At 40.1% G+C, this 102,430-nt stretch overlaps 7 protein-coding genes across 12 annotated transcripts; 5 read left to right on the top strand and 2 right to left on the bottom strand.

The window, feature by feature from the left end:
* Window positions 1–6,514: 6,514 nt before the first annotated feature.
* On the bottom strand, window positions 6,515–43,005 carry wtip (WT1 interacting protein). Its single transcript, XM_026174046.2, has 8 exons — window positions 40,980–43,005; window positions 32,163–32,264; window positions 13,626–13,693; window positions 11,763–11,825; window positions 11,117–11,247; window positions 10,435–10,486; window positions 9,506–9,574; window positions 6,515–6,990 (listed from the first exon to the last, which is right to left on the bottom strand). Exons 1-8 carry the CDS (start codon window positions 42,475–42,477, stop codon window positions 6,838–6,840), a joined length of 2,136 nt encoding a protein of 711 aa, XP_026029831.1. The 5' UTR covers window positions 42,478–43,005; the 3' UTR covers window positions 6,515–6,837.
* Window positions 43,006–43,559: 554 nt separating this feature from the next.
* sdr42e1 (short chain dehydrogenase/reductase family 42E, member 1) lies at window positions 43,560–45,846 on the bottom strand. Of its 2 annotated transcripts, none has more exons than XM_026173985.2 (3): window positions 45,695–45,846; window positions 45,230–45,306; window positions 43,560–44,977 (listed from the first exon to the last, which is right to left on the bottom strand). In XM_026173985.2, the coding sequence occupies exons 2-3, from the start codon at window positions 45,289–45,291 to the stop codon at window positions 43,879–43,881; spliced, it is 1,161 nt and encodes a 386-aa protein (XP_026029770.1). In that variant the 5' UTR covers window positions 45,292–45,306; window positions 45,695–45,846; the 3' UTR covers window positions 43,560–43,878. The 2 variants fall into 2 exon arrangements, with proteins under 2 accessions (XP_026029770.1, XP_026029778.1); XM_026173993.2 differs by lacking the exon at window positions 45,695–45,846 and adding an exon at window positions 45,439–45,578.
* Window positions 45,847–46,564: 718 nt separating this feature from the next.
* On the top strand, window positions 46,565–52,957 carry LOC113025834 (arylamine N-acetyltransferase, pineal gland isozyme NAT-10-like). Of its 5 annotated transcripts, none has more exons than XM_080299974.1 (4): window positions 46,638–46,701; window positions 50,686–50,726; window positions 51,135–51,173; window positions 51,717–52,957. In XM_080299974.1, exon 4 carries the CDS (start codon window positions 51,722–51,724, stop codon window positions 52,592–52,594), a length of 873 nt encoding a protein of 290 aa, XP_080156100.1. In that variant the 5' UTR covers window positions 46,638–46,701; window positions 50,686–50,726; window positions 51,135–51,173; window positions 51,717–51,721; the 3' UTR covers window positions 52,595–52,957. The 5 variants fall into 5 exon arrangements, with proteins under 5 accessions (XP_080156101.1, XP_026029814.2, XP_080156100.1 ...); XM_080299973.1 differs by lacking the exon at window positions 46,638–46,701 and adding an exon at window positions 50,341–50,447; XM_026174029.2 differs by lacking the exon at window positions 51,135–51,173 and having other exon boundaries at window positions 46,592–46,701.
* Window positions 52,958–54,139: 1,182 nt separating this feature from the next.
* Window positions 54,140–57,405, top strand: LOC113025827 (arylamine N-acetyltransferase, pineal gland isozyme NAT-10-like). Its single transcript, XM_026174007.2, has 3 exons — window positions 54,140–54,257; window positions 55,757–55,798; window positions 56,353–57,405. The coding sequence occupies exon 3, from the start codon at window positions 56,358–56,360 to the stop codon at window positions 57,228–57,230; it is 873 nt and encodes a 290-aa protein (XP_026029792.2). The 5' UTR covers window positions 54,140–54,257; window positions 55,757–55,798; window positions 56,353–56,357; the 3' UTR covers window positions 57,231–57,405.
* A 607-nt stretch (window positions 57,406–58,012) lies between these two features.
* cnep1r1 (CTD nuclear envelope phosphatase 1 regulatory subunit 1) lies at window positions 58,013–61,717 on the top strand. Its single transcript, XM_026173975.2, has 6 exons — window positions 58,013–58,161; window positions 58,738–58,809; window positions 58,963–59,036; window positions 59,913–60,022; window positions 61,193–61,247; window positions 61,338–61,717. The coding sequence occupies exons 1-6, from the start codon at window positions 58,137–58,139 to the stop codon at window positions 61,377–61,379; spliced, it is 378 nt and encodes a 125-aa protein (XP_026029760.1). The 5' UTR covers window positions 58,013–58,136; the 3' UTR covers window positions 61,380–61,717.
* Window positions 61,718–61,829: 112 nt separating this feature from the next.
* Window positions 61,830–71,587, top strand: heatr3 (HEAT repeat containing 3). Its single transcript, XM_026173955.2, has 15 exons — window positions 61,830–62,114; window positions 62,237–62,409; window positions 65,217–65,304; window positions 65,632–65,732; window positions 66,077–66,186; window positions 66,445–66,585; window positions 66,730–67,022; window positions 68,385–68,475; window positions 68,686–68,840; window positions 69,135–69,217; window positions 69,351–69,487; window positions 69,618–69,706; window positions 70,097–70,240; window positions 70,308–70,484; window positions 70,667–71,587. Exons 1-15 carry the CDS (start codon window positions 61,974–61,976, stop codon window positions 70,778–70,780), a joined length of 2,037 nt encoding a protein of 678 aa, XP_026029740.1. The 5' UTR covers window positions 61,830–61,973; the 3' UTR covers window positions 70,781–71,587.
* A 2,356-nt stretch (window positions 71,588–73,943) lies between these two features.
* On the top strand, window positions 73,944–101,193 carry tent4b (terminal nucleotidyltransferase 4B). The gene is made up of 12 exons (XM_026173944.2): window positions 73,944–74,857; window positions 90,760–90,883; window positions 93,872–93,918; window positions 95,160–95,280; window positions 96,033–96,140; window positions 96,405–96,533; window positions 96,718–96,931; window positions 97,395–97,521; window positions 97,856–97,941; window positions 98,123–98,331; window positions 98,473–98,619; window positions 100,367–101,193. The coding sequence occupies exons 1-12, from the start codon at window positions 74,322–74,324 to the stop codon at window positions 100,526–100,528; spliced, it is 2,010 nt and encodes a 669-aa protein (XP_026029729.2). The 5' UTR covers window positions 73,944–74,321; the 3' UTR covers window positions 100,529–101,193.
* Window positions 101,194–102,430: the final 1,237 nt, after the last annotated feature.

Here is a 102,430-nt window from a genome sequence, read left to right as displayed (position 1 = left end):
GTCAACTCCAAACAATTTTTCACTTAACAACATGCTGGTCCACCAAATTTTTTTACGTTTGCTTCTGTGTACAAAACCATCATATATCTGTATTTTCACACATTTTATTACTTTAACTACAATTCCTCCCTCTTTGTCGATATTGAAGGAGAGATCTGAGACTACAGAGTATCTAGGTGAACATAAAGAAAACAAACAAACAAACAAAAAACTAATCAAGAATAACAGAAATCATAATAGTGGTTATCAGCTTTAGTCAGGCCTTCTGCTTCAGGTCCTGTTCTCATTTGACACTTCTTTCTTTCACAGTGTAGCCTATGTGATAAGAGGGCAGTCCATACAACATGTTCACTTAAATGAAGATGAATTAATAAAACAGAAATACCAATGAGGCTTGATGAGATATGGATAGAAGCATCAGTTGGTGGGCAGTAAATTGCCATAAAATGGATCCAAAAATTGCCAATTAGGAGGACGAGGTCATCGAGAGATATGAATGACACAAAAGCAAAACACAATGCATGCGGCAAGTCAGGAAAGTATAAAATACCGCAGTTTTTTAATTTTATTTTGTTCAAATAGTGGCAAGTCATTGTTTCAGTAATTACTTGGCTCATAGTGAATGTTACAGAAAATAAATAGTGTCAGTGTGGGACTCAGTGAAGCTGATTTTAAACTGATTTTAACCACACCCTTGTTCCTTTAACGTGGTAAAAAGAGAACCATCCAAAACTGAGGATACAATTCGGAAAGACTCATCAAAATCAGATAATTGAATGTTGGAAAAATTCTGCCTGGTCTTAATTTGGATAGTACAAATCTAACCTTTGTATAGTAGAGACAGAGTTTGACACACACTGGGCGCTGCACTACCAGCTGACCACAGTCAACCGGAGTATTGTTGCTGAGCCTGTCCACAACTTTATGACTACAGTATACCCATCTTCTCATACTCCCACCAGAATATGGTGCTGTCTCACAAAGCTCAAATCATGTCCTTTGAGCACCTTTGGAGCTTGGTGGAACGGGAGATTTGAATCCTGGATGTGCAGCCAACAATTCTGCAGGAACTGTGTGATGCTATCGTGTCGTTATGGAGCAAAATCTCTGAGGAATGCTTCCAGCACCTTGCTTAATCTGAATCATTAAGAAGTAATTATGTCCCCCTTCAGGGGCAAGGGTACCTAGACCCGGTTTGTAGAGTACGCTTGGGGAGTGTGATCGTGTGTACAGCGTCTCTTTATGTCTGTCTCCACGTTGGTTGAGTGTGGAGTAAGTGCATATGAGAGCATGAGGGTGGGAATGGATGTTTGTATCTGTGTGTGCCTGTATGTCTGTGTCTATATGTCAGGTTGGGTGTCAGGCGCCACCTCTCTGGGGACATCTCAGGCCCTCCAAGGTTTGGAGGCCTATCTCCCCCTACCACCACTTCCCCTGCCAGTGGCGGACTCCCTCAGACATCGGTGCGTTGGTGGTTCTTTGTGTCCGGGGGTGGGCGTCCAGGTACACACCGGCTCACTCCTTGGCGGCCGCTTATCGGGGCCTGGAGCCTGGGGCTCGCTCGGGCCACTTCGGAGGTGGGGTGCCCCCGGCCTCTCGGCCTGGGGCTCGGTCACTCAGGCACGGCTGGCTGCCGGCGGAGCTCACGGGTGCGTCACTGCAACTCCCCCTGGCTTCTGCTCCGCGGCTGCTGAGTGAGCCCTCATCTGGGACTCTCCTCAGCTCTTTCTGGGACAGTGGCGCGGCTGCCCCTCTGTTGGTCTTCCTTGGTCTCTTGTGTTCTGGGGGCCTCTGGATGTCTGGAGTTTTGATCTCCTCCATACCTGCTTCATGCCCTGGAGGACGGGGCTGTGGCCCCCCCACACCCTCTAGCAGATCATTACATGAAGGAACCTTTTAAAAAAACAAGCGCGTCCATGCTCACAGGTGTACACACGGGTGATCACACCCACAAACTACACCCTTTTTGGCTCCTACCTCAAAGCACCCTGTGTTCTGTTGATCTTATGTGCTGCACAATAATGTTTAATATTTAGTATTTACTGTCATATTCTCATATATCATTGTGATGCTGTTTATTCTATTACTCTTGTTCTCTTCTGCTTGTTTTCTTTTTTCTTTCTCAGCAGGTGATCCAGGTGATCGATATATGCATTTATTTATTTCTTTTTTTTTTTTTTTCTGCTCATTCTGTTGGTTTTTGTTTTTTGCCCTTCTCCCCCGTCCCTCTTCTCAGCTGTTTCTCTTTCCCTCTTTCTTTCCCCCAGTCAAGTCTGTCCCGTATTCAGTAAGTGAAAATAAAATAAACAATAAAAGGTGAATCAAATGGACCATTACGGCAAGGCTGGCATGGTCCATTTGGTAAAGTAAATCCGTTGGGCATCTTTCTTTGCCTTTAGACAACAATTCTGATGGCAAAAGAGCCAAACGGGACAGGCCAAAAAAAAAAGAAGAAAAAAAAGAAGTAATTATGTCAAAATCCAGCCACCCTGGTACTGTCAAGGTGTAACTAACATATCGAGTTAGAGATGCTGAGTGTACATAATTCTTGAATTATGATTAAAATAACATTCAGAGAATAAAACAAAACGAACATCAGAAATCGTTTGCAGTTAGCTACAAAACCACTTTATTGAAAAAGCAGATTATGTCATCTACAGTTAAATGATACGTCCCGATTTTAATACATTAAATAACTTTAGACTTTTTCATGTTTAGATAAATAGATCTAGTTTCCTTTTTTAAAATGAACCATCTAGGTAATCAAAACACTTAGCGATATAAAAGATGTGTGACAGGTATCCAGATGTGCTTATTGGAACTACGAGTAGGAGAAGATATCTTTTCTTTCCAAGTGATTTTTGACAGAATTATAAAATAAAATAAACTAGCCTTTTTATGTACAGGGTAACTACCTGTGTGCTATGCAGCAGAAACTGAAGTAGTACTTTTAAACAAGCGAATTAAGACATCTTTGAAGGGGATAAACTGGGCTTGTTAAGTCGTTGATAAAACACAAAAGTTCAGAAAATGCCTCATTCTTCAAGTATAGCACACATGACTTAACCCTTGTACAAAGTTGAGGTTAAACACATCAAATACGGGGGGAATGAATCACGTACAGTATGCAGTCCTTTTGTTCTTTTACACGTACTAGTCATTATTACATTCAAACGAATCTCATTACATCAGGTTACATTAAAAAGCCCTTTCGGCCTGTGGTGACCCCTGCCTTCAGTCTATGCTTCAGTCTCTGTTTTGGACACATTCAGTAGTATTTAATCAGACCTGCATGTATTACAGTATGAATAAAAGCACGGCCAGTGTTTGCAAGTAACAATTGGTGATTGTTTTACTCAAGTTTGCATACTTGACGGGTGGAGTTTAAGTGCTACGGTCAAAGTTTGACGTATGAGCTACTGGAGCATTAGCTGGAACATGTGTAAACTTCACATGTTTGAGATCCAGTATGGTACAAGAGAGAAGTTCAAACAAACACCAACAATTAGAGACAAACATCCGGAATATGGTAAGCAATGAACAGACAGCATCATCACAATCATTACCAGGTTTGAGAGCGCAAGGATCAGTGTGCTGGATGCTGCTGAGCCCTGCAAACACAGTGAGGTGCATGTGCCATGGCCCTGCCACTAATACGCACACACACACACACACACACACACACACACACACACACACACACACACACACGCATGCACGCACACACAATATTAGACATTATGACAAGTTGCTCTTATTTCAAATAAGCTCATATTGTTGGGGTTCATCTGCAGAAGTGCAGGATTTCTTTCAGAATTAAGAGCTTTCCTCACAAAAACAATGCTTTAAATATAATCAGGGAATGATCAACAGACTGCCAGTTCAATAAACACACTGATAACAGTCCAATGAAGAAGGTTGGGAATTTTAGTTTAAAATATTTAAGTCTCGTGTTGGTCTTCCTTTGCATATATGTATAGATATATATGCACATCACTCACTAAAAGACATACATATAAGTGCCTGCCAATGCACACACACACACACAAACACACACACACACAATCAAAGAAGGGGGTGTGGGTGGAACTCCCTAAAGAACACAGGTGGGACCAGCAGCTCCGTGTTCTCAGGTACATCCTCTCGAAACACAACAGCAGGCTTCATGGCAGACCAGAGAAAGACACACAAACAAACCTGTTCTGTCTTAAGGCATGTGGACAAGTGGAGATTCCTCATAGTAATGCACGATGTGCTGATGTGATTTAAAAAAAAAAAAAAAGTCTGCAAAAACATCAGGAAACAGCGCCCTGAACAGATCTGGAGCAAAAGGTATTTGTAGATAAGCGTTCAGTCTGTTTTAACCCGCTTGGTTTACCCATGGTAGCAGAGAGAGTGTGGCCTTTTATGTCTCTCTTTTAAGGAAATTCAGCTACTTCCTGGTTGAAACAAATGATCATATATGCTTACCTGCATGACAATCACCAGCCTATCAAAACGACACTGTCCCAGTCTTGTAGCTTTAAAAACTGTTTGAATAAACTGTCTTTAGCCAAGAATATACCCTATATAGTTTAAAACAAGGAGTTCTCACACTTTTTTACTGGGGGAAATTTTTTTCCACAACCACTATATTATAAACCCTAAACAGATTAATTGTGTTTAGTGTCACCAGATGCTGTGGGCTGATATTTCTCCATGCGCGCCAGCAACCCAGCGGTCTAATACACCGAGCTAAATAGTAACAGGAACATTATAATGCACCCTGAGAGAAGTAAGAGCTGGTGACAGACTGATATGATGTTTCCCAACCTAATGTGGGAGGGAAATAATGGATCCAATATGCTGCTTTTACTGGCGCAAATAGTTCCAGTCTATATCTGTGAATTTAAACAATGAAGTTCAGTTTTCTAACTTACAGGAATTTATTCTGAGGACCACTTAGCAATAGGTTGCGGACCCCTGGGGATCCTCAGACCCCACTTTGAGAACTGTAGATAAAAAAAAGAGCTAATGAATGCTTTATTTTTGGAAATTTCTCCAACAGTGAGTCACAGCTGGAATTTTTCCTGTGAGCTGTGGACATCTGCCTTGTGCGACTGCTGAGTGTCCTTTAGTGTTGCACCAAAAGCCCTAATCCTCTGTATTTAAAGACTTATCTCCGGCTAATCTCTTAAGACGTTAGGATTAAGCTAAGTCTTAATCTTAATGATATAACTTTGATGACTTGTGGTGTGATGACAGAAGGCATGAAGATAAATTTAAAAGGGTCTGAAATAAAGATTAATATTTGTTTTACATTTTGTAGGATTTAACTACAACGTATAGCTGCCTCTATACAATCTGTGCGATGGGACTGCTCATCTGTTGTCTGTTAAAGACAGAGAATGATAACATTGGTTCAGTCAGGGAGCACATGACCAAAAGAAGTATTTTCTATTTGGCCTGGTCTGGGACTCCCTTGTCCTTAGAGCACCAGCGTGAAACTCCATCTCCTGTGATGGAGATGGGTTGCAATGTGACTTGCAGGTGTGTAGTACCTGTATGCAGGCTAAAGCTTATTAAATAGTGCACCCTGTATGTGATTTGCTAATTGGATCTGTAGAAGGCGGTGAGCTGAGAAGAAGAAGAAGAAGAGTGCACCCAAGCCTAGTTTCAAGGCCTGCCTGAACTAATGCGATGCTTGATTTGTAAGCTTTCTATGGTGAGTAAGGGCTAAAAGAAACTCATTTCACTGGGTGTACAAAGTGGGACAAAACAACTGAAGGCAAATACTATTTGATCCTGGTCTGCTCCTACAAAGCCTGTGAATCTCTGACAGGCATGAAGAGGCTCTGTGTCCTGGAGGAGAAATGATACAACAGACCAAAAGCTTCCGAGGCTTTAGACTGATTCTACCATGAGCGCAGCAACATTAAAAAGAAAACAACAAAACAAGAATCTACATCTAAGATCTGATGTGGAAAATGTCTGCAAAATATATATCCATATATAAAAGACAATCTATGTGCATCTAAAATTTTCTGTCATCATATAATCATTAATTAAGACACTGCTTGTGACTTCTAAGTGGAATGTCAGTCCGTCCTCTGGGCTTGTGGTGCTACTCTGCATCGGTGATGTCGAGGTGGTGCAAGGGTGACAGTTTTTCATCACAGCCCTGTGTCATGAATGCTGGGTGTCCATTGCATAGCCTTTAGCAGGACTCCATTTCAGTGTTAGAAGCTACACGGGGAGAGCCCACTCTGAAGGCACGGCATGCCCACCGTTGGGCCTGTCCGGCCCAGCCAGCACTGGAATGCAGTGGCTCGTTCCCCGGCCTTCCTGACGCTAACATCAGCAGCGTTCTCAGATGTGACAGCACTGGTGAATTCACGTGGTAAATTGCTTCAGTCAAAGCATAAGAGTGAAAGATACAGAAAGGATGAGAGAGAAAGCAAGGAGAGAGTTGAATTTGCGCTTTCTCCTCCAATCCAGAAACCCTCTTTCTGATGAATGTGCTGGGGTCAGGAGGTGTGACGTCATCAGGGGCCTCTGGGTGAGCTGGCGTGTTGACTTTCAGGGTTAGGCGCCCAAGGGGGAGGGGGATGGAAAGGACCACAAATGGAGGGTAAGGGAGGGACCCTTTTCCCCAACCCTAGCATGTAATAGCAGGGCTTGTGGTGGGAGCTGCACTGTGTGTGTTAGTCCACGGACTGGCTGTCCAGCTGAGGACGGGGGCAGTAACTCAGATGGCCACAGAGAGGCTTCTCTGGAACTGCTGAAGAGGGTGCAGGCCTTTTTTTGCCCACTGCTGGTGTCCCAGATCACCTGGGATGTGGAGCTTAGTTCTCCCAATCACAGTTCAGTGACATGGAGAGGGTAGCTGGGGGGCGCATGGGCAGGAACCTGCGACTGGAGCCGAAGGATGTGGCAGTCGTGGCAGAGCAGGTGGCCTTCCAGTGGATAACAGCGGTGCCTTTCCTCATCATTTAACTGGAGACCGCAGTCCTGAAATAAATATAATTACATATATTTAATAATCACGCTCACACATATTAATAAAAATCCATTTAGACACTATAAAACATGTATTTTACATGCACTGGTAAATTTTGAGGTTTTATGCTATTTTGCTTCCAAAATGTCTCAGACTGGTGGAACAATCATACAGTCAGGCATTTACCTTTTGCTAATTTGAGATTTTACACATGAACTTCAGACATTTTCAGCAGAATTGTGTTGGGATGATTTCAAAAGGAGGAAACAGCAGGAAAGAGTGTACTTCAAAGACCGAAGCTGGCAATGTGGTTTAGATGAGAGAGCTGCCTGGGCAGAGCACGCCGGAGGCAGCACACATGGTGCTACTTTGACTACTGGCTGTACATTTTGCAGATCAGAACAAAAACCCCAAATTACCCATCGACCTTTTCAGAAGTGAGCTTGCAGCTTAAAGACTGTCTAATTTCATCTGACGTTTCCACTGTCACATGGATCTCTTGGGTGCATGCACTACTTGGCACGAGTAAGCAAACACCTTTTGTCTTTTTAAGTAAAATAGTAGATGTTTATGATCCACAACCTTCTCTGTGATCTTCCTATTTTCCACTTGCCTGATAACTTCATCTTCAATCCTTTGTCCGATATATCAACCATCCCTTCTCTGCACATGTCCAAACCATCTCGACCTGAGCTGTTCCTCTGATATACTCATTTCTAAGCTTGTCTGTTCCAGTGATTCACAACAAATATCCAGGTTTCTGCTGTGCATATTTAAATAGTGAACTGTAGACCTGCGATACAAAGTAACTGGAGAGGTTTTAAAGTAATAATTATAAGCTTTCAATATTTAACCAGTAAATATTGAATTTCAAACATATATCTTTAAAATCAGATTTCTTTCTTATATTTTAAGCCCAAAATCTCCACCTATAGCTACCAAACTTTCAATTTTTGGAGCAGTCTATATCCTGAAGGTTTTAATAGCATTCAGAGTCACATTTATGGAAGATTTTACTCTTAAAAACTTGGGGGGGAAAGTATTTTTTTCCTGTTGATAACAGCAAAAACAGATTTCAACAAATTAAGCCACCTGCAATATAAAAGTACTTTGCTCAGTGTAAAGTTATTAGTTAGTTTTTAATTATTTTTACTGTCTTTACCTGTAGTTTCTTTCCTTAAAGAAATAATTTGAGATTTTGGGAAACAGGCTTGTTTGCAGAAAATGAACAGATGAGAAAACTAATTAGTGACACCAAGTTGTGCCAGTGACTTCAGTGTGGGCGTCTTTCTGGACCCTCGTTGTAAACAGGGTGCTGACTCTGAGACAAATCATAGACAGTGAGTGGGTTTATCCTTGAAGAGTTCAGATGTCCAGAGGAAACTGTGGGTTTGAGAAAAGCTGCCTCCAAAGACGGGGATAGAGGCTGTGCAAATTGTATGCTTTGATGAATGAGCACACTGATCTCTGAGCCTGCAGAGGAATTCTGCGCATGGCTGACACGACGAGACCCCGATGTGGACCCTGACCATGTTGGAGGGATTACATAAACTGACTGCTAACCACTCGGGTGATTTAAAACCGGATAAACAGCTTAAAAATGTACATATTATAAATGAATTTTCACTGTGCATCAATGTGATTCTCGCTGTATTTTCAAAAATCCAACTGTCGTGTTACAGCATTACAGAAAAAACATTTTTTTTCCCCTCAATATGTAATTATTTACCATCTTCAGAATGATTCAACTGCAGACTTTACCCTTCCTGTCCATAAGCCTCCCTCTCACCCCCCATTCAGAGCTCCACTGAATGATTACCCGCTGCTTATATAACGATCTGATGCATTTCTATGAAGCGGAACCTCAGCCATTCAGACATATGCAAGTTGTATCCTGCTCAGGGGATAGTAAAAATGATCTCACGATTTAGAAAAAAAACCCTGCTCAATCGCTGCAGGGAGGCGTGAAATGTTTATTTGTTTCACTAAACATTCATGGCACACTTGAACTAAAAAAAAAATCTAGCAGCCAAGTTGAGCGACAGGATGACTGAGATGTCAGAAGCTGGGTTTAAGCAGCAAGCCCCCAGCCGAGCTGCAATGCGCTTTGTCAATGAGTCACATATTGAGCTGTAACCTTTGGTTGATATCCATCAGTATGTTTTTTTTCCCCTGTCTGTGTCTCATTCATTCCACAAGAGCAGTGATTCACACTCGTTGGTAGAAAACAGTGAGTCTATTCTTATCCCACGATTTGGAGATCTTACCACAGTTCACTGTGTTTACGGGACTAAGCAGATGTGCACGTGTGTTAGTGTGTGTGTGTGTGTGTGCTAAAGTAGTGTGCAAATATGTCCTTGTGTGTGTTTTTATAATTTCAACCGCCTCAAAAGTTGAATCACGCACAGTGATGCTTAATTCACTCTAATCAAATCCCAGGCATGGCAGATCACTCTTACTCATACCTTGTGAAGTGTGTGTGAGAAAGAGAGACTACAGTCAGTGTACGCAGTCGAAGTGACTCACCTCACAATGGTAGCACTCCACGTGGTAGTCCTTGTCCATAGAAACAACGCGAATAGTTTCCTCAGAGCCCTGTGGAGACAAACACACAGAAAGTGATGAGTTTGATGTTTGAGCCCTGCAGCTTTTATTATTAATTTTTGATTCATTCATTCTACTTTTATCTAAAACATATTGGCTTTTATTTTCACCTTCAAAGCAAAAGCTTTTGTTTGCTTTGGTTTTTGTACATTTTTTCTGTAAGCATCTCCCTGTTGGTGATTGTGTGCTAGTAAGAGATCATTAAAAAGAAAATCCATGAAAAATTCAATGAAAAAGAAAATCGGACGATTCTTCCCTCACAGGGCGCCGCTATGTGGAGCTGTTATTTTTCGATTGCTTTGGGAAGTTATATTCTGACTTTGTGCTCGTTTGAATCTGCAGTGGGTGTAGTGGATCTCCTTGAGTGTGTCAGAAGGGCGACTCTTCAAGTTGAATTTTTGAGAATGCAGATGTAAATGAAGACAGTCAAATCTGGTGAGAAAGTGAGTGATGAGTGAGAATTAGGTTGTTCTATGTGAAGGTGCAGTTTGGGTCAGTTGTGGTGAATGTTCTCCCTCAGACACGTTGGGATGTTACAGAAAACCTCAACACTCTGACAAAGATCCCAGGGGGGAAAAATCACGCTGTAAATGTTTGTGAATCTGAGCTTGGACACCTGCTCCCGGTTGGTATCTGAGTTGTAGCAGCATCTCTTATTGCCGTTCTTGATCCCAGATTAGATTTTGCCACCTCTTTTACATAGATTCGGAAAAAATTAGTTACATGAATGAGCCTTTTTGCAAATACACCCGACGTTCACATGATTAATGTCAAATTCTGGTCTCTGAGTCCAACCAAAGTCATCAGTAACACTCAAAAACGGCAAGATGTAATATTGTTTTGCTCGTTACCTGGGCTGGAAGGATGGGCTGGTTACATGAGGCACACTTGGGGGCAAAAACCCTGTAATGGAAAAAAAATCGTCAACCTTGTGTTTAACTCAACTAAATCTAAAAGTTGTTTTTAGACATATAATACACATTCATACCCAATTTTTGGATGCTGTTTAAAATGTAAACAAAAACAGAATGCAATACAAATCTCACAAACCTATATTTTACTCACAATAGAACAGAAAACATATCAATGGCTCAAGCTGAGAAAATCTACCACTTTAAGGGAAAAAAATTGGCTCATTTTTCATTTGCTGGCAGCAACACATCTCAAAAAACTTAGGACGAGGCCATGTTTATCACTGTGTACCAACAACAGATGGGATGGGCGCAACAAATGATTGCTCTTGCCATTAAATTCAAATTGATGTAATATTTATCACGAAATAATTAAATATTTCAATTTAAACATGTGACATGATAATTAAATATGAGTTTATGAGAATTGCAAATCGTGGCTTTCTGTTTTCATCCCAACTTTTTTGGAATTGTGGTTGTAAATACCAGGACAATAATTAAACAAACAGGAGGGTGTGGCGTACCCCCGTGACACCTGGCAGACTGAGACAGACTGCTTCTTTGTGCCAAACATTACTTTTACGTGCTGAGCTGTTTGTTTACAAAACGATCGTCTTCTTACGTGTGGTAGTCTTTGACACAGTAGATGTTGTTCTCAACGTCCACAGTGAAAGGCACTCCATCTAGACCCTCCTTACACACAACACAGCGGAAACAGCCGGGATGGTAGGACTTGCCTAGTGCCTGAAGGATCTAAACTCCCACACAGAAAAAAATAGAGAAGAAAATAGAAGATAATAATAGTTCTTATATAGGACTTAAATAACAGGTATGGACATGCAGTAGGACATAATAGGCAGAAAAAGGGTTACACTCTCTAAAGGGCTGTCCAATTTTTTATTGGAATAGGGTTATTCAGACAGTATGTGAGATTGCTGGAGTGAAGGTCTCAAATATAATTGACTTTGGACTCCTGCAGGACAAAAAGATGATAACTTTATCTTGGAGAAAAATTGATGTAGCTATAGATATATGTATGAGTGAAGGAAATTATATCTTGGAAAAATACTGGATTATACAACACTACATCTTTTTTATCTGTATCTTCTTTAAAATTCTTTGTTAAATATGTAAAGTAAAAATTCTCTGTTCTCCTCTAACGGTTGTGAAAACACAGCAGCATGCTTAATTGCTGAATCAGATTAATGATTTTTATTAAAAACGTGGTTGATAAGGAAAAAAAGGTCTTCGTTGCTCAAGGCTCTTACCATCTCCATGATGAGGTGACCACACACAAAGCACTTCTCAGCCGTCTGCTGGAAACCAGAGTACTGTGGGTGAAACCAGACACGCAGATTATCATGCTGAGTATTGCTTTTTTGGATACTGTTGCACTGACTGACCTTGCAATCTAAAGCAATGCTTCACACTTTCTGCATGAAAACATGTTTCAATCTTGTATTTATCTACAGAGGGAATTGCTTGTTAAATGAGATCAGTTATGCCCTTTTCACCTCTATATCTTTATTTTTGAACTCTGCGTGAATTACAATTAAAAACAATTCTTATTTGTGTCATACTGAATGTAAATGTAGCCTCAAAAAAGCTGTTACAGTTTCGCTCACTTTCACTCACTTTGGCTGGCTGCATCTTCTAATGGTTCACTTACACCAGAGCAAAAATAGGATGTCAACCACCTAGCAACTAAGCAGAATTGTTTGTTTCCCAGTGACTGTATTATTATTATTTTTTTGTTTTGTTTTGCTTTGAGCGTGTGGCACATTCAATTTCTGTGGGACCTCTGTGCTCTCAGTCAGAGCTGTGCGTGTCAAATGACCATATAAGGATATCATCTCTCTGACATTGTACAGAACCAAGAGCTGAAAAAACTGCCAGTGTTCAGTGTTTTGAAGCGTGAGCTGTTGAGCTATTCAACCTTAATGTGTTGACCTCATTATTTGTAACTTTGACCATGTTAAATGTAACAGTTTAATTATGAAAGGAAATAAATAAAAGCATAATAGATACACTTTATAATGAGATGACCAGGCTTTATTTAGAATCATCTCATCATTCTCTTAGCCTCCATTACTTTTTTTTACAGCTATAACTAATTCGTCAAAGATTCCTTCATGTTGAGGGAGTTTAGTGCCCTCTGTCTTCTACAGGAAATAAAACACTCGCCAACACATCAGTAGCTCCTTCCCTTCAAACCTGAAGCCCAGGCGAATAATTAAAGCGACCATCTGCAGCACACAACCCCCTCTGGGTCGTGACCTGATTGATACAGAGGGGCCTGCTAATGGAGACACTGCTACCAGGTGGAGGTGGTAGGTCATGATGGGCAGGCTGCCCCCTGCCCTGACATCTCTGCTCTGAATCTACCATCTGCCAGCACCTCCCCCCACCTATGAAGCACCCCCAGGGTGACAGCCCAGACTAGCTGTGCATCAGCCGTAGGAGGGAGGCGGAAGGAGATTAGTCTCATCCCGACATCTCAAAGGTGTTGATTGTAAATTGCAAAACAGGAATCTGAGTGTTTCCTAACAGGCCAGCAGGTTACAGGAAAGCTGCCTATAAACAGGAAGTACTGTCAGCACATGAGGCTAACAGTTATGGTGTAATCTGGACAACAAAACCAATTTCAACATCTGCGTTAGAGGAAGTGTTTGCAGCCACCTTCCTTGTTTGAAATCAGTTACATTTTATTCAAATCACATACAGCTAGAGTAAACAAAATATGATGGTCACGATTCTCAGTGTTCAGTGGAGCATGAGATCAGGTCCAGTGTCTGGCCTGTTAACCTGCAGCAGATGGACCAGGAGTCTGAGAGCTGCAGCTGTCCAACCCTCCTCCTCCTTCTCCACCTCCTAATTGTAAGTGCCGGGGAGCAGCTCGCAGTGTAATTGAGCTCCTTGGGGAAATTATTAGTGTGAATTGAAGGGGTGGTGCTAAAGCCCTAATTGTAGCTGTTCAGTGTTTTTCCTCCAGAGGGTTCAAGAATGTAGCCTGAGGTCCTAATTCTTCGCTCTTTCTGCTCCACCTGCATCCCCGTCTGACTCCAGCATGAGGCAAACACACAGTGATGCACTCATCACAGAACAAAATCAATAACCATGAGAGCACTTACCAGAAAGTCCTCCTCACAGTAGACCTTTCCATTGACATTGTAGAACGCTTTCCCTCGTAGCCTCCTCCCTGAAAAGATGAACGGCAAATTAAAAATGCAACATGCAAAGATGTATATAGACTATATAGTCAAAAGTATGTGGATGCTCATAGTTTTGTACTTTGGATCTAGAAATCTTAAGGCACAGACCCTTACAGTAAACAAGAGAACCGCTTATATACAGTGGGAATATTATTTCTCATCTCCTTGCATTCATTTGCTATTTTGTTGTCTACCAACAACCAAACAGTGTGACGAGGGATTTTCTGACAACCAAACATTATTATAGCACACTGTACTTTACAGTATACCACAAGTGGACATCAAGGTATGAATTATTTTTTTTGTAACGGTACATTTTAAGCAGTTCTTTCCTTTAACAACAAAAAAAACAACTAAAAAAAGTTGACGTGAGCCCCAGACTTTATGTGTAGTTGTTACATTTTGGGAATTACGAATAAGTGATACAGCAAAGGTCTTGGTTAACCTACTGAAAGAAGAAGAAGAAAGACAACTATCACAAAAGCCATGTGTCTTTTGACTTCAGCTGGACTGAATGATCATCATCACTGTCATCTGTCAGTACAGTTTGGGTAATAATAAAAAAGCACTTTGCAAATGAAACATCTGAGAGAAATAGGCCAACATCAAAATAGTGGTAGACCGTTCAAAAGTGTCTGATTTAAAAGTGTCTTTTCCAGTGAAGGCAAGGTATCTGCCAGTGGACTGATGACATCCAGATGTTACAAACTGAATCAAAAGGAGAACTAATGATATGTCAGAGGACACAAAGGCTATTTTCTGAACATATAAATATAGTCATCCCTTTAAATTCTGGCTTACACAAAAATTGTGAAAACCATTGCACTGAACATTGTTGCACACCAACCTTAGCCAAGTTTAGTGTAAAACCGTAAAAACCATCCCAGAATACTAGAGAAAGCAAAGAGATGAGCTTATCCAATTTTCCACTTTTTAAAATCTGATGATAAAATAGTCGATTTTCTTTATTGCTGGTTTGCAGATTTCTGTCACAGCTGCACCATCCACCCACTGTTTAAACCTACTGTTTGTAAAGGACATGAAAAGGAAGCTGAATTCGGAATAGAAGAAAGATAGCTTAAATGAAAGAATGTCGGCCTTCTAGTGAAGAGCAGTTAAAATTGCATGTCGCAGGTAGAGAATGAACTGAGTAGCTGCACCGAGGTCCAGTATTAGAAAAATAAATTGTATCTTGAAATACGAATCCTCCCGCAGACATCAATAATAAAAATATGGAAGAGAAAATGTGCACTTTTAGACTGTATTTGTTAGGTTATCACTTCTTTGCCCCCCAAAAACTAAAAAAACTAAAAAATAAACAATTAACCAATTATTTCAGACAGAACATGCGATATAACACTTCTGTTAACTTTTACATGCAAAAACACATCCTACTGTATCCTTTTCTTTTATCTGCCACGGCCACAGCACACAGAGTGCGGAGCAGATGGTTCGCTAAAAAAAGGCAACTTTCTGCCTCCGTTTAATTACCTCAACCATTGATCCCGACAAGAATCCATTCACAACCCATACACAATCAATACAGCAGGCTGCTTGCCAAACCTCCCCCAAAAATCTCCACTCTTCCCTGCTATTGTGCACTGCTCACAGACAGACCAACAATAGCAGACTGGAGGGAGGATGTCCCTTATTCTGACACATACAGAAAACGACAACCAGCTTTTCAACACCGCTTCATTATTCTAAATAACTTTAAAACCCTAAAAAACGTGTTGTCGCCTCTTGGCCAGGACTCCCTTGCAAAAGAGGTTTTTAATCTCAATGGGACTTTTCCTGGTTAAATAAAGGTTAATAATAATAAATAAAAGTCACAGGCCCACAACACATAAACATGTCCACACTGTGAGCCCGGGTTCAGGACACCGAGCTTCTAGCGCAGAGTGAGAACACTGAATTCCTCTGGGTTAGACTTCATTCATCAGAATCCAAGTTTGAATCCAAACTGAAAAGGAAATTCTGCTGCGGGCTGGCTTCTACAGCCCCCTGCCATGCATCTCACACTGCTCGCCCATTCAAATTCATTTAACAGCAGCGGTGTCTCTGTGGCAGCACGATGACTTCACCCAAGCCTGGCAGACGAAACCCATGGATCTCATAAATCTGCAGGATTAGTCAGATTTAATTGTCGTCCTGAGCCACCACTGATTTTATGGGTGTCCCAGCATGAAAAATATGCTGCTTTTTTTTTTTAACTTAAATTTATGCAGTCGCTATATTTCATACACATGCACTCACATGCACTCACACACACACACACTGTCACAATGCTGGGAGATGGCAATACATTAACATCCACATAAATGGCTGGAGCAGCAGAGGAATGTTGTCCACACAATAGGTGAGACTTTTAAGACTTTGAGACTGAGGAGCAATTAGCATTTTGGTAGCGAGGAGCAAAAAAGAAAAGGAGGATTGAAGAAGAGCTCTTCATAGATGAGACTTTGAAGGGGCTAAACTGGCAGGAGCAGTGAGATTATAGTGAACAGTGCAGCAGCAGGGGCTGCGAGGTGTTGCTGTGTGCTGGTCTGTGGCCTCTGCTCTGGAGTTTGGGGTCTGGAAGGTGAATACAAAGGCCCCAGTGCTGATGACTGTGTGGAGCGCTGCTAGGGGAGCAGGCCGACTGAGCAAACGGGGACATTCTTTCTGCCTGAGGTCACTAGCTGGTCCCATTCATCCCCCCCGCACCTCTCCAGCACCCGCTCTCTGCCCACTTCCATCACCAAGAAAAAGAGGGGGAGGGCTCCATGCCTCCCTCTCGCTCCTTTGGCCTTTTGTGACCAGACATTGCTGCAGAGGGGCCGAATGTCCTCACAGTCCTGCAAGGCATTGAATCAGTAGCTCTATTTATATTTTGCAATCTACCTGCAGGTTTTACAGAGCCTGATCCATGATTATAGCTCAGTCAAATTGCTCCCATTAGGCCCCTGACTGCATGTAAACTTGAGCATATTTTACCCATCCTGGCATCATAGACTAGCTAGATGTGCAGTTTGGGATTTACTTTAAAACCCTTTTCTCATTTTCATGTCTCACTCTGCTTGCTTGTCTTAGTTATTACTTTTAGAAGTTCCAACCAGAGGTTGTGTTAGACTTTGTCATCGCCTTTCATTTTGATGGACAGGGTTGTGAAGTTTCCTAACTTATTTTCTCATTACCTACCTACAAATAAAAAGAGTATCCATTGATGGGGACATCAATGCATAAGGGACAAATAATGGTACATCACAAAAAAGAATAGAAATGTAAAAAATCTGCTGTAAGGTCACTCCACATGTCAGCAGCAAAAGAAACAGATTCGACAGTTCAAGCGGAGGCACTAAAACAACCTTGTGTCTAAACTAGCAAATATAAGGTGACTTGAGCTGGGTGCTTGATTGAGTGTAATCAAATGCATCAAAGAGGGCTGCTGCAGAGGCGAAAGCTTTTTGTGTCCGATTTTATTTTATTCTGAAGGGCAAACTCTGTCCAACCTCGCTCTGCTGCTACACCCAAAACTGAAATAACCAGCATCATGTTTCCAGCAGGAAAGTGATTGTAATTTAACAAAAGTTTTTTATGATTAAACTTTCCAATGCTGCAAGCGCTTAGGTTCATTTTGCCTGCCTAATCTGCTCCTTCTGCATGAGGAACCAGCTGCACCCATGACTCAGTCGTAATCACGCTCCGACACCTCACTGGAGGATTCAACCGTGTATGTTTAATTTTAGGTTGTATATATAGAAGACAGCAACTGGTGTGTTTATTTAATATTTTGATGAATCCACCATCTAATCCATCAAAAAGACTGACAGACTTCAGATTTTTCCATCACTTTTTAAAAAAAAGAAAAACATTTAGTTAACTGGAGTCAATTTTCAATTGATTCAATTTTAAGTCAAAAGTTGACACAGGGCACTTTAATTTCAAACCATACTCGCATTATTTTGACATCACAGCATTTGAAACTAGAGGTTTACAACTGATTTTGTTAGGTTATTTACACAGTCATAGTATTTACTTAATTTCATAGTTTATATTTTATAGGGACAGGTATGCAACATGCCTAACAGCACAGAGCTAATTTTCAATAGCATTTAAAATCCATGAACGTCAGCACACCACATGCATATGAGTTTGGTATGGTTTATAATGACACATAATGATGAGTGATTTTCTCCTCTCCCTCTTTCTGCTCCTGACCTCTGCACGTATGACGGCCGCGTGCAATTTTTGGTCATTTACAAATCTCAGCTCATCTGTTAGTGCATGCATTTTGAATGCTGGTGTTGCCATGGAAATAAAGACTGATGTGTCACCATGGCGAAGGTATCATTCGGCTAAATTTTCCTCTGGTATGGCAGTTTCGGTTAAGCCTATTCAGTCAAAAAAGAAAGAAAAAACCCAGCAGGAGTCACTCGTCTTCACTGAAAGGATAGGAATCATTTCATTGGGCATCCAGGTTGTTTAGACGCTTTCACCTAAAATGAGAGCTGTGTATTTTTTCTACACAATGTTAGTGTGTCTGAGATTCATCCTTGGATCATGTGGGAGATGTGGCCTTTTCTATGACTACCAAAATGAGAATGTAGGAATCTTATTTTTGCATAATACAAAAAGAAGATTTAACACGTTGCAGTGACTTTGTTAAGTTGCATGCTGTTTCTGGTCTGAATAATTTTTTCCTACCGATAAGATACAGATGTAATTGTGATCTTTTGTACATTTTGGATGCAGGACATGTGTCGACTATTCTCTGCAACTCTAGAAAACTGACAAAAAATCCAACCCTTAAGGTTAAGTTCATGGCTGGAGTTCAAATAGAAGTGAAGATGACAGGATTTCATTCAGTGTAACCTGAGCTCATGGTATGCACATGAAGCTCGACCCAAGACTTCCAAAGCCACAGAGAGTCCCCCCTTTGGATAGTACTTTATGAACATTGAGGAATTATTATGATAGGTTTACTTTGAAAATCTTTGTGTTATCTCTTTTGATTTTTTTAAGGACAGGCATTTATTAAACAGAGTGAAAAAGTGTTACTTCTCTAGTCATGGTATATGTCTAGCACACACACACACACACACACACACACACACACACACACACACACACACACACACACACACACACACACACACACACACACACACACACACACATTAATTTTCTGTTGCAGCAATGGTAAGTTACTGACTTTTTCAACTGTTGGGCTTGATAGCTTTACCTGGATTAGTGCACTGAATATGAAGCTGAAGATTTAAAGGAAGGAAATAATAAAGTTTTCATAAATATGATGAATTAAACTATGGGTAGAGAAATGAAGCATGCTTTACGTTTCTTTAGTTTGACTGACATTTTCCAGTCCAGTCCATTAACAATGGAAGTCTGAATTAAGACCTCAATAGCAGACTTTTTAACTGCAGCCTAAAAGGTGTTGCTCTCTTTGCAGCAGCTCAGTTGCATCAGCTGAGCTTATAGCAGCCACATGCTGCGAAGAGAAAGGGGAACATTTCAGAGTTTGACACAAAATAATTTCTTTAGTAGAAAAAAATGAAAACCAAGCCTCTATTTTTTTTAATGGTTCATAGTAGGGCTTTCCAGCTTTGGCAGAAATCATGAATCATGACTACTGAGGTTACAAACACTTATAATCACAAACTTTAAGCAAAGAAAGAAGAAGAAAAAAACAGTGTGTCCTTTTAATTTGTCCATTTGAGTGTCCATAATCTTTAAATGACGAAATACATATGAACTAAAATGAACTTCAAAACTTTGCAGCGAGTGAACATGAATTCATAACGCTTTTTGGACTGTCAGTTGAAACTGATCCATTGATTTTGCAGCCTTACACTCTAAAAACTGATGAAATATTATTAAAACATTTTCCATGACGATCTCCCCAGACTTGATTGCTGGCCCTGTCTCTTTCTATCTAAAGATCTTTAGATATAAACCAATTGCAAAACGATATGAAGAAGACAATCGTGTTCCTTAATGATCTGTCACATATCATATCACATAGAATCCCGTTTCCCATCATATACTTAGGTTTTGTACCTGGTGGAGTAACAGTGGCACCTGCATTCTCAAGCCGCTGCTGCCTTGAACTTGTGAAACTGTTGTTATCTGCGTTTGCATTGACGTCAGAAGTCAAACATAAGCCAGTAAGAACAATTAAGCAGATATCAATCAGCTTAAACCCTTTAGCTTGGTGATTGGGTCTAATACGGTAAAATAAATTGTCAGCATAAAACAGACAACGCACAATATAATCTTTTACCATTAACCTTTGAATTGCTGATCTACTGAGCTGACCTTTTGACCAGATAGAAAAGCTGAAACATCTACATCCCTAAAGCAAATGCTGACACAGAAGTGGATCATATCAGGTCACATTCCAACAAGAAGTATTTGTCAACTTCCTACTGGTGACACGCCTGCTGGTGTGTTTCAACACGAGATAACTGTTCCCCTCTGAGAGGAAGTTTATCCCGTGGCAAAACGTGCTTACTAAAAGTGCACTTAGAAAATTCGCTCTTACACTGCTCTTGCTAGCAGTTAATCAAATATAAATAGCATCTGAAAACCAATGACTTCCCAAGGTTAATAGTTGTATTATTACTTCCTCTAAGATTTTATGAGTTAGTCAAATTTTATCAGTGGCCAAACAAATTTGAGCTTTACAAAAAAGGGTAAAGTGAACCCGTCACACATCCTCAGGTTGGACATTTTTGGTGGTACTGATGAGCATCTGAAAACCAATCACACCGCCGAGTTTGGCTCCTCAATCAGGTCAATTAGCCAGAATAAACAGTTCACATGACAGCACGGACCTGCCTGCAGTTACAAGGAGAGAGCTTCAGTACATACAGAAGCTTATTGTTTTACATTCACATCAAAAGACAACAGAAAATTTTGTTAGCTGTATTTTAATTTAATTCCGCGCTTTGTCACTGACAATAAACCAGCCTAACAGAGAGGAATGTGCTGGCAGAAGGCGTCACTCTGTTCTCTCTCTGGCAGAGAAACCACGAGAGCGTTTGCCTGGCTGCAGGAACAGATAAATATGGTGATTGGCTCACAAAGGAACTTCAAACTGATTTTTTCATACAATGCAATCACAAGCCTCTGCAGACCTTCATGTTTTTGGTATTCTGAGAGAAACCCCAGTCACGGAGGCTACAGCAAAGTCTGCTGTAAGCATATTATCCACCTCTGAACAGTGGAGATTAACATCATATAGACTGTGGATAAAAATGGACTCAAACTTTAGTGTTTTGCTCTGTTATGTATTTTCTGAAGCAAAGCTTATCAATAAAGGGGAGTAACGTTGGTCACTGCATTCCTTAACTACATCATAGGCACAGATACTTGCTAAACTTAGTGCTGAATAACAGATTAATTAAATATTAGGATTTAATTTACAAAAACAAAACATGTAACAAAAAAATATGGTTGCATCACATTGTTTTGACCAATTGCCACCACACCCTTTGAGCCACACAATACTAAAACCAGGACAGACACATGCACTGTCTTGATGTTATGCTCTGATTACTGTTCTCACAGATTTACTCCCAGTTTTGAGTCATCCAGAAGTCAGAAATGATGCAAGCTCCGACTTCTAGGGTATGCGCAAAAGTTCAGGGCAAAACATCTGGCAAAGAGACAGGTTTCACCTCCAAAAAGAGGAACATTGCAATAGTGTCAGATCTTTGCAAGACATTTCATTGCTTTCTGTGTGGACAAAACGAGAGATAAAGATCTTCAAATTGCTGGTCTACCCTTTGAGTTGTAATGTATAACTGCAGACGAAAGGCAACAGAACTGCAGGATAACAGCTAAGGATTGCATGTCTTCAGCTGTGCAGAAAAAGATGATGTGTGGATGGGAGAGATATGAGTATGTGCAAAAAAAAAAGAAGCTTTTTTTTGTAAAAAGAAACTCCTAATAATATCCTCCAGTTTAAAGCAAGAATGAATGAGATACAGCAAGCGAAGGCCACACAATGATAAACCAAATGTTGTTCGTTGTGTCTATAAAATAAGTTTGAGTCCTTGTTCCAAAAGCAAATGAGTTTCCATTGAAAAATGTTGACTTTTCCATGTCTCTGGCCTACAATCAATCTGAATGTTGCACATTCACTGGCCACTTAGTCAGGTATTTAACTGCTTCTTAATGCGCCTATCTCAGCAGCTAATCACGTGGCAGCAAGTCAGCATCTTTAGGTATGTAGATAAGGTCAAGGCAAGACTGCTGAAGTTCAAATGAGTTCTGAGCATCAGAATAGAAAAGGAAGATGATTTCAATGATTTTCAACTATTATTCAAAATCTATTTCACTATTTCAGAGAGTGCTGGTCTAAATGTTGATGTCAGGGGTCACAGAAGAATGGCTAGACTGCTTTTAGCTGATAGGAAGGTAGCAGTATTCAAATACCAAAGTATGCAGAAGAGCTTTGGTTGGTAGAGTCAGATAATATTTGTCCTTTTCGTTAGTACGATTGTGTCAAAGAATGAGCACATTTTTAGCCTCCAGCAAGCGGACAACTGAGTCTGTCCACAAAATAAGACAGTTGACGCAGACAAGAGAAATCTGTTCTGTTTACTGTCAAAAATAATAAGCTGTACTTCGTTCTTACGGCTTATCGGACCCTTGGCGTGCAACAAACCCATCTACGAAGCAATTTTCCTTTTTTTCCCCTGTACATCATAGTTACTCCAGGATTGATTACTTCATTGTCGATAACCAGCTACTTCCCTTGATTTCCAGCACCAAATACCACAGTATAGTGTTGTCAGATCATAGCCCTGTGCAGATGGGTCTGGTTTTTCCAGGTAATGTAGCGCCCCAACGAACGTGGCGGCTAGACCCCCTATTACTTTTATGTGAACGCTTTAAAACGTTTCTCAGCAATCAGATTGACTTCTTTCTAGAAATTAATGACACCCAGGATGTGTCGAGGGGAGTCTTGTGGGAGTCTATGAAAGCCTATATTAGGGGCCAAGTTATTTCTTATGTGGCACACAGAGACAAGGAGCGCTCTAAACAACTTAAAGAACTGGCTGACAAGATTGCGGATATGGATAGGCGTTACGCTCTTTCACCTACGCCAGATCTTTTTAAGGAGAAATTACTGTTGCAAACTGAATTTGACACGCTTATGACATGGAGAGCCGAAAGAAATATTTTTAAATCCAGGCAGGTATATTATGAGCATGGAGATAAAGCGGGGAGGCTCCTTGCACTTCAGCTCAAGCAGCGGTCAGCTGAGCGCGTGATTTCGGGAATTGAAATAGGTGCTGATTCGATATCTCACGACCCCCGAGTCATTAATGACCAGTTCAAATATTTTTACTCTACCCTATATCAATCAGAGGTGGGCAGTAATTCATCCGAGATCTACTCGTTTCTTGACTCGCTGGATCTTCCCAAGCTCTCTCCGGACGCTCAGTCGCCTTTGGAACAGCCGTTGTCGATTGAAGAGATAACGAACGCTATTAAATTATCTCAGACTGGAAGGTCGCCAGGTCCGGACGGTTTCCCCATGGAGTTTTACAAGGAATTCTCTTCGAAGCTCACACCTATTTTAGAATCAGTTTATGCTGAATCTTTTGCTACTGGCAATCTGCCGCAGACGCTTACCCAGGCCACGATCTCAGTCTTACTAAAGAAAGATAAAGATCCTGTACAGTGTAGCTCATACAGGCCAATAAGTCTTTTGTGCTGTGACTATAAGATTTTAACCAAAACTCTTGCACTACGGTTGGACCCTATTATTTCCACCATTATTAATGAGGACCAAACGGGCTTCATTCCCGGACGGCAGTCATTTTTTAATGTGAGACGACTGTTTAATGTGGTATTCTCCCCCCATTCGACAATACAACCGGAAGTTATTCTGAGCCTTGACGCTGAAAAGGCGTTTGATAGAATCGAATGGTCCTACCTTTTCACAGTTCTGGAGAAATTCGGCATGGGACCTACTTTTTGTAGATGGATTAAAGTCCTATATTCAACGCCTATGGCTGCAGTCAGGACAAATGGTCTGATTTCGGAATATTTTTCGCTCTACAGGGGGACGAGGCAGGGCTGTTGCCTGTCACCCTTCCTGTTTGACATTGCGATCGAACCGCTGGCAATTGCTATCAGATCTGATGAGAGGATTAAAGGTATATCCAGGGGTGAGGTAACTCATAAAACTCTGCTTTATGCTGATGATCTCCTTTTGCAGATATCAGACCCAATTGGGAGTATGCCCCACCTTTTCCGCTGGCTGCGGGAGTTCAGCAACATATCGGGGTATAAGGTTAATTTATCAAAATCTTTACTGTTTCCATTGAACAATCTGGCAAAACAGACCACTTATGACGATTTGCCTTTTAAAATTGAAAATGACAAATTCACATATTTGGGACTGGAAATAGCTGGCTCGATTAAGACTATTTTCCAGTATAACTACAGGTCTATTCTGGACAGTACTAAATCTGATCTGGGTAGGTGGTCAAAACTTCCACTTTCGCTGGCAGGACGGATAAATGTGGTGAAGATGACTGTAATGCCCAGGTTTCTTTATCTATTCCAAATGATCCCCATCTTTCTCCCCAAATCCTATTTTGCCCAGCTGGATCGCTTTGTCTCTTTGTTCATATGGAACAAAAAACCTGCACGCATAAGGAGAGCAAGCCTGGAGAGAGCTAAAGCTGATGGTGGTTTGGGCTTACCTAATTTCTTATTCTATTATTGGGCTGCTAACATTGTCAAGCTGACATATTGGATAACCATGTTTGCGGATGGGGAGGGTCCAGTCTGGGCAGATATGGAACTGAGAGCTACACTCCCAATCTCTCCGATTTCGATCTTAACTGCCCCTCTCCCACTGAATGTCAAAGCATCTGGGCTGAACTCCAATTTGGTGGTTCAAAATTCAATTAAGATCTGGGGCCAATTCAGGAAACATTTTAACTTGACAAATACTTGTAGCTTTTCTCCGATAATGTTCAACCATCTTTTTACACCATCTCAAATAGATCATTCATTTGCAGTCTGGCACAGAAACGGTCTGGTTTTCTTTCAAGATCTCTTCACTGAGGATGGCTTTGTCTCATTTAAATATTTGTGTGAAGACCATAACTTACCAAAGTCTCACTACTTCAGATACCTTCAGGCTCGGAGTTTTGCCTCTAAATTTCTCCCAGGGTACCCGTCTCTGCCCTCTAAGGACCTACTGTATCTAGTTCTTAATGTGAGTCAGCCCACTAAAAGAGCAATATCGAAGATTTATGCATTGATTCTTGAAAGCTGCCCTCATACATGGGACAAACCTAAGGCGGCGTGGGAAGGGGAGGTTGGAGAACTCATGTCAGAAGACATCTGGAAGAAAGCCATACAGCGTATACATACGTCTTCTCTCTGTATTAGACATGGCCTGATTCAATTTAAGGTCGTCCACAGGCTCCACTATTCTAATGACAGACTGTCTAAACTGTACCCTGATGTTGCACCGAATTGTCCTAGATGTGATTACTCTCCTGTTTCTTTGGGGCACATGTTTTGGTCATGTCCCTCCCTGTATGGTTTCTGGACATCAATTTTTCAATCACTGTCAGCTATATCGGGTGAAACACTGCGGCCTGACTCTTTGATAGCTATCTTCGGTGTACCTCGGGAAGAGCTGAGACTCTCTCCCCTCCACAAAAACGCAATAGCCTTTGCCTCGTTGCATGCCCGCCGTCTGATACTGCTGAGCTGGAAGGCGTCGAACCCTCCTTCCTACGTCCATTGGATTAGAGAGGTGATGTTGGGATTAGCTCTGGAAAAAATTAGGTATACCGTGCGCGGCTTGGAGAGTAAATATGACAAAACCTGGTCACGGTTCATAACTCATGTCAAGAGTCTGTCTTTTGCCTGATTTATTGTTCTTTACTTGTTGGTAATTTATGCTCTTGCTCTCTTCTCGGACTGCTGTCCATAGTCTCCTCAATGCCCGTACTTTGACTGTTGGGATTTCTTTATTCCCTTTTTCTTCTTTGTTTCTTCTCTCATGTGCCGGGGTCCGGCTGTTGGTGCTATAATGACTGTCACAGATTGGTTTGAGTGTTTCTCCCCTTTTTTTTTTTTTTTTTTTGTGTTGTGTGTATTGTGCTTCCTGGTTGTGGGGATGCCACCTGGATGGGGGTGGGGGGTAGGGTTTGCAACTTTTGTAAGAAATTCTGGACTGTTTTGTTGGAAAACTATAAATAAAGTTGTAAAAAAAAAAAAAAAAAAAAATAATAAGCTGTGTGATTTTGTTTTTAATGGCACCTATTTTCATTTGAGGTGGTGGAGGGTGGGGTGCTCTAGTCTGTGATGTATCATTATTTTTCATTTAGCATTTTCTGTGCTTTCATAACGTAAAAGCAGACAAAGTAATATGTATATCTTTATTTGATATATCTTAAAAAGAGATCCATACATATATTTTATTTGCTGTGTTAAGGTATAATACAGCAAATAAAATATAAAAAATACAGCACGGGTCTACTGTGAGCAACAGGTGATATCTGCTGTGCAACAAAATGTTTATAACGCTGTGTAAATGAAAACAATATTGAGGAAAAAAAATCTAAAAATAAATAGTTACATTTTTCATGCATGACTGGCAATGAACAGATCACCTGTCTGAAGTATTTAAATAGAATTTTCCACATTTTTCTGAATCAACCTCTAACTTGCCTAGAATAGAAATAACATCAAAGTGGCAGCTGCAGCCCAAATTGAGGGCAAAGTTATGATACACATCCTTGTTCCAACATGTCTCACAGCATCCAGCCTTCCTGTTATTCATTATAATAAAAGAAGGATCTTAAATGCAAGCCCAAACAAAGCAGAAAGGGTTCCACCGAGGGTGTCACAAACACAATACTGCTGCTACAAGCTCGTTAGCTGCCGGCTCGCTGACCACCTGCTAATGAGAACAGTTGTCTCCTGCTTGCATCTATGAAGAAATATTTACCCAGCATGATTACTAATGAATGAAGTTGCCTTATCCTCATTATCCATCCATCCAGTTTCTTCTAATAACACTACAAGTTTGCATATATATGACATGTACGACCTCAGGAGTAAAACAAAAAAGAAAATTGAATGATTTCCAGTGCCTTGCAGGTGCAACTTGTGGCGGTAAACGATTAAAGAAATTCAAGCCCCTGAGCTGCTGCCTTTTAGTTCAGTGTAGCACACAAATGAGTCATCGGGCGTTTTGCGGTTGACAGTCTGCTCATCCAGTCTGAAGTGCAGTGTTTACTTCTTTTCTTTTCATCGACACCCTGTCTCGCGCCCATCCTGAAATTTTACATTCAGCCCGATTAACCTGTGTTTACGTTGAGAAATATGTCCATTAGGGATGTTTTGACACCTGTTTTCCATGCCAAATATAAATGGGAAAATAAATATCGTAAACTAAAATTAGAAAGAAAAATAAAGCTCTCAAAAAACAGAGTTTACTGTATAATAATTAGATTTGCATTTAGCAGTCATTAGAAACAAATCTTTCAATAAAATTTGAATTTTAAATGTTTGTGCCATTTTGCAAGGACACAATGTGACTTTTTTTTTTCCTGCAAACTGTGGCTAAGGTTAGCATTGCTAGGTCCAACAGCATAACAATTACTCATCCAGTCAGTTCAGGGTAATGTTTAATGCTCTGACCAACAATTAAAGCTGCAGATATGAATAAATTCACTGCTCAGTGGCACTATTTATAACCATAGATACCTCGGCAGATGCTTATTATTGCTAAAATAACACTTGTTAATGCCTTTTTATATACAACTGGTAGCTAATAATATATAAAAATAGCAAGAGCAATGATAATACAAAAGATTACAGGTTTTTCTGTTTTGCATTTTCTAATTTTAAATATTAGACTCAGTAAGTGAGAAATAGAATAAGACCTCATGTTTAAAGTTTACTTAAAGACAATGGTTAAACGCTTTTGTCAGTTTTACTGTGCTGATATTATGTAGACCATAACCTTAGGTTTTACAATTTTTCTGATTTTACTTGAGTTGATTTGACTTACAGACCAAGTGTGATAACATTATATGTGTGTTATATTTTAGCCATCAGAAACTTGTGGCATAGACTGACTGACTTTACTACTTAGCATGATGGACACTAGAGGAAGAAAAATAAGATATTTCATATTAAAAAGTCAAAGTTCAAACCGATTAGACCCAAGATGTCCTCCTGTGGACATGTATTTGCATCCACTTTGGCGTACGTGTGCCAATGCCAGGCCTGCCCCCTCTGATAAGCAGGTCTGGTACACTTTGTGACTGTCTGACTGAGGTCCTCCAGGGAAGGTTGGCTGAAGTGGTGGTGGCGGCGGTGGGGTTTGCATTCTTGGCCATTTCATGAAAAAAGGGTGCAACCATGGGAGTAAGCCAAGAGGAGGGCTCAATTATGCATGGTTAAACAAAGCCCAAGGCTACCAGTGAGCAATGTCTCAGCAAACTCAACCTCACTCTGGAGCTTCAGAGTCCAGAAAGAAGAAAAAGAACCCGAAAAACAAACAGGGGACATAAGCACGAAATTCCCGATAAATCACTGGATTGTGTTATGACAAGACCAGGCACTTTGAAACTAAACTTCTCAGAGGTCTTCAAAACACTGCTTAAAAGAAAACATTCCCATTCACATGAGGTCAAATGAAACATCAGAGTTTATGTTACCAATAAACCATCTTTAGAGGAGAGATGGTCCATGAAGCACAAAAGACAACTTGTTAACTAATCGTGGACATGATTTCTCCAATAAACGCAACAATAATTCTCCAGGGAGCTGTTTTTTGTCTAAAAGCAATTACGCTCCACATAACTGCTTTATTATGTAGCTACCCTGCTCCCCACAAGTACTCCAGGCATGTTTTCAGGGTATTTTTAGCCCTCAGAGGAAATTATCTGGTTGTCTTACAAATAAGTCTGTTTGAAAGACCAAATGTCGAGAACAACCAGTGTCTTCCTTTGTTTTGGCAATGAACACTGACTCCTAAATGAACCCACAAAAAAAGTTATCAAGGCTGTTAAAACAGCTCTTAACCAAGCCAGAAGCCACTTTTCCACATTAAACACCCAAACTTCTGCAACTGGACACTCAGCTTCTGGCCCCTCTTTCTTCCAGCACACAATAAATAGGAAAGTATGTGGCTTTGGTTACATCTAAATTGTAGGAAGCTCTTCCAGAGCCGGAGGGGGCGAGGTGGAGGATCGGTATCCATGTATAGTTACACATATGAATGGAACCTGCCTAAAAAGCTTTCTCCCAAGATCTTCCTCTTGTTTCCCCAGGAAACGGGAGAAGAGGGCTGGAGTCGAGTGTCAGGGGCGTCCAGAAGACACACACACACACGCACACACAATCTATACTGTCCTTGGAGCTCGAGAACAGATTTAATTACAGCCTTACAAACTAAATAATGTCAGCATTTTATTTCTTTGTTTCATTATTAGCCTGTTCCCGCTGCAGAGAGCTGCTGCCCTTTTATTCTACAGAGCGGACACCAGCCTAGGGGATTATTTTAAGAAGCAGATGTTTTGATCCAGACTGTAACACCAGATCTAACAGCAAGCTGGTGATACTAATGATGATTTTTTTAGGCAGAGACAGCAGCGGCAGAAGCTTACAGCACGGCTGGTGCTGCCTGTAAGAATTAGCACATTTGAGACATCACACTCCTGAAATGATCAGTTCTCCAGGGAGCACAAAAGCTGGGCAAACCAAAATACAAACACAGACCCAGGTGTCTCAAGTAATTAATATAACACAGTGCTCAATGGCCCTTTATAGATACAATGTTTTTGCCACTTTTATGTTAATGTTTTTACCTGATTTTTGCTCAGCTTTTCAATCTTTACTCACTCTAAATGACCGTGTTTATGTTGGGGAGAGTGGGTGGGTGAGAGCTGTGAACCAATTTGAATTCTTAAATTATATATATGTCTCAAAATGAGCAAGGATGCGCTTATTTTAAAAGATATTTTTGTAATGTATTTCTGCGGGGGTAAAAATAATTATGAATCGACATTTACAATACCGAATATCATGTACCTTCTGCCCTTTTTGCAACAATTTCGGGAGGAGGGGAGTTGCTTCTTCTAATAGAAAAAAACATGCTTATGGTTTTGGACAGATTCTGTATGAAATAAGTTATGCAATTAATGTTTTTTCCATTGCTTCATGCAGTTTACTCTTTAGAGCTAGTATGCACATAAATGACTGTGTCATCTGCATACATTTGGACACTGAGTTCAGTACAGATGGATTTCAGGTAGTGTAAAATTAAATAGAAAGGCGTGCATTAAAAGGGGTTAATGACAGCTATTTACCTCAACTGGAAAAACAACGCATGCATTATAGATTTGTGAGACTAAGTAATAGGTCACCATTTTCCTAAGCAGAAAGGAAAAAAATCACTCTGCTTTCAGGTTAATGCAGAATCGCTTTGTGATTCACTTCTCATAATATCATCATCCACGCAGACCAAATACTTTAAAACTGTCTCCACTGAAGGCTGTGGGCAAGTTTACACGAGCTGATTTAGGGAGTTAAAACAGTGTGCGATATGAGACTGACAGCTGCATCCAGCTGCATCTGAAAGCAACAAGCTATTTGTTGTAACTCAGTCTGCATGGCTAATTAGCATAGTGTAAAATTACAGAAATAAATGAATTACTTTGGTGAGGAATGAATGGCCATGGGGGGAGATTTTTATGTCAGGAAAAACTGTAAAACATGAAAGTACAGTTAAAAGTCCAAAATTTCTGTTCTTCTTCACATTTTCCAAATCCATCCTGCGGGCCAGATTTGAGTCAGTTGGGCCCAATTCTGGCCCCAGGGCCTTATGTTTGACAGCCCTATTCTAGAAACAGCCTCACAGTCTTCATATTTAGAGTAGAGACACATCAAACTAACATACAGGCACATCAGACTAGCTACTTTTATTGTTTTCTTGATTAGCAATAAGACAGACAAAATTAATATTAACCTTTTTCATCTTGCTACAATATTTGCAGATGCTCAGAGTGACCAATAAAACTTGGAGATTGTTTTTTATTTAGGAGAAATTTTAACAGAGATATTTATGCATATAAATTCTTTGGAATCAAAGTCAAATATTAGCATTACCAGGATGTAACCATGACTTATGACTCTTTCACCTAGATCAGCGGTCCCCAACCCCCGAGTCGTTTGGTACTGGGCCCCGAGAGTTGAGGCTCAGGTGTGAAATGTATGGTTTTCAGGGTTTTTATTGGTTTTCAGCGTTATTTTGTTATCGGTTTGATCGTTAACTCGGTTTTCCTGGGTTTTTTCACGTGTGTTATGAATAAATCTTCTTTTTTTCAGCACCGTTACTAGTTTTTTTTTGTTGTATTTATCCGCGACACATTAAAGGCCGGTCCGTGAAAATATTGTCGGGCATAAACCGGACCGTGGCGCAAAGAAGGTTGGAGACCGCTGACCTAGATAACAGGATAAAAGGTAAGAAAACAGGTAGCATTCTACATATTTAGGTGAAGATGCTGATTAGATTTACTCACTGAATTTGACCTTTTACACTAGTTTTATAGTGTCTAGGGACGGGAAATCAGAATCAGAATCAGAATCAGAATCAGAATGGGTTTATTGCCAGATGTTGAGGTTTACAACATTAGGAATTTGCTGCGGTGCTTCAGTGCAAACAATAAGAATTAAAGTGCTATGTAGAAAGAAAGATATGTGCATGAGATATACATGAGATATATACATGAGAATAAGAATTAAGAGTGCTACGTAGAAAGATATATACATGAGTGCAGGTGGTGATCAGTGCCAGACATGAAATGATGCAGTGACACAGCGTAGGGTCCAAATCCAACGTATAGCTCACGAAACATCTATAAATCTACGTTGCTGATCTGTAAATGGTTTTTTTCCACATATGTGTTACATAAACCATGAGTGTAACATTTTTTCACACATACCCCGCATATCAAGACTTTGTAGAAAAATGCTTCAGACAGAAGCCCTAGTGCATGACTGAAATTCAACAAGCTGAAATAAGATGTCTTGGGTGTCACCTCTGCAGAGAATTCTCATGAAGATGGCAACATGTTTTTGACACTGACACATAATACGGATATTTCTAGGACTTTTTTTTAGGAAAGGTCATGTAAAATATCACCATCTGCTCTTTAGAGTTTTTCACATTTCTCTAGGTGCCTCAATAACCACATTCACACTGCAAAAAGTAGCGCTATCTGAAACAGAGTGCTTATACCCAGCACTTTTGGCTTCTAGGGGCTTCTAGGGTAATAAACTCATTATTTGAAACTGTTGCTATGTTGAATATGAGCATCCACCATTGTAACAGTTTATGTATGACAGAAAATAAGTAAAAAGCATAATAGACACCCATAAAATAACTGCCTTACTTACCACAAGAGCAGCAGGTGAAGCAGTTTGTGTGATAGAGGTTCCCCATGGCCTGGCACGCTTGGCTGGCTCCATACACACCCTTCCCACATTTGACACAAATACCTGTTAGAGACAGTGAGTCAATTACATGATGATGAGGACAACAGTTTAATGGAAAAGTAGAACAAATCTGCGATTCTGTGAGGACAGAGACTGCACTGATGCTGAAAAGGTCTGTATGGTCCAGTGAAGACACATCTGTGTTGTTCTGTGTGTGACTCTGACATAAGGAACAATTACTGGACTTGATCCTGTCACATTTCTTGTTACACAGCAGGAAACCTGTCAATGTGTTTGCACATTTATTTAATTATGCAAATGAATAACACTGCAAAATTATAAATCTGCTAAGAATATCACACAGTTCCCTCGGCAGCTTTTGATCGCCTTTGAAGACCAATATCACAATGAAATTCGGAGCATTAAAACATTAAAGAGATTATTACAGATGTTCAGGTTTTAGAGACAGAGAGCAAATTTTAGTGTTTGAATATTAATTCTAAAGTCATATTTCATGAAGCGATTTCTACTTTAGTTGTGCACATTTGACTCCTGTCATTTCCATGCATTACATCATACTGTTTGAAGCCGACTAGATCAGGAAAGCTGAGGATTACATTAAAATGCACTGACAGGAAATGCAGTAAAAGTGAGGGGATTGTTAGAAAGGACAGGGCGGAGAGAAAAATCCTCTTCTACTGTCCTGCTGTGAAAAGCTGTATTCAAACGGGCCAATGTTGTTTTTACTTAATTGGTTATCATAAATATTTTGTAACCAAACTGACACATGCAAAGACTTTACAACTCATAGTGGTGCTGTTTCCTCCTTCATTATAGTATATTAGCTATTACCATAACCAGCATTTTATTACTGCTCGGATCATGAAGCCAAACTCGCAGTGGTCACCTATAAAGTTTAACCCAGTAAACGAAGATGACATGATAAGCAGCTATAAACCTACATTCATGCACATGGATATTAAATAATTCAAAGAATGGTAAAATATACTCAAAATTAAAAGACATTTTTGACTACTTTAATGTTATTGACATTACTTGCGTGAATATATCTGCTGGAGTGGAGTCCTTGTTATAGTAACATTTGATGTTCTATGATTTTACTAATTTTTTATGAGCAGCTCCCATCTTTTCCTTTCTACATACACTTCCTGCCCACTTTATTAGGTACGCATTGCTAGTACCGGGCTGGACTCCTTTTTACTTAAAAAAGTGCCTGAATTTTGCATGGGATAGTGGAGGCCAGGTGAGTACAGTGAACTCACTATCATGTGCAAAGAAACATGTCAGTTTGAGCTTTGCGACAGGGCACGTTATCCTGCTGTATGCAATCATCACAAGACTGGTACATTGTGGTCAGAGAGAGATGGACATGGTCAGCTTCAATACTCAGGTAAGCTGTGGTATTTAAATGATGTTTGGTTGACATTAAGTGTGGCAACAAAATATTGCAGACACCATTACACCACCACATGAGACCATGGACCCATCATGATATAAGGCAGGATGGATCCATACTTTCATGTTATTTCATACCATCTGAATGTTGCAGCAGAAACTGAGGCTCATCAGACCAGGCAACAACTTTTCCAGTAGTCTAATGTCTAATTTTGGTAAGCCAGTGTAAATTGTGAGTAGCATCTGATGTGGTCCTATGCTGCTGTCTTCCACATGCTTCAAAGGTAACAAGTGGTTATTTGAGTTATTGTTAACCTTCCTATCAGCTCAGAGCAGTGGGGCAATAAGCTTCAGATCCCTATCATCACAAGGCATTTCTCACTCAGAGAACAATCGCTTACTGGATATTTTCTCTTTTTCAGATCTGTAAACCCTAGAGATGGTTATACTAAAAAATCCCAGTAAGACCACCAGTTTTTGAACCACTCGCACCAACAACCATCCCATGTTCAAAGCTGCTTAAATCACCTTTTTTCTGATGCTTGGTTTGAACTTCAGCAGGTCATCTTGACCATGCCTAAATGCATCAAATTCTTACCATGTGATCAGATATTTGCATCAACAAGCAATTCAACAGTTATACTAACAGAGAGGTCAGTGAGTGTAAAAGCACAGTTGAATCCTGCAATAACCATGTGACGGTTTGTGGAAATAACTCATTTCGATCCGTCCCTAAAGTCCAAGAACAATCCGTCAGATTACAATGCTGCTTTTGCCCTTGAGGGGAAGTGATGGACTCAAATGCCACTTCACTTAAGCCTGAACTAACCATCAACACAAAGTGCTGTGACCTTTAGCGAAGAAACACAATTGGAGGGGAAAAAAAAACAGTGGCTTAAAATTATTAGTAGACATCAGCAGCAGACTAACAACCTCCAAACTCTCACACAGGACAACCTCCACTTAGGCCACATTCCTGAGCGAGTGCAGGGTCAAAGTCTGGGTGAGGTGAGTCCAGGGTCACTGTGGCTAGAGGACACAAGCTCTCAAGAGATCCCAACAGGGGAGCTGCACCACAACAACACCCCTAATTTAATTTGGTTCATTATCTCTGAAATCAGACCATGTATACACTTTCAGTGATGCACTTGTGGAATTTCCTGGCTTTCTGAGAGGGTTATTTCACTTTCATAACAGCTCTGGAGCACTCGGTGACACTGAAAACTGGTAAAGGATGAGCACAAAGAACAAAAACACCCACAGCTTAAATGTCTTTACTTGTTATCTGAGGTGTTTCTGCATATTAATTATTTGGAATCAAAAGCTGAAGTAACCTGGACTGACTGCACTCGTTGCTAAGAAAACAGGAAGAATAGCGGGATAAGAATGAATGAGTGAACTTTAAAATATCCAAGCTGATCAGACAATTTTGCCAATGCGAAAGTCTGTAATGTAATTGCTTTGCTGCTTTCTACCTGTTAGAATCTAAAATCGTCCCTCTTATATTCACATACTGCATTAAATCCTACACTTCTACACAACTCTTTGTGGAGTTAACTGAGTCAGTTATGCCAGGTTCTGACTTGATTATACTATTTCTTTGGTAACAAACCGATGATTAAAAAAAGATCCTGTCATGACTTGAACAGGCCACACGTCAGACGTTCCTCAAGCAATTACAGCTGGGAATAAATAGTTGTTAGGGAAACTAAACTCTCAGGGACAGAGAAGAAGTACATTTTTGTCCCTGCGGGTTCATTCTATACTAATGTACCTCCAATGGTTAATTACAGGGTCCTCAAATTAACTTTGTACTTTAAAGATTTAAAGGTGTAACATTAAGAGGCAGTGTGTGTTTGCTCAGGTACAAACATAAATCAGGTTTTGGTGATATTAAGTGGTCTTTATCGCTGAAAAAGCCGATACAAATGACAGTCCATATCCAGGCATATATAATGAATTTAGTGTCCAAGTTTGAACCTTTTTTTAAAAGTTAATTTTTGTATGATTACATCCATGTACAAACCTGTCACAAGAGACAAGCGTACAAATAAATTCGCCCTTCTCAAGGGTTAAGGGCAGTACGTTAAATGGTGACACACACAAGCCAACAGATACAATAAGGCATTTTTCTTTGAGTGTACCAGAACAAGAATGTGAACAGGCAGTGACGTCTGAAACTGTGTATGTGATATTAGCGGTTTTGTGTTCAGTAAAGGCTAAAAAACAAAGAAAGAAAAATAAGATTGACATGATTCATTGGTTGCACAAAAACTGGGTATGTGACGTTATGGTCTGTCAATCCTATAGTGTGTATCTGACCCTTGTGCAAAAAAAAGAAAGAACTCCATGCTTCTGTTGCTCAACACCATTTACCCAATCTATGTTGTAACATGAGAGAGAAGGTAAAAAAATATACTGTATGTATAACATGCTCCGCTTTTCAGGTGTTATAAAGGACCCGTGAAGCTGTGTTTGACTCCAGTGATTGGAGTCCGTATTACGCTGTCTGAGCCCACATTAGCCTTAGCAATCCTCCTACTTCGATAAATATCCCCAGTTCATTCAGTAACTGCTCCACATCAAGGCTCTAAAATCAAGAAACACTTCTTGGAAAAAATCTCACTTACAACCATCACCAGGCCAGAGTGAGATCTGAAAACTTTTACATCCATCGAATCCATCCATAAAGTTTTACATCCATCGAATGAAAACTGTAATTACAAGAGGAAGCCTTTAACCAATGAGTCAGTAACTACTGCCGTTACTAAAAAAATCTCACCTACATCTCCAACAACTGTGATTCAAAAGAAATGAAGCATAGTAATGCTGCATTGTTTTAATTCGACCTGCTAAAAAGGCACCAGGTCACTGTTTAATAACTGATAAGGTCTGGGTGGGTCCAGGGTGCTTAAAAGAGATAAACCACAGTCTGTTAGCATCATACTCCAATGTTCATACCAAGTTCTGTTTCCTTTCTGCTCTGCATCAGAGCAGCGAACTTCCTTTTCCAATTATTTGGAATGACAACTATGAATAACTTGGACAAGCGTCTTTTGATGCAGTAATACTTCACAGATAGGAATGTTACTGTATGAGTGAAGCCAACTTCCTGTTATACTAAGACTACATGCATCAGCATGAAATGTGTAGGTGAGTGTAAGAAAGTCTCAACATTCTCCTTTCTACTGACTTTTTTGTGACTCAGCTCATATTACAGCGTGATGTACATGGTGCCTGTGCATTGATTTCTGCACTGCGTGACTTACTGTGAATCTGCCTGAACATCGATAACCCAAATCGCTGCTTCTCTGCATTGTACTCCTGAAAATGTGGTGGTGGTTGTGTGTAAGTTTAGTGAAACAACACAATTTTTTGACGGATTAAAAGACTCGTGTATACCCTCCACTTCCAATTCTCACATCACCACGTGTGCCTATTTTTACACACATTATCCAGCTTCTTGATAACAAGAAAATGTGATTCATAAGTGGTTTTAGGCTGTTTGTTTGTTTTTTAAATAACCCTCCGGCTCCTTCCTTCGTTGTTATTTTTATTGGTTTCCCACAGAAGTGATCTATAGCTGAGAAATTACTAACATGACTTTTTGGCTTCAACTCTCTACCCAACGGCTAAACTGAAAACCTATGATTTATTCATGCAGCTACGTTGATTTACCTCTATTGCTTTAATCCCGCTAGCTGCAACTATACTGCAGTTACTATGTGTGAGTAGCACTGTCAAGATTTCATACACTGACATGTAAATGTCAACCATAAATGTGTTTTGGTGAACACACGCGAAAAATGCGAAAGGGTCTCATGAGTGAGGATGTGGTTATTCCTTTACAGAGCAGCTAGGAAAATCTCTGAAGTGCTCTTTATTAGTCATTTAAAACAGGGAGCTGAACATCTCATGTGCCCATTTCACAACATATCCATTTGGCACTCGCAGGATGCAGTAAAACTAAGCAGTAATGTTTGATTTTAGAATAAGCTGTAAATAAAGATGGCCGTAGATACCATTATGTCACCCACTGGTTCATGAAGGTCGAATGTGAAGCCTCAAACTGAACATTTGTCATCACCATCTTGATGTTTTGAAACCAGGCGTGATAAGTAAGGGGCAGGGGACACATAGGCCCATATCTCATCAGCTAGTGATTTGTCAAAAATAGTGTAAACTATGCTATGTTTCATCATCCTTTTTGCCTATAAAAAAGACCACATTTTGCAAAATGAATATGTTTTGTATCCAATAAGAAGTGAAACTACAAACTGAGGCCATAAACTAGTGAGGAAGTAAGCGAAAGAGCAATTTTCATAAAGACTTCCCATAGATCACAGGAGTCGCCCCCTGCTGGTCGATTTAAGGCGCTTCTGTGCTGGCTTCAATTTCAGCTACATCCATCTTTTATATACACTACAAGAACTGTGGATGGCAGTGGTGTAGTAAGCACACAGTGCAATGATTAGACTGACAGTGAAATAAGTGAGTGCATTTGAATTACAACTTATTCTGAAAAAGAAAAAACACTAAACTCTAGTGTGGAAGATCACATAGAAGAAAATCTCTCCAACCATTCTGATCTAATATAATTAAAAGACATTAAAATGGTAAATTAGAGAGTATTTTATAAACACTCTGGTCCTTCACCTCTCTACCATCACTAAAGACAACAGCGGACGTGCTGTGAGTTGTAAGAAGGCCTGCACAGCCTGATTCATGAAACTTTAACCACTGCTCAGTGTGAAGTCAGTTGGACTTCTTAAGGCACAATATCAAACCAATCTCTGTAGATATGAGTCGGTTACATGAAGATTTTCAGTCAAACAAATGGAGGCTCAAACCTGTAGCACAAGCAGAGGGATTTTTTAGTTTGTGTCGCCCGTTGCATCACTTCCGATGCTTTAAAATCTCTGCACGTCTGCAATGGAGAGATTCCATTACTGCACATAGAGTAGGTTTACAGTCCTGGGCATTATAGCAAATCCTGATTTACACCTACTCTAAAAAAAAAGACAATATAACAAAAGACAGATGCAGGAGAGGGGATGAAGAGAAAGCTGTGATTCACAGCACTGTAAACAAGCACATGTAGTCTGGTGCACACTGGGAATGAATAACACAGTTAACTTCCCACCATGTGTGGAGGGGGACATGTTAAACTCCTCAAGAGCGACTGCCCTGGTGAACTGTGAATGCTCCTGTAGCTTTTCACACTTCAGCGGACAATCTAGGCTTAAAACTTAAAGTGAGACTTTTTAAAAAATCTATACCTCTAATCTCATCAGCTGCAGTGTGCATTCCCAGTACAGGCGTAGGGTCCAGTACAGCATACACACAGTGTGCTGTTGTCCACAAGTCAGCATGTGTGTGTCAGGCATGGGCATGACTACTGCCATTATAATTCTAGGCAGGTGATCAGACTTGACCCCCACCAACTATGTCTGGCCCGCCAGCCAAGATCGTGTGCCAAGTGTCTGGTGTTGCCCAACTCCCCACTGGCTGGTTAATGAAGGGCTTCGCGGGGGAGGCAGGGTGGGGAGGCAGTGGTTTAAGGTGGTGGTGGTAGAGAGGGAGGGACAGCAAAGCAAAAGGGTGGGGTGGGCCTCACTCACTTTGCTGCTTCAATTGCAAGCTTGTATCGGGCCAGCTGTTGATTCACAGCTCCTCTGCCACTATAACAAACAGAGGCCACACAAGAGCCAGCCGGCAGTGCAAAGTGGGCAGAGTGGGACACTGGCAAGCAGTGCTGGGCCCCCCGAAAAGAAGGCCCAGCGATCAATTTCTCCACTGTCGCTACGGAAACAGAGCTGTCTCTATTGGACCCGATGTGAGGAGCGTCTGACTGCATTCTTCTCTCTCCCTCCCTTTCCTTTCTTTCCCCATCTCTATCTATTTCCACCCTCTTGTTTCTTTATCTCTCTTGCTCCCCTCACTGCTGTCTTCCTCGTTTCACCCTCCTGTCTTCCATCCTCCTTCTTTAACCTGTTTCTCTGGAACAAATCAACAGCTGTCTCAGACTCACTCTGAGCAAGTGCACCAGCTATAAAACAAACTACTGCTCTTCGTCTGCAGCCATTTGTCTGGCTATTAATTCAAAAGGTAGACAGAAACTTCCTCAGCTGGCTTTCTGTGGCTGTGTTGCTGCTGGTCAACCAAACTGTTTTAGTGTCAAGATTTTGCAGCATAAAGTAACCACCACGTGTTCAATTTTCAACATAGGGCATCTTAAGGAGTCTAAACGGCAAGGGGAGGGCCTTTCTTTAAATCGCAACGCTCACAGTGACCGCAATCTCTAACAAACTCGGACCACACTGCTCTGAATGACCTGGCAGAACAGAAGGTTCCATTCAGCAACGTGCCGCGCTCTGCAAATGTTAGCTCTGCCAAGACAGAAATTAGTATTGCCCTGCAAAACCCACTCTTATCTGCCAGAGAGGGAGCTGTTAGTGGTGATATAGCTTTAGCAGGTTGCAAACAGACCTTGAAGAGATGGCAAACCTATAAATAAACCTGCCCGCACAGAAAAATACTCTTTTAATAGTTGCCTTGAATTGTAGATTCAGTGGGCAGATGTCTGCCCTTTTAACACAGATAGTGAGATTTCGTGGTAGTAATACCACAACATATTTGGCATTGTTATCATGCCTTGCCCTTGGTCAAAATTGGGCTGTTTGTATGAGCTGCTGTGACCACATTTTACAACCATTAGACAGGAAAAGTTCATGAAACAAGGCAGAATCTCAATCAAATGTTAAATGAAAAAATTATCTTGATTGCCTATAAGTTAATGCAAGACCTTTATTGCTTAATATGTGCAAAAAACTAGAAAAAGGTTTTGTGAAAGCCACAGAGTCAAACCCTTATGCCTATTCACCACCAAAATATAATAGTGATACAGGAAGGATTGCAAACTGGGAAAACATATAGTATTAGGTCACATTGTAGTTATGCTATGCCATGCAAGTTTAGTGCCTTGGTGTTCAGTGCCTTATAAGATTAATACTCTATATTTAAGAGTAAGTGAAATATTTAAATGGCATTAATTTTGCAATCATAAAATGTTTTAGGAAATATCATTGCAAACCTATGTGCAGGCATCATCACTGTGCCCTTAACAAGCACAAATTTTTAGTGCAACTTGCAACAAATCCCAGCTGTGGAGACACTGACACGGGTGTTTTATGCAGGAAAATGATGTATAGTCTGTGTTTCGTATTTGTTTAAAATTTGTACTTCTGTGTGTAATAAACAATGGCAATAAACTGATTCTGCAACACAGACTTATGTTCCCAGTGATTTTGTGTTTGCGGCCATCGCTAATAGTATTTTTGTGTGTTTCAAAAACAAACCTACCAAAGTATTCCTTTTTCATGTGCATCTCTAACTCCTTCTCCAGCTCCAAGGTGAGCGCCTCCAGCCTTTTCTCCGCCTGGCTTGGTCCACTCTCTCGACTGGGGGTCACCTGGTAAGGTAGTTTAAACCTCTGGCCCGAGGAAGCCGTTTTTGAAGGCATCACATAACTATAAGAGGAAGGCGACCCTGAGGGTATATCCGCGGTCCCTCCCGTCTGCCCCGACTGCTGCTGGGGTTCAGGCACTGCCGAAAGCCCCTGGAGATGGATGCGATTCTGAACTCCGTTGGAGTCTCCAAACTCCTGCAGCAGCGTATCTTCGTGTAAACTGGTTCCCAGCATGGATGACCTAGGGGAAGGAAGCTGCAGATCCGGATAGGTGCTCATAGACCCCCTGGAGCTGCGGGAACTTCTGGAGCTGTGACTGGAGATGCTCGACCGGGGGCTGACCACGCAGTTTGCGCTTGTCCCCGGTCTTGCGCTCCCGTCCTGGCTGCAGATGCTGGAGCGAGGACTCGCCAGCGGCGCTGAGTGCAAGACTCCCTCCAGATCTTGGTTGACCACGGGCCCGTACCGAGAGTCAGAGTAACTGGATCTCGGGCTGGTAGTGAAGGAATATTGGCTCGCAGTGCTCGACCTGGGGCTGGTGTGCCTCTGGTCGTAGCCCATGCTGATGCCGCTGGTGCGGTTGCTGTTGGGCTTGCTGCAGCAGTCACAGCTGTTGAGGCTGGCCCGGGGACTTGAGTGTTTACTCGTGTCGCTGGCGGTGCTTGCATAGCTGGATCGGGGACTGAGGACACTGTTTCCTTCGCAGTGAACCAAACTAGATCTAGGGCTCGTGTACCTCTCCTGACCCGGTACCACCAGACTGGTACGCGGGCTGCTGATGCTCGACCTCGGGCTGGCATGCTTGCTTTGCTCTTGAGAAGACAGAGAAGATGCCAGGCTGGAGCGAGGACTGGTGGCGTTATATCTCCCGTCGTGGCTGCTGGCGATGCAGACACTGTTGCACCTGTTGCCGGGCACAGCCACCGGTTTATTGAGCGGCACGCCGTCAAAGGTGGAGCCGGTGCTGTACCTGTGGCCCTGCACCTCCAGAGAGTACCTCCTGTGTCTCTCGGAAGTGCCTGTATAACAAGGCAAAGCTACTTCGGATTTGGTGCAACAACCCTCCTCGTTATAAACCGCGTCCCTCTGAGGGGCGCAAAAATCCACAGGAACCGTCCGGTTGCAATTCACCGGGCGCACTGGAGCCGCGTTGTACACTTTATTCCCGGACGAGAAATTCTCCACTGTGTGATGCTGCTGGTGAAGCACAGAGGTCCCATTCATCGGCTTGGCTTTATGCTCAACCAGTGCCGGAGCCGAAAAGTCTAAATCGGGGTTAATCACCAAGTCTCTCCTCGCATCGTACATCCCGTCCTGGTACGCATCATACAAAGAAAGGTCCTCCATCAGTTTGGTGGCCCGGAGTCCCAAATCTTCCTGGTAATGCTCCATGTTGTGCTTCCGAGGAGAGAAACAAGTTCAGAGTGCGCTCCGCTGCGCGAGCCAAACTATAGAGCACCGCGGAGCACTAATTGCGTTTCACATGGAAATCAAAACAAAACGCCGCCGTACAGCCGTCCCTCACTCACAGAAAACCACTTACATGCCCGCAAACCCCGCCGAGAGCCGCATCGTCTTCTTCTGCTTCCCCCGCTTCGCCGAAAACACAAACTCTTTCTCACAGTTTCAGCCGACAGCGATACGTTTGTCAACTTCAGTTTTTGTTAAGTTGAAAGGTCTTTACAGTCAACGGCGCGCTGCGCGGAGGAATTTCCCCTTGTTGGTTTTTCCTCTAGATTTCCTTTACGGCCACTGTGCAAGAAATCAAAGTAGGTCGGATAATCGTATATGCTGCAAACACCATTTGTGTGCAAGCCTGAGCGCACAAAGAGCGCAAAAATCTCAACAAAACGCTGTTTAATGCAGGGGACTCGTTCGCGTGAAAGGAATGCGGGGAAGGAGACTGGATGCGCTGCGCCTCTCTGGAATGTGGTTAATGCTGCAGAGAAACAATGATTGCGACCAACTCAGCAAGGGGCTGCCGGCTCTGAAGAGAATAGTTTAAGAGAGAAGGGGACGTCTGCATTCATCCCGGGCAGACTAAAATACCACACAAAGCACGCCTCACCTGGTCCGACTCCTTTTACACCAGGAATGAGCTGCAGTGATTCAGTATTAATGGAGGGCAGATGCATTTAAAACTCAATTTTCAAAGATGTAAAGATGTTCTCAGATATCGTTTTCTACATATAAATAAAGGGTAGGCCTAGATCATGCTTTTAATGATTTATTTTACAATAAGCTGCATAAAAACACGATATGAGGACTTCAACTATAGCAAAACAGTTTAAGAATTACGAAAATATGCAATCTCGATTAACCTTGGAAAAAACATGTTATTACTCTCTGCAATAGAAAATAGTCGCTAAGATCTTTAACATTTCTTTAAATATACAGATATATTTTCTAAATGCACCAATTAAAACATGTCTTCCTGGTGATAAAGGGAGGAGTTTAAAAATCAAAACCCACAATTCAAATTTCACAGGTCAGGTTTTATTAATTTTTGCACAAAAATATATTTAAAAATGTATTTCTCCAGTAATCATAGATGTTTGCCCTTACAAGTTAAAAAAGAGGTAGCATGTAAAAATTAAACTAACTTATGTTACTGCTTTAAACTGCTCTCATAGACTTGGTCCTTAGATGGCTGGACTTGTTTTAATGACTTTAAAAGGAAAGGTGCACATGGATGATAACATATTAAAATATGCAAACTGTCTTTTGATGAATCAGTCTTCACACAGTATGGATGATGTTTTGGGCAAAGTCAAAAGGCAAGACTACTTTACATTAACTGCCGACGACTGGCAGAAAAGACAGAGACACAGCCACCAAGGCAGAAACAAACAGGACGTTGAGCAGCAGTCGACTGAGGAAGGAGCGGTGACATTTCTTCCCGTGGCCTCTGCTTCTGAACCACTGCACGACCTCATCCAGGTTGTACTCCCTGGGCTCGTAACCGAGCTCCGCCTTTGCCTTTGCCATGCTGAAGTAATGCGTCACGCCAGTTTTATACACCTCTGTACGTGTCAGCAGCGGCTGGAAGTTATAGAAGGGGCCGATGAGGCAGTGAATCATTTCTGTGAGGAAGGCAAAAAAGTAAATGAAAGAGATAGGAAGGCGCAGTGTTGGGAAACGATAGCCTAGGCCTTCTACGAGAGGTCTGAAGAATTCAAAATTGTTGACAGGCCTTCCATCTGAGATGAAGTAGGCCTGGCCAGCGGCGCGGTGCTGCTTCTCTGGGGTCAGAGCCTCAGCAGCTAGCACATGTGCTGACACCAGGTTGTCAACATGGACAAACTCCACCAGGCTGCTGGGTTTACCGTAAACAAACCTGAAGATCCCCTTCTCTATATAGTCAACTATCCTGGGCAGATGCCTCTGCTCTCCTGGCCCATAGATACCTGCCGGACGCAGTGCGCAGGTGCTCAGCAGGCCCGAGCGGCCCTTCAGCACTGTGCCATTAGCTTTCAGAACTGCCATGTCAGCCAGGGACTTGGTTCTGGAGTAGTGGTCCGGGTGAAGATGGAGAGGTAGATAAGGCAGGCTTTCATCTCCGTTCTCTATTACCTGACCCCCGAACACCACATTGAAGGTGCTGGTGTAAATCAGCCTGGACACTCCGTGTTCTACACAGGCCTTCAAGATGTTCTGTGTGCCTTGTACGTTCACTGCCTCAATCAGCTGGCGATTTAGCTGCTCCCTGCCAGACATGCCATAGGAGGCAATGTGGAATACACAATCCACCCCTGTGACAGCCTTCTCCACGTCTGGATATTCACGTATATCACCCTGCACAAACACAACATCCTCTGGCAGTTCTTGACTTGGGGGGATGATGTCAAACAGGATGACTTTGGCTCCTTTTTTATGCAGAGACAGAGCGAGCCTTCAGGGGGGAAAAAGCAGTCCTCCATTTTAACAAAATAACAGGCACAGTAAACCAAGGACAAAAGTACAATAGATGCACATATTTCTACCTTCAATCCTACCACAGTTCATGTCAAGAAAGTTTATCTTAATAAGATAACTGGTGTGATAACGCCACCTTGTGGTGCTTACCCCATGCTGCAGCGTTTGCCTGCATTTAAATATTTTATAATGTGTAGTAATAACACAAAAAAGGCAAAATTGTTCTTACCGATTACCGAAGTAGCCAGATCCACCAGTTATTAAAAACGTCTCTTTGCTAGCATTTCCCATTCCAAGTGGATGAATCTGTGAGGAAAATTAAGAAAACAATATTATTAATGTTTGTTTTTTTAAATACACATAAATCAGCCTGATGCATTTAAAGAATAAAAGTATTAATAACTAAAATAAAATCGTAATTAAACAGCTTCCGGTTACCTAAAGTCAATCACAGCTTGCAGATTCAATGACGCGTTCCACCTGAGCTATTAAATCTTTCATGCTGCTACGTCAGTGTATATTTTTGTTTCCCGAGGTGACTGCAAGTTTAATTCAGTGAATAAAATCTAACTAATCCATACTTGTAGTTGCTTGCATGAGTAGAGTAAAGGTATGTGCGAGGCATGCTTGAAACTATGCACATGCCCTGTGCGCCAAACTGTTAAAAGCTCACATATTCAACGGACACACCAACCTGAGCACGAGGCAGACAAAAACGAGACAAATAAGTGTCCAATATGACTCATTCAAAACTCCACTGTAATCCTGGAAACCTCCAAAACAGCGACAGATAGCACCACCAGTGTACCTCCTCACCAGTGACGCTGATTCGTTAAGCACGGGGACACAGGAAATCCGGCGAAATTATCTTCATGTAGCAAAGCATTGACAAATTGTAAAATAGTTTTAATGGTAGCTAAACGCAAAATTATACAACAGATCCGTAGATATTGTCGAATTTCATGGTTTAGATTTACAGACTGTCATAGCACTCACTTTAATCTGGACTAACGATACACGTCTCATGCTTTTGTTTTGAAAGCTGTATTTTAGACTACGAAGACTTCCGATATTGACTTTTTTTCACCGATTTTAACCAGAATATTTTTATTAACACGATATAAATTTTGCTGTGTGTATAAGCTGTGTCAATGGTGTCTGAAGGTGGCTATGGCTGCTTTCAGGATGTTGCTGTTAGAAACTTTCCGCTGTGGCTCCTGGCTTCATGCCTGAAATCAAAATGATAGTTGCCGTAAAGTGACTCATACTGCTGTGAGGGCCCTAATATTTACAGGAAGGCTTCACAGCAGTCAAATCCCTTAAAAACATAAAAAATATTTTCTCTGAGCCACAATTAAAAACAATATAATCATTTCAAGAATAAAAAAGTTTAACCCACCAATTTACAGAGAGTGGAGTTTTCAGTGAGAACTAATAAAGGAGTGAAATATTGCTCTATATACACTGTACAGACTTTTCCCCCTCGGATTAGTAGAATTTTAATTTAATCTGTAGTTGTGTGAGGGGAAAACGTGAATAATCCTTTTAAAAGGTAAAATAAAAAGAGGATTTACGTAAGTCTTTGATTAGTAGTCCCTCTAGCGGTGATACAAACTGAAAATTGACGACGACGTCATATTTTACTCTCAGTTGCCACCCAGAACAACAACGCAGAGCTGCAGGTTACTTCAAAGTCCAAAGGTAAGCGGCTGTGTTATGTAAGAGAGATCAGTGAAGTAAAGAGTGCACTAAACTCTTAAAGGAAACAGTCCGGTGGGAGGCACGGCCAACGGGCTTTATGTTTCCTAAAGTATGCGTATTTGTCGATCTGATCGTGATGACAAAAAAGTAGGGTATACTTTTACAGGCACACGGATGAACGTTTGTCGAAATTGCCTTTCTCGTTTTACATAATTTACTCACTTGAAAAACTTGCCCAAAGTTAAGCAGGCCTGCACGTTCCGTATCTGTACAAAACGCACCACCCAAAATGTGCAAAATGTGATAAAACAGGAAGATACGCGTCATGAGCATGTTTAGGTTGAGTTACACCGAATTGTTGAAAACAAACAAAAACAAGTCCGTGATAAACTACTTTACAACATGTTTAGGAGTCGACTTTGCATATATAAGTGCAACTTTTAACTTGATATGACTGATCACTAAATTCAGTATAATATGATCCGGTGTAAAGTATCCTGTGTCTTATCTGAGGAATATTACAAAAGGTGTCATAACCTGCATTTTACAAACAGGATGGATTTGCGTGAGTACTTCAAAAGAATTGGTTTCCATGTCTCCTGTGATAAACTGGATCTTGCAACACTGAACCTGATCCACAGAAAGCACGTTATGTCCATCCCATTTGAGAACCTAAGCATCCACTGTGGCGAGAGGATCACCATGGACCTTGAGGTCATCTTCAATAAGGTTGTGAGGAGCAGCCGCGGAGGCTGGTGCCTTGAGAACAACTCCCTGTTTGGCTGGGTGTTGAGACAAATGGGTTTCAACACGACAACACTAAGTTCCAGAGTTTTCAATAGTTTCCTCAATGACTTTGGCCCACTTGATTCTCATCTCATTAACAAGGTCATCATTGATGGGAAGGCTTATATAACAGATGTAAGCTTTGGGGTGTCATCACAAGTGCGAGAGCCTCTGGAGCTTATTTCTGGAAAGGAGCAGCCCCAGGCAGCAGGTGTTTTTCGCCTCATAGACAAAGGGGACATGTGGGTGCTGGAGAAGACTGGCAGAAAACCAAAGGTTCCTAATCCAGAATTTGCTACATCAAGTCTGGTGAGCAGGAAGCAAACAAAGCAGATCTACTGCTTCACCTTGGAGCCTCGCGGGGTAGATCATTTTGTAGATAAATGTCACAGGCTGCAGACCGACCCCGCCTCACTGTTCACCAATAAGTCCATCTGCTCTTTGCAGACTCCCACGGGATTCAGAGCCCTGATTGGAAAGACCTACAGTGAGGTCACCTTCAAACCAGAGGAAGGTGTTGATGTCTTAGACATGAGGGACATATCAGATGATGAGATAGACGAAATTCTGATGGAAAAGTTCAACATAAAGCTGCAGAACAAACTAAAGCTCATGAGCAACAAATCCTGGTACACACTTTGAAAACAATCCTGACATAGCAACATTTTATGTTGAAGCTCGTCAGCAAAATAAAATATTTGACAACTCCATGAATTAAATTATTTAGATCTTCAGAATTGTAGTTGCATAAAAACAGAAATAAATAAGCTCTAAATAATGTGCACTGAATGATGGAACGATAAAAAAACAACTCTATTTGAATTCCAATTATTCAATTTGATTAACACTAAACAGGAAAATATAAATAGATGCAGCATACCTAACAAAAGTAAAGCTATGCAAGTATATATGCAAGTATAAATATTTTAATTTCTAGTGTTATTAAAGTGTAGTAGTTTACACATTTGCTTTTCCCTTTGGGTTTCCACCAGGAATGACAAATCGAAGGTAGAGCCACCTGCTGTGGCAGCTCCTTGTAAATAAGGGAGCAGCTGAAAGTAGCTTTATTTGGAATTGTATTATAGTGGGAAGTGAGAAGAAGGGAGTAGAGGAGAAATGCTCAGTGCATTATGGGAAGTCTGTCAGAATATGTAAATTAGGTTTAAAACATATCTGAGTTTTATCCCTAATTTTAAAAGTACATAGGGTATCTGTGCATTAAATAAAATGATTTACAGTATGAGGGAAAACATACCATGTTTGTATTTTTCTGGATATAATAGTGAGTGTAGTGATCTTAATATTTATAGCTACCTTGAATGTTTTTGTGTCACTTTTTTTTTTGTTTTATGTTTGTATATTTATTAATCCCATATATCATAATGCTTAAACTAAGATAACTTATTTCATAGTATTTATCCTCAACCTTGTAAAACAGCAAAAGGTGAAAACTGAGCAAATCTGAAGACATCCTGACAAAAAAAATCATATATTGCTAGAAAGAGTAAGAAAATATGCACACTGCTTCTCTCCAGTTTAATAAATTCAATCTTAAAACATTCTTGCAAAGGCAACATTTTGATCTTGAAATGAAGAAAGAAGATTCCATGAATATTTCTATTTTTCAAACTATATTACCTGTTTATCTGTTCACCATTGTAAAATGATCATAATGCTTATATATGGTAACTGAGTAATTCACAGTATTAAAATGTCCTGTTTTGTGAAGTTGTTATAGTGTCATAGGTTTATACAAGGACGTTTGTATATCAAATGATTTGTCCTCAACGCCTCTACCTCTACACGACTGAGACTCAGATCCTCATCTTGGCCATCCACAGGCAGTTCTTAGATCAACGTGTGTTAGATAGAATAACCTAAATTGTATTTTAACAGACTTGAATGGACAGTGGCTCTTTGTGTGTCATGACATTAAACATACTTTGCTGTTTTATTCTATGTTCTGTGTCAAGGTTTCTTGCTTTTACAAAAATGATGTTGTCATTACCGATTATTCTCTTCAAAAGGGAGCAGGGATCATAACACATTATGATCCCTGCAGTGGGTGGGTCCTTTGACAGACAATACATAAATAAATCATCCTCTTTTAACAACATAAAATATGCTTTTGACAGTCTTCCTCTCAGTAAGAACTTTTGTTTTTCTTTAAACTTACCAGTTATCCTGCCACAGTTTGCTGGTTTTAGTAGTGTACAATGAAACTGACCATGTTCTTTAATAGACAATTATGCTTCTAATATTACAGTTTAAGTGAGTTCTAATCAGGCTGTACTGCTCGTACACATCCAGTTGTTAGATAAAATCAACCTCACATTTCACCCATTTCAAACTTTCTGCATGAATGGTCTGTCCACCAAGCTCCTGTTAATAACAAACCTTTTGTAAAACCAACAACAGGACTTACTGTAAAAGAACCAGAGTATATATTCTTTCATATGATCACATTCAAGAGAAACTATTTTGTTTTGTAATATCATAGAAATTGCCATGATATGAATAATATCGGTCATTATCTGCAAAATCATTGACATTATTGTATTAATGTGGGTGTGTTTTATTGCCTGTGTACTGGACTTTTCTCTTTTGAGGCGAGGGATGCGTTATTTCTTCTTTCCAAATGTGTATATATTATAATTTAAATGTGCTGCTGAAAGAACTTTAATAACTGCATGGATAAAATTCTATAAATACTTATTTCCATGTATGCATTGACTTCTCACTATTTCTCTCAGTGAAGCAGCTGAGTTGCACCAACTCTATCACTGATTAACTTATGATCAAGTAAATCAGTAATATACTGTCAGGTTCTTTTGGCTGTTTAAGCTCACCCACTTTATTGCATGAAGTTCACCAGGTAGAAGAGATCAGTTACTGCCCTCTTTTTTTGCCTTCACAGATATATTACTCAGAAAATAACTTTGATCACACTATCAAACAAAGTAAGGTTAAACATTTTTGCTCCGCATTTCTTGTTGCAGGTTATTTTCCGTTACCTTAAAGAAAGGAAAAGTGTTAAATATACTGATTTGCAATGACTGCAAGTGACATCTTTATCAGACTTGATTCAAAGAAGCTGCAGAATTTGCTTTTGAAGCTTTAAGGGAAATGAAATGGATTTGCAGCATAGTAAGAAAAACCATAAGTAGCTCACTTACCTTTTTCTGTTTTTGCTTCCAGACCCTCAAAACACATCCTCGATCAAACACCAATTACATAAGGTAAGGATAAAAAATTTCAGATTAATTTAGTTGTATTCAACATTTGTCATTAGAATGATATTTATAGTATTAACCAAAAGAAAGGTGTTAAAATGTATTAATTTGTGCAGTAAATGCCAAGTTAAAGTCAACAATTGCTGTACCCATAAAAACCACATTATTTCATGAAAAAATAAGAATTTATTTTTATCATTTACTACCATTTACATCTTAAAGAATTGTATTGGTAAGCAGCTGAAACAATGAAGCTAGGATCACTTGGTTAAAACACTAATGCTTCCACCATCTTGCATTTCCATTGTCTTTATGTGAACAGAAAACAGGAATTAAATGTAATTGTTATAAATTTCATGAGATATTCTTACATCCATCCATTTTTTTCCATTCGCTTCCGCTTATCCTTTTCAGGGTCACGGGGGTGCTGGCGCCTATCCCAGCTGTCATAGGGTGAGAGGCAGGGTACACCCTGGACAGGTCGCCAGTCTGTCACAGGGCTAACACACAGGGACAGACAACCATTCACACTCACACCTATGGGCAATTTAGATTTTTCAATTAACCTATCCCCACAAAGTACATGTCTTTGGACTGTGGGAGGAAGCCGGAGTACCTGGGGAGAACCCACGCAAACACGGGGAGAACATGCAAACTCCACACAGAAAGGCCGTGGCCTGATGGTGGAATTGAACTCAGGACCTTCTTGCTGTGAGGATACAGTGCTAATCACCGTGCCACCAAGATACTCTTACATGAAATGTTAATTAAGATTAGGTGTCTTGAATTGAATGATTGATCTAAGATTGTAAGGAAGCAAAGAGCATACCAGGCTAGACCTAGAGTTGGACATCTGGCTGCATCCTGTAGATTGACAGGATGTGACACAAAATGAAAGGTGTTGGGGTTTTTTAATGTATTTTTTTTTTAAAGCGTTGTCAATGAGATGGCTGCAGAACTGAAATGATTATCAATGTGTTGTCCTGCATTTTACAGGCAAGATGAATTTGGATGAGTACTTAAAAAGAATTGGTTTCCATGGCTCCTATGATAAACTGGATCTTGCAACACTGAAGCTGATCCACAGGCAGCATGTTATGTCCATTCCATTTGAGAACCTCAGCATCCACTGTGGAGAGAAGATTACCATGGACCTTGAGGTCATCTTTAACAAGATGGTGAGGAGCAGCCGTGGAGGTTGGTGCCTTGAGAACAACTCCCTGTTTGGCTGGGTACTGAGACAAATGGGCTATGACACTACAACCTTGGGCTCCAGAGTTTTTAGCCCTACTGGTGGTGAATATCACTCTGAGGAAACACACCTCATTAACAAGGTCATCATTGATGGGAAGGCTTATATAGCAGATGTAAGTTTTGGGGTGTCACTCCAACTCTGGGAGCCTCTGGAGCTCATCTCTGGAAAGGAGCAGTCTCAGGCGGCGGGTGTCTTTCGCCTCATAGACAAGGGGGACATGTGGATGCTGGAGAAAACTGGCAGGAAACCAGAGGTTCCTAATCCAGAATTTGCTAAATCAAGTCTGTTAGACAAGAAGCAAACACAGGTGATTTACTCCTTCACCTTGGAGCCTCGTGAGCCATATCATTTCTCTCAGGTAAACCATGACCTCCAGTCAGACCCCACCTCACTGTTCATCAATAAGTCCATCTGCTCTTTGCAGACACCCACAGGATTCAGAGCACTGGTTGGCTGGACCTACAGTGAGGTCACCTTCAAACCAGAGGAAGGTGTTGATGTGTATGACATGAGAAATGTAACAGATGATGCGCTAGAAGAAATTCTGAGGGAAAAGTTCAATGTGAAGCTGCAGAACAAACTGAAGGCTGTAAACAAAAAAGCATGCTACACACTTTAGAGAATTAACCAGCAGATGTCCTGCTTTGAAAAAGCTTTAAAACAGTAATCAGAATTAAAATCAGAATACTTTATTAATCCCTAAGGAAAATTCTGCAAATCAAGCTTTGCAAAATTTCTGTTTTTGAAAAGTTATAAGTCACATTGAATGTCACGTTTCATATGATGCATTTCTATGACTGAAAGAAGTAAGGTCACTTTTTCAATGTGTTGTTTCATTTTATTCACACACACTTTTGCAGGTCCAGAGTTGTAAATATTTTAGTGACCACATAAGGAGATCAGTACCAAAATTAACTTTTTCTTTGCATTTCTCAAATACAACTATGAAATTGTATATATTTAATTAAACAAATACAACAAATCATGTTCTGTCACTTGAAAGAAACATTTCTACCTCAGTTGTTCGACTTGGAAAGAGGTAAGTGGTACGATAACGACACCTTGTGGTATAATAGACATGGTGCAGTGTTTAACTGCGTGAAAATTTGTCTAATAACACTAATTTATTCATATCAGTGACCAAAACCGCAAGTCTCGTCCGTGGATAAGCAGATGCAGCTCTAATTACCTCTGCTTGTCGACACACAAACCTATATTTTATTTTGTTTTCATAAATGTGGTCGAATTGAATCTCACGTGTTTATAAGAAGTAGCTGGTTGTGGTACTTAAACGTGAATGAAGTTAGGAGACTCATGGCTTCACGCCTGAAATAACTATTAAATATGCCAAAGTGACGTCATTATTTTGCGACAATAAATGACCTGTCAGAGACCCGAAAACAGAGCAACGTAACAAGGAATATCGTTGAAATTACAAATTTTAATTCCCAACTCTTACACTTTAAAATCGAGACCTTTAGTGGAGCCTGGGAGAAAACAGCTGTTCATACCAGTTACATGATCTCAAAAGGATTCACACACTCCAAACCAGGATAAGCCAAACACTGCACACAGTGAAATCATTCATAAAACCCACACATAGAGGTGTTTGCTTTTACGATTAAGATTCTCCCAACGAGACCCACCTAATTTCTCTCCAGCCCCCAAATAATAAAATTCAAAATACTACAAACCATATTATGATGATTAATTATCATAAAAGCCTATGAATCCTTGTATTTTCTCTGTCTCCCCTGCCTGGCGCGTGGTTTGGCTTGTACAATTAAAAGGCTTAAACCACGAAACCTTCAGCTCATTCTCATACACAGAATAAATCAATAACAGCACCTGATATCAATTAATGTTGAGTCAATGATAATGAGTTCCCAATCATTTTATAGTATTTACAAAAATATGCTACTGCAGTCAAAACCAATTAAAAAAATAAATAAATCTATATGCAAAGAAACGAAAGTCCAGTTTTAGATTTGAAATACAAATTTGAATAACATGTCGAATTTTGCCATGACCAATAATGCATGAGGTGGATTGTAGTGTTGCAGTCTTTGCACCTGATTTGGTACAACTCTTATTTAATCTGGAGCCGTGTGAGAGGAAAAGTGTTTATATAAATATAATTGAATTTCGTAAAGAGTTGGTTAGTAGCGCCTCTAGTGGTGATACCTGGGGTTTTATAAGTGCAGCTGAGCGTTGACAGTCATGCACCGTTTGACCATTAGCTACCGACAGCACGCAGCTGCAGGGCACAACCCAGCCCACAGGTAAGTTGGACTAATTAAAGCAGTTACACAACACATGAAGCTATTGTGCTTAAAATAAAAACTAATAGTGACCACTGATAATACATTTTCCACACTGTTTCTGTACTTTGGCAATAGATGTAAATGGTCAAGCTAGGAGATAATTTTTCAGATTGTTCTTGAGCAAAAACTTTACCGTGAACAAGACTTTTTGCTCCTTTTAGTCAGGGGCCAGCGCCATTTTGACGGCGGGAAACACAAGGCCAAGTAATTACTCCTGATGGTCTTACCTTGAAACGGAGTTATTGCAAGTAACCTTCCCTCCAAATACTCCTGCGCAAAATGTCACAGCTAAGGTTTAGGATTTGCGCTAATGTGACTGCATTTATGAAAGAGACCTGGGTTTCCAACACACTAGTGTTGGCCGTGTTCTACCGGAGGTCCACCACACAGCCAAGTGTTCAAATTCACCTGCCATCAAAAAAAGAAAACTGTCATCCCTGTGTCAAACTCGGAGACATGGCGCCATGATGCTGTCTGCAGTTACTCAAAAGACTTGACAGAAACTAAGAGGATGGCTTTCAGGGTCCTTTTATTTTATCTTTATTTATTTATTTTTTCCACCAAAGACAAAACAGTGTAGGAGAACTTACAGACCTGTTAAGGACTTTTATGTCTTATAGGAAGCTTTTACCAGTTGTCCTCTTATTTATTCAAACAGGTATTTGCTGGGAGTGTTATCTTCGTTTTAGCTTATAGGTGCTGTGTGTGTTTAAAAAGAAAAAAGCTTTAAATATGTTGAAAGCCAACATTTGACGTGGACCCCCTTCATTCTTTAACACAGCTTGAACTCTTAGGCAAGCTTTCTTATAATTGAGCCTTCAGGAATAGTTTTCCCAGGCTTTCTGAAGAAGATTCAAAGCTTCAGGGCTCCAATCCATGACTGGTGGTGCCCAATTGTGAAGTGGTGTGTGGTTTTTTTTTTTTTTGTTTTGTTTTATTTTGTCCCCCCTCTCTCTATCCAGGTATGCCTTGACTACAACGCTAGGGTGTTTGGGATCATTATCATGCTGAAAAAAAGGAAACATTTGCCAATCAGGCTTCCAGATGATATTGTGTTGTGGATCAAACTCTGATGGTACCAGTTTTGGCAAGGTCCCCAACACTGATTTAAATGCAGCCCAAAATCATGTGTGTCCACTGGGTTTTACAGATGGCTGCAGATGCTCACTATACCTCTCCCTTGAGCTGGATAAGCCTAGCTCATTAGAAGGAATAAAGAGGATATGGTTTGTTTTGTGGGAAAAGGCTTTCATCACTCATTGGAGCAGAAACTCTGAGCCACATTCATGAACACATTCATTATTTGTTTTGTGTATTGCTTCTGTCAGCTAAGCAATTGGGATGCGCCACCCCTATCACCATCATGATCGATGCATATTATTGAATGAGACTGGCTATATACATTCCTTTTGTAGTATAAAGTAGCTCACTTACCTTTATCCTGTTTTTGCTTCCAGACTCATCAAAACACATCCTTGATCAAACACCAATCAAATAAGGTAAGGATAAAAAATTTCAGATTAATTTAGTTATAGTCAACATTTGTCATTAGAATGATATTTAATGATATTTAAACATGTTTGCGCAAAATGTTCAGATCATTTTAATTGTATTCAACATTTCCGGGGGAGCACAGCCCAAAGACTAGTATTGGTAAGCAGCTGTTGAAAGGGTTAAATGAGGGGTAGGATAACCTGCCCTATTAAAACACTAATGCTTCCACCATCTTGCATTTCCATTGTCTTTACATGAACAGAAAACTGGAATGAAATTTAATTGTTATAAATTTAATGAGATAATCTTACATGAAATGTTAATTAAGATTAGGCATCTTGAATTGAATCATTGATTCTTAGATTGTAAGGAAGCAAAGAGCCTGCCAGGCTAGACCTAGAGTTGGACATTTGGCTGCATCCTATAAATTGACAGGATGTGACACAAAATGAAAGGTGTAGGGGTTTTCTTTTTTCTTTTTTTTCTTTTTTAAAAAGCTTTGTAAGTGACATGCTGCAGACCTAAAATGATTATCAATGTGTTGTCCTGCATTTTACAGGCAAGATGAATTTGGAAGAGTACTTCAAAAGAATTGGTTTCCATGGCTCCTGTGATAAACTGGACCTTGCAACACTGAAGCTGATCCACAGGCAGCACATTATGTCCATTCCATTTGAGAACCTCAGCATCCACTGTGGAGAGAAAATAATCATGGACCTTGAGGTTATCTTCAATAAGGTTGTGAGGGGTACCCGTGGAGGTTGGTGCTTTGAGAACAACTACCTGTTTAGCTGGGTGCTGAGACAAATGGGCTATGACACTACAACCTTGGGCTCCAGAGTTTTCGACACGAGCATTAATGACTTTGAATCCCAGGAAGTACATCTCATTAACAAGGTCATCATTGAGGGGAAGGCTTATATAGCAGATGTAAGTTTTGGATTATCTGGCCAAATACGGGAGCCCCTCGAGCTCATCTCTGGAAAGGAACAGCCTCAGGATGGAGGCGTCTTTCGCTTCATATGCAAGGACAATTTGTGGATGCTGGAGAAGACTGGCAGAAGAACGGAGGTTCCTAACCCAGAATTTGCTAAATCAAGTCTGGTCAACCGGAAGGAGACGCGACTGATCCACTGCTTCAGCTTGGAGCCTCGTGAGCCAGATCATTTCTTTCAAGTGAACAATGACCTCCAGACAGACCCCACCTCACTGTTCACCAACAAGTCCATCTGCTCTTTGCAGACGCCCACAGGATTCACAGCGCTGGTTGGCTTGATCTACAGTGAGGTCATATTTAAGCCAGATGAAGGTGTTGATCTCTATAACATGAAAAACATAACAGAAGATGAACTAGAGGCTGTGCTGATGGAGAAGTTCAAAGTGAAGCTGCAGAACAAAATGCAGGCTGTAAACAGAAGAGTAGTCCTTGAATTTTAGAAAATTACTCCTTATACATCCTGCTTGGGAACACTGGCATGAATGAAGCTCCCTGGCTTTCTGTTTATTTGAAAGATTATCAGTGGTGTTGAATGTGTTTTGTATGACTATAAATGATACACTTGCATGGAAATAAAAAAAATTTAAAAAAAAAAAAAAAAAAGTCAAGGCATCATTTCAGTCTGGTTTTGTTTTTTTTTTCCTTCTATCTTCCCCTCCATACAGTTCTGCAAGTTCAGAGATGGAAGAAAACATATCAGTGAATTGTCTAGTATTTGATTATTATTATTTTATTTTTGTTTTTAAGGCTTTTAGAACGGTAAAACGTATAAACAGATCAAGGTCAAGATGAACATATTTTCATTTTCCAAATATCACTCAATTGATTTCTAGTCTTAACTAAATAAAATCAATTGAAGTCTGCATTGTCCCTCTGACAGAAAGGTGACCAGTCCAAGGTGTACCCCTGCTTCTCCCATTGTGATGGCTAGAATAGGATTCCAGAACAATGCCATCTCTGTGATCCTGAACTATGTGCGGGTGGATGGATTCAAACAATCATTGGACTATCTCAAATCTGTGTGCTCAAAGATTTCAAACTATTAGATGCTTGCATTTTCTCCCATGTAGTTTTTATGTAATCATATCAAACTACTTTCCATTCGTAAGAGCGCTTTCTGGAACATAGAAACCAGGTTTTCTTGACTGTTACATAAGCGAAACCTGCCGTCCATGCAGTTTGCCTGCAGCAGGCGGAACTTCAACGTTGGCACCGCCCCTTATTTGGGTCACACCCAATCATATTAGCTGCGCACACACTCGATCAGGATTGGTCAGCAGGCCTGTCCTACAGCTGAGGGGAAGGGTGTTGTAGCTGCTTCTCAGACCATAGACAGTGGTTCAGACATGAACTCCTTGGAACAGGCCGAAGGTAATCAACAGTAAAAGCGACTCAAATTAATCAAATGTAAAGTTTCAGCGGGTATAGTCGTTGCAGCCAAAGCCACGGAATGTTTACTGAGCAAACGTCTTAAGATGGGTTGTGAAATTTTGGCGTAATAATGCGTTAGCCGGCTAGTTTTCTTAGCATGCTCGTTAGCCTAACTGACAAAACATTCAGCCACTGATACCCTTCATTATTTACACGCAAACACATGTTTAATTGTTAAATCCCCCCGCTTTTGTAACTGGGATCGTAGAGTCATAGCCAGCAACTTTTTTTTTATTTTTACATATGTAGGGAATATGATCAGCTTGGAAGTGAAAGTGTAGCAAACCTACAGGGCATTTAAGAGCTTCATTTTAAGTAATGGTGGATTTCTGTCTTCAGTTTACAACTTTGAGTGATGACACCAACTGAGCTATAGGGCTAAGGCTGGCTTTATTTTAAGATTGAATTTCATGACATTCTTTTGGGGAAGAGACTAAAAAAAGCTTTTCTGGGGATACCTGCGTAATCCTTGGTCCAAACACAGCGTCTGCTCATGGTCCTGTTGTTTTGTTGCAGACCTGAAGGCCTTTGAGAGAAGACTGACAGAGTATGTCTCCTGTTTGCAACCTGCCACAGGCAGGTGGAGAAGTAAGTGACAACAGCAGAGAAGTTACAATGGTTGACATCTTTTTGATATTGCAATTAACCTGAAAGAAGTTCATGTTGATCTCAAACTGCAACTATTAGCTGAAGCTCTACGGTGAGTTGATTTAAATATCTTGTTCTTATGTTTTCTTTCAGTGATACTGATAGTGGTGTCTGTCTGTACAGCTACTGGAGCTTGGAACTGGTTAATAGACCCAGACACACAGAAAGTAAGTATTTGTCGAGAAAGTCTGACTCGAAGAGAAATCAGAGGTATATATATATCCCTTGTATTGAACAGTATGGCCAACAGGGATAAGTGGTATCATTAGGTAACTTTTGATCCAATAAAAGCAGCCTCATGCATTAATAGATAATTGTTCATGTATTAGTACAGTTTAGGTGAGTTCTAATCAAGGTATAGTGTCTGCACATGCGTTTTAACTATAACTGACCACATTGTCAAATTTTAGGCTAGTCTTATAAGAAGTTTTTCTGTCCCTTAAGCCTCTTTTCTATCTCTGCCTGTCTGAATATCTCCATCAGCTGTAGCATATCTCGAACGTTTAGCTTGTCTCCCTGGATGTGTTCATGGTTTGAGGTCTCCATCTTTCTGAAAAATTTTCATTCCTCATTCTATAGAAGACCAGCCAAATTTGAAGATGGTTTCCAGATTTTTGTATTTATTTATATCTTACAGTGTCTTTGACAGGATTATTGAAGTCATTCAAAATTTTACCTTCATTCTTTTCTAAATCTCCAAGTTAAAGGTCCTTGAAGTGCATATGGGCATGCTGAAATCTTGTCTTTCTTCATTTGTCTTTCATGCATTTCTGAGCCTCCATAACTTCATAAGTAAAGCCAGTGGCAACATAAAAATTTCAAAATTGAAAGTTACATTTAAAAAGAAATACATTTTTCATCCACCCAGAAGTGTCACTTTTAATTAATAATAATTTGGTATTAATTAATTAATTTCTATGTCATAAAATAGCAGACACAAGCACTGGTGCTAGATGTTGTCATCACATCCTAAAAAAAACATCTGTAAAAGTAAATATTTTCTCACCCAGATTGATATTGCTTTGTTTCCTTTTGTTATGCAGGTATCTTTCTTTTCATCCCTATGGAATCATCCCTTCTTCACCATCAGCTGCATCACTCTAATAGCTCTCTTCTTCGCTGGAATACACAAACGAGTTGTGGCGCCATCAATGTATCCTTGTTTTTTTCTACTTCAGTAAACACAAATTAGCGACTCATGTACTTGGATCAGGTATCTGTGACAGTTGCCCATCAATTTAATTCAGTTAAGTTCCTATGTTTACTGTACCACACACATCTGCAGTAGTGTACTGGTGGCTACTGTGGAGAAAATTAAACTGACTTCTTACAGTTTACATCGAGCCTGATGTTGCCTTGCAGATAAAATAATTCCCAGGCTGTGGTTTTTCCTAATCTCTTCATCTTGACCTTTGTGATAAGATCATGGGTCCTCAGACAATCTGATTATACTCATATCAGACAGCTGAACAGTGTCATGGTGGATGCTGTCGACATGGGTCTGCCATGGTGAAACTAAGATGGACAACAGAAGCTTGTCTTAGATACTTTTGTATCTTATGTTTTGTGCAGGACATATAAAAAAAGAACGTCTGGAGGGAAAAATCTTACTTTTAGTTTTAAATAAGTATCTTATTAAATGAAATAACTTGAAATGTTTGCCACATTGGCCATCCTGTCAACTCATATTTTCTCTTCCCACTGGAGAGATGATTCAGTCTAGTTCCTGCCTTAGTTCTGCCCATAGTCTATATTTATAAAGCTTTCTTTCCTACTATAAGTAAACAGGCCTCAAACAAGACAACAGCTTGATAAGAAGCAGTGTAGTGGTCAGAGTCCACATGTGGGTTTAACAGCCTGTTGTTGAAGGCTCAAAACCATATCAGGAGATTATGTCATGGAATAGAAAATCCACTGTTAATCAGGATTTGCACTGCACTTGTCAGCTATGTTAATTACTTTATTTGATGTGAATGGACTTTGGTTTCATAAAGGGTGGTTTGGTGTACATTTTGTTGTAGGAGGTTATTAAAGCACTGAAGCATCTTTCTTTAGTATTTAGAGAATTTGACCAGCTCTTTTGGGTTCCATGCAGATACCTCTAGGTCACTTCATTCACCTTCCTAAACAGCCTGTTTGACTGGAATCCCATCGTCTTTGTCTCAGTAAAGAATTTAGTTTATTGATTTCTCAATAGTTTCCGTTTTTGTACATGGTATCAGCAGATGTCCAAAGCTGATTTTTGTCAGGTTGAGGAACATCACATAGTGGATTTATTCCTATTTCCATTCCTGGTTATTGTCTTTAACCGTTACCCCTGCAGTATTGCTGCTCGCTGCCGCACAGTTTTAGCAGAATACAACATGTCCTGTGATGATGTGAGTCAACATGGTGATTTTTATTTTTTTACCATTTTACTAAAATTTAAGGTTTTATTTTATTTTTAATTTTTTCTTGTCTTTTCGCAGACGGGGAAACTTATTCTGAAACCACGACCAAACATCCAGTGACCACACGCTCCTGGGTTCTGTCAGGCCTCATCTTTGTTGATTGCCTTCTTGTCTTTAATTCCTTTGGATGCTCTTAGATGAAGTATGATGGGAAATGCATTTTCAGCAAAGAAACGAACTGAGAGGCCCTTCTTTTTTTTCTTTTTTTTTTTTTAAACAGTGTTGCTGTGTCGTCATCATTGAAGCTGCTGATTTACTCATGTATAACCTTTGACATATTTTACACATTCAGAGTGAGGGTATATTTCTGTTTCTGTTCAGCATGTATTTTATCTAAAATGTTTCTATTTTAAAGGTTATTTGCCTAATAAATAAATTCATAAGACGTGGGAATATCAGGGCTGTCTCTTTATTTCTTGTTGCCTTCTATTCTTCCTATGGAGCTTGTCACATGCGTAGCTTGTGCGCTTTTGCGACAGCGTCGTGCTTTCTCTTAGCAACCAACACTTTACGGCAGGGAACAGTCTTCCACATGGCCTCCAACAAGGCAGAAGCCGGAGCGTGTGTTTGATCCGCAACAAACTCAGTGTCAGAGAAAAGAGGGGAGTAAACGCCGCGTTATACGCGCAACTCGCACTTTAATAATCACGTGAAATGGGTAAAAGTAAAACCACTAAGTTTAAACGTCCGCAGTTCAACTCGGTCGGGCTGCCGGTGACTGTGGTGAAGGAAGGAGACGGTGAGGAGGAAGAGCATGGTGATGATAGCTGTCCAGCTGCGGAGTTGCTTGAGAAAGTAGGAATATACAGTGCTTCTTCTTCGAATGTTTCTAACTTTGAGTTTAAGAGCTCATATTTTTGCAGTTTCTAACATTTTGAATAGCTGGTGTCACGTGCTTTTAAACACGTTTCCTATAGTTGCAGAGTCCCAGCGCTGATGTGCGAGAGTTTGCATGTGCCAGTATTTCTCGGGTGGTGCAGCAGAGTCAGACCATTCCGGGTTTCCTCCAGAGGGATGCTGTTAGGCGCCTGGGTCCCATGTTGCTGGACCGGAGCCTGGCTGTCAGAGAGACTGCCACTGGAGCTCTCAGGTGAGTCTGGGTGTAACAAATAATCTGGGTTCCTGTCACTTGACGAAGACCTGGATCACTGGGGTCATCTAACAAGTAATCAACACGTGTGACCTATTTATTTTTTTTTGCTAGAATAGGCCATTTTAGTGCTGGGGTCATCATAAAACATATTTGAACTTTTCTGTGTTGTCAGTTTGCAGTGATTTGTATGAGCAAGGGCACAAGAGAAGTGGCAGTCTCTGGTGGAGGTATAAGGATAGGGATGGTCGACCAAAACAGAACATCATTGGCGTAGTTAAAGTAGGAGGTGATGAGGCATGAGGGAGGGTGCCAGCTGCAGAGTTTGAGAATAAAGGTTTTAGTATGGACATGTGTTCTTGAAGTGCTGGAAGGCAGACTTAGAGATAGATTTGATGTTGTTGACCTCCAGAGACCTCCCTCTTCTCGAGCTTTGAATTGGGAACCACAACCAAGAGATCATTTTTATTGTTGTTCAATTTGAAAAAGTTTGCTGACATTCAAATTCTGATGTCTTTTAGGCAGTTTACAAGGCACAGAGGAGGGAAGTGACTGTTATCCTGATGATAACTGTGTATCATCAGCATAGCAGTGGAAGCTCAGCCCATGGTTATGGATGATGTGACAAATTAAAGGGCCCACAACTGGCAAACAGATGATGAGTTGTGGGTGCCCAAGGCTCCAAGGGCAGCAAATTGTTGCTAACAGAAGAGCTAATGAAACTTGCTGAAAACCTCAAAGAGCCAGTTCCTGGCATGGGTTGTTGCCAGAGTTGTTTCAGTGGCAGGTGTGAGACCCTCACATTATCATTCTGGCTGTTTAAACCTCCTTTGGTTAACAGTGTAGTTGTATGTAGATACTTTGCGATGGAGTGAGAATCATCAAGAAGAGGCTGTTTGTGCTAGCAAGACAATGCTTTTAATATTTTCTTCTCTCGATTACAGCAAGTGAGGACGTTTATTGCTTGACCACATGCCTTAATTTCTCTCCCATTTGTGTGCCCCAGATTACTACTTGACATTAGTAATGTTAGTGCTTTTCCTGCTGTGAAGAAAGTCAGGTGCAGGTAGAGGGAAGTCAGTTGTCAGTCACATGCTTCTGCAGTTTTTAAAAGTGTGTTATTGGATAATAAATAAATAAATAAAATGAGTCACATTGTGCCGTTTCATTTGGCTCCCTTATATATATTTTAGTTACACATACAGCTACACATGCTTTTTGCTTATATGCATAATACATGTATTGTGTGCTAGTTTTTAGTGAGCACTGTTGATACTGCAACAGAAAATGCAGAAAGCTAAGAAATGTGTCTACAAAAGCCCTGGAAAACATTAGAAAATGTAATCGTGGCTCTTTTCTTCCAATCACTTCAGTCAGTGTGGTGTTACAGAACTGAACTTTTCTCGGGCTTCACAGAGAGAGGTGCATATAAGAATACAAATAGCACAGCTCATAGTCCAGTGCGTTTACCTCTGAGTGGGTGGCATTTGTTGACTTCTACACACTATCCAGGCAGCTGCTTTGCCTAAACCCATCTACGCATCCCTTTTCTTAACTGCTTATCCACCTCAGAGTCATGAGTGGACTGGAGCCTATCCCAGGTGTTATGGGGTGAAAGCTGAGATGTAGCCTGAACATGTCAGCAGTCTAATAGGGCTAACACAGACAGACAGACAACCAGTTTAGAAATCACAAGTTAACCTACTGTGGATGTCTTTGGACTGTGGAAAGAAACTGGATTATCCAGAGAGAAGCCACACAGACACAAGGAGAACATCCAAACTTCACACAGAAATCTTCACAGTTGGGCAGAAGAACCAAGGACCTTTCTGCTGTGAGACGACTGCATTAAACCTCACAGAATGTTTCTAGTACTTATCCAGTGCAAAAGTCTTGAGCCACCCCTTATTTCTTTAAATTTTTCTTACAAGGTGACAGCCTTGCTTGCCATTTTGTTTAAAGTGGGCTTGATCAATAGTTTTCCAGGCTTTTTTTAAAATAGTGTTTTTGCACCAACAAGTTCATTCCCAAATAGCTATTTAAAAAGAAGTGTGAGGATGACAGAAGAAGTGTAAGGCTTACAGCAAATGAAACGGTATCAGAAAGTGATGTCCTTAAGAAATAAAACAAATCCAGTACAGATGTGAGAAGTACATCTGGCCTTTTAGTTAATCAATTTCCTGTTCACTAAGGTCTCATAAGAAATGGTCTCAGTTTAGGTTTGGCTGGCAAGAAGACATTCTTAAGGGAGAAAAGGCTAAGACATGCCAAATCACACAAGAACTGGAATGAAAATAAGTGGCAACAGGTCTAATAGATATAGATGGATATATAAATTTGAATGTTTTTGTTTCAAATTGTCAATATGTACAGGGAGGGAGGTACAGCAGTGAGTGTCTACAGCCATCTGTAAAATATGGTCCTGGCTGTGAAATTACAAATGCAGAAAAGTATTGTATCCCTTTGCAACACCATCTGATAAGGCACTGATTGGCAAAAAAAGAAAAGACTTTTGCACAGTATTGTACATTGTGCGTAATACCATGCTGTGCATGATGAGTACAGTACTGTGTGTCATATTGATATTAACCTCTAGTCTGATTTGAGGCCTTTCAGTAAACCCTAAATAGCATTTTGTCTCCTCGAAATCAAAACAAAACCATTGCTCACAGTGGATCTCCCGGCTCCCCCCCCACCCCTCTGCTTTCCTCTCCCACACACACACACAATTACAAACAGCATCTCTGACCGCGAGTCTCCTCTGAGTGACTGATGACTGTGCGTCTGTGTGTGTCTTCCCTTGACAGGAATCTGAGTGCATGTGGAGGTCAGGAGGTGTGTGAGGACATGGTGAAGCACGACATCATGACTCCTTTGACAGCACTGCTTAGAGAGGTGAGACTCCATCGCTGCTTTTCGCTCACCGCATCACTTCAGTTGCTCCCCATCAGCAGCTGTTACAGCAACATCAAGCTATAATATCCTCAGCAATTAGTTTGTATCTCAGAGCAAATATAGTTGTGGTTATATTTAAGTGGACACTGAATCAAATGGCATCAAATCCAAGCTCAGTGTTGGCCTTTGTGTAACTTAAATTAGCCATAAAAAGTTTCTCAAATTTTTGAGGGTCAGAAATGATCTAAATATGTTCAGATGAATGATTGGAAAATTGAGACCTGTTTTACTTGTTCTGTTCACATTTGCAACACATTTGCTTTCCAGTGCTGTGCTGGCTTTGAAAGTGCCATTGTGTCGATGAAAGACCAAAGTAATGCAGTGGAGGATGTAGCCAATGAAGCTGTACACTTGCTGTGGAATCTGTGGTAAGTTGACCTTATTTGTTTTCATAGAAGGCTTTTTAAAAAATTATTATTGGCTCAGAAAGGTCAGTTTGGCCACATACATAATCAGCCAGGTCTTGCTATGGGTCTGACTGTAAAATCTTTGGGGACATGCCAAAACATCATCCATTCACCTGTCCTTTGCTGTTGGTTAATGATCAGCTCATGAGGGTATTCTATGTCTAGTAACTACATAGAAGTAAAAGAAATCCAGAAAACCCCATATATTTGTGAGTTTATTCCTTGAATTTAGTTTTCTGACATCGTCTCTGATAAATCACTCTTATTGACCTAGGCATGCTTTGTATTATTTGTTTGTCTTTCAGTGAAAGCAGCAGCCAGGCGTTGTCTGTGTTTAACAAATCCGGTCTCTTGGATGTGGTTGTTCAGTGCCTGGAGAAACACCCACACAACCTGGAACTAGCCATATCTGCTGGTATGTCTAAAGCATTTATTCTTATTTGCTATTTAACATTGAGATTTTATTAAATAAAGGTGTACATTTTGTAGGTGTTCTCTAACCATCTTCATTTATTAGGCGACACACCTCTAACAAGTACTGACAGGATGCTTAACACATCTGTGCTATTAATATGGTTCTAACACCAGCAAGGAACTCCAAGAACAAAGCTAGCTTGTAGCTTTTGTGCCCAGTTTCAGCTTTTAAACACACTCTCCTCTGTGTGTTCCCCAGCTCACTGTTTGCACACTGTGACTGAGGATAACCCAGAGCTGCTTTGTAGCATGAACACTGCTGTGCTCGGAGCCCTGGAGAATGTGCTGCTGTCATCTCAACCAGGCGTGACACAAACTCTCCTCAGGACACTGGCTGCAGGTACAATTTGTCCCTTTTCATGTCTTTTTTTGTTGTTGTTCTAAACTTAACCACAATTAGACAAATTGACCAGCACAGGAGTCTGTAAATTGTAATGTGTCATACCCCTTCCTGAGCCTGAACTCTGTCTGATGTGTTGCTCAGGTACGCTGTGGAACATGAAGAGTAGTCTGCCTGCTGCTCGTCAGGCCGAGACCGTCAACGCTGTGGTAGCTACCTTATCACAATGCCTGGATTTGGATGCAGGTATGCTAATACCTGAACTTAGACAAGCAGAGGAGCTTCGCCACAGAAACGCCCCAGCTGTGTCAGACATAGAGGGCCAAGCTCCAGAAGAGCTCGCTGAGGAGGAGATGATTGAAGAGGAGGAAGCACCTAAACAGAAGAGGAATGGAAAAGCTGCAAAAGTTGATAATGACTTCTCTGACCTCTTGCCTGTACGTATTAACTCTTGCAATCTCTTAGGCCCATTTAGAGTTAAGAAAACCAAAGCAAGGACAGTTACAGTTGAGGAATTGGCTGTTTCATACCTCTAAACTGTCTGATCCGTTATATATGCATTGAATTAATTATGCTCTGCTTAGTATTAAAATTCTGTACTTTCAGCCTGTGGGCCTCTGGGCATAGAGGTTGAAATCAGTAAACCCTTATGTATTGCCATTTGCATTCTTCCACTCGTATGTAAAATAGTCTGAGATATTGACCAGTATTATTTTATTATATGCACATTGTCTTCTAATTTATTCATCAGCACAGAGCATACGCTCTGTTTTGCACGAGAGCGTGGACAAGTGTTTTCAACTGTAAAAATGCAAATGTTTGCAATTATGCTGAACAAAAAGTATATTCTACCTGAAGCAAAGCTTTTTAAAACTCAAAATTCCAATGTAAGCATCCACTGCAAAAATAAAGTATCATTTTGATTAAGGTTTAATTATAACATGGTGTACATGATGCTGTAATGATCCCTTAAAGTAAAACCATTGGTGGCTGCCTATTGGCTCATTCAGTACTTGACAGAGGGCATTTGGGGTAGAAGAGTTTATGGCTCTTATTATGCATTTTTCACTGGAAGAAAACTGACTTACTTTCATTTGGCTTTTTTTAGACCAATTTTAAGTGATTAGGGTTGGGGTTCTAATGACTCATAAGTCAAAGTTTAGGGCCATTTCTCAGGTGTTTTAAAGGGTTAATCTCAATTTGGTTTCAAGTTTTTTGTTGTTAGGGTTTCTTTGTTTTGTTTTTGAGGTGCACATTAATGCCTGGTGAAAAGGTGGTGTGTGAGTCACGCTGAAATGTGAGCCAGAGCGACAGGGCAGACAAACTGTCGGGTTTAGGGGGGAGCAGATTAGGGACACCCAACAAGGTTCAGCTGAGGACCAACTTGTGGCTTCCACCAAGTTGACAGTCCCCAGACCTGACTCCGGCGAGACAGAGCTGTCCCTCTAAGCTCAGTCAGAGCCGAGGCCCTAGGATTGTGGGTGACATTCATGGTGACGTACCAGAATACCCTCTAATATTGCGGGTTGTTTGGGTTGTTCTAGTGTACTAGTATAAAGATTCATCTGGGGTAAACCATTTATTTATCATGCAAACACAGTTTTACACTTATTCCTTCAGGAGCAACACCCTTGAACTGCTTTTAATGCTCACTGCACCGCAAGAAGGACATAGTGGAATGCATCTGTAGAATTATTTTTCTTTGTGGCAGTCAGCTGAACCCAGACTGGGTGATAAGAGTGCTAAAAGGCATTGTTTTAGTAGAATGTTGACTCACATGGCTGATTGTTTTTGTCCAGAGGGGGAAGGAGGAGCTGAGGGAGGCAACGGCCTTGCTGACAGCCCAGCAAACGTCCTTGGAGATCATCGTCAACATGTGCTGCTCTGACGGTGAGTGGTGTGGCCACGGACAGCCATGCTGACCCCAGGCACTTTTCATCAAATATATTTCCTATGACACAGTCACCAACTATGTGTTTGTCTATCGGAGAAACTGTTATAGCAAGAAATGCACACAAAGGTCTCATTTGAGAACATTAAAAAAAAAAAATCTTCATTGTTAATTTCTCTAATTAACTCTCTGTGTGTGCACATGTTCAGACCCTTCTGATGACGAGTGGGAGGAGGAATCAAGCAGTGATGAAAGTGACATGGGTCCCGATGGTCTTTGTGATGGAGTGTCCAATCTGATGTCTCCATTGTGCTTGTCAGCTGAAGTTCATGGGGCTTTGATCAACCACAGCATACCACAAAAGGCAAATGACAGTCTGATTCTTCAGTCACATCTCAGCCAGTTCATCATCAAAGCTTTGACGCGCTTGTGAATGTTGTTAAGCTGTCATTTTAGCTTGCATTGCTGTAAATACAAATTTCAGATTAGATTGATTATGTGGTGAACCTCACCCATCTTCTCCCCCAGGCTGAATGGATTGCGTTGTTTGTGCAGTTTCATAGAGAACTCACTTTCACATACAGTTTATATGCACCTACGCAGCCACTCCCAAATGTAAAAGGGCTGCCATAATATTCCATATTTTCCTGTTTTTAAGGTTCTGAAGAAAACAGAGTTCCCTAAAAAGGAAACTGTGAATTTGTGCCATCAAAATCCCTCCTGGAGAGGCCTGATAAAAAAGTAATCCTCCTCTCTTCTTCCATTGAACTTCACTGTCTGAGTTTAACTATCTTTATTCTTTCTCATTTATAAATAATTTTTTTTTTTTTAAAGTCTCTAAATTTTTAAATAAAAAGTCTCACCTTCTTTTTAGGATGGAGCGCGTTCAATCCCGGGCACTGACTTGCCTCCACAGTATCCTCTCCACCATGGATGCAGAGTCTTTGGGTGGTGCAACAGCCCTGCAGGAAGCAGCACAGCATCTCTCCTCTATGGTCTTTGGTGCTCCAGGTCTCACATTAATAAAACTTCTTCTGCAGTATTATAGTACCATTTGTTATTTTTCTATTTAAAGAAGGCAAAAAAGTGAGTATGCATTTGTGAGAAAGGAAACTACAAATCGAAACTATGTTTCTTTCAGAGATTCCCAAAGACGAGGAGTTTCTAGAGGCTGTCATCAGCGCCATGCGATCTCTTTTACAGATGATTGCCTCCAAAAATATCCCACAGGTAGATAAGACGCCACTATTTAAATAAACAGCTAAATCAGTTTTGGTGATTACAAAAAGAGGTCAAAGTCTGTGCAGCCGAGGTCGAGGTATCCCGACTTTTAGCTGCTAGCTGAGGGTAAATGATAAAAATGCTTGATTCTACATTTCCCTGTGCCTAATTATATAGTCTTTGTTATCATGGCTGCAGAACACATGACAGGAGTGTACAGGTTGAATAATACTCCATATGTTAGTTCCGTCTTTGGTAACTGCATAAAAACAGACCTGAATGTAAAATTTCCGCCTTGAACTGAACTTTAAAATCCACTGCCACTTCACACTTGCTTCTGTTGACAGTTTTTGTTCCTGACAGCTCAGTATCTATGTGTTTGGCTTTTGTTTTTGCTAGTGTATGACCCCCCAGCAGCTGATGAGCTTGAGCGAAACGGCCACCCGCTGTGATGTTGTCAGCGTGAGGGTCAACGCCGTCGCCATTCTTGGCATCACTGGCAGCACATTAGCCAAAGAGAAGGGCACTGCAGAAACCCTGCAGGTATCTCTTTCTCTCATTTATTCTTTTGGAAAAGTTGTTCTTCCTCTAAGAACCTCTTCTTCCACAGATGATCGGAAATGCGTTGCTTCAAGTTGCCACAAAGGATCCTGAACTCGTTGTAAATGGAGAAGCCCTTGATGCTTTGTTTGATGTGTTTGCGGATGGAGAGGAGGCAGAGACAGCTGCAAAAAACATCAGTCTGCTGCCTGCACTGAAGGCACTACAGCCTGTCTTCAAGACCAAGGTACCAAAGATAAATTCATCTTTACTGATCTGTGTGCTTGATAATTTCTCAATATTTTTTCAGCTATGCTTTTTTTTTTTCTCCCCTGGAAATATACGAAGCACCTTTTTTTTTTCTTATCTCGCCACTGCATTGTGTGAATTCTCCTTTGAATAACAATTCTTTTTTTTTTCCACTACCAGATTCGTAAAGAAGGAAAAGGCAAATACAGCCCTCAGCAGCTGTGTGTGCTGGATAACATCAGAGTGAACCTGAGAAGATTTATTGGTTATCTGGAGAAGGTGTTGAAAAAATGAGGACTATAAAAGCCTGTTTGATTTGGACAAATATGCTAGCAGGAGCATAGAACGAGACAGAATATGGTTGTGAAACCAACAAGTATTTATGTTTATATTCTTTAAATGATGGTTTACTGTTTGTTGTGCAGAGCGAAGGGAATGTAATAACCGTTATTGTATGCTGGAGTTGGCAGGTTTTTTCCCCACCTAAATTAAACTTTAAACAATTTTGAGACTGTGTTTGTATTTTCATGTCTGATTGAAACATTTTTGAAAGATCAGGTGTGGGATCTGACACCAACTTTTCTTATGGGCATCCTTCTTTGAATCCAGCGGGCTTGACGTTGGTGTTTGCAGTACTTCCACAAGAATGCTGATCTATTCAAAGTATCTGTATAATTATGAGGGGGATTATATTGATGGCATTTATTGTACTTTGCATTGTACTTTGGAATTCTAAGTTGTTGTTTTTTCCAATGAAGACACTGGTCTGCATACACGTTTTTTCAGTAATTGAAGGAGATTGATGGTAAATTTTGTAGATTTTGTTTAATCTGTCAGTAAAATTATACATAGATCTGAACTGTCTAAATCCCAGAATTCCCTGTTTTGGTCATAATTTGGATATCATCATACGTGACTGACAAAAATTCACGTAAAGCTTGTTAGCTATTCTTGCAGTGGTTTCTTAGACTTTTTCAACAAAATATCCATAAACTTGCTTATTTCAGTAAAAATGAAATTAATGTGTGAATATGTCATCAGGCTGTGAAGGAATACCGGTACCCTTTTTGAAATAAACCCTGATTTTTTTTTTTTCTTCAATGTTCTTCTTTTGCATTATGTGAACCATTTCAGGAATCTTTCCATGACTTTCCAAATACAAACTGGTAGAAACACTGAGATAATATATCTCAATCTCAATTAATTTGTCTTCATAAGGTGTTGGACTGCTTCAATATATACTGGCATGCTGCCTGCAAATCTCTGGAAATCTACTGAAGGGACTAAACGTGCCTCCAAAATATTTTCCCTCATGTTGTGTTTTGATGATGGTGGTTGAGAGCATAGCCTTGTTGGTCCTAAATCACTCATAGGTGATTTAGGACAAGTCACAGAGGATTTGAAATCTAATGACTACAAAACCCCCACAGCATGTGACTCGCATCATTTTCCTACTCATCAAACCATTCAGCTACCCCCATGTTCCACATGGAGCGTACGTGGGTTCGAGGTATGGTGGATGCTGACTGAGCAATTTACTGACCTTAAATAATATTCATAGTATGTTGCAACAGCTACCTTGACTCCCTCCATAACAAATATTCAAAGACCAGCATATACATTTTTAAGTATTGGAATTGATCAATAAAATGCTGAAAAAGTGTGTTGCTTTTGGGAATTTGAAAACTGAGTATGGGAACTTTTTATAAGATTTGAGATTTTGTAGAATCATTTATTAGATTAGCTGAAAAATACATTAATAGTGACCCCTTTTTTTTTTTTTAATTGCCTGGTTAGAAGTTTATATTGCATCTTCATCTGTAAGCTGTTAAATCATGGTTTGCATTGTTGTGAACTATATTTACTCTGCATGAGTACTTAAACACACTGGGTGATTATTGCTGCCCTGCATCAAAATATAAAATATTTGCTGATTTCCAGAAAAAACATTATTACCTTGTTCAATTCAGTTAAAAATGCCTATAAAAATATTCAGTCTCATAGTTTTGTCACAAAAAAGCAAATCAATTTTTCTTCGCTTATGACCTGTTTGCGCTCATTGTATTTCAGCTTCTCCAACACAATTTGTATATTTGCATAGCCTTCTTTTAATTGCACAGAACGACCAATTGACCATAATGGCTATTATACAGTAGGATACACTTTAAGATGGCTTTTGACCTCTCAGTTGATGCTAGACCAAAGTAACGCAGCTGCTTCCTTCAGCAGATTAAAATCTTGTACATGTATGTACAAAATGACCAGGCAACAAATAAGCTACTAGAATCTTCAAAATCATTAGAATGTTGTGGCTCTGGAGAAAAGAAAAACCCCATCAGACTCTTCCCTCTCATTACCTGAGCCAGTAAAAATGTGAGGTGGTATTTAATCTGGAGGATGTACAGGTCTCATTACTGATGCCTGGTTAAGGTAAACAATAAATTATTTTGTTTTGGAACTGTATCTAGAAATATATTGATTAAACTGAAGTGGCAGTTGTCAAAGTGTTTTTGTGGCTCCCTTGATTAGACTGGAATACCAAAACACAAGTCTTTTCTCTTTCCCTTAATCCATGCTCTTGACACACACCCTGCAAACTGAATGAGATGCCTATGGCTTGTCTTGATCACCCACTGTCATCCAAAACATGAACAAAGTATGCCCTTTTCATTAAATCGTTGATGTTTCGTCAATGTTTGGATGTAGTGGAGCATATAAATAGAAAAAAACCCATCTTTTCATATCGTATTTACAATTGCCACTTGTGAAATAACATGACTGTAGAGCAAATTGAGTATGAATTTTGACATCAGCAACCCCAAATTAGTAAAGTGTTTGATTTCATACAGCAAGTGGGATGCTAGACAGTGTATTGGTATGAGTACAAGTCTACTTTGCTCAAAGTGTCTGTTTTTACTACAGAATGGATGAATGAATTAGAAGGTATTTTCTTTAGCATTATTTTAAAAAGGTGCAATTAATGGTAAGAAAAGGCAATATCAAAGAAAATCCAGGGTGTCTGTAACATTCAGCATAATTTTATTTTTTTAAAAGCAAGGCTCTCAATAAGGTTTTGTTTCGTATGTATGCTAAGATGTAAGTTAATAATAAGGAGTAGGAAGGCTGTTTTTTTCTTGAAAATTTTCCCCCTGTCAATTTAACATTTTATAAGATAAATAATTCTATATTAAACATTCGTTTTTTTTCCATTTTTTTTCAAATATGTCCCGAGTTTCTGTTCTCAAAGTTGGTTTAATTATTAGTTTTATCTTTAAATTAACTAAATTGAGTTGTGTTATTTATGCACTATATGTCACGCGTTTCCCACGTTTTCTCCCATTATAATAATCAAATAAGGAGAATCAGACGTTATTATGTAACAAAAAAAATAGTCGTCCGTTGCGTAACAACACTGCCCGCCCCCTTTTCACTCGCTCCGCGCATGCGAAGTACAGATATACACGCCGCCATTGAGGGACCCACGATCTGGAGGAAAGGGTCAGAGAGGTACTTCTACCAGCGGTGCCTGCACGTTTTTCCAGTCTTCTGCTACAACTTTGGCTTGAGCTACCGTTTTTAATACTTGACTCAGGCTCTTGACTTATTTGCTGTGGATGTTTTTGGGTCGAAAACTGTCTTCATCGTTACTACAAGGGAGCCTGTTGTTTTTCTTTTTTTTTCTTTTAAAAAAAAAGTAGATTCTAGAAGTAACGGGCAGCAGCTATAACGAGGCTACAGCAGGCTAGCTAACGTTAGCCAGCGACCTGGCTAGCTGCACACGAGCTGAGCATTGCTCGGTGGTGGCGGGGGGGCGGTTTGCCTACAGTGTCATTTGATGGATCCGAGGATCGCCTGGTTCCAACCAGAACAACGTGGACCCGCTAACAACCTGTGGATGCAGATTTGGGAGATGACACAGAGAATTGGCTACTTGTACGTGAATAACAGCTACACTACTGTATCGAGCCCAAAAGCTAACGTTAACGGGGTGTCGGGAGCCGTCGTCGCAGAAGGAAACGAGGCACCCGATACAAAAAGCAGCGGCATCAGAGAAGCCAAGACTCAGGGGATGTCGGCCCCGATGGGGGATGGAGAATTGACAGTACAGGGGGACTTCATACCACTCGAAACTAACAGCAACCACAACAGCCGAGTCGTTGGTACGGGCGGTGTCGGTGGAGGAGGGCAGCAACAGCACGGCAGCGGGGTCGCTGTTAGCGGAGTCACGGACGGACAGCCCCCCAAAAGAAAAAGGGACAACAAAGCTAGCACTTTCGGATTCAGTGTCATCTTAAACGGTGACAATAAAGAATATGTTGGTTACACGGGCACGCCATGGAAAGAAAGGAACTACTCAGAGGGAATTATAGGGTAAGAAAGAGTTTAACGAAGTTGGAAAAGAGAGAACCTTTATAAATTATTTTACTGTATTGGACCCCTTAATGAGGGTGTGAATGTGTAAGCCAACCCCAAGTAGGTGTTCACCTGCAGTGTTTTATTTATTTGTTTATTTAAAGCCTAACTTGAACACCTGCATGCTGAGATAATTGAGGCTGTCAGATCCCATCCCCACCCACTTTGTCAGCTCCACCTATCGTGTTGGGCAACCATGTGCAATGTTTTCTAATTGCATTAAGGCTCATTTGAGCATAAAATTTAATACTTTTGGTTGAAAGGCACCTTATTTAAGACTATTATATAAGGTTATGAAAAGGTGCTGTGGTGGGAGTGGCGTGAGTTCACATGGCTCCTTGGCCAAAATCATATGGTATCTCCTTTGCAGTCCAGAGTTAAAAGAAAAAAAGTTTGATAGTGCTCTCTGCCACTATCATGAAACACCAAAATAAGGAAGTATATTGTGGAAGAATGGCTTTTTATCCCTCCAAAGTTGCAGAGACTTAGAGTCGGTGTTAAGCTCTATGGTTTGCATATCGATGACCAGCTCCTTGTTACAGTCTAATTATTATTTCGATTCTACGTGGTTCTGGATAAATATTCAACACCATATGAGTCTCTGTAGTATTTAGAACATTATAGTGATCATTTAGGTTAAGTGATAAGTGTACCCAGTCTTGTTCTTATACGTACTCATTACTGTTGCTGGGTAAAGTTCATGTTTGCGTTCACCAACAACTTTAGGCGAAAGTGGGGAGGCGAAAACTCCTTTAATAGAAACGAACCTTTGGAAGAAACAGACCACTTCAACTGGTTATGAGAGGGAAGCAAAGAGAAGGAAAATGGAGAAATGACAAACAGTACAATAAAAAGTCAGTAAGTTGGTGGGGGTCAGTAACTGCAGATCAAAAGCCTTCTGCTCTTGAGCCAAACACACCTGCAGTACAAGGAGAAAGAGAGGACAAACAGTTAATGGCATTCAATGCTGGTGTACTCAGAATGCTCAGAGGGTGAAAGATATGACAGAGGACAAATTGCAAAGGTAAAGAATAACATCATGACACTGACAAATACAAGGTGAAGGAATGCAAATCAACTCGAAACAGGTTGGCTAACCTGGGCTGATGGTAGATCAAATCTGCTGTATGGATGCTATACTACGATTGTGGTTGTGAAGTGGCCTTTTAGTTAGTGTCGCTGTGGATTTCTATTAGCCTGCGGAGTGTGATCATAAGTGCTGTTAGTCTGTGGACAGCTAAGGAGTGTTTGTAGCCCCTTTTAAGGAATTAAATTATTTTCCTGTTATTTCTAGCCACTAACAACGGTGTATTTTAACACAGAGTTCACTGTGAAAGCAAAAGAAAATGCAAGTTAAAAGAATTTTTGGCATTGGTGGTGATTTTTGACCAGCACTCATGGATAGTCAACATGGTTATAGCATTGTTATGGCAATCAGTCTGTTTCCCTGCTTACAAACAAACCCTGCTTAAAATCTGGTTGTCTTTGAAATATTTATTATAGTCCTAATGCTTTTCCTTTGGAGAGGGGTCAAAGACTCTTTGGGTACCAACATTATTCATATGCAAGGGAAAAAATACTGGAGTTTAATGCTAACTTCAGCAGTTATTTGATTCATAATTTCCACAAAGCAGATTCTGGCAGCTACTAAACTATACTATCACTTCATTTGAGAGACTCTCACTTCATTTACTGAGAATGAGATTTGATTCCGTAGAGAGCATGCATGTTTAAATTGCCGGGCTTATATTGTTGTTCCTACCTACTACATTTAGTCTTCTAGCATTAGTCTACAGTATTGAACTACATGACTCAATGAGAGAAGACTGCCTATATTAACTTTTTGCCTTTTTCTTTTCATTCTTGTCATTTGTTTCTTTTAGATGTGATCACTGTGGGGAAATATTTTGGTGGGTGGGGCTCTGTTTTAATTTTCTTTTTCTTAAAGAGCAGAAGTTTGTCTCTTTTCCCACCCCTTTCTGTTAGGCAAGTGCAGACAAGCAGAACACCCTAGTGTGGAGTTTAGTCTTTGGCTGATTCTCATTTATAGTAATATTGTAGCTCTGTGTTTGCTTAAGGACATTCCTTAGTGATTAGCTGGGCTAATACTAAAACCTGAACCTCAGAGTCAGAATCGGACTTCAACCACCACGGAAGGCTTTCTGTTTAACCATACTGTAGTAAATCACAGGGCCAATGTGATGTATGGCAGTACAGTAAATGTATTTTGAAAATGAACATGTGCAGAGCTACTGTATATGTGAATGGTTCACTGTAAAATATCCCTTGTTATAAATGTTTTGTTGCTAGGGAGTTGTAGCCTGGGAGCACACTAATGCAACACCTTGAGTCAGACAGATGGAATATACTTTTAAATCAGTGGCTTTAAAAAGCACTGCTGTCATGGGTGCTAGCATTAATGGTCATGTTGTTCATGAGAAGAGTATCTTGTGGCTGATTGGTTCTTGCTTAAAAAGACTATACTTTTCTACTGTTTTTGACTGTGAGATGTAGTTACCTGGGATTTCAAAGACCGCTTGTCCTATTTTATTTATGTCATGTGCACATTTCTTGATTTGGCCGGCATATTGGATGTGATACAACCACTGGTTGGTAGGGGGAAAAATGTTCCAACTGGTTGGCAAGTTCCTGTGTGTCGCTAGGTGAAATTGGTTTCACCAATTTCTTCCTTTTTTTTTTTTTTTTTTTTTTTTTTTGGCCTGGAGATTGGCACACTTGCCTATAGAGTTTCGTGTTTATCTTAGCGTACTAACTAACTCTAAGCCCAGAAGTAGTAAAACTTGAGAGGGTACGATGGTAAACTGGAAAAGGAGAATGCTTGCCTTCAAAGCAAAAGCTCTGTATTTTGCAAAATGTTGGCTACACTACTAAGGCACAGCTTTTACTTTGAAGGTGAACCCTCTTCACAGTTTCACTACATCTTGGAGAGTAGCTGGACAGTGTTTCTTAGACAATCCGTCATTGCCATTCAAAGTACAACTGTAGCAATATGTCACCAAAGCAATCGCAAGGCTGCTATTTAACCAACTGGTTGGGAAATAACTTTTCCCTCGCAACAAGTGGTTGCCAGGGGGCTGGCTGGCTAGTCTTTAGGCGTGCATGGGTGGGGATTTTAGTAATAATTTTCCCAGCAACTGCAGTAAACCTCTAGCAACCACATGCAACCGAATGCCTTATTCACGTGATCCTACATTGTCACCATGACAAAATGGTGTGGAAGTTAATACCATGTGATCTGTGGACATGAGTGTGCAAAACATCAATTGAAGTTGATGAGGTTTTCAACAATTTGAATTTATAGGCTCAGTCACCAGTTTTCGTTCACAGTAAGACTTTAAGTCTACTCTCATAAAAATTGGGTGATTCTAAAGATCAGACCAAAGCCATGCTCATTGGTTAACCCCATCTTCACCTTCACTTTTAGTGGGATGATGTTAAGTTTTGCTGAATTGAATTATGGATTTGTTGCTTTGCTTGCTGAGCTTGCAGTGAAAAGTCCAGTAGAATTCATCTTGTCAAGTGCTGTTACAGGTGTTAGCCAACCAGATGAGCTTTATTCAAATCATTTGGTGTGGCTTTGGTCAGTCAAATCAGGTTATTAAAATATACTGAAAATAAAGTGGTTGCACTTCTAGTTTGATGAACTGTAGACAAAATGAATCCTTGTGGAGAGTCATCACCCTGTCTATTAACAAATGTATTAGCATGCAAGCTAGCTTGTCTCAGTCCAAGATTTATTGTTGTACCTTTACAAGTTGCTGTTGCTATGACAATCATGCCAACATGACCAGAGAAATCTTGCATTACTCATGTTAAATCTTCCAAGTTTCTTCTCTGTGATTCATCTGTGATTAGTAAGAGCTATCTAAGTGAGCCATATAATAATAATATTGAGCAAGTGTTGGTTACACGTGTGAAAAACTGTTCTAAAGCCTTTCATCTGCGCTCTTAAGAGAACAGGGTAGTGTGGGTTCAACACAGAAATTTGCAGACATAGGGTCCGCTCTTCGTACCTCGCTAAGTAAGTTAGCTGGATTTGATTGTTGACGATTTTGCGTGATCTTGGATCGTTCGGTTCTCCGAAGCTCATCCGGGACTTGCTGTCATAGCAACAGATCCGTAAGTGTAAACCTGCTCGGGAGCAGGCTTACTTTATGTAAACAAGATTAGATCGCGGCCACTCAGGTATGTCCGCTTCATGTATACGAAAGCAACAGCGATATTTTACCACTGTTTTACCATAAATAAATATTATCAATGTAACTAAAGATAATGCAGTATTTGATCCTTTCATTGATTCCATACAGATACATACAGGTCATTTCCTAAAAAAAGGGAAATGTACTATTAATCATTCTATTTCATGTATTTGATTATTTCAGCTGTAATTCATATTTTAGAGTAGTAATTGTAAATTACTTCGTGTAATCAAGATGAGAGACCACGGTTATAAAAGCGAAGGTGGATTTGGGAAGTCTGTCGCAGCCATGTCCTGTCCGTATACGCGAGCAGCCCATTGCGGAAGGTGCAAGATTGATAAGGAGAGTTCTCAGAATTCAGCGTATATTGCGGGATAGACAGGATCCTTTAGCTCAGCGCGACAGTGTGCTCATAGAGAGATATCGATTTTCCCGTGAGGGTATTATTTACTTAACCAACTTGTTGACGAGGAGGTGCAGGACCACCACCTGTCTTTTTGTGCTCTGCCCTTTTCTTGGTTGCTGTTATAAACAAACAGATTATTTCAGGGTCTCTTTTCAAGAGACTAAAAGCAATATAAGTGATAAATATTACCATTCTGTAGAATATTCTTATATTTCACTTTTACTTGTTCCCATGTTCTAGTGGGTCCTGTTGTGGCTCTAATGTGAAAGAGGATATAATGTAATGTAATATAATATAATATAGTGTAATATAATAAATTTACCCTACTGCCTACTGGTGTTGGCCAGAGGGGCCGATGGCGTGATATGGCAGCCTCGCTTCTGTCAGTCTGCCCCAGGGCAGCTGTGGCTACAACTGTAGCTGCCTCCACCAGTGTGTGAATGTGAGAGTGAATGAATAGTGGTATTGTAAAGCGCTTTGGGTGCCTTGAAAAGCGCTATATAAATCCAATCCATTATTATTATTATTATTATTATTATTATTATTATTATTATTATTATTATTATTAAATTACTTGCGAGTTTAATTTGTCAGCAACTTTCTGCCAGCCCTCTCTCCTTGCTTTTGCAGCCTTTGCAGTGTTCCCTTGCGTTTTAATTAAACTCTGAAACTCCTGAAATCCCTCAATCAAGAGTTCTTGCTCTGCTGCCGAAAAATACCGAGCGCACTCCTTCGACATTTTCGCCGACCAATCAAAGGGTTGCCGATCAATGTTTCTACTATCGATGCGTAGCCCCTGTTAAGCCACCCAGTGATCTCACATTACTTCATCCAGCTATACTAATCGTCAACAACAGGTGTGTTCGGAGAACCGGAATAGCGAGCTCAAAGTTAGCGCGATGATTTGATCTTGGATGTGTCATTTGATCTTGGATGTAGTAAGCGAGGTACGAAGAACGGACCCATAGTCTATATTGTACCTGAGCATTTTGTTGTTGTTTTGTTTTTTTAATAAACAAAACAACAAACAACATAAACTGCCCACTGTGGCTACTGTTGGTGTCATTTTGGTTCATCCTTTTCTCCTTCAAGCCCTCTTCTCCAGTCAGGATTCTACTAAGATCTAGTGTCTTAGTTATTTCGTTATGGGCTGTTGGTTGTGTACCCAGAATGTAGTGTAGGAATAGGCACACAAATTTTCCTTTACAGAGTGGCATAAGGCAAAAGTGGAAAATGAGCATTTCAGTTCTTCACCTTTTGATTTTTTTTAAGAAGAAGGTAAAGAAGTTTTTAAAAAAACAAAAAAACAAAAAACAAAACACTTTTAAAATAAAAAATTCCACTCAAGCTTTTACTGGGATTCCTGTCTGGTTTTAGTCTGTGACCAGCCAAATTTTTGCCATTTTTGCCCCCCTGTGCAGTGACATGCTTTAGATTCTTTTTCCCAAATCTGTCTTGTCAATGTTTTGGGCAGCAGGCGTATGTAAACCAGAGAATCACTGTTGCATTTTTGGTATTTGAAAATGGCAAAACAGAGCAATATGGTAGTGCATTTTTCCATGGGACAATCTGTACACTATATTTGGGCATGTGGGTTGGCTAGAGAGGCAGAGGCATGTGCTTATTTGTGTTTGACGCTCCTCCAGGTTTTCTGGAACTTAAATGGTCCAAGCAAGCAGCCTGCCTCTTGATGGCAATGGATCAGTGTTTACATGCTCCACACGGCCTTACTTCCATTAAACAAAGCCAACCCACTTGAGAGTGAAACCTGAGCCCTTTCTGTCCATCCAATCAGATTAGGAGCTTGAAGGGAGTGTTTCCACCTAATTTTCTAGTCATGTAGAACAGCTATTTAGATTCTTGATATGGTCACAGGAAGTAAGTGTAGATGGTAGAACTGTGGCCTTTTTCTGTCCTGCAGAACACATGTTGTGCTTTTTATTGTGTAGATAATGTCTCAAGGTTAGTCATTTACAGCAGGGACATGATGTTAGAATTCAAAGTGATAGGTAGTTTTATTAGATTACAAGGCTGCGTGACTCTAGTAAATTCATAATCATAATTGTTTTGGTCAGTAGTGTTGTACTGTGGTGATTGTGTTGACTAAAATGGCTTTGCCCTTGACTGTTAAATTAAAACAAAACTAAAAAAACAAAAAGGGGGAAAAAAAGAAGCAATTGAATCAGTGAGGAGGGTGGAGGACACATTGTGATCTGGTAGGACGTTTTATGCCCAGACTAATAGGTGTTTTGATTATATAGCTGTTCTCAAAAGGCCAAGTGCTCATCTGCCCCAATTGTGAAAAGTTTGCTTGTGCAGACGGCCCCAGTTGGCAGTAAACTTGCATGCCTTGGGAGACCTACACAGTAGTAACTAGAAAGTAATAGAGAGCCATAGCTAATCGCAAACTGTAGCATGCTACAGACAGTAAACTGGGTGAGAGATTCTGAGGGCTCTCAAGACCAAAGTAACTGTTCATGATTCTTCCACAGATTCAACTGTGGAAATGTTGCTTTACTTCCTGTCAATTGGTAAACTTTACTGAAAGCACTCTTCTCATCATTACTCTACCTGAACAAAATGGTGATTTGAGCTTTTAGGTTGGGGCAAAAATTCACTGCTGTAAAGTAAAAAGATGAAACCTGCTTTAAAAAATGCAAAAAGGAGTCTTTAAATGCAGATTATTTTGTTTTGACGATCTTAAAATTAAGCTTGCTATACTACATGTGTCCATTTTTGTTAACTTAAATGGCATTTCCAAACATGGGAGACAAAACATCTGAAATAGCAAGTCATAGTAACAAAGATTTATAGCTAATGCAAGTAGTCCAGAGGCATTTAAGTAGACGTTAAGGTACCAAGTTCATTGCATTTGAAGTTAACTGAATTTGTGTTTAATATTTTGGATATGTTTGTGCATGCCCACGGCCACGACACAGAAATGAAAGAGTAAAACAAAAATAAACAACCCTCATGTCAAACCTGACCATAGTTTTCACCTTAGCTGAGGGCTCCAGTTATAGAGTACATCTCTTACAAGCTAATTAAATGTGTGGTTAATAGTTCACTAATGAGTTGACTCACCATATTGTTTTATTACCATTTACTGCATCTATTTTTTTTAGATATTTATATGACCCTAGGACGCCCATAGACAGTGCCTCTGTGACTAAAACTCTGTTAGTGGAGCTGTGGTTCATCTAGTTTCTGCTGGCTTTGACATCCATGTCACCCTCTCCTTTTTCTTTCTCTGCTTACTGGCTGGCTGTCAGCCAAAGTGTGTAAGCTTGTAGTGAGAAAGAAGCCATATGCGTGTCCTGTGAATACCATGTAAAACGGGCCCACTCTGAACAGCACGTGTGGGCAGCTGGTCATACTGTCTTCCCATGTGTAGTGAGGAATGTAGTTGTTTTTTTCCCTTTTTTCTTCTCTCTTCCAGTCCTATGGAAACTTCCTGTGTTCCAGTGCGATGCAGTGAACTTGTAAAACAGTATTTTCCAAAGGAAAGATCGTAACTGACTCTTGTCTATTAGTAGTTTAAAAAAACAAAACAAGGAAAAACAGCCACACAAACATTTTATTACCATTTTCTGTTTATTGCACTGTTGTAGGTGAGCTTTGCATGGCTGACAGTTAAAAATGGAGCCCTATTTATTTAAAGCGAGGCGTTTTAGCTCCTCTTCTTTTAAGTTGATTTTCTTATTGCTCATTGCGAATAGGTTTGATCAGCAAATGGGTAGACTTTCTATGCTAACAGCCTGGTACGAGTTGACTGTCTGAAACTGAGTGCTTAGAGGACCCTGAATTTTGGTGGTAAATACACAGAACTCATTATTTAAACCTATCACAGTGATTGATATAGAGATTTTCCTGGTGACTGTTTCAACTAACAGAGGACTGAAGACCTAGTCTAAAAGCTAGAAAACGCATGGTTAACAATCATGTGGTTGAGTTTACACTGAGACTGCTGCATCTGTTCTTTTACATCAAAGTACTGCAAAACTGTGCTGGTTTGTCCACATGTTTGCAACTAGCAGAAGTACTCCTGGATTGTATTTGATGACTAGCCAGGGCAGCAGCATTTTAAACATTAGTTGCACACATCCTTAATATGAGCATCAACCATTGTAACTTTATTTATTTTTAAACATGATGATTAGAGTGATTTTCAAGCTCCAACTACTATCCTGGACTATATCAGGTTTCTGGTGTAGCTATTCCTATTTAGACCATAGCACCCTGGTACATCATTCAGGTGTACCCAGGCCTGTCACACTTAGTCAGCAGTGTGTGGGCTTTTGTGTAACTGGAGCTGTGTTGTCCCAGTGGCCAACATTTACCACCGGATCAGTTCATTGATGAAACATTAATGAATATGCCATCTGTGTGACACTGACGCGTCTACTTCTGTTTGTGCTCGTCCTCATTTAGCAACGCTGTGTGTAATGCGACTGGTTTGCCTCCAGGCATCCCCGTCAGTTCAAAGCTACTGTTGTTGAAGATGTCATTTCATAGACACAGCAGTGTCATGTAACGTTGCTGTAGATGTGCATGGAACCCTTTGTTGCAAAGGTTGGCACAGCACAAATTTCAAGCCTTGATTTGACTAAAAGGATAATGTTTGAACTTGTTTTGGCTAAATATACCAACAAAAATGGCGAGAACTGTAGCATGATTAATCTGGTGCATAACTAGACTGCATTGAGCAGGTGTTTTTCGGCACAGGAATGTCTTAAAGTGGCCATTAAATATTAAATTCTAAAGGTTTGCTTCAGTAAATACATTTATTGGAACATCCAGTAAATGTTGCTCAGTGTGATGTGACAGTAACCTCTTTTTCCTTCATTCTCACCAACTTAACAGATGGCTCTCATTCACATGAACGCTTTTCAGCACCACACCCAATCCTGCATCTCTACCCTAATTTTTCTGTCTTACCTCTGGTCCATGTCTGGCCTTCATATTTTCTTTTTATGTTTTATTTCTTTATGTATTTAAAAAAAAAAAAAAAAGTATATAGATAGATAGATAGATAGATAGATAGATATAGATATATATTTTTATATTTATTTATTAATTATTTTTTTTTTTAACCATTTGCTTTGCTTGTTATACCTTTTGCTCTCCATGTTTGACTTGGAATTATTTTTCCAACCACCAGAAGGCCCTATTATGCCTCCTGGACAGGGTGTGTCCTCATGAAGTATAGCCCCTTTTACAGGAATTTATTTACAAAAACATTCAAGTATGCATAAAAAAAAAAAAAAGTGCATTTGGTTGGAGTGTACAGTCTTGTTTTCGAGTATAAATTTTAATGCATAAACTGAGTCCTTGTGATTTGTGCCAAGTTTAGTGGGGAATGAAGCCAACCAAGTTCAGGAACTCAACTCAAGCTGTGCTGTGTCAAGTCTCACCCTCACTGTCAGCAATTTGAAACTTAAGCTGGCAAGTTTTTCATCCTTACCTCTGACCTGTCAGTCCTGCTCCTGCACTGAATCACTGCCTGATCACTGATGTTTTAATCTCTGTAGGCTTTGAGGGAAATGGTTACTCATTGCTTCTCATTTTCTATTTATTATTATTATTATTATTATTATTATTATTATTATTATTATTCCTTTATTTATCCAGGTAAAAAAAATCTCATTGAGATTAAAAATCTCATTTCCAAGAGAGACCTGGCATCATGGCAACAAAAGTCACATACCACATAGGTATATAACATTTAAAACATCATTTGTTATGCGGTTAAGAGCTCAGAGCTCTGTCTCTTCCGCTGTGATAAATCATTTCAAATGTGATTTAACTGACTGGGAAGATATTTTGATTATTGTGGAGCAATATCGTGAATTTCACTGATTAGGGCACATATGTTGCCATACCCCCCCATACATACATGACATTGCCTAATGGTGCTGGACACCTGGGGACCTACACGTTGAATTGCAGTCACCAACCAATCATTTGATAGAAAGTAAAACATTTTTAAATGTTTTCTAAGATTTGTTTGAACTTTTATAGTAATATTTAGCTTTTTAAGTGCGATTGGTGAAAACTAGACCTTTGACTGTGCTTTCAGCTATCACAGACTGTTTTCATAGTTTTTTTTCTATTTTTATAAATGAAATGATTAGTAAAAGCACTGCTTTAATTCCTCAGACCGACACAAAGTCAATTCCAGTACTCTGGGGAGTAGGGCTGTGCGATATGACCAAAATCTCATATCCCGATATAAGACATCTATCGTCCCGATAACGATATAAATCACAAAAATTTAACATTTTCTGTGAATCTCGGGCAGCTCGACTTGCGTGAAGTGTTTCCAGCTGGGTGTCGTGTACCTGGAGTCGAGTGTTTTAACCGATGCATGTAACGATACATTTTTAGACATAAATTTAATGGCCGCCGTTTTCTTTGAGTATTTATTACACAGCCTGCTGCAGGGAAAAGCCTGTTCTAACGTTTGAGTCTAAGGTTTATTTTTTAGCACCTGACGGGTCTTTTTTTTGCTTTTCATCCGTAAATACTCTGCATACTCTTTCACGTGATTCAGTTTATTTTGAAAAGTCTCAACAGGATCTTGAGCTTTATTGTGAAAGGTTTATATGTAAAATAAACAAGCGGACACGCGTTGGTTTTACCGTCGTTGTTGCTAACAACAACGCATAAAAACAGGTGCTTGTCCGTCTGTAGTATATTAAATATAAGAGAAAGAGAGAACTTTAAGAAATTAATATAGCCACTACAGTGACCATCAAAACGATGAAAAAATATTGCCGTAAACAGTTTATTTTGCGACACCACGAAACAAACGATAGCGTAAAATGAAACGATAGACGTTTTTATATCGTCATCCGATATATATATGTTATATCGAACAGCCTTACTGGGGAGTCAAAAAGTGGTGTCAGAAGAAAATTCAACATTGCTCCTAAGCAGCTCTGCTCCATTCATATTTTATTCATACATATTGACCAAATTACATTAGAGTACAAAACACAACTGGTTTAAAATGAAGCAGCACTAATGTTAGAGGCAGCAATTGGGAATAAACATGACTGGCAACATTTCAAACACTAGAATAAGCTTGTTGGAGGAAAGTGTTAGACTTCTCTCCAAGTCTCAGCTCTCTGGAAAGCTGCTCTTCTAGGTTATGTAACACCACAGTGATATAGGCAAGTGGGATTATGTGATAAATGGTACCAAGGGTCCTGAAGCTTTCAAGTCAGGCAGGCCAGAGGACTGGGATGTAATTTGATCCTAGAAGGTGAGGCCAGAGGAGGAATTCATTATTTGTTTTTAAATGTGTGCTCTTATCACTTGAAAACAAGGAAGCAGTAGTACTGTTTGCTGTAAAATGAAACCTAGTGGTGCTGTTGGTAAGTGAAACTGCTTGACATCAATGTTCTGTTGAGAATGCATTTGACAGAGGTTAATTTAACTTGACCTATTTTTAGGTATCCTGAATGAAGCCATGGTGACGTGTGTTCTCTAAACCATGAAATTAAAAGTAATTCTTCTGTAATGCAGATTGGAGCTTTTCAGTTTCTGTTTACCCTTAAATGAAACTTAGTGTGTGATTGAGGCTGAAATTTCTCCAGCGTCATTGGAGGGTGGGGCAAAAAAAACCAAACAACTATTTGCATTCTTGGATGTCCAAAAGAAATGAATTGTATGTGGTACCAGCTTGTGTTCTGTATAAAAACCTGCACTTAAGGTTATCAAACTTTTCAGAAGGAAGATGCAAACAGCAGTAACATGTTTGATGTGAAAGAAGGAAGCGAATGAAACTAAATGAAGCCATTCTGTTCACTTTATTTCTGTATTTGAGGTCAGCAGTCTGAAGCTTTCTTTAAGATGAAACCGTCCTTCCAGCTAATGGAAGCATCTTTGTGACAGATGTAATATCAGCATGCTTTTCTGGGGAGAAAAAATTGCTTTGGGGATCTTGTCTTGTCTTTATCTGCCCATAGTGGTAATCAGTTTTCAGTTAGTATTACTTAGAAGTAGAGCAGGGCGATATGGCCAAAAATATTTATCACGATATATATATATTTGAAAATTTGCAATAACGATATAACTGACGATATAATTGATGCGAGACAAAATACAACTCCACAACATTACTAGCGCAAAAAGACAACCTTCCATTTATTTTCACTTAAACAAGAAGCTGGTTTTTATGTACATTAAAGCTTTATAAAAATGTAACAGTGCAAATGCAAATTCCTTGCTGAAAGCTGACACATCCTGAGCATAACCATGTATAATATCCACTGAAGTTAAAAAGAAGTGCTTTGCAACATTAAACTGCAGTGTGCAGTACGTATTTTTCGTACCATAAGGTGCACGGGATTATAAGGCATATTAAGCGAAACAAAGCAGTCAGATAAATCAAACTTTATTAAACTCATTCTTCTTGCTTCCTCCACTTCTGTACCATTGATTCATTAATGTTGAATTCTCTGGCAGCTGCTCTATTCCCATTTTGTTGCAGTATATTAATGACTAACCTCATATTGTGGATGGATTATTTCAGTTGTTCTCCTGACTGAAGTTTGGTCCGTTTACAGCATCCTGCCATGCGATTGCATTTGTCTTTAACTATCAGGAACCTTAACGTTAACTTTTATAAGTGGGAAAAGTGTTAGTGTTTGTCCTCCAGCTTCACTGTTTATGTTATGCTAACATAGCTGTGTCGCTAGCGATCACGTAGCACATCATTATATACCAACTAGTCCAACTTCAGTAACCCTACAAACGTCACTGCTGTTTAGTTTCCTGTCTTCATTTATGTTGGAAGTGATAGCAGAGGTGTACGTTTGAATTTTTTCAGAAATCTCTCAGTCAGAACATGCTATATCATGCTTAGGTAACTAGCGAAACTAGCGAGCTAACTTCCGCTAGCTTCCTGCTAACTTCTAACTCCGTTAAATGTAATAAATTTTGTTTTCATGGATGCCTGGAAGTTAAACTTCTTAGTTACACCTGGTAAAGCAGCAATGCTGATCGTTTTATTAAAGATGAAAGAATTTAGACAGTTTTTAACTCTCAGTGATGCTGCAGTGTTCGTTTGACCAGAAGCATACGGAGTTTAGGATCCAGATTACTCCCAGATTTAAGAGCATCTTAGTCCGACAAATACGACAATAACGACGGCCGCTTGCATGTTCTGCAAAAAAATGTGCTTTGTCGTGTATCTGACGGACAAACACCAAAACAGTTCCACATCACTGAAGTTGCACCATTTTTACAAACCAATTCTGGTTCATCTGTTTCACTCAACAATCGGCCATGTGCGTATGAAAACAAAGGCACTGCGCATGCGCGTTTTACTCATATTCTATCGCGATATTTCATTTTCCTATCGTTGCCTAACATTATACCGGTATTACCGTGAACTGTATAATATGGCCCAGCCCTACTTAGAAGTATCATCTCCCCACAATTTTTCTTTGCATTTTCAGTAACTCGTTCACTTACGAACAGCCAGTTGAGCAGCATTGAGACCCAAGAATAGCAGTTAAATATTAAAGTTTTCATTTATCACAGTTAGAACAATAGTAATATTTTTAGAAATCATCCTACTTGACCCTCTGCTAATGGAACTAGAATTCCTGATTTTAAAAGTGTACTTAATTTCCTAGTCTAATCATTGCTCAAGTTAAATGCCCTATGCTACTTTGATCTAGAATAGGGCATGATGTGCCCCTTTCAGAGTTTGGGGTGTTTCATAAAATTGTCTTAATTAATAAAATAGGAGTGCCTACTTTATAATTAATTATGATTATTGTTATTATTATTTTAAGTAGCCATCTTTTTGTGTTTAGATTAACTGTTAATTTGTACACACAATGTTTTTGTCCAGCAAATCAGGGGTTAGTTTAAGGACATCAAGATGGTATTTGACTAAAGGGGGAGAGAGTTCTGCATTGTAGGTACAGTTAAGTTTCTGAAAACAAGAAATGATGAAGGTGAGGCTCAGTTTCCTTAACTATCAGGTGAGGAGAGCTTGATGTATAAAGCCCCAGTAAGATGACACACACAAGCTCTTTGGAGTGGAATCTAAACAACAGTCAGCAATACCAGCTGTCATATGCTTTTTCTTTACTGGTATCACTGTCTAATATGAATTGGTTAATTTTGGCCTAACGTGTGTCAATTGTCTGCACACAAACTTGTCTCTCCTTATGTGTATGTAGACATGACTGGTCAGTGAAAATGTCAACACACGTGGACAAAGTGACCCATTCCAAGGACAAAAGCTTAGCCCTTACTACTTTCCCCCTTTTTCTTTTAAACGGACATGTGCACTGTAGAGGTTCCTGTTGTTTTTACGCTGCCTGACAGTTTACCAAATATAAATGGTTGGCTTTAAACTTAAAACACCACTAGTTATGTTATTTTTGGAAGACTAAAACTCGCATGCTATTTGGAGGAATAACACCCAGATATTACGTGTCTCAGAACACCACCATTAGGCAACTCGTATGCTCTGTCATAATATGAAATTCAGTCAAAACATTTTATTTATTTATTTTCTATTTTTTTGATTGTACTGATAAGCATGAATTTATTTGCCAAGGGAAGGTCAAGTCTTTGGATCCAGCCTGCTGAGTTGTCTTTAATTTTTGGCCTGCTCACTGCAAAATGTGCATGAATACAGTGCTTGCATCTTCTAAACAATTGTCCTTGCAAAAACTGTTCAAATATTATAATAATTTGCCTGGAGATCATACTCTCATTTGGATTTTCAGCAACTAAAGCTTATATGCAGAAACACTGCTGCTAGTTATATCCTTTTCCTGGCATTACATATTTGCAATGCTACTGTCAGAGGATCCCAGAATGGTTCAACCCAATGAGCGAAATTTTACCTTTTGTTTTTGGCATTAGACTTTTACTAATTACTTTTAGTAATGTATTTTTAACTGTTGTTGCTGTGTGGTGTGTTTTTTAAACACAAATTTACGTTGTGGTGGTTTCTGCATTTTTATTTTCATTCTTTGCCTCTACTTAACTGGTATATGGATTTGGATGCATATGTCCTATATGATATATTATTGTACTGCTGTACTGTCACAAACAACCAGATGGAGTAAGATTTCATGCAGTAATGACTAAACTTTAGATTAAATTTTTTTTTTTTTAAATAATGATACCTTATATTTTAAGTTTTATTTCAGTCTGGTATTCTTCCACTATTTTTGACAGCACTGTTTTGTTCTCTACAGGCTACATGAGGAGATTATAGACTTCTATAACTACATCTCCCCACGGCCAGAGGAAGAGAAAATGAGACTGGAGGTGGTGGACAGAATCAAGGAAGTCATCCATGACTTGTGGCCAAGTGCTGAGGTATATTTTATTCTTAAACCCTAACAACTGCAAAAGTTTTCTTTAGGCAGAATGTTGGTTTGGATATTGAGAGATAATAGATTTATTTTTTGGGGGGAAAAAATCCACTTGTGGGGTTTGTCAGTGAAAGCACCACTTCAGATTATTAGCTTTAATCTGAAAGCTATCTAATGTCTATTTTACCGTATCTTATTTTATTTTTTGCACAAATAAATGATTTGTAACACAGTGAAAACCTTTAACATGCTTTCTTAAGTGAATTTTAAGGAAGTGCTTGAAAAGGACAGTTTCTGCAAATAGCTTTTATTGCAAAGTACTTTGTGGAGTCATAAATGCTGACAGAGACCGAGCTCTATGGCCATACTACCTTTGACACAGTGGTCTCTGTAACTTATACAGGTCCTTCTCAAAAAAATTAGCGTATTGTGATAAAGTGCATTATTTTCTGTAATGTACTGATAAACATTAGACTTTCATATATTTCAGATTCATTACACACAACTGAAGTAGTTCGAGCCTTTTATCGTTTTAATATTGATGATTTTGGCATACAGCTCATGAAAACCCAAATTTCCTATCTCAAAAACTTAGCATATTTCATCCGACCAATAAAAGAAAAGTGTTTTTAATACAAAAAAAGTCAACCTTCAAATAATTATGTTCAGTTATGCACTCAAAACTTGGTCGGGAATCCTTTTGCGGAAATGACTGCTTCAATGCGGCGTGGCATAGAGGCAATCAGCCTGTGGCACTGCTGAGGTGTTATGGAGGCCCAGGATGCTTCGATAGCGGCCTTAAGCTCATCCAGAGTGTATCCCACAGATTCTCTATGGGGTTCAGGTCAGGAGAGTTGGCAGGCCAATTGAGCACAGTAATACTATGGTCAGTAAACCATTTACCAGTGGTTTTGGCACTGTAAGCAGGTGCCAGGTCGTGCTGAAAAATGAAATCTTCATCTCCATAAAGCTTTTCAGCAGATGGAAGCATGAAGTGCTCCAAAATCTCCTGATAGCTAGCTGCATTGACCCTGCCCTTGATAAAACACAGTGGACCAACACCAGCAGCTGACATGGCACCCCAGACCATCACTGACTGTGGGTACTTGACACGGGACTTCAGGCATTTTGGCATTTCCCTCTCCCCAGTCTTCCTCCAGACTCTTGATGGCATCTTGATTTCCGAATGACATGCAAAAGTTGCTTTCATCTGAAAAAAGTACTTTGGACCACTGAGTAACAGTCCAGTGCTGCTTCTCTGTAGCCCAGGTCAGGCGCTTCTGCCGCTGTTTCTGGTTCAAAAGTGGCTTTACCTGGGGAATGCGGCACCAGCCCATTTCCTGCACATACCTGTACACGGTGGCTCTGGATGTTTCTACTCCAGACTCTACTGCTTCCGCAGGTCCCCCAAGGTCTGGAATCGGTCCTTCTCCACAATCTTTCTCAGGGTCCGGTCACCTCTTCTCGTTGTGCAGCGTTTTCTGCCACACTTTTTCCTTCCCACAGACTTCCCACTTAGGTGACTTGATACAGCCCTCTGGGAGCAGCCTATTCGTTCAGAAATTTCTTTCTGTGTCTTACTCGTTTAGAGGACCTTTTCATGATATGCTAATTTTTTGAGATAGGAATTTTGGGTTTTCATTAGCTGTATGCCAAAATCATCAATATTAAAACAATGACAGGCTTGAACTACTTCAGGTGTGTGTAATGAATCTGAAATATATGAAAGTCTAATGTTTATCAGTACATTACAGAAAATAATGAACTTTATCACAATATGCTAATTTTTTTTGAGAAGGACCTGTAACTGTCAGATACCAGTGTTGGTTTACAATACTAATCAGGCTGTTTGTGATGTAGCTAATGGCTACAGGCGTCAGGCTTTTATAAAGCATCCTGTTTTCTGTTATCTCGCTGCTGCACAGTACTGTTTGGGTCATTTTATTACTGCCACCTCAGGCATTATTGTACCCGCTGACTTTGATCCTGCTGATAGAGCAGTGTGCTTCAAAGTGTGTCTGCCCTGGGAATAGCAGCTCCTAAATGAGGAGCACAACACTGTCCCAATTGTGGTCAGCTTTATTTATTTTTTCCCCCCCACCATGAAGTGAGCAGGAGCAGCGTTGTCATCAGGTCAGTGTGATGCCTGTTTAATTAGCTTAGATGCCAAGAAGTCCAGCAGTCACGCTGTTGCTGTACCAAATTGAAATCTTGCCAGGTAAACATGTAGGATTGTCTCATTCAAAAAGCACCAAGAAATGTTAATGGTATGTATGCAATAACTTGGCAGTTATTCACCACACTTAGGCCACAAGTGAAAGTGTTACTGGAGATGCCAAACTGGGATCAAACGACTCTTTTCACCTTCCTAACCACCTATAGTTACCTCACCCTTCACAGAAATCTTCAAGAACTACTATTCATTCATTCATTCATTCGGTCATGGCTCTACACTCAGCTTAATGCTCTACATGTGACAGTCCTGTAAACCAGAGTTTATACTTCTGGGTTATAGTGGAATGTGTAGAGGAGGTTTAAGGGAATTAAATGTGGGCTATGGCTTAATTCTATTTGTGTAGTGCTCTGAGAGAGGTTAAAAGGGAAGGTTGAAGATGTATTTTCATTAACAGAGTGCAGGTTATAAGATTAGTAGCTAAAAAGGCTGTTGTTATTGTAAAAGCTGTTCAATTTGTGTAAGCCTGCCACTAAATCACTGCTATGTTGAGCTGTAAAAATGTATTCATGCACGCTGTAGAACAGGTTTTTGTTGTAGTCAGTTGTAGCGTGGGAAAATCAAGGAAAGCTATCATAGTGCTTGTTTCAGTTTGCCAGCAGGGTAATCTATGTCATGGGTTGTCAGAGCTATAAAGGTGTGTAGGAGTTTAAAGAAACATTGTGATTAAAAAGACCTTTGTGACATGCTTTATCTGCATTTCTTATCCTAAACAAAAAAATATCTACATGTGTGTAACTGCTTGTCCTTTATCTTCAGGTGGAAGTGTTTGGGAGTTTCAGCACTGGTCTTTATCTGCCAACAAGGTGAGCTATGCAGCATTCATCATTTTTGCCAAACTGTAACTGAACTGGCTTATTACCACAGTTACTTAACTCACCTATGGAGAAAGTGCTCTGTCTAGCCAGGCTTTGAGGGTCAAGTGGTTTAGTAATTTTAGCACCACTGATCCTGGAGCTCGTAAAGGATTTACTCAGAGTGGCTCCCCACTGCTGACAGACAACAAGAAGACAACAACACCCCACCCCCCTCAACACACAGGCAGGCATGCCACCTGCATTAGTGAACTCTTAACACCATACTGAGCGCTTTAAAAGGGCTCAGCTGTTCATTAATGCTTTATTTTTCACTGACTGATTTCTTTGACATTTTTGGATCATTTCTAGAGACATGACTGTTTGTATTGAGCTGCCAGACTAGAGTGTTTTGTGGTCTGCGTGTATATTTTTGTTTGCACGCCTCTTGTTTGTACTGGGTGCTTGTGTGTGACACATGGCACTGCTGACTTAATACACATTGGCTGACTCTTAAAAGGCTCTGTCAGGAGCTGCACATTGCTTTTCCACAAGAGGGAACCAAAGCCATCTGCCATCTATCTGCAGTTATCTAACACACAGGATAGGTTTAAGGTGGACCACTTGTGCGTTTCCTTGGCATTTGTTTTGTGTATGCAGTTAGTGATGGAAGCTCATGCTCAAATTTTGAAATGATGTCACAAGTAATTCTTCTGAGTCACACATTTGGGCTTCACACGTCCACACCCTGCTTGTAATGCTCAGCAGAGACTGGACCACAGTTTGAGAACCCACAGCCTTAAAATTACTTTTGAACTTCGGGGCTAAGACAGGGCAGTATAAGAAAGATGAGGATTATATAAAACTTTTGTGTACTTGATTACAAATTATGGAACAAGTGAACTTCAAATCCAGCTGGTTTATCATATAATACCTGTTGACTGGAGTAGAAAATTTTAGCAAAATCACGCCACACTCACTTGTACAGAGGAACAATGTGCAGTGTCTTTATGTGCGACGATAAATTTCAGCTGAAGTTATTTTAGTTGTGCACCTAATGTTAAAGCTGCATTGTTTTTAGTTTAGTGAGGGTCAATATTTTTGTCACATGACAAACTTGAAACTAAATGTTTTGCTGTGAAGATAAACCAGAAATGCTTCTGCGGTGTGTTGGTGTTTTTGAGGGACTCATATAGAAGAGTTGGATTAAAATAACTTTTTTTTCCCTCCTCTTCATTTTCCCCTCTCAACAGTGACATTGACCTGGTAGTTTTTGGGAAGTGGGAGTCACTCCCTCTCTGGACTTTAGAAGAGGCGCTCCGAAAGAAAAACGTCGCAGATGAAAACTCCATCAAAGTTTTGGACAAAGCCACAGTAAGACTTCATTTCCAGTTTTTCTTCTGTGTTTAGAGGTATAAATCTGTAAAGCCACAACCTGTGGAAAAAGCAAACATGGAATCATTGCAAGCTACTAATTATCTGCAATAAATCAGATTCATGTAGAGCAATTCGCCTTAGTTTTCAGTGTCTTCAATTCAGGCAAGCAGCTGTATGAAATCACTGATGACGCTGATAAGCATAGTTGTCTTATTATAGTCAGGCATGTGTACAGACATGCACATGAAGAGAAATGCCAGCATCAGAACTTTGGTATGCTTCAAGTGTTTTGTTGCTACAAATGACAGAGTACATTTCATCCAAACTAAAGTGATGTGGTTCTAGCAGTGGCACAGCATGTAATGATCTTGAAGCTAACATTGTCATTCATATCACATCATTTTTGTTTTTTCAACCAATTCCAAAAGTTTAATTAACAATCTGTGCTTTGTTAATAGATTTTTCCTAACATTTGGGTTTATACCACCTCAGAAGATTTAGTAAAAGCCTTTTCTGCTTTGCAACTGTTGCTTATTATGGTTCTTAAAAAGCCTATAAGCAGTTGTAGGGGAATATCAAGTGGATTTTAGTTGAGGATTATCAGTTGTGTATGATTGCATGTGAACCTGTTGTTTTCACACTTACAGACACACTTGGACACAAAGTAGTTTATAGGTGCAGATTTAAAATTATAAATGTCTTTTATAACAAGTGTGAGGGATTCGTATTCTGTGTCACACATGTTCCAGGTTCCCATCATTAAACTGACAGACTCTTACACTGAAGTTAAAGTGGACATCAGCTTCAATGTGACGAGTGGAGTGAAAGCTGCACGTCTCATCAAGGAATTCAAAGAGGTACAGTTTACAGTACAGTTTCTGTTCAGTATGTATGATCCTTTTTTTTGCTCCATGTATTTTTCTGTATTAACACCTGTAAGGCTGAGGTCCCTCTTTTAGAGATGTGTACATTGTTTGAGCACTGTTGTAGTTGATCTTAGACCTTAATCTGTGTGGGATCACCCCGAGGTCTTCCTGAATCCTGAAGATGCTTGCTTTCTCGTGAGGCTACTTTATACAAAAATGTACAATATAATAATCCCTATTGTCTTTATTCTGTAGAAATATCCTGTGCTGCCTTATCTGGTCCTGGTGCTGAAGCAGTTTCTACTGCAACGGGACCTCAATGAGGTTTTTACCGGTGGAATTGGCTCCTACAGTCTCTTTCTCATGGCTGTCAGCTTTCTGCAGGTTGGTTCTGTAGTTTAAACCCAGCCGCCCAATGTTCCGAAACAAAATACAAAGACTACAAAATATAAAAACCCTTACCTGTGAATAAAATGTTCAGAAATTTGCAGTTTAAACTGAGAAACAAGAATTGCAGCAACTTACTGATTTACAGTACTTCTAACAACCACCTGTACTTTGTTTCCAGCTTCACTACAGGGAGGATGTGTTTGGTCTCAACATCAACATTGGTGTTTTTCTCATTGAATTCTTTGAGCTCTATGGGCGCAACTTCAACTACCTGAAAACAGGCATCAGGATAAAAGACGGCGGGTGCTACGTTGCCAAAGACGAGGTTCAGAAGAACATGTTGGATGGCTACAGGCCCTCCATGCTCTACATTGAGGACCCACTACAGCCAGGTAGAAATTATTCTAATTCCTCAGAGGTGTTGAATCTTAAATTGGTGCAACATGCATATTTAAATGCACAAGCCTTTGCTACACAAACAGTGTGTCGATAAAAAGCAAAGAAAATCCAGTCTGATCTTCAGTATTATATTAGCGTGACTGTAAAAACTGCTGCTCCAGTCTGACTATAATGTCACATACTGCAATTAAGACCTCATTATTTTTTTGGCTTCAGACTTGCAGAGCCATCTGTGTTATTCTAACCAAATGTAATATATAATGAAGGCGAATAATTATGAAATAGCAGAAACCTTAAAAAGTGCAAGTGGTTAAAGCCATACCTTATCAAAAGATTCAACACAGAACTTAAATGGTAGAAAATGGTGTTGTCATTAAACGGGCAATGTGGAATTGATAATTCTTCATCGTATTGGCGTGTTGGTAATGTTCTCACCTTCTGTCTTGTGTCCAACAGACAATGATGTTGGCCGCAGCTCTTACGGTGCCATGCAAGTGAAGCAGGCGTTTGACTACGCCTACGTGGTGCTCAGCCATGCCGTGTCACCCATCGCCAAATTCTACCCCAACAATGAGAGTGAGAGGTAAGGAACAAATTCAAGAAACTTGCGAGGACTTGTCTAATGCTAATTTAATTTCTTAATACTGAAATTCTCATTCTTTGGACTTAAACAACTGAGACAGTAGAATCAGTGATTGTTTTGGTACAGTCACATTCAGAGCGGAGGGTTATCAGCAAAAACAAGGGCTTCTTACAGTTTATCTTCAGTCTGTGAAATGATATCTACTTTCTTATACTTATTAGTTATTGTAAGAAAAAATTTTGTTGCTTGCATCACTTGATGCACACAAACCCTAATAACATTTGTATTCAGACTGCTGTTTTACTATGTATTTCTCTCTTGTGTCCTATCACAGCATACTTGGCCGGATCATCCGTGTGACTCAGGAAGTGGATGACTACAGAGAATGGATCCGAAAAAAATGGGGAAGCCCACTCAACAGTATGTTCAGGTTTTCTCATGTGTTTGAAAAAAGTAACTGCAAAGTAACTTTGACCCACTAAAGATCAGCAGTTCACTGTCTGCTGAATGTACTAATAACTCCAGACCAATTGTAGACCAAATGTAATCTTTACAGGCTTAATGTGTTCACTCTGCATTTGTCTTTTCCCGGCTTCTGTAGAAAATGAAGTCACATTGTTTGAATCGCAGCAGCTTGATGAGCGCAACAACAACGTTCCAGATGACGACAATGATCCTGTGGTGGCTGTACTGTCAACTCCTCTCAGCAAAACATCCTCCAACTCTTCTTCCCCGTCACTCCGCTCCTCTCCCTCCTCCTCCCCACTGTCGCCGTCTTCCACATCCTCTACTTCCACCTCAAGTGATGGGGTCAGTCCTGTGGCTGCATACATATTTCAAATATGACATTATTACAAATATCTGTAACATTTAAAGCTTCCTAAGAAAGATTTATAGGTGACAAAATATTTTGGAAATTATATTTTGTAACAAATTTTGTCCCCCACCCAGGACTCTGATAGTACACCTTGTAAGACTGCCAAACAGCAGCCCAGCCGAGGATCCAGTGCTCACAGAGAAAAGTCTGCTGCTGTCAGCAATCACAGAACACAGAGCCACACTACCAGCACTCCACCTGGAGGCAACAAGGGAGGAAAGGTACTCACAGCTTCACATTAAATTCACACATACATCTCAAGATACCACAGACGTATCAATCTAACTTTTGACTAATTGTGATAGTTGTTAACCTCTTTAAATCAAGGATTTATCTTATTGAGATTTTTCAAACAGATCCAGTTTAAGAGCAAAGATTGAGGAACACGTAAGACAAAAAGAAATTATAAAGGTTTATAGGTTGCAAGAGGAACTACAGATGCATAAATATAACATTTTAACATTTCAATTGCAAAATCATAGAATGCAACTTAATGTTTTTTGCAGTAAATTTGGGCAATATTTAAGAGTAATGGCTAATGTTAGAATGCCCTGTGCTGGTAACTGCTGGATAACTTTGATTTGTATTTATTTTTTCTGGATAATGAAAGATTGCAAAAGAAATGGAGAAGCTTTTCTAGTGTGCTTTTTGTCACATTTCTGCACCATCACTGGCAAGTTACATTGACACTGTACAGCAGGTAAAATATTGAACACATCACCAATTTTCCAAGTAAATGTATTTCTAAAGGTGCTATTGACATGAAATCAACAAAATGTTGGTAACAGCCCATCTAAGCACACATGCAAAGAAATTAAACCATAAGAAATGACATGAGGGGGAAAAAGTGTTGAACACATGAAAAAAAGGGAAGTGCAAAAAGGCATAGCAAGTCATGACTTCAGCTGAAATCTCAGCTCTCGCAAGACCTTTGCAACCTTTTTATTGCAAAACACACAGATGGCATCAGCTACAGAAGAATTTCTAAACTGAAGGTTCCAGTGAGCACTGTTGGGGCCGTAATCCTGAAGTGGAAAGAACATCATTTCACCATAAACCAGGTGCTCCTGCAAGATTTCAGACAGAAGTGAAAAGAATTGTTACAAGAGTTGTCCAAAAGCCAATGACCACAGAGCTACAGCAGGTACAGTTGTTTCAAAGAAAACAATAAGTATTTTAATGCCATAGTGCACACCATGTCTGGAGGTCAAAAGGCACTGCATATTGCCCCCCCAAATACCGCACAAACAGTGAAGTACAAATCAGTTGAGCATCATGATATAGGGCTGGGCTTTTGTTTTGTTTTTTTGTTGTTGTTTTTTTGGGGGGGGTCTTCAGCATATGGGACTGGAATGCTTCATAGACTTGAAGGAAAGATGAATGGAAAAATATACCGACACATCCTTGATTAAAAATCTGCTGCCATCTACCAGGAGGATGAAGCTGGAACAAGGATGGATGTTTTAGCAAGACGATGATTCCAAACACTGCCAAGGGACCTCTCAATTGATTTCAGAGAAAGTACAGCTGCTACAATGCCCCAGCCAACCTGACCTGAATCCAACTGAAAGTCAGTGTAACAAAACAAAAACAAATAAAACCTCCCAAAAAACTAAAGGTCAGAGTTCATAGAAGGGAACTTTCAGATTTTGAAGACTGTTTGTTTGGACAACTGGGCCAAAATCACACCGCAGGAGGGTCTTGAACAAACAAAGACTTTTGTACAAAGTATTACTTGTTCAGTACTTTATCCCTGTGTCATGTCTCATTATTACACATAATTTATGGACATCAGTGGTTTGATTTCTTTGCATGTGTGCATTGGATGGGTTGTTACCGACATCTGGTGATTTCATCTAAATGGCACCTCTAGAAATATATTGAGTTGAAGTGCTTATTTTACCCGCTGCATGTCTACGGAAATTCCACCACTATTAATAACTAAATGTTTTGTCCTCTGCCTCCAAGGCCAGGATGTCTCGTTCTCACCAAAAGAGTGGCCATCACGGGCAGCAGACCAACTTCTCCGGTGGCAAAAGCCATCCGAGCAACAAGCCGCACCACCACCAGGCCAGCAGCAAGAGGAGGAAAAATGTGCGAGACTCTACACAAGAGGATCTTTACAGATAGGGTTAATTTTGCTAGCATCACCCCAGATCTCCCTTCCTTTTCTGCAACGGACTGTCACATCTTACTTCTGCTGCCAGACTCGAGGCTTGGGAGACTACTAGTATTGAAACATCGTCCAGAACTCTTTCAATCTGGCTTTTCAGGGTGACGAGCAACATCCTCTAGCAGGGAGGAAAAACTCACAAAGAGAATCGTAATTGGAAATGGACATAATTTCATGGACTTGAACTGAAATCACAAAGGGTAAACGGTCAGTTTCCAGCTTCCCAACAGCTTCTTGTAAGGAGTGGGGTTTTTCTTTCCATAGCCAGCACCTACACAATATGCCTCTTGCGCCTCCTGCTGTACAGGAATGGACAGGCCAGGTTTGTGAATCAGCTCTGGAGCAATACCTGGAACTGCTGGCTGGAAAATAGGATCAAAGGTTTTAAAGAGAAATTAAAGTATGCAAATGGCTTAAAATGTACAAAAAAAAGTTATGTTGAACAGAAAATGTGTATGAAGATTTTTTTTTTTTTTTTTTAAATGATGGTCACTTACAAATGCAATCAATAAGAGCGGGGAAATAACTTATGCATGATATGTTTTTAGTTGATTTAAATTGTTTTGTTATGTCTAAACAGGTTATAAAAAGATTTGTACAAAAAAACACACAAAATAAGCAAAAAACTGTTTAAAAAAAAATCACAACTAAGAGGAACCTATTTCGTATGACATTTTTACAGACAATTTGAAGTCGTATAAACATGCACATTTTGCTCCCGCTGCTTTGGGTCCCATTGCCAACAGAAATCATCAGCATCTAGTTTTTCTCCTGTTTGCTTTCTGAGTGTGCTACAGTGTTAACAGTTAGCCCTGAGTGAGCCTTTGCTCACAATACAGCCCTATAGATGAGCAGAGGGAGCTCGAGTTCTCTTATCCAGCTCAGTCGCATCAGTGTAGAGGCTTTAAGACTACAGGTTTGAAACGTATAGGGCGATAATGGGTTTTATTGGGGGGAGGGGGGACAAAAAAACAACAAAATCCTACACTTGAAAACGTGTCATCAATGCGATAATAATCTGTTTCTCTGATAATTTACAAACTACAAAATCATTTGTATTTGTTAAATGTATTTATTTTTTTATTAATTGTATGAACATAGTATGGATCTATGTGTTTAACATTAGAGCCCATATCTTTGAGTCCTATATTTGAAATGGGATAAGTTGTCGGGAGGTGGGTTGGGGTCGGGCATGTTAGGATACAGGAAGATGCCACCTTTTTATTGTTGTACTACTACTACTTTTTTTTTTTTTTTTTTTTCTCTCTTGTTCCACTGACAGTTGAGTGACCAAGGTACTTTGAACAATTTAAGACCATTTTACAAGTCATGTGGTGAGAATTTTCTATTCATGTGGCTGGTCTACCTAGTTTAAGAGAGACTATTTGTTTTACGGTTTATAAATCAACAGAACACTTCTGTCATTGCAGTACAGCAACTAACCTGTAGATGGAGTTATTGCTCCAAGTCTTAATCCACAGAGTTTGGGCTTGTATACTGCATTTGGGGTTTTTTTTCCCTTTTTTTTTTTTTTTTTTTTTTTGGGTTTGTGTGCGATTGTGATTGACATAAGCTTGGTGTCTTATCTGAATAGGCAGCTGCACATAGCAAACTTTCAACTTAAACAGTTTTTCTAGGAGGGAGTCTCACACCGAAGCACAGTGCAGTCCCCTCGTCATCTACCTTTCTCAGATGTGACAAGAATCACCCACAGTAAAACAAGTAGCCAGCAATAACCACCACCTCACGTTATAGAATGCTACTCCACAATGACTACTGTAGCGACACAATGTTATGCTCACCACCGAGCTATGTTATGTTTAGATGGAGCAGGATCAGGACACTTTTAAGTCAACTTA

Source organism: Astatotilapia calliptera, chromosome 1 (genome assembly GCF_964374335.1).
Source record: "Astatotilapia calliptera chromosome 1, fAstCal68.1, whole genome shotgun sequence".
In the NCBI taxonomy this organism is placed as follows: Eukaryota; Metazoa; Chordata; class Actinopteri; order Cichliformes; family Cichlidae; genus Astatotilapia; species Astatotilapia calliptera.
Note: the sequence above shows the minus strand (reverse complement) of the source record. Positions and strands in the feature narration are given on the sequence as shown.

What these genes read in the sequence shown, in the direction of transcription:
- sdr42e1 (XM_026173985.2), bottom strand. Translation starts at nt 45,291, where the DNA reads ATGGGAAATGCTAGCAAAGAGACGTTTTTAATAACTGGTGGATCTGGC. An exon ending in TCTGGCTACTTCGGTAATCG is followed by an intron (nt 44,978 to 45,229) that starts GTAAGAACAATT and finishes TCCCCCCTGAAG; the next exon opens with GCTCGCTCTGTCTCTGCATA.
- LOC113025827 (XM_026174007.2), top strand. Translation starts at nt 56,358, where the DNA reads ATGAATTTGGAAGAGTACTTCAAAAGAATTGGTTTCCATGGCTCCTGT.
- cnep1r1 (XM_026173975.2), top strand. Translation starts at nt 58,137, where the DNA reads ATGAACTCCTTGGAACAGGCCGAAG. An exon ending in CTCCTTGGAACAGGCCGAAG is followed by an intron (nt 58,162 to 58,737) that starts GTAATCAACAGT and finishes GTTTTGTTGCAG; the next exon opens with ACCTGAAGGCCTTTGAGAGA. An exon ending in ACAACATGTCCTGTGATGAT is followed by an intron (nt 61,248 to 61,337) that starts GTGAGTCAACAT and finishes GTCTTTTCGCAG; the next exon opens with ACGGGGAAACTTATTCTGAA.
- heatr3 (XM_026173955.2), top strand. Translation starts at nt 61,974, where the DNA reads ATGGGTAAAAGTAAAACCACTAAGTTTAAACGTCCGCAGTTCAACTCG. An exon ending in CCTCAGGACACTGGCTGCAG is followed by an intron (nt 66,586 to 66,729) that starts GTACAATTTGTC and finishes TGTGTTGCTCAG; the next exon opens with GTACGCTGTGGAACATGAAG. An exon ending in CAACATGTGCTGCTCTGACG is followed by an intron (nt 68,476 to 68,685) that starts GTGAGTGGTGTG and finishes GCACATGTTCAG; the next exon opens with ACCCTTCTGATGACGAGTGG.
- tent4b (XM_026173944.2), top strand. Translation starts at nt 74,322, where the DNA reads ATGGATCCGAGGATCGCCTGGTTCCAACCAGAACAACGTGGACCCGCT. An exon ending in TGAGGACCCACTACAGCCAG is followed by an intron (nt 96,932 to 97,394) that starts GTAGAAATTATT and finishes TGTGTCCAACAG; the next exon opens with ACAATGATGTTGGCCGCAGC. An exon ending in CCCAACAATGAGAGTGAGAG is followed by an intron (nt 97,522 to 97,855) that starts GTAAGGAACAAA and finishes GTCCTATCACAG; the next exon opens with CATACTTGGCCGGATCATCC.
- wtip (XM_026174046.2), bottom strand. Translation starts at nt 42,477, where the DNA reads ATGGAGCATTACCAGGAAGATTTGGGACTCCGGGCCACCAAACTGATG. An exon ending in ACTGTGAGGAGGACTTTCTG is followed by an intron (nt 11,826 to 13,625) that starts GTAAGTGCTCTC and finishes TTTCACCCACAG; the next exon opens with TACTCTGGTTTCCAGCAGAC. An exon ending in AGCCCATCCTTCCAGCCCAG is followed by an intron (nt 9,575 to 10,434) that starts GTAACGAGCAAA and finishes TTGTCTCCACAG; the next exon opens with GGCTCTGAGGAAACTATTCG.
- LOC113025834 (XM_026174029.2), top strand. Translation starts at nt 51,722, where the DNA reads ATGAATTTGGATGAGTACTTAAAAAGAATTGGTTTCCATGGCTCCTAT.